This window comes from Thermobia domestica, chromosome 1 (assembly GCF_964235325.1).
Source record: "Thermobia domestica chromosome 1, izTheDome1.hap1.1, whole genome shotgun sequence".
In the NCBI taxonomy this organism is placed as follows: Eukaryota; Metazoa; Arthropoda; class Insecta; order Zygentoma; family Lepismatidae; genus Thermobia; species Thermobia domestica.
In genome coordinates this window covers 375,745,142-375,889,320 of record NC_137454.1, presented here as the reverse complement: position 1 = coordinate 375,889,320, position 144,179 = coordinate 375,745,142, and the positions used below count along the sequence as shown (strand labels likewise).

The 144,179-nt window shown below is 34.8% G+C and overlaps 2 protein-coding genes across 2 annotated transcripts; both read right to left on the bottom strand.

Moving 5' to 3' along the window:
- Positions 1–56,863: 56,863 nt before the first annotated feature.
- LOC145664528 (uncharacterized) lies at positions 56,864–118,509 on the bottom strand. Its single transcript, XM_081731274.1, has 2 exons — positions 118,329–118,509; positions 56,864–61,818 (listed from the first exon to the last, which is right to left on the bottom strand). Exon 2 carries the CDS (start codon positions 61,620–61,622, stop codon positions 59,361–59,363), a length of 2,262 nt encoding a protein of 753 aa, XP_081587400.1. The 5' UTR covers positions 61,623–61,818; positions 118,329–118,509; the 3' UTR covers positions 56,864–59,360.
- Positions 66,719–69,844, bottom strand: LOC145682427 (uncharacterized). The gene is made up of 2 exons (XM_081754065.1): positions 69,296–69,844; positions 66,719–68,119 (listed from the first exon to the last, which is right to left on the bottom strand). Exons 1-2 carry the CDS (start codon positions 69,842–69,844, stop codon positions 66,719–66,721), a joined length of 1,950 nt encoding a protein of 649 aa, XP_081610191.1.
- Positions 118,510–144,179: the final 25,670 nt, after the last annotated feature.

The window sequence follows — 144,179 nt, the reverse complement described above, 5'->3', positions numbered from 1 at the left end:
AAGTAAATTAGAAATTTAGGAAATAATCCAATATTAGATAGTTTAATTAATACCAATGAGTGATCTACTGTGTTGAAAGCTTTACTTAGATCTATGTATATCACAATTTCTTAACTTTTCGTTGTAAAACACAGCTGATATATTCAGTAAATTTAACAGGAATCGTGATGGTAGACTTTTATTAAACAAACCCACGTTCATACTCAGTTATCTTTAATTTCAGTCAAGATACAGGAATTTATGAAAGACTGCTTCAAAGATATTGCTAAATGAGTTTAAATTTGCAATAGTTTTTCACGTTATTCTTTCCTCCAGCTTTCTGCATTTGAATTATGAAAGACTTTTTCGATGCTTCTGAAAGATACCTGCTTCAGATATTATATTTTCTAATATAGTTGCAAGATAATCTGAGCATGACTTGAATACATACTTTGGTATATCTTCCGGATCAATTGCAAAACACCTGGTAAGGTACTTTATAGCTTTTATGAGGACATAAGTAATAATAGTCCTATATGGAATTCGTATCACATTGAAATTCTTACAGTCCGGTTACGATACATGGATTATACGTACAGAACCAGAAAAGATTGTTTCGGAATAATCCACAAACACATAAGATATCTTTTACTTGTCAAAATATAAAGAATTGTCATGCAGGATACTAGTCACATGGGAAACTACCAATGTTATCTGGTTTGTTATGTTTAAATTGTAACAAGAAGTACTGCAAATCACTGTGGACGAACTTCCCCAGACCTGAATAGAGGCCATTTTTGAGTTTATTACATAACTTTCTGTGTACTCAGAGAAACCATCCTACCACTTTTGTGTTGTTTGCGTTTTTTTCGTATACTGGTCATGGTATCTTCTTTTCTATTATTATTCTTTTTGGAGTTTGAAGCTCATTGACTATGAATGGACAATAACTGATAAATGGTTTTGTGTCTCCATACTAGCGATTTTCACCTGAAAATGAAACAATGGTCACGATAAAGCTAAGCAAGTGATAGATGGAAGAAAGTTTTAATATTAATCCCTTCACTGTCCGAAGAGTACATTCCATCCTTAATTCTCTAATAACATCGGTAGGGGTAGACCAACCACCACTTCCCGTTTTAATCTTGATTTCCATACAGCAGAGAAAGTTAGCGATAGTGAGAAATAGTTTCTGGACATGGTATCAGATCCCCGAAACTTTCATCTCGATTTGTGTCTTTCTATTAAACTGGAAGTGATGAAAAGCTAGACTTTAAAGTTTCAACATTATTCTCTACAGAATATAGAAATAAGCAACAAGAAGCAGTATTTTTGATACAATTCAATACTGCAACAATACATACTATCTCTGACTTTATTTTCCGTTGAAACCAGTTCATAGTAAAGGAATCGTTACAGAGCAAGATATATATTACCAGAATATCAGCTCGATCTTCATTTGCTTAAATCGAAAATCTGATAACCTATGATTACTTGTATCAACATTAATTGCCATAGGAAAAGAAAGTAGTGGCTAACGAGAAAAAAAATTGACTCAGTACTGTTACCGTCACTTCACATTACAAATGAAAGTGTTAAAAATCTACTACTATTTTCAGTTTCAAATGATCTCCATATATTAAAAACGGTAGCAAAAAGCGAGGAATTGCTTTCTGACAAATATTAAAGCCAAGAGTAAGATCCATTAGGCTTTATTCTCGTGCATGTGAAAGTAGTGAAAGTCTATGATTTTTGTTTTTTACACGATGACCTTATTGATGAAATAGGTGAAAGATAAAGAGATGCAGTTTTTGATATGGATTTTCTATCGTAGGAATAGATTTTATCTCCGAATTGATTCTTCTACAACAACCTTGAGTGGTAGAAATCTATTACACTTCTGGTTGATTTATTTATTTAACAATCACCAGATACAGCTCAGACAATTTTATACTGGACAACAACAACAATGGAAAGGATTTATGAAGTTAACGGCCAGGGCCTGTTTAGTAGGTACTGTCCCGGCATTTGCCTGGTAGGACTGACAGAAACCCTGGAAAACCACAATCAGGATTTACGGCAGCGGGAATCAAACCCACGACCTCCCGAAATTATAATAACTACAGACCAAAATTATAAGACATAGCGAGAAATAACCTTTTGTTATGGATTCAGCGTCCTAAGAATAAGAGTTATTGACATTCATTTTCTATTCAGACAGGTAGTGGAGGAAACGTACAATTTTTGGTTTTAACCATATCCTTTAGAAAAACGCTGTAATAAATACGGACGAGTGTTTATATATTCAATACCACCAGAGCTTCATCTCCAAGTTTATTCCATTATTGCAACCAGATATGGTAGGAATGTACTACCTCTTTTTGATTTAATATTGATTCCCATAATGGAGAAAATATAATAGGAAGCGACAAACATTTGATGGATGTGACTTCGGGATCCAGAGACTAGATTTTACCTCAGTTCCCATTCTAAACCATAAACATTAAAAGATACTAAACCTACGGTTTCAATATTAATTTATATACAGAAATAATTAAAGAAATAACAAGAATCTGTTTTTGATATGAGTTCAGTTCAGAGAGTAGATTTTATCTTTGACCTTATCCCTCTATTGCAACCTGAAGTACAAATTTGCTAGTTTAATCTTTTTATGCACAGAGTTCAGAAGTCTATCATATTTTATCTCTGTGAAATGAAAATAATTAGTTTCACTCTACAATATAATAGTTGATGCACTTTTTCTGTGACTAACACTGGTGTTTCCTATGGTAGTAAGTTTTTCCTCAGATGGTGAACCAAGCCTTCGACTAAGCCCATATAACGATTTGAGCCCAACTTGAATCATTAGATGTTCCTATGAAGCTTCGATTCCAAAACGATTCATTAAATTTCAATGAACGAACTCAAATTGAACGGTAAACTTTACCCCAGTATGTTGAAAACAAAACATAAGTATTAAAATTAATACATGTTATGTAACACTATATAGAAACAACTTAGAACACATGATATACGGTGGATAGCAGTGATACTTCACTGAATCAAATCGTAATGTAAACTTAACGAACCAGTTATATATATATAATATCCATTTATTACCTCTTTATCTCTTTTGTTTACCATAGGAATCCCCACTCATTATCTTTAAGAATGTTGGAGCATTCACCTACTTCATATTAAAAAATGTATAGCATGCCTTATTATCGTTCCAATTCTTCCAAGTTAAGAAAGTGAGTAAGTTATGAATGCCAAAAAGGAAATATTACATGGTAAACATTTGCTAAGACCATGTATCAATTTGCAACTTGTGTGGTCTAATTCTGGCAGATAAGATTTCCAAAATAATGTTGGGTTGCTGAGTTCTTTAGTTGTTATTTTAATTGTGCTGTAAAATAAACTTTCGTATTATTAAATATCGAGTTTGAAACATAGATAGTGGAATTGGTTTTGAAATTTTTATTATACTTCCAGAAGAAAAATAAACAAAGTTGCTGTCCTCCACGCTGATCGAATGAAATTACAACTTTTGGAAGTGGAATTGTCTCTTAGTAGACCTGATGATTGATCTTCTGGATAGTGTAAGAAACACATGCTCATCTTTGAATGGAATAGTGCATAGTTGTAGAAAAACAAACTAGGCTACGTTTGTAAGCCTTTCATGCTGGTATAGTGGCTACCAAGCATGTATTTTGTATACAAGGTACCGGCTTCGATTCTCGGTTGAACAGCCTTGAAATTTGAACGCATTACGGTGGTTTGGATTTCACCTTAAACTTTAGGTCCACGTGTCAACTCCCCCTCCCTTTTTTTAACGAATATTGTGGTCGAAAAGCGTTGTGCTCTACTAAAAACCAAGTTTTCTGCATTTACCAAGAAGTACTATGATGTTCTAAATGTATTATTACATTAACTTATAAAAAGAGAACTGAGTATTTCAAACTGCAAACTGTGAAATGTGTTGGGAAGTCTCGTTATTTTTTCTTTTCACTTCCTCTACCATTACGTCGACTACGATGTTGCCAAACTTACAATCTTAAGGGACTTAGACAAATCGGGCGTGCAATTATATCATGGAGAAATGTACAAAAATTAAATAGGTCACACAAATTTCTCCATTGCTCTGTTTACAAGTTATTAAGGGTTAATATTTGACCTTTGATCTGGATACTTTTGGTACATGCAGTAGTTGATGAACTATTACCAAAATGTGGAAACCCCACCTCAATACGTTGCTACGTTTATGAGTTATTCCGGTTTGAACATTTGACCTTTGACCTCGATGGTCAGTACTTTCGAGACATATAGTAGTTGATTAACTGTTACTAAATTTGGAAACACCACCTCAATATGTGGCTCCGTTTAAAAGTTATTCCCCTTTAAACATTTGACCTTTGACCTCGATGGTCAGTACTTTTCAGACATGTAGTAGTTGATGACCTATTAATAAATGTTGAAACAGTACCTCAATACGTTACTCCGTTTTACGAATTATTCGAGTGTAAATGTTTGACCTTTGACCTCGATGGTCACTACTTTCAGAACATTTTCTATTTGATGACATATTACTAAATGTCGAAACGTCATCTTAATACCTGGCTCTGTTTACGAGTTATTCGGGTGTAAATATTGGACCTTTGACCTCGATGTTCAGTACTTTTGGTACATGTAGTGGTTGATAACCCTTACTCAATGTGGAAACAGTGCATCAATACGTTGCTCCGTTTACGAGTTACTCGGGTGTAAATATTTGACCTTTGACCTCGATGTTCAGTACTTTTGGACATGTAGTAGTTGATAACCCATTACTAAATGTGGAAACAGTGCCTCAATACGTTGCTCCGCTTACGAGTTATTCGGGTGTAAATACTTGACCTTTGACCTGGATGGTCAATACTTTTGGGATATGTAGTAGTTGATGACCTGTTACTAAATGTGGAAAACAGCACCTCAATACGTTGCTTCGTTTACGAGTTATTAGGGTTTAATCATTTGACTTTGGCGTCGATGTTCAGTACTTTTGGAGCATGCAGTACCAGATAAATGCTTGTGTAATTTTTGCTATGTTACATATGTGTTGTTACAAGGGAACGAATACACATATTCTCTGCTGCATTAAATAGGAGTTGTAATCTGTGCTATGTTAAGTAGTAGTTAAAAAATAGGCCATACTCTTTTATACATAGACGGTTGTAAAATAGGTGTTCGTAGTCTCTGTGTAATTTCTTCAATGTTAAAATAAAGGTTGAGATATGTGGTCATAAAAGAGAACAAGTACACGCCTAAAAATGTGTCATAAAAACAGTTAAATCTCTGCTATGCTAAACAGGGTTGGAAAATGTACCCATAGTCTAATGCTATGTAGCCTTTCTTGTGTAATAGCTACTATGTTATATAAGGGTTGCGGTATGCCATAGATGTGTTTATAGTCTTTGCTATGTTACATAGGAGTGCTGTTAAGATATGCGTTCGTAGTATGTGTTCATTGTCTTACGTAATTTTTGCTGTTAAAATAGAGGTGAAAAAAGTGCTCATAAAAGAGAACGAATACACCCCTGCTACTGGTTCATATTCTCTGCTGTGTTAAATAGTGGTGTAATCTGTGCTATGTTAAATAGTGATTTAAAAATAGGCCATACTCTTTTATACATAGAGGGTTGCAAAAATAGGTGTTCGTATTCTGTGTGCAATTTCTCCTACGTCAAAATAGGGGTTGAAAAAAGTAGTCATAAAAGAGAACGGGTACACCCCTAAAAATGTGTCATAAAAACAGTTTACTATACCTTGTCAAATCTCTGCTATGTTAAATAATGTTCGAAAATGTACTCACAGTCTAATGCTATGTAGCTTTCTTGTGTAATAGCTACTATGTTATATAAGGGTTGCGGTATGCCATAGATGTGTTTATAGTCTTTGCTATGTTACATAGGAGTGCTGTTAAGATATGCGTTCGTAGTATGTGTTCATTGTCTTACGTAATTTTTGCTGTTAAAATAGAGGTAAAAAAAGTGCTCATAAAAGAGAACGAATACACCCCTGCTACTGGTTCATATTCTCTGCTGTGTTAAATAGTGGTGTAATCTGTGCTATGTTAAATAGTGATTTAAAAATAGGCCATACTCTTTTATACATAGAGGGTTGCAAAAATAGGTGTTCGTATTCTGTGTGCAATTTCTCCTACGTCAAAATAGGGGTTGAAAAAAGTAGTCATAAAAGAGAACGGGTACACCCCTAAAAATGTGTCATAAAAACAGTTTACTATACCTTGTCAAATCTCTGCTATGTTAAATAATGTTCGAAAATGTACTCACAGTCTAATGCTATGTAGCTTTCTTGTGTAATAGCTACTATGTTATATAAGGGTTGCGGTATGCCATAGATGTGTTTATAGTCTTTGCTATGTTACATAGGAGTGCTGTTAAGATATGCGTTCGTAGTATGTGTTCATTGTCTTACGTAATTTTTGCTGTTAAAATAGAGGTAAAAAAGTGCTCATAAAAGAGAACGAATACACCCCTGCTACTGGTTCATATTCTCTGCTGTGTTAAATAGTGGTGTAATCTGTGCTATGTTAAATAGTGATTTAAAAATAGGCCATACTCTTTTATACATAGAGGGTTGCAAAAATAGGTGTTCGTATTCTGTGTGCAATTTCTCCTACGTCAAAATAGGGGTTGAAAAAAGTAGTCATAAAAGAGAACGGGTACACCCCTAAAAATGTGTCATAAAAACAGTTTACTATACCTTGTCAAATCTCTGCTATGTTAAATAATGTTCGAAAATGTACTCACAGTCTAATGCTATGTAGCTTTCTTGTGTAATAGCTACTATGTTATATAAGGGTTGCGGTATGCCATAGATGTGTTTATAGTCTTTGCTATGTTACATAGGAGTGCTGTTAAGATATGCGTTCGTAGTATGTGTTCATTGTCTTACGTAATTTTTGCTGTTAAAATAGAGGTGGAAAAAAGTACTCATAAAAGAGAACGAATACACCCCTGCTACTGGTTCATATTCTCTGCTGTATTAAATAGAGGTGTAATCTGTGCTATGTTAAATAATGGTTAGAAAATAGCCCATACTCTTTTATCAGCTCTGCTATGTTAGTAGTCTCCGTGTAATATCTGATTGGATTATGTGCTCATTGTATTAAGTAATTTCTGTTATGTTAAAATAGGGGTTGAAAAAAGTGCTCATAAAAGAGAACGAATATACCATCATTATTGTCTGTTATCTTATTAGCCTTTACTATGTTACATAGTCTTACGTAATTTCTGTTATGTTAAAATAGGGGTTGAAAAAAATGATCGTAAAAGGAAACGAGCACACCCCTTATTATGTTGGTAGTCTTTGCTATGTACATATGAGTGCTGCGTTCTTAGTCTCTGTGTAATTTCTGCTATGTTAAAATAGGGGTTGGAAAATAAGCCATACTCTTTTATTAGCTCTGCTATGTTACATAGTCTTATGTAATATGTGCTATGTTAAATAGGTGGTTGGAAAATGTGTTATCGATCTGCTATGTTCGTAGTTTTGTGTATGTGCTATGTTAAAACAGGAATTGAGAAAAGTGCTTTTAAAAGAGAACGAATACACCCTTAAAATGGGCTCATAAAAGGAAACGAATACACCCCCAAAAAGTGGTCATACAAGAGAATGAGTTCTATGACGGATGTTCGATTCTCCATAGCTGGGCGATAGGTGTGACTTGTTACATAGGGCTTGTAAAAAGAGGTCGTAAAAGGGAATGAATACACCCCCTAAAAATGGTCATAAAAGGGAACGAATACACCCCTATTTCGGGTGACTCAAATTCCTGACTCGTACCTGAGTCGTCTGACACCGCGTATCAGGCGGCACTGGGAAAGTCTTTCTCTGCTTCAGGTGCAACTGATGAAATGGGTACGAGCTCAGTGAACCAGAACTCTGTTTTTTCTACTACTAAGAAATTATAACTCTATTATCAAATAACTATGCTTTTATATTGTTAAGTTTTTTCTTAAGAATGAATAAAATTCGCTTCGTAAGGTCGGTCGGTGACCGAAACATGAGAATATTAGTTCTCACGTCAGCCTACAAACAATGTCATTAATATAGCAACTTAGTACACTTCAACTTTATCCTAAGATTTACAAGTATATTCAAATAATTGGTAATAAAAAATAAATAGCTTTATTTTTAAATAAACCTTAAATTTTGTTACTTTTCCTATTCTTTGTGTTATTAGTAACGTCCTACACATTTGAAAAACATGCATTGTATCCTTTACTAAGCCGTTTCCCTATACTGCATAACGTACAAAAATTTGATTGTCAAAATCTCATGAATTTATTTAGAATACTTGTCTTAGGACATCCAATACTTATAACATATGTTCTTATCAGTTGAATTATGTACTTGTTTTTGAACTATACCAAACACAACGGAGTTATGACCGTAAGTTTGTATCTTTTCTTCACCTAAGAGAGTCTCTCTGAGAATCCAGCCTTAATATATATACAGTAAACGATAAAAAATCGCACTTATGTGAGAAACATGCCTATGGATTTAGAACAAAATTAAATTGAGAAAAACGAAAGATGATAAAGTAGCATACATATATAAAATCATTAACTCGTTAACCTCATATGACGAGAAATTCTCATGCAATTAACTTTCAGCCCTCGATTAAATTGTCGAGAAATTATCACTAATTCATTGTGTACCATACAAATACGATTTCTTCGTTAGTAGAATTGTGGCACTTGAGGGAATTTTTTGGCCTACTGCGCATGTGCAAATGGTTCCCGTTCCTCTTCCAGTTTTGGCTCCGGTTCGGACCTCGATTGTTGTTCCGAATCCGGTTCCAGTACCAGTTCCGGTTTCGCCTAGAACTCCGACTGCTGTTCTGACTTCAGTTACAGTGCCGGTTCTGGTTCTGATTATACACAGCAGGAGACTACGCAAAGGGGAACATAGGAGAAAGGCGGCGGCGTTTACGAACACTTTTTTAACAGTTATAAAATACTATCACCTATTGTAAATATACATAAGAAAGACCAGAAACTTTGTTATAACTATGAACACAACAGAGTTCAGATTACGAACATATTTTCGCAACCCCTAGAGAGGGCTACACTGAGAAAAATCCATTATCCGGACAGCGGTATATTGTACAAATACAAGGATTCGTTATGTTTACTAAGGAAATCTGTACGGAGCGTACTTTATCCATAAACTACATAGGTACTGCCTTTTACCCGCTTAGATATTACATCATGTCGCTGCAGGATGTCTGACATCTAACAATCTTCCGTATTTTACATACGTATACGTATGTTAAATACTTCAGCTATATGTTAAATACGTCCTCTGTGTGTGAGATCCAGGCCGCCTATAGACACCTCTTTCTTTCGCCATGGCTGACGTCATTGAACTACCGTCTTTTGCTTGCGAAACGAGGTTGTTTACAAACGGAAAAGAAGAGAGGAAGGAAACAAATGCTTGGGTAAGTACACTAGTTAACTATTACTTTAGTTAAATATTCCATTAATTATATACTCTTTTAGTGTAACTTGCTTTAATATAGTACTAAGTAAGTAATGTAGTTTATGAATACAATTCTTACTATTGTAAAACTCGTTAATGATTGAGGACAATGGAATGGGTGAATCTGAATTTTGAGAAATCTTTGAATATTAATGTTTTGAAACATTTTACATTTCAAGGTAGCAAAATGAATGTTATGTGTTTATTCATTCCGTTTTATATGTGACGATTTATTACTTGGAGCAGTTTTACTACAGGGCTGCTTAACATAATTGCTAATAAACCGTTTTCAGCGCGAAAATTCCCTTGTGTAGTGAAGATTTAGGATTTAGATTTCTGGGCTTTCGGCATCAATGGCCTTGTTAGCCCGTCGCATATGAGGGATGACTTCCCTCGGTGATCACACTATCCGGGGAAAGGAAGGGAAGAATGGATTGGGGAAAAATGGGGCCGCGGTGGCTCAGTGGTAGAGCGTTCACCTCTGGTGCTTGGGGTCCCGGGTTCGATCCCAGCTCCCGCCAAGTGAACTTTGTGGTGGACAAACACCGTGTGCGTGAGTTTTCTCGGGGTTCTCCCGTTTCCTCCCACTTTCTTCATTCCACCATTTCATACATTACTCATCATCACCGTCTCCTTTAGCCAAACCGGCATAACCGTGGGACGTAAAACTCAAAGATTTCATTTTCATTTTTGGATTTGGGAAGGAAGAAAACGGCCTGGGACCTATATGTTAGGTACCACTCCGGCATTTGCCTGCTGTGAATGAGGAAAAGCCAAGGAAACCTCATTCAGGATGGCTGGACTTAAAATCTTTTGATACTTTTTCGACCGAGTTCCCCCACCGGGATCGAACCCGGGACCGTTCGCACCGAAGGCGAGAGCGTTAGCGAATACGCTACGCGGGGCCACTAGTGTAGTTTAGAAACCTCATTTTTACTAGGATATTTGCAAGATTTTTTTTCTTTTAGTTTAACGCCCCATGATTGTACATCAATGTAAGAGAGAAGGTGACGATGAGATACATGATAATGGTGGAATCAAGAAAATGTAAGGAAACTGGAAAGTCTTAAGAATAACCACAACTACAGTGTTCACCAAAAGCCTATTTGTCGGGAGCAGGAATCGAACCAGGGACCTACCGCGTCAGAGGTAAGCGCTCTCAGAGCTTTCTTTTGTTTAAAGAACTTGTTTACAATGAAATATATATATATATAACGAAGATATTGACATATTTTACAGCCTCACTGAAATTTAAAAAAAAAAGTAGTCAGGGAGAGCTTACTTGTCAGGTTTTTATTTTTTAATTTAATTTATTTTTATTTATTTATTTTTGCTTTGTTATGTTCCCTAGTTAATTAATGTTTGGGTTACTGAAAATTAAAACCTTGTTAGTATTATTGTTATGTCATCACTTTGGAACCAAAACGTTAGATTTTTTTCTTGTGTTTTCATATACGAAGTTGGTGAGTTTGTGCCTTAGCACTGGTTTGGTTTCTAGAACGTAATTGAAGGTCATGTTGAGTTGAGTCTTGGTGGGTTTGAGTTCGTGAAGTGTCAGGCACTGCTTGTGCCCCTGTCTTCTGTTTGTGATGTTTCCTGGCTTTGGGCTGTGACGTATTTATGTTGAGGAGTACCAACGCAGGCCGCGTGATATACAGGTAGCTACAACACAGTTTCAACAGTTAACGAGTGCCAGGTCTTTGAATTTCAGCTTTCGTTACGGCGTGACTAATGCAGTATAGTGCTAGATTGAAATTCTATGGGTGGTAAAAACGGTATGGTAAGAAATACAACGTAATTGTTATTAGTTTAATTAGTGTTTCTTCATAGTATTGTTTCACTATTTCTAGAAGGAATTAAGTATTAACGAAGTAATGAATAAGCAAAAGCACACATTGATTGACGTTTACTATTTCTCATACTCCATTGAGAATGTTTTGATCCTCAGTTGCGCAAACATCCAGTGTGCGTTTATTTTCTTTCTTTTTTGGGGGGTTTACACTGCCTCACAGATGAGCTCCCTCGTGGCTAAGTGGTTAATGAACACGCCTTTGGCGTGGGACACCCGGGTTCGATTCCCGGCCGGGGGCCGCGGTGGCTCAGTGGTAGAGCGTTCACCTCTGGTGCTTGGGGTCCCGGATTCGATCCTAGCCCCGCCAAGTGAACCTTGTGGTGGACAAACACCGTGTGCGTGGGTTTTCTCGGGGTTCTCCCATTTCCTCCCACTTACTTCATTCCACCATTTAATTCATTGCTCATCATCAGCGTCTCCCTTAGCCTAACCGGCATAACTGTGGGACGTAAAACTCAAAGGTTTCATTTCATTTTTTCTTAATCTCTTGCACCGACCGACCGATCTCGATCAAATTTCCAACGTAGATGCGGTTCTGGCCTGGGAGTGTTTTTAGCTATTTACTTTGACAGAACTTAGGGGAGGAGGAGGAGGGGGACAGAAAAAATAAATGACTTAATTTACTTTGAAGTGTAAAAGTGCGAGCGTTTTCTTCTCTCTCTCTCTCTCTCTCTCTGTCTCTCTCTCTCTCTCTCTTCACTCCTCCAGTCTCCTCTCACTTTTAGGGCCGCGGTGGCTCAGTGGTAGAGCGTTCACCTCTGGTGCTTGGGGTCACGGATTCGATCCTAGCCCCGCCAAGTGAACCTTGTGGTGGACAAACACCGTGTGCGTGGGTTTTCTCGGGGTTCTCCCATTTCCTCCCACTTACTTCATTCCAGCATTTCATTCATTTCTCATAATCACCGTCTCCTTTAGCCTAACCGGCATAAGCGTGGGACGTAAAACTCAAAGATTTCATTTCATTTTTTCCTCTCACTTTGATTTCATGATTTCGCACTCTGATGAAAAGTATTAAATACCGCCAGGAAAAGTACTAATATATAACCTCTCTTTTAGGCGCCCCCTCCAACCACGCGCCCGGGACACGTGCTTTGCTTGCTCGCCCATAGCTGCGGCTCTGTGAGCTACATAAGTAACATACAATGCTTACGTAATACTTTGGGTCATAAGTACTATTAAGAAAGGAAGAATTGCATTTTTTTAACTTTGGGAAAGGAGCTACTATGGGATTAAAGATAAGGTAGGAAAGGCAACACATTCCAGTCTATGCTTTCACCCAGCAGACATATTGTTTGGAACCAAAAAAATGTGACTTTTGGAATCTTGTACTTAGGTTCACAGCGGAAGCGACGAAATAACTTGAATCATCCATTGTAGCTCTCCCCGCAACCAGTTTCTAAAATGTTGGCAATAAGTTTGCGAAACGAGAGGTGACGACTCCAATTTTGGGTGAAAAGTCGCTATAAGAAATAATCGAGAAATTCATTGTCTATAAGCATTGTAAAAGTTGTAGATGTAAACTAAACAATATGTTCTACTCACTGGCGCAAATCCCGGGGGGGGGGGATGACGGATACATGTCCCCTCCAATCTTGGAACTGAGGGGGACTTCTCCCAAATAATCCGATTTGAAATGTGTTTTTTGGGAGAAATTTGATGATTTTTGTCCGATTGCTACAAAGGAACGTGAGATGTCCCCCAGAATAAGCCTCAAATCTGCAGCCTCCTAACGCTAAAGACAACTCTGATCCTCCACAACATTGTTTTTCAACTTCATAAGTATTTTGGACATCGCCAAAAAAAAAAAGTATGGTAACGGTCTTACCCTCCCCCCCCCCCCAATGTTGAAGACAGATTTGCGCCGCTGGTTCTATTCACATCTTTGTAAACAGGGCGCAACCAATCCTTTAATTCAGGGATCATTTCAGGTTGTTTCGGGTACTTTTGTTCATGTTGTGGTCAAAATAGTTCCGAAATAATTAACACTACAGTACTTACGTTAAGCAATTTTTTGTAAAAGAAAAAGTGCAGAATAATTAAAAGACCCCAGAGGACAAATATAACAAACACCTTCTTCGCCTTTTTTCACGCATCTATAGCTAATCTTGTTGCTATCGGTAATGATGTATTACGTGTGTCTCTCAACGGAAACTCTGCGAACTAAAGGACATCAAGTTTGTAGTTATTCTTCGTTAGAGGGCAAGGGTAACGTAACAATGCAGGATTGTGGAGTAGTGAGTACGCTGTATTTCCAAACTCTTCATCACTTGCGCTGATTAAAACAAACAAACAGAAAAAAAGAACGTAAAAACTGTTTTGAACTAATAATGCTTCTCTACAGATGAACATTTTGTTTGCAGCAAAAAGTCGCTAAATGTGTAAGTAGGTAAATCGTTATTTAAAAATCACCCAAAAAAGTCTCCAATCGGAATTTTTTTTTTGTCGTTATCGTAGGGCGACCATACGTCCTGTTTTGACCGGGACAGTCCCGTTTTAGGGGCGTGTCGCGGCCGTCCCGTCAGTAGATGGAAAAAAGTAGTATTCGTCCCGTTTTATGTAAATGAAAGAAGTAAATAACAAACCCAGTACCTTTACTCCTTTTAAAAGTATTAATAATAACAAAGCGGCAAAAATTGAACTGAAAATCCCTATATTAAACATACTCTATAGTTCGCAGTACTGCTCGAAAGGCAGCAGAGGTTTTAGCAGTTGGTTGTGTGTTAAACAAACTTCAACGTGTCTTTCCTTTTTCATAAGTACCCGCTCTGTAACGAAGAGAGAGAGGGGGAACTCTGATATCAAGGCACTGATAAGAACAAAGGTAGATCTAAAAGTCTAGTGTTGCAAGAACCTGTCCCGTTTTTAACTGAAAATTTTATGGTCACCCTGCGCTATCGTTGAGGTCGAATTCCCCTTATTTAGCGACTTTACCCAAAATTGGCAACATTGACCCCCACCGAACAACACCCCGTCATCTTGAGCCTAGCCAGCATAATAGTGGGACGTAAAACTTAAAGATTTCATTTCGAACAACACTCCCAGAAACCTACTGTTATACTATTCTCAAACCACCCTTTCGTACAGTTCTCCCTATTCGAAAAAAAAAAAATTGTAAATAGCAGTGTTCATACATAAATATGGAACTCAATTTCCCTGAATTTTGCAGGTTTTCCAGGTATTAATTTTGCAATTTCCAGGTCTAGTGGAAGAAACTAATAGTACGAGAACACATAAATTTTAAGAATACTATATTTATATATTTGAGAATGGCCACCCTTCTCCCCAATGAACGATTGCAATTAAATATTGAGTCACAAGAAAATAAACAATTAAAATAAATAAAATTTAAGTTGAAAAATATTAAGTTGAGAAGCCTACTAAGGGAATTATATAATACTTTTGTTCCATACTTGAATACATTCAAAATATACAAAAAAATATTGGCTTGGGGAAGAAAAAAGGGCCCGCGAGATTTTAACTGATTCTTGTAGTACTCGACGACAGAAATAGATTACTGAAAGAATTTTCAAAATCGGCACAGGCAAACATGAAGAAAATCGCATTTTCAGGTACCGGTTCAAAATGAGAAGAAAAAAGGACCGCGAGATTTTAACTGATTCTTGTAGTACTCGACGAGAGAAATCGATTAGTGAAGGAATGTTCAAAATCGGCGCAGGCAAGCATGAAAAAAAAATCCCACTTTCATGTACCGGTTCAAAATGGGGAAGAAAAAAGGGCCCGCGAGATTTTAACTGATTCTTGTAGTACTCGACGACAGAAATAGATTACTGAAAGAATTTTCAAAATCGGCACAGGCAAACATGAAGAAAATCGCATTTTCAGGTACCGGTTCAAAATGGGAAGAAAAAAGGGCCCGCGAGATTTTAACTGATTCTTGTAGTACTCGTCGAGAGAAATCGACTAGTGAAGGAATTTTCAAAATCGGCGCAGGCAAGCATGAAGAAAATTGCATTTTCATGTACCGGTTCAAAATGGGAAGAAAAAAGGACCGCGAGATATTAACTGATTCTTGTAGTACTCGACGAGAGAAATCGATTAGTGAAGGAATGTTCAAAATCGGCGCAGGCAAGCATGAAGAAAATCGCATTTTCATGTACCGGTTCAAAATGGGGAAGAAAAAAGGGCCCGCGAGATTTTAACTGATTCTTGTAGTACTCGACGACAGAAATAGATTACTGAAAGAATTTTCAAAATCGGCACAGGCAAACATGAAGAAAATCGCATTTTCAGGTACCGGTTCAAAATGGGAAGAAAAAAGGACCGCGAGATTTTAACTGATTCTTGTAGTACTCGTCGAGAGAAATCGACTAGTGAAGGAATTTTCAAAATCGGCGCAGGCAAGCATGAAAAACAATCGCACTTTCATGTACCGGTTCAAAATGGGGAAGGAACAAGGTCCCGCGAGTTTGAACCGCTACGATGTATGTTCACGAATGTGCCCGTCTTCTCAAATTTAGTTAATTACTGTGACACTGAAACATGTGACACAGAGTCACATTGTGGATGACTCTGCAATCGGCAACCACTGCACATATACTCCTCCCGCCCCACAGTTTGATTATTTCGATCCATTCCTCACGTGCTAACGGCATGGTTCAACATCTGCAAGAAAGAGGTAAATGTAACGTTCAATTGGCAATAGCTTTTCACCAAATTAAGCTGCATGAAATCTGATTGCATATTTGACATACTGAGAAAATTCTAGCCCGTGGCCATATGTATCACATATCCCACCAGTTCATAAAAATTTTGAACACAAAATTACGGTCGTCCGTGTGACGTACTCCCAAAAGGCCTAATGTGTATCACCCACCTCACATTCAATGAAACCACATCCGTGTAGAATTAAGAAAGGAACCTCTTATGATGTATACAGGATGTCTCAAACGTTCCCTGACATAGGGTAACTCTGTTATTATCAGAGTTACGACAAAATGTAAGAGGAAAAACATCTCGAAATATGACGTTTTCAATCTAAAGTGAACACTTTTTTAAAAAAATCGGACAAGATGAATGTGCTGTATACTCTTTATGCACCCAATTTTAAATGAAAATGCAACGTTGTCATTTACCTGGACCCACGACATAAGTGAATGAAGTTACTGTTTGAAACGGGGGCTGGCCATCGACATGTTAGCGTAAAAGACAGTAACTTCACTCACTTCTGTTGTGGGTCCAGGTAAGTGGCAACGTTGCATTTTCATTTCACATTGGGCGCATAGAGAGTGTACAGCGCAAACGGGTCATCCGATTTTAAAAATTCCTTCACTTTAGATTGAAAACATCATAATTGGATATGCTTTTTCCTCCTACATTCTGTTGTAACTCTGATAATAACAGAGTTACCTTATGTCAGAGGACTTTTGAGACACCCTGTATACCTTATTTAATGTATGTTTGATGTCACTATAACTGTAGTATAATTTAGTTTGTTTAAATTTACAATTTAATACAAGTAGATTCGGATTTACATGCGTAGGATTTTGTATGCATCTAACTAATGAATTCTTTTATTTTTATGCTTAACTTAGTGACTTGGCTTTGGACTGCAACTGATTATTGTAACCCATTATTGCTTGAGAAGAAACAAGATATCCGAATCTTCATTTGGAGAAATCAAAGGTCTATTGGAAAGCTGGGGATTACAATCATTAATTTCTACATTTCAAGGTGCGTAGTAAATTATATATTGTGTTTATTGTTAAATTACTATTATTGGGTTTAGAATCAATGAAGCACTTCATGATATTTTATGGGGATCAAGATGGGTGCCGGATAGATAAGTATTTGAGCGTCAGGCTCTTATTTCTTTTCAATTTAATATTTAATCAATGATTATTTTTCTCCCTCATTATTCCACCAAATCGTATTCCAAGATCATATATCCATTTTTGTTCGATATATCCATATTTTTGATCTCTTTCATATTTCTATATTTTCGATTTTTGATATTGTTTATATTTCGATATTGCTGTATTTTTCGATATTTCGAACAAGTTTCGATAGTTTGTCGACATCGATTATCTATATCTAAATTCGGATATCCCAAAGCCCTATCGAGCACCCTCCGAAATGAAGTTTTTGGCTATGGACCTGATTAGGGATGCGCACGAGACAAGACGAGACAATTTTTGTTACGAAATTCGAGACAAGATAGAGCTTTTCCAATAGAAACGGATCCAGTTTTCGAGACGAGACAACTTTCGCGGCACCTTTTCGAAAGGAGACAACCTCAAATCTTTTCTCTTGCGCATCCCTAGACTTGATCATGAGTTATCAAAAAAAAAATGTTAATGAGAAATAACATGTAAATACAATATAGGTAGCTAAAACATTTTTGTTTTCATTCTTCAGTAATGCATTGTTATTAATCTCAGGGGGGCGGTGGCTCAGTGGTAGAGCGTTCACCTCCGGTGCTTGGGGTCCCTGGTTCGATCCCAACTCGCGCCGTGTGGACTTTGTGGTGGACAAACACCTTGCTCGTGGGTTTTCTCGGGGTTCTCCCGTTTCCTCCCACTTTGTTCATTCCACCATTTCACTCATTTCTCATTATCACCGTCTCCTTATCCTAACCGGCATAACCGTGGGACGTTAAACTTAAAGATTTCATTTTTTATTAATCTCAGCATTTTATAGTGTATTCTTAAGCTTAAGGTGATGTATAATTAAATTTTCAATTCAGTTAACTTATTTTGTTTCTTAGATTGTTTTTAAAATGTATGTACAATTGTTTATGTTCATTCTCGAGAGTTTAAAGTGACGTATAGTTATTAAACATAGTATTTAATATTGTACTCTTAACGTGGAAGTGATATACAGTTAACTTTTGAATTCAGTTAACATTTTTCTTTCTGAAATTGCTTTAAAAAGTATGTAAAAACTTTTTATTTTCTTTCTTGAGTGCTAAAAGTGATGCAAAGTTATTAAGCTTACTACTTTATATTGTATTCTCAACCCTAAACTGATACACAGTGCGTTTTTGAATAAATTGTCAAGTTATTTGAGTGATGAACACTGGTAGAAAATCCTGACTACTACTGGAACATTTTGATTTTAAGGTGACGACTACTGGTGCAAGGATTTTAAAATATTGTTTTTCCTTCAAGGGCTACTCCTTTTTGAATTCTGACTACATGGTCACTATAGGAAGGATCAGTGAGTCTTTCCAACTATGGTACAGCTCCGACAGATTCACGATGCTCAGAGAAGAGACAAAATAGTATGTTTTCAAACTTAAAGTGAGAACCACTGGCGTTTTTACCTTGCTATGCAAAAGTAAGTGAGTACTCCAATGGGGTTCCAATGCGGTACCTAATTTCTGCATTTTAGATATATGGAAATACATGTCTCTAAAATGTAAAGAACTGATTTTTTTTAGGGGGGGGGAATAAACTATAGGTATGTGAGGCTTGCATACTTGACGCTACAATTCGGAAATTGAATTAAAATATGACTAACGGCTATCAAGATGTTGTCAAATAAAGGGAGGACCAACACAGTTAAGGGGTTTTCGTGTTAGATGCTAAAATTTCCGAAATCGGTCATGGAAAGTTAATAAACACCAGTAGCAATTTCATCTTAAAGTAATTAGATATCTTCATGGGGTGTTAGAACATCATGGAGTCTACCAAAATTAAATTTTAAAAGCTTTTGAAAATATAATCTGATATTTGTAAACAGTATTTGAAATATGTATTTACCCAAAACTTCCAGCTAGTACATCTAACATCTGGAGAAACACTGTGAAATAAAAGCTTGAAATTTCGGAAACAATTATTGGTCGCAACAAAATTAAATAAGATGGTACTTCTATGGGTTAAATCAGTACCTCAGTACAATTTCGATCGAAAGATTAGTTCAGTCCTAGGTTTTCTTCAGGCAATTCCAAGGGTTCATCGAGCTGTGCAAAAGAATGAAAATTCGCTGTCAATATATAAGATAGTAAATAAGATATAAGGAATTATATATTTTATGACGTGAAAATAGAGATCTTTATGGATTTGTACTTTTGGGTCTTTCCTATAAGAAAAAAATTCAGAAAACTACTGTATATACCTTAATAGACAATTCAGTGGGCGGGGACACAGTAGCTTAGTGGTAGGGTATTTAACTAATCTTTTTTTTTTTTTTTTGCAGAAACTATTGGAGTATTCACTTAACCCATAGAAATACGATCATACTTAACTCCCTATTTAATTTTAAAATTAAATAAAAGGAAATATTTCAGTGTAGCGACCCACGATTATGCATTTTAGTCTCAGGGAGATTATGATTAAAGCAAGTGAATGTTGTTGACAGAATTGATGGAATGCAAAGGTGGGAGGAGAGTACCCCGAGAAAACCCACGAATACGATGTCCACTACAAACTGACTTGGCCGTGGATCCAACCAAGAACCCAATACACCAGAGGTAAGCACTCTACCACTAAGCCACTGTGCCCCCGCCCATTTAATTGTCTATTAAGGTATATACGGTTGTTTTCTGAAATTTCTTCTTCTTACAGCAAATATTCAAAAGTACAAATCCATGTGGGTCTCTATTTTTACGACGTCATAAAATACATAATTCCTTATATCTCGCTTGCTATATTAGATATTGACAAAAAATGTTCACTTTATTTCAGAGCCCGATGAACGCTTGGAATTGTCCAAAGAAAATTTAGAGCTGAATTAATCTTTCCTCCGAAATTGTACTGACGAGTCTGAGGTTCTCACTTAACCCATATAAGTACCATCTTATTTAACTTTTGTTAGGATCAATAATTGTTTTCTGAAATTTTAAGATCTAATACGCTTTTATTGTATGGTGTCTCTCTAGCTGCTAGATGTACTAGCTGGAACTTTTAGGTAAATACATATTTCTAATACTCTTTACAAATGTCAAAATATATTTTACAAAACTTTTAAAATTTAATCTTGGTAGACCCCATGATGTTCTTAAACTCCATGGAAATACCTAATTATTTTAAGATGAAATTGCTACTGCTTATGCTTATTAACTTTACATGACCGGTTTCGGAAATTTCACCACCTAACACGAAAACCCCATAACTATATGGATCCTCCCTTTATTTGACAATATCTTGATAGTCATATTTTAATTAATTTTCTAAATTGTACTGTCTAATATGCAAGCTCCACGTACCTATGGTGTCGCTTTTTATTTCACCATATTTCGGTAACTGTTAGGCGTACCGACTTGCGGTTTCGGTAAACACACACCTCTAACGTTCTTTAAAACGTTATTAAGACATATTTTAGAATATTTAGAAATGAGAGTTCTGGGAATATCATGGTACCCGAAAACCCCCATCAGGGCGTGTGTGTAGTGTATTTAATTGAAACTACTTTTGAGGTTGTTGTAAGCCCTCGTAATTACGTTTCCGAAACTGCACCATCTAGTACGCAAACTCCACAGTTCTGTAGTGTCGCTCTTTATTTTCCCATATCTCGATATCCATAAGGCTTACCGAGTTGAGGTTTTCGGTAAACAGATGTCAGTTCCTTACATTTTAGAGACATATATTTTCATATATCTAAAAAATACAGACATTAGGTACCCCATGGTAGCCCGAACACCATTGAGGTACCCACTTACTTTTGAATGGTAATGCATTTTGAGTTGTTGTTCAGCATCAATAAACACTTCATAGTTTTTCTACGTGCAACCCAAAAGTCCATACCTGACCGAACAGATTTTGTCCATTTAATCTCAAAAATGTTAAGATACTTTGTATTGTTAAGTACAACCAAATTAAGCACACTGAATATAACATTTTAAATATTTTCTGATTTTTGTTGCAGGTATTTCGTGCATCAAACCAGGATTCTGCTTGAAAGACAGTCAAAAGAAGCAGTGTAGGTTGTGGCTAAAAGTACGCCCTTTCTGAAGACAGACTCAGTTGTACTTACATTATTTTGTACGAATATATAACCCTAATAAAGATACTGTACTACAAATTATTTCTTTCTTCCATAAATTATAATAAAATATTATCTCTGTTTAAAGAAAATGATTGTTAATGTTAAGTCATTTTAATTCTTTTTCTCTGTAATAAGAATATTATCCCTAGCAATATTTTTTATCTTTGTGCTATTGCGATTGGATGAAGTAAAATTCTATACGAAGCACTATTATTTCAGACATGCATTAATAACTAATGTATTGTTCTGTATGTAAGACAATGTGTATACTGAACATGTCTTGCGAAGGTGTTGTTTTAATACAGAATCTATAACTCAGCTTTTCAGTAGTCAACTTTATTGGGAATCCGAAGAAAGAAGTTAAAAAAAATGTTGGACTTACCAGCGTGTGTGTGTTCGAATTCTGGACTAATCCAAATTATCCAGAGAAATCATTATATATTTCTTTGTTGCTATTTCAGATGTATCCTTTATCCAAGTCGTATGAAACGGAGACTTCATACATCGCTATACTTTGTATGAACTATGTTCCGTATTTACTTAATCACTTTGTAACTTTCTCTAGTGTTGACAAGGCCGCAGGTGTCAATCGAATAGTTTAGTGTTTCACTCATGTCACCTTGTGACTAAGGTACGTCCTGTCGGTATATATATGGTACTGGGTTCAATTACCGATAAAATACATTTTTAGCGTTAAACAAATGCAAAAATCTACACGAAATGAGATACCGTGATCTCTGACTTACGGATAACACCAAGCAACTAATGGTACTGAGTGTGATTGAGTTTACTAATTACTATTTGGCTAAAATCAGTGTTCCTTTATCTATAGTTCTTTTCGTGCTTTGAATTGCAAAGTTTGAAATAACCGTTTTAAATTATTGTGTATATATATCTTCCGAGTAATTCTGAGAATCATTGCTCTTTCTTTAAGCAATGTATGAGACTGTTAAATTGCTCTTTCCTTAAAATGTTGCACTAAGAAGGATGCATCCAGGAAAGTCCAAATTTGCAGAATGTCTATAGCAGGGAAGAATAAATATGTTTAGTCGATGGCTGCACAATGCCTCCGCTGTCACCACGTTGTCACACAGCGAATACAGCGAACGTTTAAGAGTATTCTGCACTTACTATTAGGTATCGGCCTGGGAACTTTGGCGCATCTACCCAGTCTCCTTCTTGGTGTTTCATTTTTAATGGCGAGTACTGAGTAGGAATAATATTGTAAGCGAATGCGTTTCCGGCTGACACCACACTTTTAGTTATTGCGACATTAAAAAAAAAATACCTGTTAATTAAAATGTACAGAGAAGTTATTTCTGGAAAATTCTATTCAGGCATCTTGTGGTAACAACTGCACTTTAGTAGAAGATACTATTAAGGAAAAGAATGAGGTAAAATAATCTTTATATCGTACAAGCAATGGATGATAACAGCTTAATAAATGATTGTACGTAAATCTTGTTTGAGTTTGAATATAGGATTGTATAAGGCTGTGCATTTTGCATTATTATTGAGGTGCTGCAACTAACTAACTGCAAACCATATGATAAATTCTTACAGTAATATATCACATATTGATTTACTCTGTATGGAAACGAAAATAGTTTAATATATGGTTAACCTCCTTTGTGCCAGGGGCGGATCCAGAGGGGGGCGATCGGGGCGATCGCCCCCCCCCCCACAAGAGGAAACTTTCTTATTTTATATATAAATAAACCCATCCATAACAAGTTTGGAGCTCTTAAAAGTAGCAGTATTACCGCCGACCGCCCCCCCCAGAAGTCCGTCCTGGATCCGCCCCTGCTTTGTGCCCATAATTTTAAAATTAACGCTTGTGTCACTTTTCAACACTTGACTTTGCAGTAGCTTTCCAACGAATTAGCAGGAAGCCCAAACTTATAGGACACCCTGCAGGTAAATACATTTCTTTGGACAGTTTCACTGCTCCAAACTAAGATTTGAAAAGTGTAGTATTGTTAATTTTATTATTATTGGCACAAAGGAGATCAACCATATTTTAAGCTATTTTTGTTTTCATACAGAGTAAAACAATATTTGACAACATTACAGTAAGAATGTATCATGCACTTTGCAGTATGTTGCAGCACTTTAATAATGGTGCACTATACGTACACTCTAGATCCTGCATATGTCCGATCCATACATTACAAGAAGGCAATACGTATTCGATACAGGTAAAATCTGTATATTTCATATGGACAACCTATTAGCTATATACATCCAATCTATACATTACATATGGCCAACCTGTACGCGACATACGAATAATCTATATGCTGCATGCAGACAGTCTGTAAGCTACATATGTGCACTCTGTATGGTGCATACGGATATTCTGTATGCTGTATCTGGACAAGCTGTGTGCGACATAAGGAAAATCTGTGTAATACATACGTACAATACGTATACTGTATCTAGTCGTACGTATGGGGCACAAGTACAATATAGATGCTGTCTCGGGGTTGAACGCAAGAAACATACGTACAGAACGTATATTGCATACTTCTTGAAATCATGCTCCGTCCTGATAGTCAGTGTATGTCGTCATTATTAACCCACATGCTACATACGACCCTGACGTCACAAAGCTAGATATTACCTCCGTATATACTTGTTACTGCAGATAACGTCACACGAATGACGTCATTGCACTTGTGCAGACAGTACGTATAATACATACTTTTTCAGCTATACGTTTGCTGCAGGATGTTATATACGGTTGTACGTTAAGTCCAGAAACTACAGGAATTACGAATGTAACCTACGTTTTTAAGTATGCCACCTACATTTTTTTTTTCTCAGTGTACAACATAGCAGAAATTACACCAACTCTAAAAGGACTATGCCCACATGCAGAAATGCAGAAATACACAGACTACAAAAGCTATAGCATATTTCGCAACCCTTAGAGAGGGCTACAACAGAGTAGACTATGAACACATATTTTAACTCCTGTTGACCATAGTAGAAATTACATCCAGTCTAGAAAGACTATGACATTGGTGGCGACGTTATAAAAGTCCATCACCTTCTTTTTTTTCATTACCTAAATAACATACACTATCCTCACTCTTTTACGACCACTTATTTTGGTGAAAAAAAGACTATAGCATATGTCTTAAATTACACATGACTATGGGAACATAGTAGAGCAAAGATAAAAAAACTAGTGACACAGTGGGTCGCTCCCGGGTGACTCGTAGTCTACTTTAACCTAGCTGGTATAACAATTCAACTCTCGGTCTCTTTTTTTCTCTTTCATCCCCCATATATATATATATATATATATATATATATATATATATATATATATATATATATATATATATATATATATATTGTTTACGGAGGATTTGGCGGCGCATGCGCACAAAAATTGCAGTTCCGATTACGACTTTGGTTCCAGTGCCACTTACGGTTCCGATTGAACACAGCAGCAGGAGACTACACAACGAGTAGCCTTTTATGTCCACTTTTTTCAACCATTATAGAAGACCTATTGTAGAGATTACACAAGACACGCTACGAACACCTATGCCACACATTTTCGCAACCCGTAGAGAGGGCTACAACATAGGGGTGCGACCACATGCAGAAACCTATGGCATATTTCGCAACCATTAAAGAAGTCTGCAATGAACACATATTCCAACACCTTTTCTAGAAAGGCTATGGCAACTTGCAGAAATGCAGAAATTACAACCAATTTACAACCAATTTGTTTGCTTGAGTTTAACGTTCCACGGTTATGCCTTAATGGCCAAGGGAGATGTGGATACTAATAATAGTACAATCCGAACCACTTTTATCGTTCAACAGTAATCCACCGGGAATTGGAATATATCTTTTGTTACCTAACCATAACGGCCCAGGGTCATCTTCAGTAGAATAAAAAATGCTACGTGATATTCCATTCACGAAGGGGGAAGGGATGCTCTAAATATATTTCTTATTCATTTTGTCTGCCTTGCTTCTCAGAAATTATATACTTTCTGTTGGAGGGTGCTGAAAAGAGAGGGAGGAAATAAAACATCGTGCCCCCTCATACATTTTAAATTTTGTGACGTGGTTGCTCAAATTATTACTAAAGAAAGCACTTTGAACTAAGATGTCTAAAGTTACTACATTATGTAAGGGTGGCATATTCAGGAATAATAATAATAATAATAATAATAATAATAATAATAATAATAATAATAATAATAATAATAATAATAATAATAGTAGTAGAAAATGGATCGATCTGGAACAGTATTGAACAACATAGAACAACTCAGGAGCCCCTGGGAAATTGAGCACCTTACACCGTGAACCCACGGTCTTTTACGACCTCCATTTTAGGGGTGAATTTGTTCCCTTTTATGAGCACTTTTCAGGGGGTATATTCGTTCTCTTTTATGAGCATATTTTAAAGGGTGAACTCGTTCCCTTTTATGAGCATATTTTTCAACCCCTACGAACACATAGCAGAACATCAGACTACGTAACATAACAGAAGATCAGATAACAGATAAGAATATGAAACATAGAAGTGGTGTATTCATTCTCTTTTATGAGCATATTTTAGTGGTGTATTCATTCTCTTTTATGAGCATATTTTCCAAGCCCTATTTTAACATAGCAGAAATTACGAACACATAGAAGAACAGATAACACATAAGAGTACCTAACATAACAAGGGTGTACTCGTTCCCTTTTATGAGCATATTTTTTCAACCCTTATTTTAACATAGCAGAAATTACACTGAGACTACGAACACATAGCAAAGTCTACGTAACATAGCAGGGGTGGACTCGTTCTCTTTGATGAGCACATTAAGAACACACAGCAGATACATAAGACTCGTTCCACTTTTTCAACCCTTATTTTAGCATAACAGAAATATAGCAAAGATTAAACATAGTCCATTTTAAAGGGTGTACTCATTCTCTTTTATGATCACTTTTTCCGACCTCTATTTTAACATAACAGTTGGCCTATTTTTCCACCCCTATTTGAACTCGTTCCCTTTTATGAGCACTTTTTCAACCCCTATTTGAACTTAGCAGAGAATACATAAAACTACTCCAACCCCTATTTTAACTAAGACTATAATGAGGGTGTACTCGTTTGTATTCGTTCGACCCCTATTTTAACATAGCACTGATTTCGTTTCCCAACCCTTAATTGAACATAGCGCATTAGACAGAGACTACGAAACATAGTGAACTAGTTTCCAACCCCTATTTGAACATAACGAACATAGCAGAGAATAGGGGTGGTGAACACACAGCAGAGCGGAGAATACATAAGATTCGTTCCCTTTTCCAACCCCTATTTTAATTACGAAACATAGCACAAGACTATGTAACATAGCAGAACTAGTAAAAGAGTATGGCTCATTTTTCAACCCCTATTTGAACATAACAGATAATACATTCGAACCCTATAGCAATGATTCTTTTAAGGAGTGAACTTGTTCTAACCTATATTTGAAAATAACAGAGATTATTTTCTTTTACGGGGGTAGCAACACCCCCAACCCTCCTCCTTTCTCATCCAGGGCTTGGGACCGGCAATGGCGGAGTTTAAAGAAATAACATCATCATACTCTCATAAATGAATAAAGCATAATATCATTAGCATCAATAGTGGTAAGTGAGAATTTGTTTAAGAAATCGTGCAGTGAATAACCAGATGCACGACATGCTAGATATAAAAAACAGTAATGTCCACAAAATTGAGATAAATCACCTTGAATACGTCTATTATTCCATGTATAATACAGACAGTTTCGTTTTATAAACCTTATATGATGTTGTATATAGGAAGGTATACCATAGCTATCGAAATACTCTCCCACACACATATTAGATATATAAACAGCAACCCAATGTTCACCAGGCTTATCACTAGAATCAGTATTTATAATTATGGCGTCTGGAAATGTATGAATAAACAAAGGTAACTCATCAGCAGCATATACACCAATAAAATGATCTTTAGGCAAATTTTGTTGTAATGCTTCATAAAGTTCAATTGTATTTAACATTCTTTTTTAATTAATAAATATTTTTCTCTGGAAATCGACTTCTAATTCTGAATAGAATTCACCATAAATAATTGCTGTTACAGGAGATGGCAGTGCTTCTTTAAAATGAATCTCTAAACGTACACTTCCTTGTCGTTGTGGACTAGTATGAAATGCAGCACTTGTGCTTGAATCAGGAGTTAAATCAAACACCAGTAGAGTATAACCATTAGGATATTCAGCACGTGAAATATCATTACCTTGATTAGAATAATAAATACCTGAACCTGTAAATAACGTAGAATATGCTTGTACATATAGATTATTATCAAAATCCGGTTGTAGTGGTTTGAATGGAACTGGAGTTCCATCAACATACAGTGTAAAAAACGTCATACTAAAATGTTGAAAATTGAATGGATTTGTTTGATAAGTACCATTGAAAGCAGTATTAGTAACAAAGCCAATAATAATACGTTTAGACACTATGGCTGAAAACAGATCTGGAAGTGTACTATCCATAATTCTTTGTGGTAGAGTTTCTGTCTTCACCTGCACTTTTGTTATAGGATATTTTATTCTAAATTTAGGATTTTGTAATACTTTATTTTGTGCTATTTTAACTGCTGGTGATACATCAACCTTTTTCACAAGCAATGTTGCATCTGTAATTACAACTTTTCCATCAGCATCTGCGTCACCCATTAGACAAAATGTAGGTTTAGCTGGGATTAGTTTAATACGCAATTGTACACCATTTAGTAAAAATTTCTCCTGATTGAAAATATCAGCATGAATATAACCCAATAATTAAAATGACTGACTTAAAGCAGTGAGAAGAAAACGTTGTTTAAATCCTACATTACTATCGGCCACACTGTCCATATGCCCTGCAGTATCTTTAAACCACATTGATGTTTGAAGATGCGTTATTTTAGCTTCAGCATTATAATTTAGTACTTTTTCAATATACGATCGATATGGATATGTATGTGAAGAGTAGGAAATAAGTTGATTATTTAAATATAATTGCACTTCACTGAACATTGTGTTGAGAAAATCATTTACATGACCAATTTTCTTATAGGTAGAAGTTAAATTAGAAGCATCTGATTTAGTAATTTTACCTTTAACATATAACATTGTGTGCGGTAAGTCAATATAGTCATCCCCATGACCGGGGACTACAAATTCTATTGGTGCATTATCAGATATTGAAGCCACAAGCTTATATGGAACTATTTTATTACCTATAATACTGGTTTGAGTGGGTAAACCAGCAAATAAATCTAATTCTGATTTTATACACTCACACTGCATTTTTGTCTTTTTCTTACTATTAATATTCACAGATGGTAAAATTTATAATACCGTATTACGTCTGCGAAAATGTAATTTTACACATACACTGCCATATTGGAAAGGAAGTGGATTACTTGTACTATCTCTTAAATCAATAATAATTTGATCAAATTGTTTACGTTGCACTGGCACATAATGAGGATTATCAAAAATATGTACATTATTAATACCATGCTCTGCAATATTTGTATTTATAATACGTAACAATGGTGCTATGGTGTCACCTACCATTTGTGGTTCTACAATATCACTGTAAATATACATAAGTGTAGGTAGCGCTTTTTGTAAATCAGGTGGATAACGAGCATGATGAACAACTGCTATATCTTCCTGTTGAATATGATCAAAACCTAGAATTCTGGCTAGTTCAGGAGATAGGCGTACTTCTATATGCTTCTCTTGATCCTTTATTACTCTATTAACCTCAATTCGATTTACAGATGCTTTGACTTTTAATTGTAAATTTAATATATCACTTTTATGATTAATTTGAGATAGAATATCGTCAACATGATAATAGTGGCCTGGTAAGATTTGAGTTATGTTCCAGTTTTTTGTATTCAGGATACGGTAATAAATATTATTTGTATATTTGGAAACATTCTGAAATGAACTTGTAGAATGTTCTTCAACAACAGCTGTTTCCCACACTCCCCTCTCCAGTACAATAGGATGATATAATTTAGTTGTATAACAAGCAAGAGTATTTTGAGGAAAATATTTCATAGAACTATTGCTAGGAAGTGTGAGATAAAAACTATCACTTTGCTCCATAATCAATCAATCAAAAATATCTTTGGATCTTTTTATCAGTTTCACACCACCACCACCATTAAAATAAACTTTCTTTCTTTTTCTTCCAGACCCTTCCAACACCTGATTTAATTTATTTTGAGCTTTGGTTTTTAAATATGTTTTAGCTTCTTGCCATCGATCATGCAAAGACTCTTCAATAGGTCTATTATTATCTAGTACATCTCCTGCTACATTAATTCCTGTACGTATCAACTTTTTACCAACAGTTTTTGCACCTTGTTTTAATAAAGGAAATTCAGTACGAAATAAACCTCCTAGTAAACTACCAATGCCGTAACCTTCTTGATATGTTGTACCTTTATACACGTTATAATCACCTCCTGCTTGATGCGTGTAATAATTAAAGTACGGCTCATTCATCTTTCTTTCTTTCTATATACTTAAAAATATCAATAGATTACAATAGAATATTAGTATTATTGCTTATAAGTACACCATTTGCGTTTACGGGGTGGAGGACCATCCTCTTTGTCCTCTTCGTCTTCTGTTAGTTTTCTAATATAATCTATTCGTTGAGGATTACCAATGTACTCTAAGGGTATATTGGCTTTTGCTAATAATGTAGCAAAAGGTTTCCAGCCGGCAACTGAAATGTTTTCTTACGACATCTAACAAAATCGGATATCAAATTAACTATATTTGCACCTGGAATTAATTTATTATTAATATTCACATTTCCATTATCGTCCCATTGAATATTTGGATTTTGTTTCAATGTACATAATAAAGGTCTTGCTTTACGTTTACAAATTTCAGGGAGAGTAGATATTATTTCATCATCATTCTCATCCTCATCCTCTTCTTCTTCTTCGTCCGTAGTAGTAGTAGTAGTTGCTGTTGGTGTAACTGCTGCCGGTTTTTGAATTATATTTAAATATTTTTGTAAGACTTCGCTATATCTTATCCATTTTTCTTCTGCATTTAAACTTTTATTATTTAAAATTTCTTTTATTTCATCATCAAGATTAGATATCGTTTGATAATGATGTAATTTTTCTGGTGAGTTTAAAATAAGTTTTTGTGCGTTTTGCATAATTATTAAATTAAACTAGATAGTATACCTCTTAAAATAGGTGCAAGAAATGCAGTAAGAAAACCACCTTTTTGTATAATTATTCGTTTTTTTTTTTGTTTTAATGACGGACCTTTTTTCACCAAATATCTCAGTTCCTTTTTATATTTTTTAGATTATTTATCTCTGTTTTATTTAATGGAACATTAACCGGTAATACGTTACACAAACATTCACAAATAGAGCGAATTAAATCAGGATCTACATTTTGTAAAATTGCCTTACGTGCTTTCGGTTTTGACTTTGCTAAAACTTTTAACAAATGTGAATTTTCCTTGCTAATCATTTTTACGGCTATTAAAGCACAAATAGTTGTTAGAATATAAACCATATTGCAATTATTTTTTACAGGCACATAAACATAATTAAAAGAATCTGTTGGAAAGATATTTGTTCGAACTCGCTGCTCATCAGGAGTATTTTGTTTTAAATCAGAAAGTAAATAACAATGTGCAATTCGAGTTGCATCTTGATATGCTTCTTGAATAAATTTTGTATTACCTGGATACAATTGTCGTGCGAGATAATTAATTTTAGCTTGGTCTCTAGGATTTTTAAAACAAACAATATAATGACAATTTAACGAAATATCCCGCATTCCTTTTTGTTGATGGAAAATATTCTGTGTTATAAATATTACACTTATATTTCTATGATGGCTAGCCTTAGTAAAAATATCTACAATCCGATGGTCACACTCACGCATTAAATCATCAATAATGACAAGATGTGGATCATCGTGTGCTTGAAATTCATTATTTTGCGGTAAACCTTCTTTAAACGTGCAGTTTGAAAGATTATCATACAATGGTTGCCATTCACCATAACACCATACAATATTTTTAAATAACTTACTATAATGGTCAAGAAATGTTTTAACAAAATATGATTTTTCACAGCCTGTAGGACCTGCTACCATACCTGGTAAAAGAAATTTTCCATTCCATCTCTATTACAGATATATTACATTTATTTTAAATAGCGTTTTTAAATATTTTGCTTTCTTTTGTCCTTTACATAAAAACACAGCGTTTGTGGAAGAACAAATTTGATTTGATAGACGTCGTGATGATGATGACAATTTAACTAAGCAACGAAAATTTACAGTGTTGCTAGAATTTAAAATACTTGTGACGAAATGCTTCACCTATAAATTCTTCTTTTCTTTTTTTACAATAGAGTATTCTTTAAATCAATCCAAGAATTTTCACTTTTTGGCAGAACTAACCATTTCACATGGGCCTTACAATTTTTCTTTCGCAAAACGTTTTCAATTAAATATGTTTTTGGAAATTTCGTTAATTGTAATTCGTGTTCGTAAAATCTTCCTTCAACAGGTTTATTATTTGAGTCTACTAAGTGATATGTTGGAGGATTAGAGAAGAAAACTTTAACAATTCGAAACATTTCTGTACTCCAATTGCGTGTAAAACCTCTACGAAAACCAGGACGCTTAAGTTTACTAATTCCTACATATTCACCTACCTTAAATTTCTTTAACTTTTTATCACAGAAAACTTTTTGCAATAGATGTTTGTCAATAGATGTTTTTCATTTTCTTTCTTAATAGCGTCGATAGGTTTCATTTTAATAGTGGAATGAATAGTATTATTATATTTATTTAGTAATTCCGGCAGAATGCCAATCCATTTATAATTTCCCTGCAGTGTAAATTGTCTCCACATTAAATTAAGTAATGTTCTATTAAATCTTTCAATAATACTTGCTTTCACATCACTGAACGTGGAATAATGTTTAATGTTATTTTGGTTCATCGCCTTCTGAAACTCTGAATTATAAAATTCTCGACCCCTGTCAGTTTGTAAAAATTTGGGGCTTTTGTTTGCTTTTCTCAGTACTGTTATAAATGCTTGTGTAATTTCTTTCCCAGTTTTATTTTTCACAGGAATAGCCCAAGCATATTTAGAGAACGTATCTATCACAGTTAATAAATATTTAAAATTTCGATTAGTTTTTGCTAGACCTTTCAATTTTCCACTATTCGTTTCAACTAAATCAGCTTGCCTATAATCATGAATCCCTTTCGTTATAACGGGTATTCGAGGATAGTTTCGTCTTGCACCTTTATGTAATTCTGCAACTATTTGTTCTCGAACTGATTGTGACATATTTTTTGTTTATCAATACTAATATATACAAAAACTAAATTATCATATTTACAATATACAAATCTTACATGTTAAAACTTAATGTTAAACTAATAATTAATGTTAAAACTTTATTATGACACCCGCAAGAAACAGTATGTATATTACAATTTAAAATTTTTCTCTTGTCATCATACGGATCTAGCGCTAATTTTGATATCATATTTATTGTTAAATTGTGATATTTGCTTTTAATTTCAAATTGTCTTTTATGAATCGTCTCGTTTTGAAATAGACATGATTTATAATCGTCAAACGTAATTTGTTCTTTAACTACATTTTTCTTGATCCCTTTAAATTTTCTCAATTCTTTATTTTCATCAGTTTTTATTGCATAATTTTTTGCTCGTAAACCAACATATTCAATGATAGGAATTCCACTTAATTCATCTTTCATTTTACCCAAAACATATTTATTTTTTGTGTTATGTAAAGCATGATTTTCCGCATAATTAGAAGTATCAAAATATTCGTTCATGTCTTTTATATCTTTATAAATATCGTCGGTTTTAATGTAGTAAATGAAAGAGTTAGTATCCATATAAGTAATGCTAACCTTATCTCCATATCGAGGTTTCATTATATTGTAATGGAATTCATACATTGCTAATTTTGATAGTTCCAAAAATTTAGCTCCTACATAGATCGGTTTATTTAAAGTTACAGATTTTTTAACATATGGAATAATGCAAGATTATCTCCTAATTTTAACCAATTTTGAAACTGATGTTGCGCTACTAATTTTTTACACTTTTTTCATTGTTAATTAATTTTATATCAATTCGTTTTCGTACATTCTCCATTTTCTTTCCGTATACAGAATTATTTAATAACTTATAGAAATCATTTTCAAATTCAATTGTGGCATTTGCAAGACGTTTTCTTGTATATATGATGCAAGCCATTTAGATTGACGAAACCATAATATTTTATGTACTTTTACCAATATTAAACCTTGTTTTAGATAAAATTGTAATACTCTATAATGCAAGATATAATTCGATTTCGATTTAAGTGTCAATAGTAATTTTGAGTATTTACAATTTGGTGGAACTTCATTAATGGGAGCACACGGAAAATCAGAATGGTATTCGTGTAAATAATTTGGATACTCTAAGTCCAAGTCTATAAAAAACAACATTCACTATCAGTGGGCCAATTGATAATTTTATTCTTGTCTTGCCAATTGTCAATTTTATCCTCCCACCGAAAACCACCATATGGTAAATAGTCAATCATTGATAGTCCGTACAGATTGTTCATGTCAATATAGAGTAAATAAGATTTTTCTTTTTCCGCATCAAAATCATGTATGTAGGGATTATTAGCTTTGGCATACCTTAGTACAGCTTGTGTGATACCTCCACGAATCGATTTTTCTAAAAATATATACATATTGATATCTGATAAAAGTTCAAGTTCAATTTTTGTTTTATATAACATGGCTTGCCATGCCAAACCAGGTGCAGTAAAACAATTAATTGGGTCAATACAAAAAGCATTTAAACACGTCTTTCGAAAATTTTCCAATACATCTGCTGTGAGAAGTACATCACATTTTAAATATAGATCGTGGTAGTCCCCTAAATTTTGACATTAAAACACACGCCAAATCAGTTTTGCATATTGATAATCAGTCTCGGAAATTTGTGTTCCATTCAATTTGCTATTAAATGCCTCTCTTTCAGGAAATTCAGTTTCTTTAAATGTATCTAAATTTGTTATGTAATCATAATAATAAATTCCCTTACGGAGAATTAAAGGAAACTTATCATCAGAAAAATATTGCTTTGTATATACGAATTGCTCAGGTTTTAATTTTGACACCAAATTTTCGAGACTGTACGAAAGAAATTTCAATAAGTCTACAAAACGTAACTCGATAGGTCTACCATTAAAATTAAAATGTTTAGAGAATGTGATGTATTTCTCAGTGCTTTCAGCAATTACAGAAATATTGCCAGGTGTGCAACCTAATTCTTTCACAAATAAATGTGCATCATAGGCAGACAAATTATGGAAGAATACAGGGATAAAATTACTTTGACGTTTAATTTGGAAATTGCAATTATTGCACACTGTGGCAATATATTGACCAGTTAAATGGTTATGATGTTTAACTTTTCTATTGTTACTCATATATTTACTATCGCAAACAGAGCATTTAGTGGATAGATTAAACTCCTGTAACTGAGAACTATTTAATGGTATTAATGTTTTTTGTTGATCTAATATGTTTATGATTTTTCTTAATTCATTCTCCATAGCAGACATAAACTTCATCGATACATTTTCTCCCCGATAAATAACTAAATCTGATTTCATATATTTGTTACTCCAACATACAATATAACCAAAACTGCATAGTATATGTTGCTGAATTTGTATTGTATGAGATCCACATTATTTATTTATAGGTTTTAATAAACTTTCGAAATCTGCAACTATTATCACATCATTCTGTAATAACAATTTCAAATTTCGAAATTTTAAAACATCCTTGTTTCGGCATGTTAATTTTGGTTGGAGTGTGTTCTTTACATAATTTCTAATGTTCATCTAATTCTGATTTGTTATAAAGAGATACTAAACATCTTCTACAAATAAATGTTTGATGAGTACCTAACTGATGTCTAACTAAACCATTTAAATTTGTAATTAAACAATAATGAGAGTTTCAAAATAATAAATCTGTATGTTTAAATACACCTGTATTTTCGCTTATACGTAACGGAAAAATTGTTTCATTATCATAATTAATGCCATATATATTAATAGAAATTTGTTCCTTAGTAAATACAGAATTAAACATATGTTCAAATTTGCTTATGTGTTCTACTTCAACGGGGAATTTTATATTCGTTTTTTTCAAATAACGGTAATAAAGTATTAATATATTGTATGTAATTATTCACACGACGTGGATTATCTTTTGCGGGATACAATGCAACTATAATGCAATACATAAAACATTTATTATCGTTATTTTGAATATTTAAAACACAATTCTGTTTAGATAAAATCCAATTGAGGTAATTTTACATAAGTTTTCTCTTTATGACTTTTCAATAAGGCATTGAGATTTTTTATAAGACAATAATGACTATTGCAATTTTCTTCATAATACAGTAAATCTATACGTTTATCTACAGATGTGTTTTCGCTTATACGTAACGGAAAAATTGTTTCATTATCATAATTAATGCCATATATATTAATAGAAATTTGTTCCTTAGTAAATACAGAATTATACATATGTTCAAATTTGTTTATGTGTTCTACTTCAACTGGGAAATTTATATTCGTTTTTTCAAATAACGGTAATAAAGTATTACTATATTGTATGTAATTATTTACACGATGTGGATAATCTTTTACTGGATACAATGCAGCTATAATGCAATACATAAAACATCTATTATCGTTATTTTGAATATTTAAAACAATTCTTTTTAGATATAATCCATTGAGGCAATTTTATATGACGAAGCTGACAGGGGATCATATTTACTGATTTTAATTTCTAAGTGATGGTTTGGTTCAGAACATAAAGACCACCCTGATTTCTTAATTGCTCTGTTTTCTTGTTCAACTAAAATTTTATGAAATAGTTTTTCGATTATAGAATTCACATCTGTACTCGGTAAAATAATTTCGTTACCACTATTTACAAAGAATCTACATGTTTCTAAATCTACTGGTTTTACAAAAGTTGTAGCCAAAGAAAAATTTACTTTAAAAGATGTATTAGTTTGTTCCTGTTTTAATATATCTAAACAGCCTTTTCTGTTATTATTTAAAAAAACAACCACTATCCTCATTTAAAAAAGTATCACATTTTAAAATGATTTTTTAAAATTATTATTAAATAGAGTATCTGTTGGTGAATTGATAGTATTTGGTTTAACCTTTTTCGTTGCCATTTTTTTTTAAAAATAACGCTATGTTACTATAATAATTCTGAAGTGAGTTTTTATAATATGATATTATTGTTATAATATGTCTTACCTAAAAACAAAACCACACTAATAAAACCACACAAAAAATCAGAACTTTACATCTGAAACACAAACAAGGAACTGATTACAAAAAACATCTCGGTCAGTCTTTTATACTTGTGTGATCGCATTGCGCAATATTGTGCAATAGAGATGAGTCACGGTCGGGGATTCCCTCTTTTTTTAATCCATTGTTGAATGACTAGTTATACCGCGAGCGATCAACATATACCTTTGTGATTGATTGCATTACGTAATATTACGCAATAGAGATGATATCATCAAGTCACGTTCGGGGATTCTTCTTTTTAATCCTATCGTTGAATGACAAGTTATACTATTAAATCCGTATTGTCTGTTAAAGAGAAAACTAGCTCAATGTTTTTTTAAAATCTGGATGAATGACGTAATGAGAATTATCCATATATGGCGGAAGTTATTATGTAACTGATAACAAAACACGGAAGTTCGCATTCCTTTGCAATCTTTAAATAATCTCTGTTATGTTCAAATAAAGGTTAGAACAAGTTCACTCCTAAAATGACTATACTTATTTGCTATAGAGGGTTAGAACGAGTACACCCCTAAAATATGCTCATAAAAGAGAATGAGTCCACCCCTAAAATGGACGAGGTGGAACGAATTTGCTATGTTCTGTTATGGTAAAATAAGGGTTGAAAAATGAGCCATACTCTTTTATTATCTGTGCTATGTTACATAGTCTTATGCTCTGCTGTGTGTTCGTAATGTGCTCATAAAAGAGAACGAGTTCACCCCTGCTATGTTTCGTAGTCTCTGTCTGACGCGCTATGTTCAATTAAGGGTTGGGAAACGAAATCAGTGCTATGTTAAAATAAGGGTGGAACGAATACACCCTTTAATCTTTCGTATTCTCTTTTACTAGTTGTGCTATGTTAAAATAGGGGTTGGAAAATATGCTCATAAAAGAGAACGAGTTCACCCTTGCTTTGCTATGTGTTCTTAGGTGTTGGAAAAGGGAACGAGTCTAAATCTATGCTATGTTCAATTAGGGGCGGAAAAAGTGATCATAAAAGAGAATGAGTACACCCCTTAAAATGGACTATGTTTAATCTTCGCTATATTTCTGTTATGGTAAAATAAGGGTTGAAAAATGAGCCATACTCTTTTATCAGCTGTGCTATGTTACATAGTCTTATGCTCTGCTGTGTGTTCAAATAGGGGTTGGAAAATATGCTCATAAAAGAGAACGAGTATACCCTTGTTATGTTATGTGTTCGTAGGGATTGGAAAATATGCTCATAAAAGAGAACGGGTATACCCTTGTTATGTTATGTGTTCGTAGTGGTTGGAAAATATGCTCATAAAAGGGAACGAGTTCACCCTTTAAAATATGCTCATAAAAGAGAACGAGTACACCCCATAATAAGCGCTCATAAAAGGGAACAAATTCACCCCTAAAATGGAGGTCGTAAAAGACCGTGGATTCACGGTGTAAGGTGCTCAATTTCCCAGAGGCTCCTGAGTTGTTCTATGTTGTTCAATACTGTTCCAGATCGATCCATTTTCTACTACTACTACTACTACTACTACTACTACTACTACTACTAATAATAATAATAATAATAATAATAATAATAAATATGAATGTCTTTGGAGAGCCTAAATTATGTGACACGAATCATTATAGGTAGAGCTTTAAGATGAGTGGTCATACGGCAGGAAAAAATAGGTGTTTTCTCTCTCTGACTCTCTAACGTTAAGATTATGTGATGAAGGTAAGAAGCATCATCATTCTACAATAGGTTGCTTTTACGTAGAATATCAATTACTTGAGTTCTCCTCCTTTGAGCAACTTTCCTTATGTACTAAATTCGAAACAATTTCAATTTAAGACAAATATTTATAGGGAAAATTAAACATTTAATAGGGAAATCTGTTATCAAAATATCCAAACACGTAGATAGAAGACTATGTAGTGAGCAACATTGTGAAACTATAAAATTCTCCAAATTAGAATTACATTTACTGGAAAACATTCGTTGTGCAACAGTAAACACAGGGGAAATAATTACGAAACTGTTTGCAAACAAAAATTAGACACACTAATGCAAATGCGACATTTTCTCTTTTTTTGGTATCGTCATGAGTTTTACACATATGTTACAATTTGATTCTTTCCCAAATAAAAAATAGATAAAATAACCTTAGTGATAAAAATGACAACAGCACTTCCACGGGGTTCGAACCCACTACCTATCTTCGGCATACAAAGTCGTTGCTTTGGCTAACTGAGCTATTTGCTTTCTTACGTAAACTAAACCTGTTCTACAGTAAAGACGATTTTTCATTACGATCGTGCTACCAATTCGGCTTTTTCCATAGGTAATTTCCACTATTTGCTTTATCTATACGTTAATACTTAGCATAGATTCATATATTTGGAGTTCGCTGATGATGCATATAATAAGACATATTAGAAATATTTCGTTAAAATTTTCGTTTGTAGATCTAATCCACGCTTCTCTCAATGACATAGATGTCGCTGCTTCGTGTTGAACTGCAGAATTCCCTCACGTTCTTGAAAATTTCCCACTTTAGCAGAGTTGGTAATTCTCGAGATTTCTGTCGATTTAATGTTTTTTAGGGGGGCGCGGTGGCTCAGTGGTAGAGCGTTCACCTCTGGTGTTTGGGGTCCCGGGTTCGATCCCAGCCCCCGCCAAGTGAACTTTGTGGTGGAAAAACACCGTGCTCGTGGGTTTTCTCGGGGTTCTCCCGTTTCCTCCCACTTTCTTCATTCCACCATTTCACTCATCTCTCATCATCACCGTCTCCTTTAGCCTAACCGGCATAACCGTGGAACGTAAAACTTAAAAAGAAAAAGAAAGATTTAATGTTTTTTACTTCTATTTGTTTTTTATTGTAAGCTAATATCTAACACAAATATTAAAAACGGGTTATTTATTAACCTGTCCTGCTGGGGAAACCTTCAGAAATTTCGAACATATAAAGAAAACGGAGATATTTTCAAACAACTTCAAAATAAAGAGACGCGTCATTTATTTGTCATTTATTTTGCTTATAGTAGTACATGAAATAACTGTATCTTCAATTTATTAACAGGTAATACAAAATAATATTATAATATTGTATCAGTGACATTAACTCTATAGCAAGTGCCAAGCTTATCGAGCGTTCTAATTGGCTTAAAGACACAATAACGAATCGCTCATTCGTTTCTATCCTTTTCTAAGCAAAAGTCACAGATATAATTGTCTGCTGTGTCCCAACCGCTGCACTCTGTGTGCGACCAGAAACCACAAAGCACAATACGATATCATTCTTCACTGTCCATTCCAAATTCCCCGCATACAACGCAAAAATTTTTAGAAACACAGACTCGACATCATCATCATCATCACGACAAAGCTGGTGTTCATCTAAAGATGATACAGAATCTCCCGAATCGTTGTTCATAGAGTTCAAGTTAATACCTTTTTTGTAGTTTCTTCCTGCATTCATAGTTTGTTTTTCCTCTGTGTATACTTTCTTCCTTTGTAGTTTCATCTATCTCCTTCACGTACCTCTTGTTTCATTTTCTATTTTCTAATTGCTCATTAATGGGACTGAATGTCAAAATATCTGACTGTTACATTTTATTTGTGTTATCTTGGGTGTACATATCAACGGGAGAGGAGAAATATCAGTAACCTTAATACTTTTACTTTCGTCTGCAACATTCGAAGATAAAGGAAGTGGTTGCTCGTGGGGTTCTGAATTCTCTTCTTTCATGTAAGGTCGAATAACCGACGCAAAAAGTTCTTCGTCATTTTGAGATGTGACACCAAAACTATATTGTGAAGTATGAATTCCACAATCACGACTAGTTTCCTCGGTGTTTTGCACCAACCTATCCTCATCATCTCCAGCAGTAATGACTATGTTAGATGCCTCCGCATTGACATTGTGAAAGTCTGATTCTGAAAATTTGTCAGGGTTTAATGGGATTATTCCACGGCTCTAAATCCAGCTATGGCTTTGTCCATAATTGTAACTTTGACGTATGCTTCATCGAAAATGCTGGCGAGATCCTACATGCGACGCCGTGGGAATATAAACAGGGGCGGAACGAAGATTTCAAATGCACTACAAGCACACACAACAGTGACTGTCTTTCCACGCTCGCACAACATAGCAGTTCCTACCTCTTTCTGACCTTTAGGTGCCAAAATTCTCACCGGTTTTTGTACGTTCATACCCCTTTGAAAATTCTACTTAGGGGAAAATTGTTCTTTTTCATTACTGTTTCCAAGTTATTGAAGAATAATGTCACGGCTTCTTCATTGAATCAATTTATCCTATTCAAACTTACTCAATCAGATTTCCTTAGGCTTATTCGTGGATTTCATTAAAGAAACAGTCTTAACTAGTCCTTTCGAGCACGTTTGGTAGTTCCAACAAAATTATGGGCAATTCGATTTGCTTTAGCAAATTCGTATGCCAAACGCCGATGGTCTGTAGGTGTGATACCAAAAAATAAATTTGCAATGCTAATCACATAGTCCACCAATTCGTGCTTTTGTTCTCGCGAGAATACTTCCGAAAGTAGCACGTTCCATATTTCCAGTTTTCATTCGTAGACGAATAGTAGATTCTGCTATTCCATACAATCTTCCAACTTCTCGAATCGCACACCCATTTTAAACAGCACTGATAGCTTTCCTTAGTTGTTCCTCTGCATAACTACCTCTTGTAGTTGCTCCTTCTATTATTTTCGGCATATTTAATTAGAGAGTGATGATATTTGTTGATCTAATACATACCCTTTCATTAACATGAACACTCTTGAGGTGCAAATCTGCGCAATACGCAGAATATCCCATCGATTTTGGGCAGAATAACCAGACTTCGCCATTTAACAAAAACACAAATTAAAAATTGATTAGAACTACGAATTGCTGTGATTATAATGTCCATTGTACAATATAAATGGAACATAAAAGTAACGATCTAGAAATATATAAAATATACAACGTACATCTTAATTTTTTTGAAGAAAATTTAAAATCAACAGGAAATAAATAATGCAAGTGACACTTACAGCCTAAACATTTGGCATAAGGGCTTCTCTCCTTTAATGTTAGTTACTAGTAATGGCCGCTTTATAGCAGCAGCAACCAATGTGTCGTAAAGAATATCCAAATTGAAGAAACACGTGTGCGCAGAATTATCCGCCGCGCAGAATTCGACTACCTTCCCTTAGTAGTGTTTCTTTATTCGCCATGAGGTACAATTTCTAAACATAAATTACTTGCAATAAGTTCTGATGACAGTTCATATACAAAGGCTTCACGTGCACGAATGAAAACACACGGGATGCTCGAGTCACTAACTTAATACGTTATGTAATGCTGCTCTTGAATCAAACTGTTTGTAAACTAAAATTACAGGTAGGTTCTGCGTCACTATTAGAATAAATCAAACAGTCTCTGCTTAACGCTTCAAATGTTTCCTATGGAGTACCTAAATTAATAATAGAAACTTTTTCAGCAGAATAAAAACTATAAAGTACATCAGACGAGACTAGGACATACATATATTTTAGCGCGATAAAACTTCGTTTTTAATGATTTTCTTTAAAACTTCCTGTGTTAATTGACCCTAACCATGCTACATTCTCAGTCTTATCTATGTCTTATCTCTGTAAGATATCGTAGTAAAACAAAATTTAGTTCTAAAACTAACTAACTAACTCACTCTATGGCCTATGGAACCCGTAGGTTCAGTGCCGCGTTCACAAAAGCTCTCCACTGACTTCTATCCTTAGCTAATTGAGTCCAGTTTATACTTTGTATTCCTATCTCTGCGAGATCCATCTTAATATTATCCTCCCATCTGCGCCTAGGTCTTCCTAATGGTCGTTTTCCTATGGGTCTTCCAGTTAAGACTTTGAAAGCATTTCTACTTTCTTCCATTCTAGCTACATGACCTGCCCACCTAAGCCTCCTAGACTTGACGACCCTAACAATGTTGGGTAAACGGTATAAACTATGTAGTTTCTCGTTATGAAGTTTCCGCCATTCCCCATTCACGTTCCTCTTGGGTCCGAATATTCTTCTCAGGATCCTGTTCTCAAATACTTTCAGTCTATGTTCTTCCCTCAGAGTAAGCGACCATGTTTCTACAACCATACAGAACAACAGGCATGATTATCGTTTTATATATTTTAAGCTTCAAATTCTTCGACAGAATTCGCGACGACAAGAGATTTTGAACCGAATAGTAACACGAATTCCCTGCTTTTAGTCGACATTTAATTTCTTCGTGAATATGATTTTCGTCTGTTAATATTGATTTTAATATTTGAAAGTATCCACTTTATCAAAAGTATTATTTAATATTTTAACGCCTCCAAAATTTGCCGTATTACGGTCCCGACGCACTTCCAAGTAGTTCTAAAAGGAGATCATAATTTCAGACTTTCTCTCATCAATCATCCTCTATACTATCATTTTTCTACTTCCATAATATAATGATTGATTAGTGTATCCTTTAGAGCCAGTTTCATCTTAATTTACAACATAAATGTTTAGGTTTAGAAAACCATAATTTGTTTTTATCAATTTTCTCGTAAACCATGCATGATGATTTATACTGATCCATATGGTTTTGTTCAGATCAATAAAATACATCGATTGTTATATTTTTCATTTTTGGACATTGTAAAAAAACTAAGAATCCATTATGTAAGATTGAAAGTGAGTACACTTTTCTGTGCACTCGCCTCGAGGCCATACCGTTCAACTTATCTGCACTAAATTTTAGTTTAAGATTTTCATAGTATTTACTATAGTTTTTTTATTTCCCTCCTACTCCCAAAACAAGGGTAGTTTCCTGTACGATGAAAATAGAAAAAATATATTTTCTCATAACTGGATTAAAGATCTTGTTTTCTTTCTTTTTTTATAATTAAATATTTAATTAGCAACCCTATTTTGTGGTATAAGGCATTTATCTGACAAAAATCTACAAGGGGTAGTTTATACTAAGGGGGTGAGTTTTTTCTCAGTGATTTTCTCAAAATGGACTCAAGTGTTTTCGTTCATATTTCATAAATAAAGATTTCATTAATAACTTATCAATATGGCATAGCTCGTTTGTCCTAAAAAAATGCGAGGGGTAGCTTATTCTTGGTGGAGTGTTGTCTGGGCGATTTTCTCAAAAACGACACAAAAGAGTTTATTCATATTTCAAAAATAAATATTTCGTTAATAACCGAGCAATATGGCAAAACTCGTTTGTCCTGAAAAAAAAATATACGAGGGGTAGTTTACTCTTGGGGGTGTTTCTCCTCCACGGTTTTCTCAAAAATGAGTCAAGCAATTTCGTTCGTACTCAGAAATAAATATTTCATTAAAAACCTAGTAATATGGAATAACTCGTTTACCCTGAAAGAATACTCAAGAGTTTATTCGGGGAGTTAGTTTTCCCTCTCGATTTTCTCAAAAATTACTAGGACAATTTTATTGATAATTCATAAATAAGTATTTCATTAATAACCCTATATTTTAGTATAAGTCATTTCTATGAAAAACAATTACAACGGATAGTTTATTTTGGGGGTCAAGGTTATTTCCCCGACAATTTTCTCGAACGACAGGCGATTTTGTTCAAATTTCGCAAATAAATATTTCATTAATAACCAAAAGTATATCTTAACTGATTGTTCGAAACAATTCACAAGAGGTAGGTTACTCCTGACGTGTTCTTTTTGAACGACTTTCTCAAAAATGACTCATTTGATTTTTTTTTCATATTTCGTAAACAATGATTGCATAAATTGGTCTATTATATGTCTAATGAAAATGTGCTCAAAGTGTGAGTTAGTTTTGTAGTGTGGATTTTCTTCAATCGAAGTTTTTTATTCGAAAATCTGACATTCGATGTATTTGAATAATACGCTAATTTTATTCATATTATCCAAATACACACTTCAGTAACAACTGCGGCCTAACACAGTTAAGAAATTGAATAGAAAAAGTTTAGTGCGGTGGCCCTGTAATTGAATATTTTTTGGTAAACTCCTTAGCTTTTTGCGGTAAACTCAGGCTATTTTTTTCGAGCGACAAAAGAGAGAAGAAACTATAGTGATTGTGAAAATAATATATCAAATTCAGATTTCAACGGATTTACATGTTTCATTGCGTCTGCATACCGAAAATGTGACTTTTCGACACCCGTCCTTCCGGTCCGTCCGTTCGGCACACTTTTCTATGCACTCGCCTAGAAGCCATACCGTTCAACTTATCTACACCAAATTTCAAAATTAGGGTTTACATAGTATTCCTACAGGAGCTTTTCCAATTTTTTTCCTATCATCTAAAATAAGTGTGGTTTACCAACATCCGAAAATCGAAAAATGGTTTTAACAATTTTGTTTATTTTTCATTAATCAATATTTAATTAACAACCCTATATTGCAGTATCAGATATTTCACTTAGAAAAATTAACGAGGGATAGTTTATTCTTGGAGGTGACTTTTGTAGAAGGCCAATGTCCTTCTCCATCATCTGCATATCAAAATGCAGATGAGGGGCACATTTACATATCAATATGTAAATAGAGTATTTTGTGATACAATTAATTGCTTGAATATTAGCATACTTATTGAATATTATCTAGGCATTATGATTAAAGATGTGTAAAACACCGAGCGTAGTACGGAAATATTAATACAATATTGTATTATATTGTATTTAATCATTTTGTTATTTCCTTTATAGGCTAGTTATATTGTATTTAACGCTTGCATCAAATTACTGAGTCATTGTATAATATATAGCATACATGGGAATGAAGGAAGAAGATATTAAAATCGTCTACGATGGATTAATTAATGAAGAAATAGGCAGATTCTATGGGAATCATGCATTGATTGTAGAACGCTGGAAGACAGAGCGAGCGCTGACAGAAGTTTCTTTTTCCGACTTCTCGTCGCCTAGACTTCGATATGTGAGGTCCTCACAACTCACTATGGAAAGAAATCACTAGATGAGGAACTAAAATAAGACTCATCATACACAGGAAGGATCCTACACACTTCCTTAGTGATACCACACTGATTTGGAAACAGTGGGTAGAGACACACAACTTCTATTGTTTCAAAAGTTGTAAAAATTTTAGCTTCTACATGTGAGTTTTTGGATTTCTATAGGTGTGATTTTGCGTGCAGCTAGCTCAAGCGTCTCTTCCGCCCCCCTCTTCACCCATGACCGGTACGGTCTGCGAGCGGACCTATATTTTTTTCCCAAGGTGCAACACCAGTTTGAAATGTTTTACTCTATTTTGACTCATTTTCTATGTAAAATATTAATATTAACAGTATTACGCTCAAATCGTTCTTGGAAATACCGTACAAAATTCCTGATTAATTTTATCAGCGTGTATCCCCTTTCGTACAAGACATTTGGCTCTTGTAATTGTCAAAAGTAATAATAAACAAAGATGTTTCCTCTATCCCTCTCCATACAAACATGGATGCCATTGGTAGCAGACAGCTTGAAGGACAGCCGCAGGAAATTGGGCTTACTTCTGCTTCTGAGAGAGATGACAGTTTATGTATAGCATAACATTGTATTTTATAAATATTATACTTTATTTCTGTATATCATAACATGTATTTCTCCTATTCATAAGTGTTGTTATAAGTGAAGATAATTATATTGTTTTAAAAAATGCTCATAGATTTCTGCTGGGAGCAGAAGGTTCCAAGTTCGCCGACATTTAGGAAGAGCAGCACTTGACAAAAGGGTGCGGGATGAATTTGCACTTAGAGGCAGCTGAACTGGTGGTATTTGCAGAGAGGACCACCCGGAAGATTGCCGGAAGCACAAAACCTTTTGTTAAAGACTCGAAAGGGAGCGAGTTTCTTCCTTTCTTGGTTTTTGTGCGGTAGATATACTTGTTTCTGTGGTGAACAAGGGAAGTTCGTTCTTGTGCCTAGTAGTGAGAACACGTTAAATATCGTCGTAAGGAAGTCGTCTTGACTTCTCTTACCATCGGTTACTGATAACCCAGGAAGACGTGTGGACAATTTTTGGTCCCCGTGGAGATTCCTGTGAAATACCGGACTACTCGAGTGTGTAGTGAACTTTACTTTTACATATCACCTTCGAGTGACAAGTAAAGAATGTGCTAAACCGTGCACATATCTACAGTGTTTGAAAATAAGTCGTACAAATTAACTACAATTGAAAATGGAAAGTAACAATTGAAATCATTTATTTCATTTTATTTTTTTTATTATTTTTCAAAGTGCTAACCGTCACTCATATGAGATGAACTAAGTGGATATCTTGTAAAAACCCCACCAGTTAGTATTGTGGAAGCATTTACACTTCCAGTATGGCAGTGAAAAACGGAAAATGAAATATCTCTAGTTGAGATATTATAAAAAAAGGCCTGTAACGTCTTTTAACACAGTGCCTTCCTTGGACTTTTGAACAAGGTTCCAAGCATTTGCATTTGCTTGCTTTCATGGACATAACATATGTCCACATCGAGAAACTTCATCAACCAGCATAGTAAACATTGTGAAGAACATTTACCCTCTGCAGTGAAATGGGAATGTAGAAGGACTTGGTGATTTTCACGTAGAACTGTGTGCGTGAACTATTTGTCAACTACAGGAACTGTGCAACGAAATAACTAAGATATTGATCAGTTTAATTTTGGTTTTTTTCTATTTACGTATTGATTCAAATCTGAAAATGGGTGTGATATTATTTACTCCTCTCTGAGACTGTTAGAGACCATGAACTCATTGACATGAGGAGTTAAAAAGAAAAGTTGTATATAATATTTTTTTTATTTTTTTTAAGGTCAACCAGACCTTAATTATCAAGTATTCATCCTCCCCTCTGTGTTTATTTTCTTAAATAGTGAAAGTGTTGTATATATATATAATTCGATATAAATATATATCATAGTGTAGGTGTTTTAGTAGTGCACTACATAAGAAGTTTAAATCTCAGTGTATAAGAGTGTGATAATACTTCAACAGCACTCATCTTGATGTCCTACTATGAAAATAAACCACCATCTCAAACCAGAATTTGTGTTGAACTCAATTTGCTGCAGGGTGAGTACCTACTACTAATGAAAATGATTGTTTTTCAGGAGTGTGATACCAGGAAGCATTTTCCCTTGTTGTGTGTATGTCTGACCGGCTTTCTGAATGGGGCCCAGAGAGAGTATTAATGCCCAGAGAACCATTTCAGCAGTCATGAGTATAGTGAGTTCGAAAACAGGCTGCTACCTGTTAATTTAAAGTATAGATTTTTTTTAACCTTTTGGTATTTCTATAATCAACTCACTATAGTAGCATCTTGGCCATGACTGTAGCACAGAGAACCCTGAGATCTGTTGTTCTCATTAACTAAAAGTTTTATGCTCTACCGACTTACTTGTGGCAGTGGCGGCTCTTACAGGAGAGTACTATCATCTCCAAGAAGGAAGAAATTATGCAGATGTCTGCAATTTGCATTTTATGTAAATTTCTCTGTTAATTTGTAATATTCCCAGCTACTCCACCTTATTTATTTAAATTTATTTGTGTTGGTGTTTCTTGGTAACCTTGGTTTCGGCTCTGGCTACCTGCACCTCACACTTTTTCTCGACGATTTTCTCAGAAAAGACTCTGGCGAATTTTGTACACACTTCATAAATAAATATTTAACCTTACAACATGGTATAAGTCAATTGACCTGAAAAATATATGAGTAGTAGTTTATTCTTGGTGTTGAATTTATTCCCAGTGAGTTTCTCAAACACGACCAGTTGGCAACCCTGTATCTCGACAAGGAAGCTGAATTCGAAAACTGCAAGAGGACCATTTGTCTTCTTTTGATGTCATGAATCATCTCCCGAAGTTTGCGGACATCTTTCAGGTTCACCCTTACTGTTTGAAATAGAGGCTGGGTATTGACATATTAGCGTAAAAGACAGTAACTTCATTCACTTACGTCGTGGGTCCAGGTAAATGTCAACGTTGCATTTTCATTTAACATTGGGCGCATAAAGAGTGTAGAGCCCAAACGGCTCGTCCGATTTTAAATATTCCTTCACTTTAGATTGAAAACATCATATTGGAGATTTTGTTTTCTCTTACGTCTTGTTGTTACTCTAATAATAACAGTTACCATGTGTCAGGGGACTTTTGAGACACCCTGCATGTCTTATGGAATATATGTTTGATGTCACTATAACTGTAGTATGATTTAATTTGTTTAAATTTACAGTTTAATACAAGTATTAATAGATTCGGACTTACATGCGTCGGATTTTGTATGCAACTAATGAATTCTATTTAATAAAATTTACATTGTAATATTTCACACAAATTCTTTTATATCCATGCTTAACTTAGTGACTTGGCTTTGGACTGCAACTGATTATTGTAACCCATTATTGCTTGAGAAGAAAAAGTTGTACGAATCTTCAATTGGAGTAATCAAAGTTCTATTGGAAAGTTGGTGATTATAATCATTAGTTTCTAAATTTCAAGGTGCGTAAAGTATATATATCCTGTCTTTATTATTTATTCTTGTAATTACTATTACTATTATTGGGTGTAGAATCAATCAAGCACTTCATGATATTGTAGGGGGATCAAAATGGCTGCCGTATAAATAAGTATTTGAGTGTCAGGCTCTTATTTCTTTTCAATTTTATATTTAATCAATGTTTATTTTTCTCCCACATTATTCCACCAAATCGTATTCCAAGATCATCAATTTTCATTACTCATTTGTTACCGTCAGTCTACATAGCATACTCGTACGACGTAGGATATAAAACAAGAATTACTTTTTACTTTTTGTTTCCATGTGTTTTCTTCATAGCTGTGTAAAACAACGCTTGGAACATCATAAATTTGCATGCTACTTGCCTGCAGTGGCGGGTCTTGGCCGGGACCGGGGAGGTTTAGGACGTCATTTTTTTTTTTTGAGTGACAAAAATAATTTAAGCTATGATTTATATATTGTTGTAAGTTTATAGTAAAGATAATATGCCTATCATAGTCTGAGTTCTGACAGCCCCTCCCCCCAGTTTTTACTTTCTAGATCAGCCTCTGCTTGCCTGCTTTCGTCTACTCTTCCGACATCACGAAGTGAAGCAGGTCTACTTTGTAGTTGGCATAGTTTTGAAAGGAATGTTATTGATGTTGTGATGTTCAGTACCGTAGATAATTAAACAGTGCTAGTAAATAAATCAAGTAGCAATTGTATTGCTATTTAGGTTACATGCCCACTAGATTGACCATTTTTTTTTTACAAAGTATTGTTATTTCTACTCTATATGAAATATGATCTGAGATTGTGTTTTGGAAGACGTGGTAGCTCATTGATGAAGCGTTCACTTTTCCTGCGTGGAGTTCCTGGATCGATCCCAGCACGTGTCAAATGGGCTTTGTGTTGGGCAAACACTGCGTGTGATTTTCTCGGGGTTTTCCCGTATTCTATCACCTTTTCATTCTATTATTTCATTAATTCTAATCATTATCGTCTCATTTAGCATACCCGGCATAATTGTGGGACGTAAAAGTCAGATTTCATTTTATTTTATTTCATACAAACTTTGGTACAAGGTAACCCTATAGGTGAAGATACTTAGCACCACATACAAAAAAAGTATGTTCAACATACGAACATAATGTTTCTGTGCAATGTTTTCTCCCATGTATTTATACATTTCACTTCCTACACAAAACTGCATGCAGTCAACAAATATTGATGGTGGAATGACGGTACCGGTACCAGTACTTAGTATGAATTATCGATATTTGTAAAGAAAATTATTTATTTTCTAGTACCGACATAGTGACCACATTCTGATAATTTAGCATGTCCCACAAAAATGGCAACTCAAGAACAGACGAAATCTCCTTTAACTGATTTGCCTTGGCTGCTCTTCATTTTATCCAAGAATATCATCCCAACCGTAATCAGTGGAATATTTAGGGCTTTTGGGGGCTTTCAGGATGAAGCCCACCCAAATTGCAGGATTTCGTTTTCAAAAGTCTAATGTTAGTCATTTCTGTGCGTATACGCTTCAAGCCCTTCTAGTGATGTCTAAATAAACGAAGTCTTTCTGTGTGAATTCACTCTCAAAGTATTTTTCTGAATCCGCCACTGTTCGTAATTTATTTTCCAACACGAAATCCAATCCGCTATCTACCTAAATATGATTTTTTTTTTATTAGACGGTAGGAGATACCACTAGTAATAATTTCCTATCTAAGGGTCAGCTTTGACTGATGCAAAGTTACCTCGAATAGAGGCTGAAACAGTCTTCTCCCAGTTTTCTTTCTTCTGTGACTTTAAAACGTTTCACATTTCAGTTTCAACTATTGCTTGAAACTCCCATTATACACAGTAGTATTCTACGAAACCGACTTTGACGGAAATTCTTGTAGGTGATATCTTTCACATTTTGTCGGCCTTTACAATGACTGCTTTCCATATCCTACAACAAACCCTTCAGGTAATTACAACTAATGTTAACGGCAAACAAATTCAAGTTTTATCTTACGTTGGTAGTTGAAGCTTTCTCCTTACAGTTCCCCGACAGAGGACTGTGCAAAGTAACCCCGTCTTACGACACTTACAGAAGATTAGCAATTTTCACATTAATTTTAAAGATGACAACAGTTTAAGCGTAGAGCTGTGCGATATTCCTATCGAACGATTGATATTTTCAAATATCAAAATATAGAATTGAAATTTTTGATCGATATATCGATATTTTTAATCTTTTTCATATTTGTGTATTTTTCGATTTTTGATATAGCTTATATTTCGATATTGCTGTATTTTTCGATATTTACAACAAGTTTCGATAGTTTGTCGATATCGATTTTCTATATCTAAATTCGGATATCAAAAAGCCCTATCGAATCCCCTCTGAAATGAAGTTCTTGGCTACGGGACTAATTAGAAATCCGCACGAGACGAGACGAGACAAAATTTTTGTTACGAAATTCGACATAAGGCACAGCTCTTCCAATAGAAACAGATTGAGTTTTCGAGATGATATATAACTTTCGCGGCACCTTTTCGAGAGGAGATAGCCTCAAATCTTTCCTCCTGCGCATCCCTAGGCCAGATCGTGAGTTATCAAAAAAAAAAAAAAAAACATAATGAGAAATAACAACATGAAAATACAATATAGGTAGCTAAAAGTATTTTTGTTTTAATTCTTCAGTGCTTAAAGTAATGCATTATTATTAATCTCATTATTTTATAGTTTATTCTTATGCTTAAGATGATGTATAATTAAATTTGGAATTCAATTAGCTTATTGTGTTTCTCAAATTTAAAAACGTATGTACAAACATGTTTATTTTCATTGTTGAGTCTTAAAGTGGCGTATAGTTATTAAACATAGCATTTAATATTGTGTTCTTAACGTTTAAGCGATATACTGTTAATTTTTGAATTCAGTTACCATTTTCTTTCTGAAATTGCTTTAGAAAGTATCTGAAAACGTTTTTATTTTCTTTCCTGAGTGCTAAAAATGATGCACAGTTATTAAGCTTATTACTTTACACTCTATTCTCAACCTTAAACTGGCCAAAAGTGCGTTTTTGTGTAAATTATGTCAAGTTATTTCAGTGACGAACACTGGTTCAAAACCCTGAGGACAACTAGAACATTTTGATTTTGGGCTGACGACTACTGGTGCAATACAAGGGATTTAAAAATATTGTTTTTCCTTCAACGGCTACTGGAGTTTGAATTCTGACTACATGGTCATATACAGAATGTTTCAAAATAACACCGACAACGTTTGAGAGGTGATTCCTGACACCAAGAAAAGACGAAAACTATAGACTAACCTGGGTGCACAAATGCTTCCTTTCGGAGATATAGACTGCCGAAAACATGACAAAATGAACTTTAAAGGTTCATAGCTGCAAACCGTGGGACCTACCGTAGTCGGATCAAGACTTCTCTTAGGAACTAACATGTGCCCTATCCAAATATCCAAGTTTCAGAATCCAGCGCCACTTCCGCAAGTTTTTATACAGGTGATTGGTGGTACTTCAAATCATATGCCCGTAGCCAAACTTCTTCCATAAAAATTGTTGTGTGAGTGCCGAAGGATTGTGAAACATATATTTTTGGGTAGCACACATATTAGTTTCTAAGTAAAGTCTTCACCCGACTGCGGTGGGTCCCATAGTTTTGGAGCTACGGGCTTTAAAATTTCATTTTTCCATATTTTCGGTAACTTATAACTTCGAAAAGCATTTGTGAACCCAAATTGGTCTATACATTTTGTCTTATCTTGGTGTCAGCAATCAGCTCCCAAACGTTGTAGGTGTTGTTTTAAAACACCTTATATAGGAAGGATCAGTGTGTCTTTCTAACTATGGTACACCTTCGACAGATTCACGATGCTCACAGAAGAGAAAAGAGTAAGTTTTAAACCTTGAAGTGACGACCATTGATGTTTTTACTCTACTATGCGAAAGTAAGTAGGTACCCGAATAGGATTCAGGGGCACCATGCGGTACCTAATTTCTGCATTTTAGATAAATGGAAATGCATCTCTAAAATTTAAAAAAACTGATATTTGTTTACCAAAAACTGCAACTCGGTAAGCCTTATAAATACCGAGGTATTGGAAAATGCAAGTATACAAGCCCAGAGAGACACCATAGGTATGTGGGGCTTGTATACTTGACTGTATAATTTGGAAAATGAATTAAAATATGACTAACAGCTATTAAGATATTGTCAAATAAAGGGAGTTATGGAATTTTCGTGTTAGATTGTAAAATTTCCGAAATCGGTCATGAAAAGTTAATAAACACCAGTAGCCATTTCATTCTAAACTAATTTGATATGTCCATGGGGTGTTAGAATATCTTGGAGTCTACCAAGATTAAATATTAAATTTTTTTGAAAATATAACTTGACATTTGCAAAGAGTATTAGAAATATTTGACCTGGCGTCCACTAAGATGATTGTCCAAGGAATGGAACAGGTGATAATCGGACGGTGCAATGTCCGGGAGTATGGCGGATGCAGTAGTGGTTTCCATCCAAGGCGTAGTATGCTGTCTCGGGTCATCCTAGCCATGAGGGGCTTTACGTTCTCCTATAATAGGAGGACCCTTTTGCGATTTAGAAGTGGTGGTTCCAGGGTGTTGAGTTTTTCTTGAACACGACTTAACTGCTGACAGTACACAGTTGTATTGATGCTCTGACCAGCTGGTAAGTAGTTCCCATTACACGATGCGTGAGCAGTCCACCAAACATACAGGAGGACCTTCTCTTGGTGCAGTGCTGGTTTCAGCTGTTTTGGAACGGGTTCATGGGATGTTAACCAATGATAACAGCGCCGTGAACCTCTGTACAGGACCCATCTCTCATCACATGCCAACACTCTATCTAGAAATTTCTCCTTTCTCAGATAAGACAGCAAAGAAACACATTTGTCTGCTCGCGTTGCCTTCTGGCCCTGAGTCAAATTATGTGGGATCCAACGACCCAACTTGTAGTGCTTCCCAAACTGATGGAGGTGCTGCCGAATGTTTTCTCCACCCACAATGAATTCTAGTACCAGTTCCTCACATGTTTGGCCACTGTTCGCCTCAATTGCTGCCTGAATATCTTTAATTTGTACATGTGTTGGTCTTCTTGCACGTGGTGCATCTTCGAGTTTCCGTCACCGTCCTTAAACTAGTTAAACCACCACTGTACTGTCCGTGTAGTCTCGATACCCTTACAAAAGGCCTGGAACATCTTTCGCCCCACTGCAGCGGCGTTTGACCCTAATTGGAATTCGTACAGCATACACTTCCTTTTGACTTTCTGTAGAGGTCCCATGTTTCTTCTGACCTGACGAAAGTTCACGGTGTAACTGAATAACCACAACCAGATAGTATGTTGGATATACCCACAAAAATCAAAAGTGACATAACTTTGTTGGTAAATTTTAAATTAAAATGATGGTGAAAGAATTGCATTGAAAACCATATTATTATTTTGTGTAACTACTTCAAAATTAATATTATAATCTCGTCAAAATTTAGTGCAAATCTAGTTATAGCAAATGAAGCAAATGAAGTCCCATCCATGTTTCTATGATCAGTAGATCTATGTAGGGTTATTATTGAATATCAATATTGTTTTTCCTTTCTTGCTACAAGTTTTTGAATGAAAATACAAAGATATTTCACCTTAATATTAAACCATAAATACATTAACAGAAATATTTTCCTCATTTCTGAGAAAACATTTCTCGGGATATAACTTGCCCTGCATTTGTGCTATTCATATCTATATCTATATCTATCTATCTATTTATTTATCTATCTATCTATCTATCTATCTATCTATCTATCTATCTATCTATCTATCTATCTATCTATCTATCTATCTATATTACAAAGTGCTCATATCAAAACCTACCATGAAATTGAACTCAGAGAAAGGAATTCTCACAGAAGCACTACTTACAAAATTACAACTACTATTGTGAACTGGAAAGATTTGAAAGCTATAATGAAAAGACGCTCCCTCTGAACGCTCCAATGTAGGTTACTTTGCGAATAGGCATTGCATACTAATGTCAGTTACGCTTACGTTTTTGATGTTGACAAACCAAACAATTTCTAACTGATAAAATACTGTAGGCATAAACAAACTCTTTACAATACTGGTGCCATAATCTTATTACATTTCTTTGAGTAATTGTTATAACTTCCATGTTATACTATAACCAGGAAGTATTGAATTAAGTAGAAAATAAATAATGTAAATTCAGATAGACCAGATTTGGGTAAAGACCTGCGATTCCCATATCGACGTCTGTTTGTGTCTATGTACGTTCAGAGAATATTTCGTAAGCGATAAATCACGTAAAAGCGTACATATAAACACGGGGCCCTACACAACTTTCTATCTGGTTCAATATTCGTGAAGGCCCTAACATTTAACATGCAATACCTTTTAAACGGTACCAGCTACGGTAAAATTCTTTACACCAATGAATTTCGGAGAAAATTTTACATGAATTTGATGTATTATTTGCATCTATTCCCATTTTAAAAATTGAAAGTTTAATCCTATATGGCGGATCCAATATGGCGGCCGGGGTAGGTAGCATGTGTACGAGAAGCAGTATTTAATCCAATTGGTTTTTCGTATGCCCGCACTCATATCTCGTTACATCTAAAAAAAAACTAAAAGCAATTTTGTGTTCGAGCGTTATATTAGTGTGTGATTGAATTCCGGAAATACGGAGGATCATAAATATGCAAATTACTAGCATGGGCAGCTAAAATTAGTGCAATACACGTTGGAGTGTAGAGAACTTTGCATTTGAATCAAGTGTACACGAGTGCCGAAGATAGACTTCGCGAATTTACCTTGTGAGACCGAAGAAAGCAATTAGCAGTGAAAAAGAATCGTAGGGTATAACTTTTTATTTACTGGTCTATTTAAAGTGTACTATATCGGGAAATCATACATTTTCTGCAGTATTAGTAAATATATATATATACTGTATTGCGTACGAAAACTTTAACAGAAAAAATCTCATAGTTTATTTCACAAGAATATTTTTGTAAATGTTCTATTTTACACCTCAATTAGGATTTAAATGTGGTTCCTTAGCAGTTATAGTGGCATCCAAACATGAACTGAATGAGTTAATGGCAGAGTGTAATATGTGAGAATGTTTGTTCGTAGTTTATGCAGTGAAGAAACAACTAAATATCTAATGTACTAAACGTTTCCTTTGCACTTAACACAACATAATTGTAATTATCAATGATAGTACATACACGAGGGCTTACAAAATCAGACGTAGGTCCAATCTACATTCTGACAAAGACTTCTTGTAACGATGTGTTTTTTGCTGACAGATTTTTCTCAAATTCCTGGTCTCATTTTGTCAGTCATAGTTCAATGAAATTGGAGATATGCTAATTCTTAGAAACTCAATTTAAACATGTTATAAAAATATTTATTACTTACGATCATACAAACATCTTTCAACGAAATGTAATAAAATTGCTAACATTGTAAGACCTGGATGCAAACGAAAATATTTCAGTGTGTATAAGAACAATGTATTGACAAATTACAGGTACACTAAATTATTTTGTTTGAAACTACTTGTCATTAATTTTCACAATAGTAATTAAGAGTAGGTATACTAAAATTACAAAGAAATCTCTTTAAAGCTATTTATTAACAACGCAGGTACATTTACAATCACTTTACTTTTCTTATCAAATGCAAAGAAGTAATGTTGAAATAATACAAAATAACATTAAACAAATAACAAATTAAAAGCATTTAAAAACTTACAAAATATTTAGAAGATATTTATTTTCAATTGCAAGTCTTCAACGATGGACTCCCTACCAGGTGGAGTAGTAAAGTATTTGGAACGATTATACCAAATCGTTTCAAATAATTCAGCGTATAATAAGATGTTAACATATAATTAAATTCACTTATTTTGCCCTACCGCAATTGTTCGCTAGTTTTTCCACATATATAACTTTTACTTTCTTCATATTTCTAAACACTACAATAATAATTGATAAAACACTGCATTAAACACGTCCACAGAATGTATTTAGTCAAGGAGGGAGCAGGATTTATACAAGCATAAACAAAAACAGGTATAGCATATAATAGAAATTTCTGGCCAACTTAAAATGACCATCTAACTTCTACCTTCTAAGTGCTATCTTAGCCTAAGAGAATATTTGAGCATCCCCCATTTTCCAGGAATATTTCATAAGCTGAGTTATTACTGCATTTGTCTATACTGATATGCTCTGACTGGAAAGTAATAATATAAAGGAATATTGATAACCAAAATGAAAATCAATGTAGGATAAATATTGTTTTGTAACTCTTGGCATCTTGGTCTACTCTTGTCTCTTCAAATGGTATTTCTGAAATTGATTCAATGCTTCATGTACACCTTCCAGTACCGTGGTCACTGTACTTACATACGTTTAATATTACACAAGTATGGTACTGTTGAAAATCAAGTTTTAAATAGTTACGCTGTCCACAGTTGTTAGCAATATCGTAGCAAAAATATAAACGAGCATAGTCTAGGATATAATCCTACGTTTCTCTCAAGAGTAATGTGAATTATATTTAGAAGTGAAACCATTAAAAATTGTCGATTCAATGCTGTACAGAATTTGAACTTAGTACATATTTTGAACCGTGTTACTTTTCTATTCAACAAGTGACATGTGTGTCAATGTTTAAGGATTCTTTTTTTAGAGTTTAATTAAAATATTTAGCTCCTTCTCAGTACTTTTTAAAATATGTGAAATGCTTAGAAAAATACATAAAACTGAAACTTTATACAACGCATTAAAACGATTATATAAATACATCGCTTCATATTGTGTAGACATATTGTTTACAAATATAATTTCCACATAAAAAATATTTTGTAGGTTTTATAATTTCCTTGTAATCTTTGTATTCTCAGGCTTCCTAGCTTGTTGTGTTATGTGCCGTCTTACATAACAACGGATATAAAATTACGATGAGTTTATTTTTGATCATTTTAACCAGGATCCTACCCTCATCATTAATGGAAGTATATTATGAAAGGTTTAACACTTTTATATTTATAATATTTGTTATAGCAGTTAATCCTCTTCGATTCTACTTTAATCGTTTGAAAAATGGAGCGACATCGATCCACAAAAGGGTGAATTTTTGTGTTGCAAGATAACATACCAGTAATTCCGTGAAAAAGGTTAATTTCTACGCAAAAATATATCTTTCTATAATTTTAACTTTTGGTGTAATAAAAAAAACAGAAATGGTTAGACTTAGTTTTTATAGAATCATTATATTTTGTTTTAAATGAAATCTACATGTTTAGCAAACTGAACCACATACCTGTAAACAACACTAGTCATTATTACTGTATGATTTTCTCCACTATTTTATACAGTTTATGAGACTTCATTAATGCTCAAATATTATTTAAGATCGTTTAGAGATAAGTTTAATATTCTGATAGCATTTTTTTCTGTTTTTGGTTACTTACATCTTTTTATTTGCTTTAGGATATGCCTTAGAATCGATTTTACTCGGGACTATAACACACAGTATATCATCCCCTACAATCTAAGAACAATTGGCGTATAGCAACACAATACGTATGCTGTAAAAAATAATTTTCACTAATATACTGACTAAGGTAAACTAAAATGGAAAATGTAACTTTGACGTAAACTGCTGCATAATGTGTACCACACTTTAGAGCGGAATCAATAACGTAATCTCTCATCTGAAATACAAGTAGGTCTTTCATGATAAAGGAGTAATTTCTATAAGTGAATTTCTACTTCTGTATTTTACAGTAATGCAGCTTTCCGCTACTTGGAAGTGTTTATATCTGGAATGCATATCTTGGTTGACAAATATCAAGTGTATTTTCCATATTTTCTTATAATTTTCTACTTTCTTTGACTTCTCTTAGCCTTAATATGTTAATAGTGTTATATAAAGAAACACACGTTTCAGTGTTTATGAGCCAATTTACAATTTACAGAGTCCTAACAGGGAGAGGGATTGCAATGTCCAATCTTCCACCGACTCAACAAGGGAGTCTTGTACTGCTGAGGGTTCAAAACATCTTAAGTTGTTAGCTGTTATTTTGGCCACATTTTTTCCTTCAGAAGAAATATAAATATTTCGATCTTGTAACCTTAAAAATCGGAAAACGTCACAAGAACAATAAAAAGGGTTATGGTTTATGTTCATTATAATAGTTGAATTCGATTCTTCAGTACCTACATTAAGCTCCCATGATTTCAAATTAACAGAAGCTATTTGATTATTCTCAAAACCAATAGTTAAATTGCATGATGTGAATTTCAAATCATAAGATGTAATTTCTTTGATAATGTTATAATTCAGATTTAAATGTTTTAAATATCTTTGTTTATTTTGAAAATTCCAATCGATTTCTGATATTAAATTATTTGAAAGATCTAAGTACCTCAAATTTGGAGCATCTATGGGGCCAATATATGTAATACGATTGTTTGAAATATCTAAATACAGAAGGTTGATATAGTTACAATGCATTCTAACTTCTTTAATTTTATTATTAGCGAACTTAATTTTCTGAAAAGCAAAAATAGGTCGTAGCAGGGAATAGCAGGAACAATTTAAATCTTCATTGTATTGGTTGTATGATAAATTTATTCTCACTGCGCTCTTGAAATGAAATAGTGTACATTTAAAATCGTAAATTTTGTTATGACTTAAATCAAGTATTCGTAAATTTGTTAAAGTTAATAGTGTTTTAGGAACTGTGGTTAATTTATTGTTATTCAAGAATAAGATTTCGATATAATGAGTTCCATTGAACGTTTCATTGTGTAAATCAATTAGCTGATTATGACTTAAATCCAAATAAATTAATCGAAGCAAATTATGCAAAGTAGTGGAAGAAATGTTATTTAACAAGTTATAGCTTAAATCCAAGAATCCGTACGTTATACGGAACGAACCAACAAAAGCGTTCTCATGTAAATGTGATATTTTATTATGACTTAAATCTAGTTGATTTAAGAAGCTGAGATTATAAAAAGCATAAGAGTTAATCTCTTTTAAAAAATTATAACTTATATTTACGTGTTGAAGTTCTCTGTAGGCAAGAAAATTTGGCATAATGCTGATGCCATTTTCACTAAGATTCAATACCACTATCTCCAACTGATTTTTTAGAACATTAGATACATTTGTGGCAAGACTGCAATTACTAAGAAGTAAAACTTCAATGAATGCATTTAAATACTCACTGCCATTAATATCAGATAGAATTGATATTGGATTGTTGCTCAATCCCAGTGTTCTTAAAGATGTCAGATTTCTCAACGCTCCCTTTTCGATGTAGCTAATATTGCAAGAATGAATATCTAAGAATGTTAGATTCACTAAGGGAGAAATAAAATTTCCAATACTCTTGAAGTAGTTGTTGCTTAGATCTAACTCCAAAAGATTTCCCAGAGATTGGAATAAATTCATCGGAAGAGTCTCTAAATTGTTGTTAGCAAGATAAAGATTTACAAGGCTGTACAATCTACTAAATAACTCTTCATCAAGTTCCTCAAGTTGGTTTCCAGACAAATACAAATATTTTAACTTCTCGAGATTTTGAAATATTAATCTGGGTAAAGAATGCAATTCGTTATTTGACAAATCCAATGATGTTAAGTTCAGAGTATTCTGAAATATTTGTTCTGGAAGCTTACTTAAATTTGTGTGTAAAATAGCAAGTACTTTTAAACTGTCCGGAAAAAGAATGTTAGGTAATTGACTTACATATACATTATCTATATTTATAGCGTATAGTTCTATACCATAAAATTCCGCGGTATTAAGTTTCAGTACATAGCTATCTGAAGTTGCATTTTCTATTAAAATGTTGGTGTCTTTTGACATATACTGTTGAGACTTTTGGAAAGAGATCACGTTTTCCCTTATCTGTGAACAATTGTAAAAATATAATTTGACCTTCGTGAGGATCTTTCCTAGGTTTGTAATTTTAGGATAATTTGCAACAAGAGTATCACTGTGACAATTAAATCTAACCCTGGCAAAAGAACTCTCATGATGAAGTGTAATTGTTATGGCATTAGGACAATAAATTTGCACTTCTTTCAGGCTTTCAAATAGTTTGCATTCTTTGAACTCCCTTATGTTTTCCAAGATTTCACCAAAACTGCTGTGGTCAAAAGTTACTACAAAGTAAAAGTAAACCAGAATCTTCATATGAAGAACTACCATCATAAATACACAAATAGCAGCTAACTATTTCTATGGCTGATATTCCACCTCACTCTGATATCGTACAGAATTGTATGAATAATGTAATACATCAACTCATTTTTGCTCTTAGTTGCTTACTGTAACAATATTCAACACACCGGTGCGTCTGAAGGAGTGAAACCAGTGATCACGCGATACTTCTTACTGGATTCTACTTCTGAAACAATAAAATTACATTTATTTAGATACATTAATTGATTAAATTTTTTTTCGGTGAGATAATTGTAACAAAAATGTACTTATCACCTCTGAAACTTCCTGATGTATGTGAAAACTGGTCACAGCATTCTGAATTTCCTGGATATGCATTTATCGAATGTGAACAAAATTATAATAGACATTTACAAAAAATCTTAACACAAGAATAATTTTTTCAAACTATATCGCCTCTTTCTGATTTTGTCAGAAGTAACTAACCAACCACTATTGTGCCGTTGGAAATGAAATGTTCATTCACAAAATATCATGAAATATATTAGTTAGCAATTTTAGGATTTATGGAATATTTTATACCATGTCGTAGTATCGTCTTTGACCGCTTATTTAGGTTTCATAACAGGTATTTAAGCCGGTTTTGTTTACTGGTCAAGTCAAAGATGGACCAAAGAACACTGCAGATGTGTTTTGGAACCAGATGGTCAACTTGGTGGTGCCAAGTGGGGGCGGAGGGGTGTGTCCTTTTTTTTTAAGGCAAATTTCAAAAAATGTTTACGCCTTTAGTTTTCAGGATATCAAATTGAAACTTTGGATACGGATTGTGTACTTTTCAGTATTTTTTTTAGATTCCTACGTAAAACCGGACACGGGCTCGAGGAACGCAAGTATTCCAAGGGGGTGATTTGCTCCAGAAAAAATTCCGGCTTTTCCAAATTTTTCCGGTTCAGATGAGTGATACGGACATGTGAGTGGTACCATTAGAAATGCCGCACTATACTAAAGAACATGGAGTTCGAACCACGGCTGTAGGCCAAAAATTCAAACAATTTTTCCGCCCTTTATTTTCAAGATACAAGATTGAAACTTTAAACACGTATTGTGTTCATAACAACATATATTTTTAAGGAAATCCAGATCCTTACGTGAACCCAGTCACGGGCCAGAGGGGCAAAGTGTCTCAGCGGGATTTTTTTTTAAATCTGAGTTTTTCTCGATTTTTCCGGTTCAGGTGCATGCTACGGACAAGCAAGTGGTACCGTTGAAAAGAACTTGTTATGCTGAGAAAATTGCATTTCAACCATGAATAATAAATAGTAAAGACGCAGTAAATTTTTAAGTATATGAAAAAATTGGTCACCTTCAAACTTTCAAAAATTTCTCCCGACCTTAGTTTTCAAGATACAAGATTGAAATTTTGCACATATATTGTGTTCATAACAATGTATTTTTTAAGCGAAAAATCATATCACTATGTGAACCCAGGGTTGGGCAAAAGGGCGCAAAAGTTTCGAATTTTTCTTTCGTAAAAACTTTCGTTTTTCCCGATTTTCCCGTTTTTGGTGTATAATACGGACAAGCAAGTAATACCGTTAGAAAGTATGTTCTATTCTAAAAGAAACGAGATCTGATCCATGATAGTAGTAGAAAATGGATCGATCTGGGCCATATGAGGCGATATGAGGCCATACTTGTTCAACTCAGGAGCCCCTGGGAAACTGAACACCTTACACCGTGAACCCACGGTCTTTTACGACCTCCATTTTAGGGGTGAATTATTCCCTTTTATGAGCACTTATTGGGGGGTGTACTCGTTCTCTTTTATGAGCACTTTTTAGGGGTGAACTCGTTCTCTTTTATGAGCATATTTTTCAACCCCCATTTGAACATAGCAGATAACACATAAGATTACGAACACAAAGAAGAGCAGATAACACATAGCAGAGAGTAAGTAGCATAGCAAGGGTGAACTCGTTCCCTTTATGACATATTTTCCAACCCCTATTCTAACATACTACCTAACATAGCAAGAGTGTATTCATTTCCACCCCTAATTGAACAAAGCATAGATTTAGACTCGTTCTCTTTTATGACCTCCATTTTAGGGGTGAACTCGTTTACTTTTATGAGCATATTTTCCATCCCGTATTTTAACATAGCCGAAGTTACATAAGATTCATTCCCTTTTTTCAACCCCTATTTTAGCAGACAATGAATACCTATGTAACATAGCAAAGGGGGTGTACATAAGACTATGTAACATGGCTTATTTTCCAACCCCTATTTTAACATAACGGAAATGACATAAGAATACGTAACATAGCAGAGCTAATAAAAGACTATGGCTAATTTTTCAACCCTTATTTTAAAATAACAGAAATTACATAAGAATACGAACACATAGAAGAGCAGATAACAAACTTTTACAACCCCCTATTTGAACATTTTACCATAGCAAAGAATATATGGAGACTACGAACACATAGCAGGGATGTATTCATTCCCATTTATGATCATTTTTAGGGGTGTATTCGTTCTCTTTTATGACCACTTTTTCCACCTCTTATTTTACCATAGCAGAAATTACACTGAGACTACGAACACACAGCAGAGCAGAGAATACATGATTCATTCTCTTTTAAGGAGTGTACTCGTTCTCTTTTATGATCACTTTTCCAACCCTTATTTTACCATAGCAGAAATTACATAAGACTACGAACACATAGCAGAAACATTTACATTTCCGATTCGATACGCCTCTTTGAACCGATTTGGATAAAACTCGGTATATAGAGGTTTTCGAACACGCTGATTACCTGGGTCTTATACTTTTTGTGGGATACGTCCTTTGTATGAGAATTTTAACCGATTTGGATGAAACTCGGTATGTAGGGGTTTTTGAACATACTGATTACGAATATCATATTTATTTTTACCTGGGTCGTATAGTTTATGTGGGATACGACCTTTGTATAAAAATTTTAAACGATTTGGATAAAACTCGGTATATGGGGGTTTTCGAACATGCTGATTACCTGGATCTTATAGTTTATGTGGGATACGCCCTTTGTATAAAAATTTTAATCGATTTGGATAAAACTCGGTATATGGGGGTTTTCGAACATGCTGATTACCTGGGTCTTATAGTTTATGTGGGATACGCTCTTTGTATAAAAATTTTAATCGATTTGGATAAAACTCGGTATATGGGGGTTTTCGAACATGCTGATTACCTGGATCTTATAGTTTATGTGGGATACGCCTTTGTATAAAAATTTTAATCGATTTGGATAAAACTCGGTATAAGGGGGTTTTCGAACATGCTGATTACCTGGGTCTTATAGTTTATGTGGGATAGGCTCTTTGTATGACACTTAAAACGTAATAACTCGGAAACGAAGCAACGTATTGAGGTGCTATTTCCACATTTAGTAATTGGTCATCAACTATTACAAGTTTCAAAAATAATGGTCATCGAGGTCAAAGGTCAAAATACTTAAAAACTAATAACTCGAAAACGGAGCCAAATATTGAGGTGGTGTTTCCACATTCATCAACAACTACAAGTTCCAAAAATACCAACCATCGAGGTCAAAGGTAAAATACTTAAAACCTAATAACTCGAAAACGGAGCCAAATATTGAGGTGGTATTTCCACATTTAGTAATTGATCACGAACTACTACAAGTTCCAATAGTGCTGACTATCGAGGTCAAAGGTCAAATATTTAAGCCTGTGTGTGACCTATTCAGTTTTGTACCAAGCAGAGAGAAGTGAAGAATGAATAAATATGACTGGCTTACTTCGAGAAAGAAAGCAAAGATATGCCATTTTAAGTAGCTGAGAATTTTAAATCATCTTGTACTATTTAAACAAACGAAAGGATAAATTTGAATGACCTATTCAATTTTGTATCAACAAGAAATGCCATTTTAACTAACTCAGACTTTTATCCCATTTTGTACTACTCCAATAATCGAAGGAATACCAACCAGAATAAAATGAAGTGAAGAATGAATAAAATTTAGGTGGATTATTTTGTTTTGTACCAACTGGAAAAGAGAAGAAGAGCTACTTTAACTAGCTTAGAATTTTATATCATTATATACTGTTTAAACAAACAAAAATTGACCATTTTAACTAGCTCAGAATTTATGTAACTTTTGAAATACTGAAATGTTCTATTTTCTGTATCAATGAGAAAAACCGTAGAAGGATCATAATTTCTGTAACGAAAGAATATTTTCGATGTTCTACTTTTTTATACCAACGAGAAAAAATGAACTAGCTGAATATTTTATATAATCTTGTACTATTCAATTTTGTACCAGTGAGAAAACTGGCTCAGAATTTGATTGGTCTATTTAGTTTTGTACCAACCTAAGAAAAGGCGATGATGATGTATGAAGGGGTGATATGTTTATGTACTTATTTACAAATCACACATATCACATCCAAAGCTAATGAACTGTATGATTAAACCCATTTTACTGATTCACTCAGATATCATGAAGGAACGAGAAATAAGACTTGACGAATATTTTAGATGTTACTTGCTTCAATTCTTATTTAAAGGTACATGCGTTAATATGATAAATATAACATGCTTTGTTCATGTGTTAATATACTGATATAATACTTAAATATTAGTACAATAAATTACTTATCTTAACTTCTTTCTGTAGTAATCGTTGCTTGCTGCTAGCTAAACCACATGCTGCTTGCTAACCATTATACTTTGTCTTCGGTCACACATAAACTGAGTAGCACTCTAAAACACTGTGAAGAACATGTAAATCTTGTATATTAATGAACATGAGTGTTTCTCTAAAACCTATGAATAAATACGGTGTATGCTTTTCTGAAACTTAATGAATATGCTTGCCTAGTTGCACTTCACGGCACATTTTCGAATGCACAGACACACTTGAATAGCACACTGAAGGCACTGTTGCCAGCCAATGCAAACACAACTCACTAAAAACTCACCAAAAAATCACTAAAAGAAACACAAAGAATTCACTAAACCACTAAACTATATACAAAAAATGAAACTAATATGAATAAAATAATGCACATATGCAAGCTTATCCATCCTCCCCTCCTTGATTAGACACAATCAATTAATGCTCTAGGGGCAAAGGAATTAATTTAGCAACACTGCGCCGAAAAATGCCACTTTTACACTTCACAGTTGCCACTCGCACTAAATTATCACTGCCCGGATGAACTTCTTCAATCACACCTAACTTCCACACTTGAGGAGGAACATTGTCTTCTTTTAACAATACGACCATGCCCGGTTGTAAATTAGGTTGAGCTGACTTCCATTTTCTTCTTTGTTGTAACTGGTTGAGGTAATCTCTTGACCAACGTTTCCAAATATGCTGCTTCATTTGTTGAATCCGTTGCCATCTTCCTAGTCTGTTGATAGGCACGTCTAGTAGATCTGGTTCCGGAAGGCTGAGAAGTGTAGCTCCCATTAAAAAATGTCCTGGACTGAGATACATTGGATCTGTAGGATCGTTGGAAATGGCTGTCAATGGTCTTGAATTTAGAATGGCTTCAATTTGAATAAGTAACGTGTTCAACTCTTCATATGTCAGACTTGCAGTTCCTGCTATACGCCGTAGGTGGTACTTCATGGATTTTATTGAACTTTCCCATGACCCCATGTGAGGAGATCTGGCAGGAATGAATTTCCATTCTAAACCTTCTTGAGCTGAGTATTCCAGGATGTCCTTTCTGTTAGTCTTGGATTCAAAAAATTGTTGCAATTCTCGATTGGCGCCAACAAAGTTTGAACCATTGTCGCTACAGATAGGTAAGCATTTTCCTCGCCTAGCAATAAATCTCTTCAATGCTGCGATGAAGGCTTGAGAACTTAAGTCTGAAACTATTTCTATGTGAACTGCTCTAGTGGCTAAACAGATGAACAACGCTGCATAGACTTTCATTTGAATTTTGGTGCGAATTGTGGGCTTGACATAAAAGAATCCTGCGTAGTCCACTCCCACGTGTACAAATGGTCTTGCTTCATTTACTCTTTCCTTGGGTAAGTGTCCCATTAACTGTGATGAACTTGTTGATCTCCACTTGAAACAAACCAAACAATTGTGTACTATTGCCTTCACCATCTTCTTAGCTCTTGGAATCCAATATCTGGTACGCAAAGATGCAATAAGAAGCTGTGGTCCTGCATGAAGCAACCTTTTATGTTCTTCTTTGACTATCAGATGGGTGAAATGATGTTCTGCAGGTACGATGAATTGATGCTTGTTGTCGTACTCCAAGTTTGAATGTTCCAATGTTCCTCCTACTCTTAGCATTCCTTCCGTGTCCAGAAATGGAAAAAGATCCTTGATTGGGCTCTTTGTTGAAACTTCCATTTGTTGTTGCAAGTTCAATATTTCTTCATGATAAGTAGTATGTTGTACTAACTTGATACATCTGTGTAACGCTAAACGAAGTTCCGAAGCGTCAAGACTATCAGTTTTTCTTTCTGATTTCTTAGAAAGACAATTCTGTTTGAATCGCAAACAATATGCTACTACTTTCAACATTTTGTTTAAGGATGAATATCTTTTCATAAAGCTTGTTTCATGAACTGCCACCAAACTTATCATGACTTTCTTCTCTTCTGGAATATTACCCGGCTCATTTTGTTCTTGACATGGCCATTCTGCTGTGTGAAGAAACTCTGGACCATGCCACCATTCTCGAGACTGAATAAGAGTATTGGGATCCGCTCCTCGACTAACTATGTCTGTCGCATTTTCTTTACTAGGCACGTGGTGCCATTGATTGATTGATGTGATTCTCTGAATTTGAGCCACCCTGTTGGATACAAATGTCTTCCAACGATTGGGAGGTGATTTGATCCATGACAAAACTATCGTCGAGTCTGTCCACAGGTGTATACCACTGACCTCTATATTCAATATGGATAGCGTTTTGTCTATTAGCTTCGAAAGTAACAGTGTTCCACATAATTCCAATCTAGGCAAAGTTTGCTTCTTCAGTGGTGCAACCTTCGACTTTGAACAAAGTAAATTGACTTCAATGTTTCCTTGATCGTCTGTAGCCCTGATGTATACTACTGTTCCAAAATTTTCTTCACTTGCATCGCAAAAACCATGTAATTGAATTTCCTTAACGTTCTCCGAAGATATTACGTTTCTTGTAATTTGTATCTTCGCCATCGCAGGTAACCAAGACATTAATTGATTCCACTCAACTTGTAAGACTGTGTCTAATAGGTCATTCCAATCCATCCCTGTCTTCCACAACTTCTGTAAGAAATTCTTGTATTTGATGACAATTGGAGAGATTAGACCTAATGGATCGAAGATAGATGACACTATGCTGACAACTTGTCTTTTTGTCATTGCAACATTACCTTCTGGTGCAGTTCCGTGTTTACAAATTTTGTTCAAAATTATAAGTTTGTCTGTTAATGGAATCCATGCTATTCCTAAAGTCTTAACACCGTCTTGCTGACCAAGTATGATTGGCTGTTGTTTTTCCCTGAAGTCTTCAGGAACTCCTTGAAGTACTTCTTCTTTGTTAGAACTCCATTTACAAAGCTTGAAACCTGCTCTGCTTAAAATATTAATAAGATCCTTCTGTAGTTCTAAGGCCTTTGACACGTTTGGTACTGATTTTAACACATCATCAATGTAGAAATTGTGCTTTATTACTTCTGCTGCTTCTGGAAATTCCTTGGAATTTTCCTCCGCTATTTGCTTCAGACATCTTGTTGCCAAGAAGGATGCTGACGAAGTCCCGTACGTCACTGTTTGTAACTCATACGACTTTATCGGTTCTTCTACTGAATTTCTCCAAAGGATGCGTTGTAAACACTTGTCCTCATCATGAATTAATATTTGGCGGTACATTTTCTCTAAGTCTGCTGTAAATGCAACTGAATACAACCGAAACCTTAAAATAATGGAGTACAAGTCATCTTGAACAATTGGCCCAACTTGAAGAATGTCATTCAATGATTTGCCATTAGACGTTTTTGCACTTGCATCAAAAACCACTCTTAATTTAGTTGTTGTACTGTCCATCTTGAATACAGGATGATGTGGAAGATAACAACTGCTGCTGCTGTTCACGTCTTCTTCTGTAACTTTTTGCATGTGACCCAAACTTAAATACTCATCCATGAAGGCGGCATATTGTTTATGAAACTCAGGATTTTGTAGCAATCTTCTTTCAAGCTGCTTAAATCTTTGTAGTGCCATGTTGTAAGACTCTCCTAAAACTGCATTCTCTTCCTTCTTTGGTAATTTGACAATAAATCTTCCGTCTCCATTTCTGGTTGTATTTTGTAAAAAATGCTTCTCACAATTTTCTTCTTCCGGCGTGTAAATCTTAGTCTGAAGATCTTCGAGTTCCCAGAATTTTCTCAATTGTGTATCCAAGTCTGTCTCCATCTGAGCAAAACATGAAATTACCGACTGGTTGGCTTCTTCGGGTATTGAAGGCATATTTCCGACGACAACGTATCCTAGCTTCGTTTCCTGCAAAACTGGATAATGTCCTTTTCTAGTCTTCTGGCCTGGCTCGAGGAGACTGTAGAATAACCCCGCACCTATAAGCATGTCCTCTGACGACGAGCGATGAAAATTTGGATCGGCTAAGCAAATATCCTTTGGCAAGTTCCAATTACTGTAATCGATATCCTTAGAAGGTATGCAACCTGTAATGTTTGGCAATACTAAACAATCGACCAATGCATTAAAATCACATGTTCTTTAATAAATATGAACTTCAACATTGTGCTGAGCTTCGGAGGTTACAGAATTGATTCCTCTAATGGGAACACGATTTTTCGTTTTCTTGAGACCTAATCTATGAACTAAAGCTTCGCTTACAAAATTCGATTGAGACGCTGCATCTAATAACACTCTGCATTGTTCAAACGACCTTTAGTGTCTGTTACGTTAACTAACGCTGTTGCTAATAAGACTTGCTGACCATAATTAATCTTAAATGAGCAATAAGAGTCCTGTGGTTGAACCTTAACCTGATTCTGTTCCTTAACTTTAGGTACGTTAGTATTATTGTTATTTGTTTTGCTTGAACTGTCTTTGTTAGTAGCCTCCTGAGCAGTATCTTCATGCAACAGTGTATTATGCTTAAAATTACATTTCTTACAAGTACTTGATTTGCATGCCTTTACTTGATGTTTATTACCTAAGCAATTAAAACATAGTTTATTTTGCTTCACGAGCTCCTTTCTTTGATTAATGTTGGCACTCAGAAATTCTGGGCAACGAAAAACAGCATGCGTTTCTTTGCTACGGCAAATATTACATGCATTTGGAAGCACAGTAACAAACGAACTCACTTGACTGTTATTCTTTCTTTTTGCTTTGGACTCTACACTTTTGTTGTCATAAGTACTTTCAGATTGAGTAGGACGAATGTTTTCTAACATTTGACAACGACCTTCTAAAAATCAAAATAATTCCGATAACGATGAAAAGGAGTCACTACTTTGCTCAGCTTCCCATTCTCTTTAGCTTGCCGAATCAAGTTTTTCTACTAAATGTTGTGTTAGGAGTACGTCATGCAAAGGTTTGTCCAAATTCAATGCTTCAAGGGCTTGAAAATTACTACGTGCAGTATTTACAAATTGTCTAATATCTTTAGCGTTTTCTTTCATTACTGGCTTGATATTGAGCAACCCTCGTACATATGTCGAAGCTATCAACCGTTTGTTTTCGTAGCGTTCAACAAGAAGCTTCCATGCAATTTCGTAATTTACTTCTACCGTTGGCAGATTTGCTATTAATGTAAACGCTTCTCCCTTGAGTGATGTGCGCAAATATTGAAACTTACAAACTGTACTTAATGATTCGTTATTGTGAATAAGGGAAATGAAAATGTCATTAAAGGGCGACCACTCCTCGTATTTACCGCAAAATGTGGGCAAGGAAATTTTAGGCAATTGTACTGAACTACTACTAGAATTTCCAGCTTTGTTATTTGCTGTCCCTGAATCCGTTTTTTGTTCAAAACTATCAATAAATTCTTGTAACTTAACCTTTGAATCATAATACAGTTCCTCGAATGTAATTCTGTGCGTTTCTTGTTCACCCGTCTCATCCAAGAGCTCTATTTCTGACTGTATCTCATCAAACTTAATAAAAACCCCTTCAAGTGCAACTAGCCTTGTTCTTGCTTCTTGTATGCTAGGTTTATTTTCATTCTGTAGTTTTTGAAGAAATGTCTGTATTCTTGTTGCCTGACCTTTGACCGAAGCACGTTTCTTAATTAATTGACCCAACTGCACTTCTGCCATTGTTTCAGTCCTTCTTTTTTAACTACACAAACCACTGACAATATATTTTACTTTTCACTTCTGAGTGACCTACAAACGTGTAACCTTGAATTCAGCTGGGTTGAATGCATACACACCACTATACTGATATGAACAGCTCTGTCCTGCCTATGACAGCCAGCACCCACACAAACACACACGAGAACGAAGAATGCAGTCACGTTTCTCGTTCTGATATCTGGTGGACGGAGGACCAAAAAAATGATGTTGCTTATGTATGGGGTGATATGTTTATGTACTTTATTTACAAATCACACATATCACATCCAAAGCTAATGAACTGTATGATTAAACCCATTTTACTGATTCACCCAGATATCATGAAGGAACGAGAAATAAGACTTGACGAATATTTTAGATGTTACTTGCTTCAATTCTTATTTAAAGGTACATGCGTTAATATGATAAATATAACATGCTTTGTTCATGTGTTAATATACTGATATAATACTTAAATATTAGTACAATGAATTACTTATATTAACTTCTTTCTGTAGTAATCGTTGCTTGCTGCTAGCTAAACCACATGCTGCTTGCTAACCATTATACTTTGTCTTCGGTCACACATAAACTGAGTAGCACTCTAAAACACTGTGAAGAACATGTAAATCTTGTATATTAATGAACATGAGTGTTTCTCTAAAACCTTTGAATAAATACGGTGTATGCTTTTCTGAAACTTAATGAATATGCTTGCCTAGTTGCACTTCACGGCACATTTTCGAATGCACAGACACACTTGAATAGCACACTGAAGGCACTGTTGCCAGCCAATGCAAACACAACTCACTAAAAACTCACCAAAAAATCACTAAAACAAACACAAAGAATTCACTAAACCACTAAACTATATACAAAAAATGAAACTAATATGAATAAAAATAATGCACATATGCAAGCTTATCCAGGCGAAGAGGGACTATTTTATACAATTTTACTACTCAAATTAAGAATGGAGTATTTAGTTTTGTACCCCCGAGAAAAACAAAGAAATTGCACCATTTTGGAGTATTCAAATAAACAAAGGAATAAATTTGAGTGACATAATTTGTGTCAACTCTAAAAAGGATCATTTTAACTAACTCGAAATCAAATAAACGAAGTAATGCATTTGAATGAGCTATTTAATTTTAAAAACCGAAGCAGGATCATCCTAGCTAGCTGAGTATTTTATACCATTTTGTATTATTTCAACAAACAAAAGGAAAAAGCAAAAAAAGGACCATTTTAACTAGCTGCGAATTTTATATAATTTTATACTAGTCTAATAAACGAAGGCATAAATATGAGTGAGCTATTTAATTTTGTAGAAAAAAACGAAGAAGGACCGTTTTAACTAGTTCAATATTTCTGTACAATTTTGTACCACCCAAATAAACGAAAGAAGAAATTTGGATAATCTATTTTATTTTTGTACCAATCAGAAGAAAATCAAAGAAGGGCAATTTTATCCTTTTTTGTACCGTTAAAAAAACTGAGGATAACTTGAATAGTCTAAGTTTTTGTACTCATTCGAAGAAAAGCAAAGAAGAACCATTTTAAGTAGCTCAGCTTTTTCATACCTAATATTGCCATGAATATAAGGAAAGGAATAAATAAATATGGCTTAGACTTTTATGCCTTTTTTGTATTATTTGTATTAAACAGAAAAAAAGCTACACAAATAAACAAATGAATAACTTTGTAATAACCACAAAAAAGCGAAGAAAGACCATTTTAACTGGCTCAGCTTGATATACCATTTGAGTGGCCTATTCAATTTTGTACCAGCGAGAAATCTCATTTCCAGGCCATGTTTTACTATTTAAACAAACGAAGGGATAAATTCGAGAAAGCGAACATGGACTCAGAATTTTATATCATTTTGTAATACGCAAATAAACGAAGAAATATATTTGGATGGATTATTTAGTTTTGTACGAACCAGAAAAATTTGATTGTATTATTTCCTTTTGTACCAACGAGAAGGATCATTTTTAACTGGCTTAGAATTTTATACCTTTTTGAAAAATTTGTACCAAACCGAAAAAGCAAGGAAATACCATTTAACTAACTAATTATTTTTGTGCTAACCAAAAAAACCGAAGAAAGACGATTTTAACTAGTTCAGAATGTTATATAACATTTTTCTGCTTCACATTTGAGTGATCTATTCAATTTCTTGACCATGTTGCACTATTTAAACAAACAAAGGAATAGATTTGAGTGACCTATTCAGTTTTGTACCAAGCAGAGAAAGGAAAGAACTAACATATTGTACTAATCAAATTTGGGTGGTCTATTTAGTTTTGTCAATTCTTTAACTAGCTCAATATTTCAGTACCATTGTAACTAAGTCAAACAAATGACAGAATAAATTTGAGTGGTTTAAGCAAAGAAGGTCAATGGTAACTAGCTCAGTAATTTGTACCTTTTTGTGCTATTAAAATAAACGAAAGGTTAAATTTGAGTGAAATATTCAATTTTGTACCAAGTAGAAAAAGTTGAAGAATGAATAAATTTTGTTTGCAATTAAAACAGCGGAGAAGGTCTATTTTTAAATAGTTCAATATTTATGTACATTTTGTACTACTCAAATTCTACTTTCTGTACCAAGCAGAGAAAAAAACAAAGAAAGACCATATTCTATTACTCAAACAAACGAAGGATTAAGCTCAGAATTTCTATACGTTTTGTGCTATTTAAATAAACGAAGGAATAAACCTATTCACTTTATAGCAAGCAGAAAAAGTCCCTTTTAATTTTGTACCAACCACGTAAAAAAGGGAGGAAGACCCATTATAACAAGCTCGGTATTTTTATACCATTTTGTATTACACTGATAAATTTGGGTGGTCTATTTCATTTTTTTGTAACAATCAGAAGAAAAGTTCAGAATTTTATACCTTAGTGGTGCTACATTTTGTATATTTTTATGTTATGCAGATCAGTTTATTCATTTCTTTTATAGAAAACAATACACTACTTTCACTGACAATTCAGTTGCCAGATTCCAATGTTTGTAATCTATTAAATTCTTAATATTACAATACTACAAATTGATCCATTTATAAAATAATATAGTTAACACTTAAATTCTCTGTATCCCTTTGTAATTTTAGCCCTAATATGTTCGTCTATTCATGCACAATCAAATGCATATGCTACTGTTATGTTTAATTAATTATTGAAATGTTAAAAACGAAACTTTTGTATATGAGTGTACAATTAAGAACATTTCATCAGTGTTATACGAAAAAAAATAACGTTAGACGTCATAAGACAAACAACTTTTAAAGAAAAAAAACCACAACGAAAATAAGTCACAAGGACTGCTTACGTACAAGTTGTTTGTCACATACTCACTCTCTGAGACTAGTATAAAAGCTTAAAATTTTAGAACCATTTTACCTTTCAATCTTCATCATACTTTGTCTTCGCTACTCCGTCATCTTGCGACTTACAATTGGACTTTGAAGCTTCTACGATGATGGTCAACATCGAGCTGAGAGAGAGACCTCCTAACGTTAAGAGTAAGTTCTTTACCTTTTGAATAATTCAAGTCTCTTTGAAGAAGTAATTTCTTCAGGCAGTCTCCTGCTATGGCCTCAAGTATAACAGCTCTTAAAGCTAAGAATTCATCATTTATTAATGAATACTATTGTAATGTTTTGCAGACCTTTTGAGCTCAATTTTAATACTTAATGTTTGATAATATTACGTCTGCACATTTGTAATAATGATTTAGATATCCTTGTAATAAACATATACATTGAATTCCTTTCTTTAATATACTACCAAATTATTATATAGCTGTTTAACTTGAGTAATAAGATACTAACCACTATACGCATCTAAATTTCATAATCAATAATATATAGACAAATAATTTTAAATTAAACATGGCTTTCCCTAGCGAACAATAGAGACTAATCATTCAAAAGGCGTATTAGCATTTGCTATGCCGATAATAAGAGGCCTACATTATGAAAATACTTCTTCCTGAGCATTGAAATACTACATGTATACATATCTCTGCATGTCTTAATGGTTTCTGGCTTACATTTCTATTTTGGGCTTTAAAACACTTAGTGCAAGAAATATTTACAAAATGGCTCGTAGACAGCACAACAATAATACATCGTCCAGTGCTCCTTCTGTTAATTTCCCTACGTTTATTGATACCTTTTCAAATTCTGACGGTCAAGACGCGGAAACATTCATATAGAATTTTGAAAGATTTTCCTTATTACATAAATTGAATGAAGACACCCAGAAACAGGTCTTCAAACTTTCGTTGACACAGTTTCCAGCGCTTTGGCTTAATAGAAATGAACAGTATTTAAGTTTGTCGTGGTCCGCATTGAAGGACAAATTCTTGGAACAGTTTTCTCCCTCCTCCTCTTCCCTCGAGGCTACACTCTTATTTCAGAAACGACAACAAAACAAAGATGACAAGCTCCTTCCGTTTCTATATGAGAAGTATGATCTGTCTCAGCGCATTTCTCCCCCCATGCCTTTCAAATCGTTTTTGCTGCAAACGATCATATCCCTTCAACCACGTTTTGTACCGCTATTTGCTCAACATCAATTTGATAACTTTTCGCAATTAATAGCAAAAGCACAAATAATAGAAAATTCTGATGCATTGTTAAGATATAGAACTGAGCAGGAAAACAAACATGTAAAATTCCATGATTCTGCTACCTCCACTCCCTCCCCTTCTCTTTCGTCCGAAGAACAGTTAAACAAGATTTCAAAACAGCTCGAGGCGTTACAAGTAAGTTTAACTATGCGAGATGAAGCAACACAGGTTATTGCCACTGTTTCAAAACAACAACTTGAAGAAAATAAGCAAAGTCAGTATCAAAAGAAATCTAGACGTGCTTCCCCTCACAGGTATAATAATAAACAAAACGGTGAAACTAGACAAGCTTCTTCTCAAGGTAATAATAAGAAGAAAAATAGGTTTTCAAATGGCAAGCAAAATTCTAAACGATTTTATCAACAGTATTATGCTGTTCCCCCCTTTCCGTATCACATGCCACCATTTGGGCAGCCTTATGGCTCTCTCTATCCCCACAACGCCTTTCCAGCTTTAGAATATGCACCAATGCCAAAAAACGGGGATCAATAGGGGCTGGGCACCCTGCATCTTTTTGGTTTCCAACCCCGCCATTGAATCAAACTATACCAATATATTCACCTCAGAATTTTAGGCCGAATAATTTCTTGCATGGAAATTCAAAATTAAATCCGGAAGCTCCATCCTTTATACCATCTGCAAAGAGTGCAAACACTCTTCAAGTTAAGCATTCATTTGACTTGCCGTTCAAGTCAAATTCCAGTCAAGGGTTTCATGATAACATTTCTCCGTTACAGATTCATTCTATTACCAATAGTACTAACTGTGAAAATGTTAAGCGTACAATTGATACTCAATATGAATCACATGTCGTTCCTCACCATACCGTTCCGCCTACTCAAACAAATACTAAAGTAACAGTGCCTTTGATATTCAAGAATCAACTTCCTTATGTAACTGGTTCCATTTTGGACCAGCCATATAACTTCTTACTAGATACAGGTGCTATGACGTCACTAATCCATTATTCTTTGGTACCGCGAAATTGCAAGATATTTCAATTAGCTACTAAAGTTTATGGCATAAGTTCGACACCTTTACACTTGACAAAAGCAGCCTATATTCCCATAGTTATATCTGGTAAAACTTTTCAGGTTTTATTCCGTATTTCACCTATCGCCAACATTCCCATTCTACTTTCCAATAAATTCCTAACTAATCATGAGGCAAACATTTCGTACCAAGCTAACACGATCACTCTTACCCATTATGGGGACACACACAGATTTCCCCGGGAAAGTGATAAAGAAACCTCATTGTCCGCTAAAGTCAGTAGAAATTGTAGATTTAACTTCTATGTTAGACAAGGCACGGCGATACCCCCTAATTCAATAAGATATGTACCCCTCACTCTTGACACTCCAGTTTCCAACACGGAATTTGTCATTCAAAATCCTATAATAAAGAATATGCAAGGATGTGTTTTTATGCAAACTGCAGTAAACTCAAATAATATGTATTTACCAATAGTGAATCCCGGAAACTCTAAACGTTATTTGCAGAAAGGTACTCACATTGCTCAGGGCGCTTTGTTACCAAAAGATACACAATCTGCTCACATGTATCTTATCCGCAAAATTTATGAGCCAACAAAAAAGCAAACACGAGATAGGGTTGCCAAACGCCTAGAGAAAATTAAACCTTATATTGATTACAGTAAATTTAATATAAACCCAGATTTAACACAGGAACAGAAAGACAAATTACTTGCGGTATTGAAACGACACCCTACATGTTTTTCTTGGCATAACAAAGATTTTCAGATAATAGATTGTTATTCAGCTACACTCAATGTTGTTGATAGAGAACCATGGACGGTTCCCACCTACACAATACCGTTTAGACTGCGAGCTAGAGTCAAAAAAAAAAATACAAGAGATGATTGATAATGGTATCATCTCAAAATCGGATAGTTTTTATAGAAACAATCTGATTGCTATTCCCAAACGGGACTCGAACCAAGTCCGCTTAGTTCTCGATCTTACGAGGAAGGTCCATAAACCGTGAGAGTTGAATTTTGATGAAAATTTGTGACAAGATTCAGTTCGAGCTTCTAAGTAACGTAGTAATAGTCACTCGATGCGCAAATGCTTCGTTGAGCTGCTACACCGACGCCATCTTGAAATCCTGTAGGCAATGTCCAAGAATACCCTTTTAGCACAAAAATGAAAAAGCTTTTGATATATCTGACTTCAGTATTGTAAACCAAGGTAAATCATCTATATGTGAGAGTACTTCCAGTGCATGACCGCCATCTTGAAAGGCGCCATATTGAATCATCGTCAAATATGATAAATGGCAAGGGGGTCATGTGGGGTATCAAATAGAACTGGAATTTACTCCTGAATTCATTTCCGTAATCAAAGTTTAGATATCTGTTTTCACTTCAGAGTTAAGAGCTCTCTCGCTCATAGGAACATACAAAAACTGAACAAGTAAAATTTGTGATATGAAATGCGGTCGTGCAAACACTTGCATGATTTTAACTAATGCAATAGTAGTTATTTGATCTACAATAGCCATTATACCGATCAGATCTTGAGACTAGTGAGAGATATCGTTAATTAAATTGAAATGCCTGTAGTGAAAAATGGAATAGCAGCACTGTAACAAATTATACCTATTTCAAAATCGCTATATATATGAGTCTGTGTGTGTTGCGATTATGCATAGCATTTAAATGCTGTAATATAAGTTAGGTGGAACGGCACGTATGGTTTTAAAGAATCTGTCTTGAAGTTATTAGAAAATTAACAGAAAAATATTAGAAAAATAATATAAACTATTGCACATAAACAAATATTAACCTACTAACCTTTTGCTCTTCAATTGTGATGATAGAGATCCAAAATGTAGTGATTAGCACACAGCATGATGGAGCAGTGCAAACACTTAACAAATGTACTTTCGTCACAATCTTCATGACCACAGACACTATTTTCTACTAGTCTTCAGAACATTTGTAAATGAACCAACTATTGCTCCTGTTACGTACTCACATTTCTGTCATGCATATGCAAGCATGTCCTTTAGGATTGGCGCACAAAATTGATGTTACACAACAGAATGCATTTTCTTGATGAAAATTCTGCCATATAACTTGTACACCGAACAAGTGAATACCTGCTACAATCAGTTATTTATCACAGTTTTGATATGAAAACTAGTCTTGCCCTTATTAAAAGCAAGTGTTTTATCGTTAAACGTGGAAAGATGCAGATATTTAATTATTTTATATTGAAGGGAAAAGGAAGAAAGAGGCTTGTTTCATGGATTGCAACTCGGAATTGAATCTTGTAATAATCTTTACTGCCACATATTCTCAGCAGTTGTACATGCATTCTCTTATCACTAATAGCAGAACAGACACAAGAAAAGTGAATTCTAAGTTTCCAGGTGTATCTTCTAAGAATTGGCTGTGAACTGATAATTTAAATCTCCTTCATTGTTCAATGTGGCAGCAATAAATCGATTGTATTTAGAGAAACTGTCAATAAATACATTAAAGTATTTTAACTTCGTAATATGCACGATAAATTATAGGTCGTCAAATATGAGTATTGGAAAGGAACGCAATATTCTGCAACAATGATGGTCTTTGCGGAAGGTTTCTAGATTGGAGAATAAAATTTAACACACTATAACGGACCACGTAAAATTGCCTAAAAGAGATTTTTGGTTTGATACAATTCAACGTCCCACACGCCTGCTACGCTAAAGGAGACGTGGACCTAGTGATTATAGTGGAATCCGAACCATTTTGGTCGTTCAACTAATGTGTACCAGTTTATATAATTTTTCTAATATATATCCGAACAATCCCTGTGATATTCTCTACTTGTCAGTACTATTAGGCATGTGTTTCATCGACCAACAGTCTATTCCATCGCACTTTGAAATAGGTATAATTTGTAGCATGCTGATATTTCATTTTTCACTACAGAAATTTCAATTTAATTTACGATTTTTCTTGCTAGTCTCAAGATCTGATTGGTATAGTTGCTATTGTACTGCATTAACTACTGCATTAGTTAAAATCATGCAAGTGCTCGCACGACCGTGTTTCATGACACAAGTTTAACTCGCACAGTTTTTATATGTTCCTGTGAGTAAGAGGGCTCTTAACTCTGAAGTGAAAACAGATATCTAAATTTTGGTTACGGAAATGAATTCAGGAGTAAATTCCAGTTCTATTTGATACGCCACATGACCCCCTTGCCATTTATCATATTTGACGGCGATTCAATATGGCGCCTTTCAAGATGGCGGTCATGCACTGGAAGTATTCTCATATATAGATGATTTACCTTGGTTTACAATACTGAAGTCAGATACATCAAAAGCTTTTTCATTTTTGTGCTAAAAGGGTATTCTTGGACATTGCCTACAGGATTTCAAGATGGCGTCGGTGTAGCAGCTCAACGAAGCATTTGCGCATCGAGTGACTATTACTACGTTACTTAGAAGCTCGAACTGAATCTTGTCACAAATTTTCATCAAAATTCAACTCTCACGGTTTATGGACATTCCTCGTTAGAGAACTTTCTTCTCGTTCAAAACCAGTAAGTGAACTATCTCCAGGTGTTCAAGATATATTAGACCAATTAGCACAGGCTAAGTATAGTATTAAATCTGACATGGAGCAAAGTTTTCATCAGATAAAATTAGATGAAGCAGATCAAGAATTAACTAGCTTCAGTGTTCATCAATTAGGATTTCCACATAGTCTTTTTAAAATGAATACGCTACCCCAAGGTTTTCGTACATCCACATTAATTCTACATAGAATTGTCAAAGATATGTTTCGAGACTTTTCCCCCAAAGAATTTCTTTCGTATGTAGATGATTTAATATTTTTCAATAGTATATTTGATGGTATGCTTAGAGTTCTAGAAAAAGCATTACAAACAGCAGAGAAATTTGGTCTTTTATTTAGTCTCAATAAAACACAATTTGGTGTTCAGAAATTTAAATTCTTAGGCTATATAGTAGATCAGGGCCATATCTCACAGGACCCAGACAAAGTCAAAGCCTTAACTTCCCTCGAACGACCACGCACCCCAAAACAATTAAAAGCATTCTTAGCAGCCTTACAATACAATAGAATGTTTTATAATAAACTATCAATAGTTGCTGCTCCTTTACATAAATTTGCTGCATCGAAAGACAAAAATTTACAGTGGACTCCTGAACTAACTGAAACTTTTGAGAAATTAAAAGAAATGGTCACATCTGCTCCAATATTACAAATTTATAATCCCTCAGCTGAACACATGTTAGTCACAGATGCTAGTTCTGTCGGCTGTGCGGCTGCGCTCCTACAAAAATTACCGAATGAAAAACACTGGTCTATAGTTCAATTTGCTAGTGCTACTCTCCCACCTAGAGTCAAAGCATATCCTATATATTATGCAGAATTATTTGCTGTTTTCTTTGCGCTCCGTAAATTTTACAGATACTTAATAGGAGGACATTTCACCATCTTAACAGACAATTTAGCATTAGTAGCTGTTAAGAAAACCACAAATCTTACTGCACAAATGGTCCGATGGCTAAGCTATATTCAAATCTTTGATTTCACTATTAGGCACATCAAATCAAAACAAAATTCTCTTTGTGATTATCTCTCCAGACATCCTTTGGAATTATCTCCGGAAGAATATGAAGAGATAGAACCGGAAGAACACCCGTATGCTTTTTTGGTTTTAGATAGCAACACCGACATAGCGGAATTACAACGTTTAGATCCCAAATTTTCTAAGATATACAGGGTGTTACAAAATCAAGACACTAATCATCCCAAGTATGCATTTTGGTCCAAACAATATGTCATACAAAATCATAAGTTATATAGGATAATTTATACACCAGCAGGAAACAAATTACGCTTATGCATTCCCGATGCATTGAAGGACACAGTCTTTCAAGAGTTTCACTCAGACACCCATCCTGGCTTTCATAAAATCAAATTTCTCATTAAAGATAGATATTATATTCCTAACCTTCAAAATTGGCTAAGGACAAAGATAAATGGATTCATAGAATGCAATAAGTTTAAACGTAATTATCGCTCCAATGAAATTCATATACAAACCCATCCCCCGTCGGCACTTTTTGATACTTGGTTTGTAGACGCCATAGGCAAGCTACCAACTTCTAATGGTTATAATTATATTTACGTTGCAACAGAAGCAGTAACCTCCTTTGCGGTAGCACAACCTGTCAACGATATGACCACGGATACATTCCTACAATTTATTTATGAGAATATCATTTTGCGTTATGGCACACCAAAAGTTATACATATGGATAAGGCTCCCAACCACACTGCTATCAAAGTACAAGAATTTTTCAAATCCCTCAATATTCAAGCCAAATATGCATTACCAGCGTCACATCGCTCAATAGGCTCTGTTGAAGCAACTATTTCAAAAATTCAATCGGCTATTCGCTTTCTTTCAAAATTAAATCATTCATCCTGGTCCCAATACGTAACACAAGCAGTAAGCGTCTGTAATAATACGCCACTGACACAATCAGGTACAGCTCCATTTACGTTACTTTATGGACAACAATTTAGGTTTCCAATAGACAATATCTTACAAATTCCTTCACAGAAAATGGATCAAGATAATAGATTGTTGCAAATAGATGAACTTAGATCCTTGGTCCAATTTCATAGGAATAGAGTATTTCAACAGTTGAAATCGAAAGCGCAAACTAAGCCCAGAGATTATCCGTTAGGTAGTCAGGTGATGGTAAAGAAACTATACACGAAAAAGGGTGAATCGCCATCAATGTCTGAGTTATATACTGGCCCACATACAGTTAAAGCCAAATCATATCACAATAATGAATATATCATAGACATCAATGGCACATTACAGCCCGTAGCAATAGATCGTTTAAAGATCTACATCCCAGACACATCACCAGATCCTGCCTTTCAGGCCAAATATCGTAAATATATGGCTAACAATGCTCCAAAATAATATCATATCTATATATTAGAGATATTTCTCATTTACTACGAATAGTTCTTATATATATATATATATATACAAAGTAATTGCTTTCTTTATCATAGAAATGTTTTACATTTCCTTCAGGTAGAGATGAGAGAATTAAAATAAATAAATAAATAAATATATAGTATTTGCTTTCATATTTAGCATAATTTCTTTTATATTTAGTGTATACTTATTAGAATATTATTATATTTGTATATAGATAATATATATATCTATAAATAGATAGCCATAAATGACTAAATTTTAATATTATTTATTTGGTTAAAGTTAATATATGTCACCCACCCACCTATTCTTTCCCTTCCCCTCTACATTCTGACAATAATACCACCCAAATATAGAGATAGTACTCATTTCCTCTGCGTCTGATTCTCACTAGCTAAGACTCAGGCAACAGAGTTTGACTGACAAGTTTATGGGTGTTAAGTTGAAAACGAATTTCGCTCAAAGATTTATACAATATTCTTGACACAAAGAATTTTGAAAAGTATTACTTTCTTTCTTACAATATTTCAGAGCTTATTTCGGAACACAATAATAGTGTTCAAATTTCTTACGAATTTCCAAAATTTACTTAAATATTAAAATTTTCAACAGCCCATAATTCACATTGTCAGAATTTCCTTCTAACCGACAAAATAAGTTTTCAAATCAGTCATAAGTCACATAAATTCTGTTACTTCTATAATTCGACTGAAAAAAAAAAGGATTTCCCGTTCTCTACATACTTATATCAAAATCTCTTTAAGAAGTGTACGTAGTTTATTATTTTCAAGCCAGCCACTATGGGATATGTTGAATATATGTATATGTGTAATAAAACACAAACCCATTTCCCATTATCCCATTAAATTCGCGTTTCTTCCCACCCTATATACCATTTCCTTCCCGTATATATATAATTTGATATCAGATGTTAATCTCTCTCTCATCTCTCCTCATCCTACATGGCACCATGCCATCATGTCGTCACCAGCGGCATTCAGCTGACTTCAGCCTCCTGGATGATCTCGTCTCCAGAGATCACAGATGTCTTCATCACATGGACATTCAATCACGTTTAACCGCAGACAGCAGTCAACACAGCATTCCTGATTCTTCAATTGTCATCAGCAGCATCCCATGCAGTCAACGTTCCAGTTTCCAGCAGGTGTTTCCAGTGGTTCTCCAGCAGATGCCTCATTGAAGTGGACTCAGCCTGGACACGAACCAGTCACCTCCAGTGATCCAGTCCCACCTGATGGACCCCAGTTCAATTCCCACCCCACCCCATGTGTTTTCGCTACAAGAAGCCACAAACTATCGTCTTTGACTATCGTTTGTGTTACATCTTGTATTCATCTTCGCTCTCCAGCATCAAGAGATGACCAGCGGCAGTATTGACATCTTCACACATCAGTTCGCAGCCAGGGTTTCCGTCATCCGACATGATGTTCAGTGCAGTCATCCCACGAAGAGCTGGCCTCTCAACAAAGATGCTCCCTGTTACGTCGCCCCTGCCTGATACGCAGTCAGCGTGATTCTATGGAGTCGCGACCATGAGAATCAGCACGCTCCTGTCCAATGGTTTCGTCTCATAAGATGCTCCATCTTCTCAAGTCATCGCTCATCGCAGTTCATCATCCTAGGAAGACGTTCCTTCTCCTTTGACCCACTTGCTGTATCTACAATGTCAAGGTTAACTTTCTCTATGACAATGAACTTGGTTTCATGACACAGTAAACCACCACGCTACTATGTTTACAAACACTTGTGTAGTGATTCACAAAAGTGAAAGTGATACTAAATCCACCCAATATCAGTGTCTCTGTTTCAAGTTACAATAACTATATACAGTGAACACTCGCTACTTCGTACTATTTATTGAAATATTAAAAAAATTTTTTCATTGTTCTCTTTTAAAATTTGATGACTCTGCATTCAAATAAGAGAACAATTTTAGCAGAAGAGGCTATGTTATGTTTAATTAATTATTGAAATGTTAAAAACGAAACTTTTGTATATGAGTGTACAATTAAGAACATTTCATCAGTGTTATACGAAAAAAAATAACGTTAGACGTCATAAGACAAACAACTTTTAAAGAAAAAACCCACAACGAAAATAAGTCACAAGGACTGCTTACGTACAAGTTGTTTGTCACATACTCACTCTCTCAGACTAGTATAAAAGCTTAAAATTTTAGAACCATTTTACCTTTCAATCTTCATCATACTTTGTCTTCGCTACTCCGTCATCTTGCGACTTACAATTGGACTTTGAAGCTTCTACGATGATGGTCAACATCGAGCTGAGAGAGAGACCTCCTAACGTTAAGAGTAAGTTCTTTACCTTTTGAATAATTCAAGTCTCTTTGAAGAAGTAATTTCTTCAGGCAGTCTCCTGCTATGGCCTCAAGTATAACAGCTCTTAAAGCTAAGAATTCATCATTTATTAATGAATACTATTGTAATGTTTTGCAGACCTTTTGAGCTCAATTTTAATACTTAATGTTTGATAATATTACGTCTGCACATTTGTAATAATGATTTAGATATCCTTGTAATAAACATATACATTGAATTCCTTTCTTTAATATACTGCCAAATTATTATATAGCTGTTTAACTTGAGTAATAAGATACTAACCACTATACGCATCTAAATTTCATAATCAATAATATATAGACAAATAATTTTAAATTAAACACTACAGTGGGCTCAGCGTTCATTTACATAATTAAATAATTGTTTATCTTTCTCTAAAAACATTTCTATTATTTCTTTGATATAATAATCACACTCTGTAATGTATTCATACACCAGATTAAATTTTTTCTCCAAAGTATAAGTGTTCTTAATATTACAACCTTTAAAATGGTTCTTTAAATAAAGTTTATAGATTTTCTCTCTCATTTTACGTTTAATTAAGATCGTCCACATCTTTTGTAATAATTCGTAATCATACTGCAGCAAACAGTTGTGATCTTTTCGTTTTCATTATGTTGAGAACATGCTTCACATAATAATACTGAATTTGGTGTACACTCATTAAATAATTGTATAACACATGTATCACTAATACTTTCACTAGTACACCCGCACTCATTAGCTTCCACTTCAAAACAGGTAATATTTGAAACACTGTCATGATCACTTTCCGGGAGTATTTCATCATTATATCTATTAAACCGTCTAAAATAATACACTTCTTCTATTTCCTGTGTTGGATATATGATTCTCACTTTATCACGTAATTCATCTGGCAAATCGGGATGAGACGGGTGAATTAACAGTATAGGTTTTTCGTTTTCACGCTGAATTTCTTTTTCTCTAGGTGAAACATAAACAATTTCCATGCTAGTCATTTTTCTGCTCTTCAGCAAAAACAAATCAAGTGCGATACATCTATTTATACACCTACAATAAAAGCATTCTATGCATTCTCCATGTTTAATAATATGTTTCAAGGCAATACAAAATAATTCGTTAATATAACATCATGATGTATGTTCTATTATTTTTCAAATATACTCCATAAACTTATATTCCATTATAATAAAATACATAAATGCAAAAATATATATTTGTCTTTTTGACTTAATAAGTTTCATATAATTTACTTTAGACGAGGAAAGAAAGTTTTAAAAATATAATTGAATCGTTGAGCAATAGGCAGTACCTTAGGATCCTCATTATACTAGCAATACAAATGTTAGGTAACGCATTCGTAACGTTGCTTAAATATCTGATAGAACTTTGAAAACTTTTCTTTTCCTTGATCAGCTGACTCATATTTTGATATGATTCCTTCTGCTGCGATCAAAATCCTGTCATGATTTGTCGTCCTTCATCAGTTTTCTTTAGTACGCTAAATGTCATGGAGTCGGTTCTATTGAATTGTTATAATTGAATTTGAAAACCTAATTCGCTAAACACACGTCAATACCCATATCGTGACGAGGGAGGCAATTTAAATTGTTCTCTAGATAACATAAAAATATACAAAATGTAGCACCACAAAGCTATAAAATTCTGAACTTTTCTTCTGATTGTTACAAAAAATGAAATAGACCACCCAAATTCATCAGAGTAATACAAAATGGTAAAAAAAAATACCGAGCTTGTTATAATGAGCCTTCTTTCCTTTTTTTCGTGGTTGGTACAAAATTAAGGGGCTTTTTTCTGCTTGCTATAAAGTGAATAGGTTTATTCCTTTGTTTATTTGAATAGCACAAAACGTATAGAAATTCTGAGCTTATTCCTTCGTTTGTTCGAGTAATAGAATATGGTCTTTCTTTGTTTTTTTCTCTGCTTGGTACAGAAAGTAGAATTTGAGTAGTACAAAATGTACATAAATATTGAACTATTTAAGAATAGACCTTCTCCGCTGTTTTAATTGCAAACAAAATTTATTCATTCTTCAACTTTTTCTACTTGGTACAAAATTGAATATTTCACTCAAATTTAACCTTTCGTTTATTTTAATAGCACAAAAAGGTACAAATTACTGAGCTAGTTACCATTGACCTTCTTTGCTTAAGCCACTCAAATTTATTCTGTCATTTGTTTGACTTAGTTACAATGGTACTGAAATATTGAGCTAGTTAAAGAATTGACAAAACTAAATAGACCACCCAAATTTGATTAGTACAAAATGTTAGTTCTTTCCTTTCTCTGCTTGGTACAAAACTGAATAGGTCACTCAAATTTATTCCTTTGTTTGTTTAAATAGTGCAACATGGTCAAGAAATTGAATAGACCACTCAAATGTGAAGCAGAAAAATGTTATATAACATTCTGAACTAGTTAAAATCGTCTTCCTTCGGTTTTTTGGTTAGCACAAAAATAATTAGTTAGTTAAATGGTATTTCCTTGCTTTTTCGGTTTGGTACAAATTTTTCAAAAAGGTATAAAATTCTAAGCCAGTTAAAAATGATCCTTCTCGTTGGTACAAAAGGAAATAATACAATCAAATTTTTCTGGTTCGTACAAAACTAAATAATCCATCCAAATATATTTCTTCGTTTATTTGCGTATTACAAAATGATATAAAATTCTGAGTCCATGTTCGCTTTCTCGAATTTATCCCTTCGTTTGTTTAAATAGTAAAACATGGCCTGGAAATGAGATTTCTCGCTGTTACAAAATTGAATAGGCCACTCAAATGGTATATCAAGCTGAGCCAGTTAAAATGGTCTTTCTTCGCTTTTTTGTGGTTATTACAAAGTTATTCATTTGTTTATTTGTGTAGCTTTTTTCTGTTTGATACAAATAATACAATAAAGGCATAAAAGTCTAAGCCATATTTATTTATTCCTTTCCTTATATTCATGGCAATATTAGGTATGAAAAAGCTGAGCTACTTAAAATGGTTCTTCTTTGCTTTTCTTCGAATGAGTACAAAAACTTAGACTATTCAAGTTATCCTCAGTTTTTTTAACGGTACAAAAAAGGATAAAATTGCCCTTCTTTGATTTTCTTCTGATTGGTACAAAAATAAAATAGATTATCCAAATTTCTTCTTTCGTTTATTTGGGTGGTACAAAATTGTACAGAAATATTGAACTAGTTAAAACGGTCCTTCTTCGTTTTTTCCTACAAAATTAAATAGCTCACTCATATTTATGCCTTCGTTTATTAGACTAGTATAAAATTATATAAAATTCGCAGCTAGTTAAAATGGTCCTTTTTTTTGCTTTTTCCTTTTGTTTGTTGAAATAATACAAAATGGTATAAAATACTCAGCTAGCTAGGATGATCCTGCTTCGGTTTTTAAAATTAAATAGCTCATTCAAATGCATTACTTCGTTTATTTGATTTCGAGTTAGTTAAAATGATCCTTTTTAGAGTTGACACAAATTATGTCACTCAAATTTATTAATTTGTTTATTGGACTCCAAAATGGTGTAATTTCTTTGTTTTTCTCGGTAGTACAAAACTAAATACTCCATTCTTAATTTGAGTAGTAAAATTGTATAAAATAGTCCTTCTTCGCCTTTTCTTAGGTTGGTACAAAACTAAATAGACCAATCAAATTCTGATCCAGTTTTCTCATTGGTACAAAATTGAATAGTACAAGACGATATAAAATATTCAGCTAGTTCATTTTTTCTCGTTGGTATAAAAAAGTAGAACATCGAAATTATTCTTTCGTTACAGAAATTATGATCCTTCTTCGGTTTTTCTCATTGATACAGAAAATAGAACATATCAGTATTTCAAAAGTTACATAAACTCTGAGCTAGTTAAAATGGTCAATTTTTGTTTGTTTAAACAGTATATAATGATATAAAATTCTAAGCTAGTTAAAGTAGCTCTTCTTCTCTTTTCCAGTTGGTACAAAACAAAATAATCCACCTAAATTTTATTGATTCTTCACTTCTTTTTATTCTGGTTGGTATTCCTTCGTTTATTGGAGTAGTACAAAATGGTATAAAAGTCTGAGTTATTTAAAATGGCATTTCTCGTCGATACAAAATTGAATAGGTCATTCAAATTTATCCTTTCGTTTGTTTAAATAGTGCAAGATGATTTAAAATTCTCAGCTACTTAAAATGGCATATCTTTGCTTTCTTTCTCGAAGTAAGCCAGTCATATTTATTCATTCTTCACTTCTCTCTGCTTGGTACAAAACTGAATAGGTCACACACAGGCTTAAATATTTGACCTTTGACCTCGATAGTCAGCACTATTGGAACTTGTAGTAGTTCATGATCAATTACTAAATGTGGAAACACCACCTCAATATTTGGCTCCGTTTTCGAGTTATTAGGTTTTAAGTATTTTACCTTTGACCTCGATGGTTGGTATTTTTGGAACTTGTAGTTGTTGATGAATGTGGAAACACCACCTCAATATTTGGCTCCGTTTTTGAGTTATTAGTTTTTAAGTATTTTGACCTTTGACCTCGATGACCATTATTTTTGAAACTTGTAATAGTTGATGACCAATTACTAAATGTGGAAATAGCACCTCAATACGTTGCTTCGTTTCCGAGTTATTACGTTTTAAGTGTCATACAAAGAGCGTATCCCACATAAACTATAAGACCCAGGTAATCAGCATGTTCGAAAACCCCCATATACCGAGTTTTATCCAAATCGTTTAAAATGTTTATACAAAGGTCGTATCCCACATAAACTATACGACCCAGGTAAAAATAAATATAATATTCGTAATCAGCATGTTCAAAAACCCCTACATGCCGAGTTTCATTCAAATTGGATAAAATCGTCATAGAAAGAGCGTATCCAACATAAACTATAAGACCCAGGTAATCAGCATGTTCGAAAACCTCTATATACCGAGTTTTATCCAAATCGGTTCAAAGAGGCGTATCGAATCGGAAATGTAAATGTTTCTGCTATGTGTTCGTAGTCTTATGTAATTTCTGCTATGGTAAAATAAGGGTTGGAAAAGTGATCATAAAAGAGAACGAGTACACCCCTTAAAAGAGAATGAATCATGTATTCTCTGCTCTGCTGTGTGTTCGTAGTCTCAGTGTAATTTCTGCTATGGTAAAATAAGAGGTGGAAAAAGTGGTCATAAAAGAGAACGAATACACCCCTAAAAATGATCATAAATGGGAATGAATACATCCCTGCTATGTTTTCTTAGTCTCCATGTATTCTCTGCTATGGTAAAATGTTCAAATAGGGGTTGAAAAAGTTTGTTATCTGCTTTTCTATGTGTTCGTATTCTTATGTAATTTCTGTTATGTTAAAATAAGTGTTGAAAAATAAGCCATAGTCTTTTATTAGCTCTGCTATGTTACGTATTCTTATGTCATTTCCGTTATGTTAAAATAGGGGTTGGAAAATAAGCCATGTTACATAGTCTTATGTACACCCCCTTTGCTATGTTACATAGGTATTCATTGTCTGCTAAAATAGGGGTTGAAAAAAGGGAATGAATCTTATGTAACTTCATCTATGTTAAAATACGGGATGGAAAATATGCTCATAAAAGTAAACGAGTTCACCCCTAAAATGGAGGTCATAAAAGAGAACGAGTCTAAATCTATGCTATGTTCAATTATTGGTGGAAATGAATACACCCTTGCTATGTTACGTTGTATGTTAAAATAGGGGTTGGAAAATATGTCATAAAAGGGAACGAGTTCACCCTTGCTATGTTGCGTAGTCTCCGCTACGTGTTATCTGCTCTTCTATGTGTTCGTAATCTTATGTGTTATATGCTATGTTCAAATAGGGGTTTAAAAATATGCTCATAAAAGGGAACGAGTTCATCGTTGCTATGTTACGTAGTCTCTGCTATGTGTTATCTGCTCTTCTATGTGTTCGTAATCTTATGTGTTATCTGATATGTTCAAATAGGGGTTGGAAAATATGCTCATAAAAGAGAACTAGTTCACCCCTAAAAAGTGCTCATAAAAGGGAATAAATTCACCCCTAAAGTGGAGGTCGTAAAAGACCGTGGGTTCACGGTGTAAGGTGTTCAATTTCCCAGGGGCTCCTGAGTTGACCAAGTATGGCCCCATATCGCCTCATATGGCCCAGATCGATCCATTTTCTACTACTCATGGTCGTACAATAAATAGTAGGAAGCAGTAGCTCATTGAGTAAAAGTTTAATATTTACCTCAAAAAGTGGAAATCCTAAAAGGGTTAGCCATTTAATTTTTCTGAAAATTGTCTGGACAAACCACTTACTATGATACGGAGAAATCAATTATGCAATATTTTTGGCTTTCCCATGGAAATTCTTTTTTATAAAATTTCAATGTGATTGTTAGTAGGTTTTTGAGAAAATAGATGATATGTTGTTCGTTCTAAAATAGACTATCTTTACATTTTGGTGAATGAGAAACGCTCGAAACACCACTCTAAGAATCTTATCGAAACAGTTCTTTATAAATTCTGCCTTGATACGCGGAACTATGAAACCCCTAGGCCACAGACAAACGAAAAACCTACAGATTTTTTTTCTTTTTTTAAAGAACGTCTTTCAGGCGAAGTGATAATCTTGAAAATTGTAAATCCGTCAACGTGTGTAATTAAGAGGGGTTACGCAAAGGAAACCGGAATAGCATTGTGGTGGGTGGAGCTTTTGTAGTACATATTTATGCTGCTAGGCGTGTATAGCGCAACTCATTGCTAATTCAGTGCCGCCTGTGTTGTCGACTTGGCTTGTTGTGTTCATCTGCAGTGGGTGTTTTTGCTAGCACTGTTGCGTTATTGTTTCGTTTTTCCTGATGGCAAGTTTAAATGAACAACGTGTAGCTGTGCAATTTTGTTTTCTACTCTGTAAAATGCTGCTGAAAGTGTTGTAATGTTAAAAAAGACCGGATTTATTGCAGATAGGACATTGGTTCTTCCACCACAACAATGCTTATGCACACACAGCCATTTATTCACCACTTTTTGGCTTTGTTTCGCTGCCACACACACCTTACTCACCTTACCTGGCTCAGTGCAACTTTTTGTTATTTCCACGCATGAAAAGAGGCATGATTAAAAATGTAGCTCTACACAATAATTTCTGTTTCTTTTGGGTATCCCCTCGTACTTTCACTACCACATAATCGTCAATATTATTGTAGCTATAAAAAACAAAACTCACTTTACATTATAAGATAACCGCAGATATATGCCACTGCAGTTAAATACGCCAAATGTTCTCTCCTGGGACATTTCCGACGAAATCCACTAGAATTCACCTCTAACATGTCCCACGGGCTTGGACAATTCCGATTTGACAAATACTCCGGGAGACAATGCTGGGACTGCCATGCCATGCAATGTTGTTTGCTTCAGGAAGGTTCTGTAATAGGACATTATTATTTCAATAGACGTAAGAATCCGTTATTTGTACCGTGCTAACACTGTCGCCTGTATATAGCAATGTACACCTTATTCGTGTCCGTCTAGGAACACTGTTTCGTAAATGTAACTTCAGTATTTGTGATTCCATGGCTACTAAATAAATACCAAGCATGGGGTAGCGAAATACGCCAGGCCTTAGGTATTTAGCTGCCCATGTAGGAAAGTAGGGGATACGTACGGTAGGGATGCACGCGAGAGGAGACAAGACGAGAAATGGAAAAGTCTCGTCTCGTCTCGCAGCCTCAAATGTTGGTCTCGTCTCGCTTCTCGTCTCGTCTCGCAAATGTGAATTCTCGTCTCGCGTCTCGCATAAAATTTTGAGTCTCATCTCTCGTCTCGCGCGAGGCTTTCTCGCATGGTCTCGTATATTCTGGGTCAAAATTTTGCAATGTATTATTCTATGGCTGTTAATGAATGATGATGTGATATTCTGTCCGAAGGCAGGCATTTGACCTAAAAGTCCCTTGGCAAGGTGAATCCATGGTGGTTTTCCATTGCTTTCCATGGAATAAATGTTCATAACATCCTAGGGAGACGGAACCTAGAGTTCAACATGGTATTCGAACTTGTGTCCCCTCCGCTCCAAATTAAAAGAAAAGTTGTGCTGGAATGTGATTGATGGACCATTAATTTTCGTCAAATTAATAGCATAATTTACAGCAAAACCAGCATAAATTATTGCTGGATCCAACATTGTTTTCCAAAGAGGTCTCCTACCAAACCAGTGTTTAAATTATACTTCCGAACTAGAGGGGGATGTTCTTGATAAATATATAGAAAGAAAATACTTATTCCATGTAAAAATATCATGTTATTTCTGCGAGCCGGGCCGGGGATAAACTTTGACGAGAGGGGATTTCCCCGCCATCCCCCAACAATAATCGCTAGTAGTAATGTGAAAAAGACAGAAACAACAGAAATATCACATTGCGGAGCAATAGGGAGTCTTATTCGCTTTTCAGACCAAAAACAGAAGTTCATGTATTCGTGCGCGCCCCCGTGTATGTGTTTGTGTCGCAAAATAAAGTCCTAAATCGATGCTGTAATAAATTTCCAATTTACAAAGCTTTTCTTTTTTAGAAAATAAAGAAGGCTTTAATTGTGAAAATCAACCTTGAATAATAATAAATACAATAAAATGTATATTGCCCCAATCACTTTTTTGTTCCTGGAGGCATTAACGCTCAACTTATAAAACTCAATGAATGTAAAATCACTAAATATACAATTAAATGTAATTCATAAATGTTGCGAGACTTCTCGTGCGAGACTTAACCGAGTCTCGTCTAGCGTCTTGTCTCGCATGGTTTTGTCTCGTCTCGCGTCTTGCATAAAATTTTCATTCTCATTTCATGTCTCGTCTCGCAAATGCGTCTTCTCGCGTCTCGCGTACATCTCTAATGTACGCAGTAAGCGCTGCAAGCTCGATGGGTATAAATAAGCTGCTGATTCTTATCAACAAACGAGTTCGAGTTTTGTTTAAGACATTTATATGAGATGTCGCCAGTTATTGTTATACGTGAATTCCAGGAAAGGGAGACCCTGTAACCCCGTTACCTGTGGTACCAGAACCCCAGCCTGACTGTTCTGGAATCTCACGAACAGCTGTCGTAGCCAGTGCGGTGGAACAGATGTCTGACACTACCGATTAGGACAATGATGATGTCCAAGTTCTGGACGAGATTGTGGTTGAAATCGTCTCATGAAGGAACACCCGAAAAATCCATCCATCTCTTAGCCATGTCCCTGACGAAAGCTTCACTTCAATACTGGTGATTCCTAGAGTGAAAAAAGTACGAATCCCAAGAGCTGTGTACTGAGTAACTCTTTCATGCTTAATATTCGCTCAAGACAATGAAAACAAATTTGACGACGTAGTGAAGAAGAAAGTCATTGAAAAGAACGTACGACTGAGAGTAGAGACGAAGAAAGGAAACGAACAACGACAATTGCAGAGAAAACGAAAACAAGCGAAGAAAACCGTTGCTGATGTATATGGTTCTCCAAGGTTAGTTCGAAAAGGACAGTGGTACTGTTTTATGTGTGACCATGATGAGTCCTGGACAGGCGAGCTTCTTTGTTTAGTTGGAAGATATGTTCAAGAGGAATGTGTATGACTCATTGCAGAACACAAGATGTTTTTATTTGTCCCAAATGTTGCACGTAATGTCGGTGTAATTTTGTTCAAGTCACTGTTTGTTTACCTTTATATGGACTAAAACTTTTTAGTTTGGAACTTCATTTCAACTCTGGAAATTATAGTTTTTACATTTCATTCTTTAATCTTCATTTTTCACTTGGTTATTCTATTTGCTTCAGCCATGTTGTGTAGTAATATTTGAGTTCCAAGCCCTATTACAGGTTTCTAGTAGTATACTAGACTTGGCGTAATTAACTGCACGTGTTGGTAAATACGTCACTTCGTAACACCTTTTTCTTTTACCTTGGGTACAACACAGAAGTAAGTAGCATCATTGCCACATTTTTTCTACACGCCTCTCTGCAACGTATACACTGTAAAAAATGAGGTGTTGGAACAACACAAAATGACTACCACTTTAGCGTATTACTTGTGTATTAATTCAGCACCAAGCACATCGCCTTCCGAGCATATCAGAAATAACTAGTCACTACCTCAGGGAAATTGTATTGGTATTGATCATTTAATATGATCAAAGCTTTGCGAAATATCTTTGGTACTTATGCCAAGTATCAAATAATGTTCTATGTTTTCTGTAATCTGTCACAATAATATTGTTGTAAACCTGTGAATCGTCTGAAAACAGTTACATAGGTAACCGTTTTACCAGCTTATGTTCATATATGCTAAGACACAAGAATAACAGATAAAGAAAACAGATGGAAGCACAGCTATCTGTGTGACTGTTGTCAGATGATTCACAGGTTTACAACAATATTATTGTGACCGATTACAGAAAACATAGCATGTCATTAGTTACTTGCCGCAAATACGAAATATGTTTCGCAAATCTTTGTTCATAACAAACAATAAAAATCAATGCATATACTTACAGCCAGTAACGAGGTATTTCTGATATGCTCTAAGGCGATATGTTTGGTGTTGAATTAACAAATAAGTAACACGCTAAAGTGGTAGTCATTTTGTGTTATTTCAACCCCTCATATTTTGCTGTGTATGTGTTCCTTGTGTTTCATGAAAATTAAGGCCGTAAGAAATCCAACACCCTTAACGTGCGTATTTACCTGCAACTACCTTATTACAATTTGTAGATTCTAGCGATTTAAATGAACGCTATATTGTATCCTTGTTAATGAAATATTCGCATACAGATTATGGAAAATTTACCTAATCCTTATTGTAGGAAGTCGACAAGAAAATAACTACATCCGAAGCAATAATTCCCTGCTGCATTTAGCCTTGGGAAATTGCTTATGTTATAGTTATGTATCCCGAAATCCCTCCGGTTGAATTCCAGCTTGTAACAGATTGAACGGAATAACCTTTACGGAAGGAAATTAAATGAAATCTTTCAATTTTACATCCCACGCTTATGCCGGCTAGGCTAAAGGAGACGATGATGATGAGAAATGAATGAAATGGTGGAATGAAGAAAGTGAGAAGAAAGGGAAGAACTCCGATGAAACCCAGGCACATGGTGTTCGTCCACAACAAAGTTTACTTTGTGTGAGTTGGGGTCGAACCAAAGACCCCATGCACCAGAAACTGACCGCTCTACCACTGAGCCACATCGGCCCCGTTATACCCTTTACGTTATATGTACATCCAGCAATGTAATAGGTAATCAGACAAATGGCATCCAAAAGTTAATTTCTTGGCATTCAGGGGTTATGAAACGTGAAAAATAATAAGTTTTGAAAGTGATGTTTTCTTCATGACCACAGAAGTTTTCTCTCCTCCTATCGTCGCTGAAAGGAAAAGTCGTCAATAAAGTACAGTAGAAACTCGATTAACCGTCACTCTTTTAACCGTCACTCTCTGTTATCCGTCACTGCTCCGGACACTACTGTACTTTAAATGTGCCGTAATTGACGCTGTGCGCCGTGCAGAGCACGGAATAAAGTGTAAGCGAAATGGACTGAAATAGTCATGCGTCACTTTCGGTCATGCTAGTTTCCACACAAAAACTTGTTACAGTACTGAAACCCTTATGGAGAAAAGCATGGACTTGAAACACTCAAGATGCCAGAAATTAAATTCCAAACTGTTATGAATTATTTTCAAGACCAACCTATATTACTGTAACATGGAAGGAATACGGTTTACTCTGGTCCTGTTCAATCATTATAAGTTGTGATGGATATTTATAAAAATCCATTTTAAAAAAACGAGATGTTGCTTGATTTCCGCTTTTTCCAACGCGGGTCCGGCTTAAGAACCTTTTAAATCTACTTACTGTAGAGGTTTATAACGATATTTCTGTTATCCGTCTATTCGTTTAACCGTCATGATCCTGGTTCCGAGGATGACGGTTAATCGAGTTCTACTGTACATTACAATTTTACGTATTTATCAATAATCATACAAATACGAACGATAAAAATAGATATGTCTTTAGAATAAGACAATTTCCCATAAATGTGCAACTAATATGCAATTTTCATCTTTAATTCTTCGAATACACTTGTCACAAGATCTTGCAGTTACCACAAATGTCAAAATTTAGGTATTTACTTTTGCTATTTGATAAAATCTATGCTTAAGCCAAAGTACTACCTTCGACAGAAACAACTATAGTTTTTTTTTTTTTTTTTTTTTTTTTGCAAATCCATAAGAAACACAAAAAGCAATATGAAAATAGTAATAATTAATTCAACTACAGTTTTCAATAGCGACAGCAGATAATGCGAAATACTCTGTACTCTACAAGAAGATTGAGAACGAGTTTAAGCGACAAAACTGTGGCTTCATACGAAAACATGAGTAGTAATACACAGTAGTTATTTCTATACAGAATAGCATGCATATATTCTTAATTTTAAAATTGGGGACGCGGTGGCTTACTGGTAGAGTGTTCACCTCTCGAGCATGATATCCCTAGTTCGATCCCTCCTCTTGCCAAGTGAGTTTTGCAATGGACAAACACTGTGGGCGGGAATTTTCCAAGTTCTCCCGTTTCCTCCCATTTCCTTCGTTCCACCATTTCATTTATTTCTCATCATCATCGTCTCCTTTAACCTCGCCGGCATAAGTGTGGGACGTAAAACTGAAAGGTTTCAATTTATTTCCTTTCATTTAATTTCAAGACTCCCGTATAAAATATTATATTCCATACCCAAGAAACAAAATACGGATGAATCTTCTACAAAACTATTTGAATTCTGTCAGCATTTCTGTGCTTTACTATACTTATTTGCTGGTACAATTATGTTCACAAAAATCCACATACCCTTTCTGAGCCCAAGTCCAAAAACGTGAGCCTAGACCCATCACAATTCTCAGAGATCTGTACAGAGGGAGTTACATTTTCTCTCCGTTTTTACATAGACACTAGCTGGAAGCCAACGGTAGTCGAGCGTGTTAAGCAGTGAGTCTTCATAAAGAACTTGTGAAACTCGAAGATCGAAGGTTGGAAACTCGGTTTCATGTATTTAATTTTTATTTTTTAAACATAAGGATATTACGCAATAATTAAATGTGTAATATTTGTAATTTCATGTAATTTCAAATGTACCGTCATGTTTTGGTGTTAAAATCAGCGTTTATTGAATACAGTGCATTTTTTTTTTTTTTTTTTACTTTTAGTTTCAAAACTAATATTCATAAGAGTTTTTGATTTAAAATCGCTAGTATAATCAATGACATTTGGATGAATGTGAAATTAAACGAAAATATATCAAATAAGCATGTAATTCTAAACTTAAACGCCAAACTAATTTTATATCTGATGAAATACATTTCTACAACAAACATATTTGATAACCAATTAATCATACAATACTCGCACATTATATATATATATATATATATAGTACACTCACTGCAATGAGGGTAACTATTTTCTTTACTATTACAAATATCACTTACTGTAATACGAAGAATTGTGCTCCAGATTTATTTAAAATTTCCATATCCTTTCGCTTTATGTGAATCGTTCCATATGAACTTTTAAAATATTCGGTAATTTGCTAACGAAAAGAGGTACGATATTTCCACAAATAAGAAGTAATAGATCTCTGCTGTGACGGAAGATCTGAATGAAAAGCTTGAGACAACCATTAAAAATATAAACTGATTACTCGATATTCAGTCAGCAATTATCAGCTGCTGTCCTTTCGAAAAGAACGGCTGCCAGAATAATTCCTGGTCTTTCATGATCGGATTCTCAACTCTCACTTGTCTTAGTGATTATTTTTTTCCATGATTGATATTACTAATATAAGTGTTATTTATTTCAAAGCTATTGTAATTTTACATTTGCTGTCAAACCCAATGGCTTCAGTTTCAGTTTGTTTACATTATAATTCTTCGTCTTTTACATTTCACAAGAAAAAAAGTTCATACAAAATAACTTAATAAACAGAAAACATATATGTTTGAGGCAGGGGTGTAGCCAAGGGGGGCCCATCGGGGCCAGGCCCCCCCAAATGACCAGCTTTTAAAACATCATAGTAGAATTATCTCGCTTCATTCATTTAAAAGTAACAAAGTTTATTGACAATTAATAATTTACGGTGAAATAGTATGGAGAAATATTGTTTTTCCATACCGATCGAAAAATAGTATAGTATATCTTCCTTATACCGATCGAAAAATAGGATACTTTTTCGTGACAGCAGATTTCACAATTTACTGCGATTTATATTTGACAGTTTGAAGACAAACGTTTTAACAAGCTATTACAAATAAAGCCATAAAACAAAGGAACTAAACTGATTTGTAAGTACAGTATATTTTTATATGCTTGAACAAATGTTTTAAAAGACATAGAGGATGGAAAATTTGGCTAGAAACAGTGCTTTTATTCAATTTGGATTTCATTCGCTCTCTCTTTTATTTCTACTCAGTGTAATAAAATAATTATGTTTTTTTTTTTAGTCACGAATAATATATAAATATTTTTGTCAGGAAACAGTAAAGAAATTAAATGAAATTTCAAAGAAAATCAATCTTGTGTAGGTAGGTTTTGTATACAAGGTCTTAAATTTAAATATAAAGGTAACCAAGAAAAGTTTTGTTGCTTTTTCACCCACCACCTTCGACCATCAATATGTCACCTAACCTGGAAGATCAAAAATAGTCCCCATCCGCATCAACGGACGACCTTCTGAAAACGTTCTGGAAGGCCATGGAATCCATCGCGGTAGAACTTGGTGGACCGTGAAACGAAGAAAGTATCAGGTGCATTTTGGACTTTTACTAGGGATTTGAACTGGCGTCCTCTAAGGTGATTGTCCGAAGAATGTAACAGGTGCTAATCGGACGGTGCAATACCCGGGGAATATAGTGGTTGCAATATTGTTTCCCATCCAAGGCGGAAAATGGTGTCCTGAGTCATCCTAGCCAGGTGGGACTTAGCGTTGTCCCGTAAACGAGGACCCATTTGCAATTCAGAAGTGATGGCTCCAGAGTTTTGAGTTTTTGATGAGCACAGCTCAACTGCTGACACTACACAGTTGCATTGATACTGTGACCAGCTGGTAGCAGTTCCCGATGCACGATCCACCAAACACACAGAAGTACCTTCTTCTGGTACAGTGCTGGTTTCGGTTATTTTGAAGTCGGTTCATGGGATGCTAACCAATGATGATGGCACCGTGGAGCTTCGTATAGGACCCACTTTTTATCACATGTCAACGCCGTGTGCAGAAATGGCTCCGAAACAGCAAATAAACACTTTGTACATGTGTTGATCTTCTGGGACGTGGTGTTTTCGGGTGTTTCGTCATCGTCCTTAAACTTGTTAAACCATCGCTGCACTGTTCGCGTCGTCACGATACCCTCACCAAAGGCCTGGCATATCTTCTGTCCCGCTACAGCGGCGTTTGACCTCCATTTGAACTCGTTCAGCATGCATGCTTTTATGACGCTCTGTGGATGTCCCATGTTCTCTCTGTCTTTACGCAAGTTCACGGTGTGTCTGAATTGCCACAACCAGGTAGGATGTTGGATATACCCACGCCAACAACTGACGTTCGCCTTATCTCCACTCGCATTCAATTCACGATGTGAGGTTCAATTGAACATAGACCTCCACGAAAAGGGACAGAACTTTCTTGGTTACCTTTAAAGTTATGCACAAAAGTATAGCGTTTGGTCCCTGGCAGTAGTTCTTGATTAAGCATAATAAAAACTATCTTGAATATAACTTATGGATAATAATAATAATAATAATAATAATATAATAATAATAATAATAATAATAATAATAATAATAATAATAATAATAATAATAATAATAAGCTAAAATAGTGTTTTTATTTTCCTAGAAGAAAACCGAAATATTCCTTTCTTTCAGGCCTCAAAAACACTAACAGCAACACATTTTTTGGCTTTGTACATTGTAGCTGCCCCCCCCCTCAAAAACGACGGGCCCCTCCTACACAAACCTGCTGGCTACACCCCTGGTTTGAGGGCACAGGCCACACATTACGGTGTCGAGGGCCAACTGTTAGACATTCCTGCTCTCGAGATTTTAATTAACTCAGTGTCGAGGAGACTAGATAAAACAAAAAACACGAAATTCTACTACGTATATTAGTGCCCCGTGAAAGAATGTAATTAAAGGAAATACCTGAAAAGATATTTTTAAACTGTAGTTTCACATAACACATAGCCTCGATGCTCAAGCAGAGGATTAAAATTCCTATTATCTAAATGCTTCAACAACGTCCACTAATACTACTGCTACTACTACTAGTAGTACGATCAATAATAATTATAATAATAATAATGTGTGTGTAAAATTACGTATTAGTAAGTGCTTTCTCTGGGCATCCTCTATCTGATATCATTTCTGTTGAAAAAAATTTGCCTTTCATCGTCCTACTACCACATATATTTATGTTCCGTTGTTTGGATCAGAGCTATAGCTAGAGATTTAGATGATAGAGTAGAATTCGGTCATCTGCAGTGCCGTGCTGTAAGGGAGGCGGGAGGGCAGATTGAGGCCCCGGCAGCCAAAGTAAGGGGCGCAAAATTCGGGATGAATAAAGAAAAAAACAAGGAAAGGAAAAGAGAGGAACAATTACTTGAAAATACTTAGAAAATGTGTTAATATATATAAAATGGAATGAAAAACTAATAAAAGTGCTCAAAATCAAGGAATAGCAGGGTTTATTTTGGAAACTTTTCATATGCTTCGCGCCAACTATGGTGGCGCTCTGCAGCTGGTCTGTAGACCTCACTCATATCTACGGGAACACCGTTCTATACTCTCGGACCGGGCGTTGATTTTCCATGGCATGGCACTGGTCATCTCACCAAGGTTTTCCTTGTTTTTTTTTTTTTTCTAAACTAAAATAAGTCGTTTTGTTCTTATGCTATGCTAATTTTAATCAACCTTCTTGGATAGACCATTGCAATGGCAAAAACTGATCATTATGTATATGCTTTTAAAACTATGAGGTGTTTTCAAGATGCTTACCTCAGATATTTTTATGAAACTTGGCAAAACTACCTTTGGTTAATACACAGGTAGCTACACTTGGAGAATAGTTACGGAAATTTACAACTATTTACAAGGTTTCATACTATCGACAAGAAATGAAATTTCAATGCATTAGAAACATTTTCCGGTACTCATTGTTAACTTCTGAAATTTTATTCTGTATGTGACCACACATACAGCATTTTAATTTCGATTCTTTCACGGTAAGAAGTAGTTCGTGAAATATAACGGAAATTCAGAACCAAACTTCTTAGAGAATTTCTCAATATTGATCGATGCGGTTGATAATGTTTTTAATGTTTGTATATTAAAATCCAAAATATACTTTTGTTACTACATATCTTGGAAATTACATCATTTACTTAATGAGTTAATGAACGAAAGTTCTTACTGCAAGGTTACTTATTATCGTGCAAGTCAAGTTTCGGCACACCACTCGAAATAATTGTAGAAAAGGGTTCACTAATATTATAGTCTATCACTAAACGTTTCAAGAATACCCCTCTTACTGTTCTACGAAAGACTTCCTCTGGCGACATGACATTTAGCCATTTAGCATAGAAAAATTCAAGAAGGCCACCTGAAGATGCTCCCTTTTATATTAATAATGTAATAATATGTAATATTAATAATGTAATAATGTAACAACATAATAATTTATATTGTTTAAAATTACAATATACTAGGTGGCGAATGAAAAACACAAATGCTACCTAATCGAGTCAGGGCAGGGCGAAGCTGGTTAAATTTTCGCAATGATACTAGATTCAATAATACTTCCCATTGCTTCATACTAGCATCGCTTCATTTGTAAACGTAGGGGGGCGCGGTGGCTCTGTGGTAGATTGTTCCCCTCCGGTGCTTGGGGTCCCTGGTTCGATCCCAGCTCGCGCCGTTAGAACTTTGTGGTGGATAAACACTGTGCCCGTGGGTATTCTCGGGGTTCTCCCGTTTCCTCCCACATTCTTCATTTCATTCATTTCTCATAATCACCGTCTTCTTTACCCTAACCGGCATAACCGTGGACGTAAAACTGAAAGATTTCATTTCATTTTATTTTCATTTTTAAACATTGAAAACATCTCTGCACTGTTCAGAAATACAGAGCTAGTGGAGAATAGTATCTAGTACAGTCTTCTTTCAATGCATTCACTTATTTTATCAGTCGTAAAGCACTTACAATTCTTTTACACAGGTATTCCCACACTTCAAAACGTAAAACACAGCTTTATTACATTGTATTTAATTCTCTCGCCTGCAGAAATTTGTTCTTTATGAAACGTCAGATTGTAGACGTTTAGTATGTCAATGGAAAGAAAAAGAATATGTGGGTCAGTTTTGGAAAGAGACGAATATCATTGGGTTGAGTTCTGAGAGTGTAAGTCCCTAATGTACACCTATTTGAAGTTCGTAAACTTCATTATTCCCTTTGCTTACCTTATTTTATAACATTGCAGCGCAAACAGCAGCTTGTGTGTGTCTCTTCACCCTTCCCATCTTTATACCTCCATTCCCACCGTTATGAATAATGCGCATGGGTAGAAAAGCGGGATTAATTAACAAAATCCATCACCATCAAAACGCTGAACATATATTTCAGATTTCGCGCAATTCTGATTTTGAAAACGTTTCTGCGTACACTATTGTCATTACTTGGCACCTTGTATATCGCATAATCATTAAAAAACGTATATAATATTTTAAGCAGAGTAAAGGGGGGCGAATCCGGACATTCTAAGGTTATTGAACAATTTCTTGGGAGGTAAAATACGGAGCGCAACACGAATTTGCCAGTTGAAGCACCGTGCCTCCCTTTACGTTCAGTGTAGAATTGAACTTCATGGAAGACAGAGTGACGCAGCAGTGCGGTATGGAAAACAAGTCTGAAGGTAAGTAACACCATAAAATTTGCTTCTTCTAATTTCTGAACAGTCTTACTTAAGGTATTACTAGGACATAATTGAGTTTTTTAAAGTACAGCTTCGTGTAACTACAGAGTCACTTATGCTAATCTTTTACGTCAAGGTCAGAGCCCAGTTACTCCTCGACGCCACATCTGATGATAAATAAAGTTAACGGTGTGTAGGCGGGGCGAACCCGGACAATAAATGTGAGGTGAATCCGGACACTTATTTTCCATTGGGGCTATTTCAGACATTTTCATATGAAATCTATGAGATCAAAATAAAAAGAGTTTAGGCTATATATTTTTGTAGGTGAGTTCAGATATACATAGGCACATATACACTGCAAAATATTTCTAGAAATAATAAACAAGACGAGAAAAACCTTTGAAATAAAATATTATTTTGGAGAGGAATATTGCCTGTTACAAAATTAGCCCACCCCGACCATCGTGGGGTGGGATATGGAGCCACTTTAAAAATTTAAATAGGGACCCCACTTTTTATAACAGTTTGAATTCTACGGGGGAATATACGTAAATCTTATTCGATACGTAAATGGCACTGTAATCAATAAAAAACTAGTTGCACTAAGGTTTCTTCAATTGGAAATTGCCACGTTATCATTTCAGAATAAATGTGCTACAAACAATGCTATTCTGTCTTATACTTCTTCATGACTCGTGATAGATGGCTCTATATTCAGCAAGGAATTTTTTTAATGAAGAAACACGACGGAACCTGTTTTCTGTACGTTATCTCAGTATAGGCGTGATTGTTTTCGATGACACTCTTCACTTCTTATCTTTTAGTTACAATAACTGCTCAAACTGACTACCTCTAACATCCGTGAATTTATTGATAAGCATTTCGAATAGTTCTGCATGACTTAAAAGTATCAGTAGGGTTTAAACCGTGCACCTACATGTGCACTCTGGTAAATTTTGTAGGCACATGAAGTGCTACTTTCTGTGAGGAGAAAATAACAGTACACATTATATTCTACTTTATGTTAAACTTTACACAATACATTGAACTAATATTGTGACGTCTGATTAAACTATTTTTTTCAGATGGTTAGACAATACGTAAGGAAACAACATAAGTCATTGATAGAAGATGACTTTACAATTCTGTGGCTACTTCCAGGAGAGGTATGTCAATCAGGGAAGCAGCTGAAAGGTTTAATGTGCCCAAATCTACTTTGCATGACTAACAGAAGAAATCAAACAAGAGCTTCCAATTAGAAAGGCTGGACTTCAAAGTATTATTAGTGCTTCAGTAGAAAGAATACTTACAGAAAGAATTTCTACTTTACAAAAGAGAGGATTTGGCCTTACCCACCACGATATGCAAAAGTTGGCCTTTGATTTTGTTTCCGTATAAAATATCCCTTGGTTCCTTTCACACAAGAAAACGGTTAGCTGGTTCTGCATGGTTCTCATTTTTTGTCTCTGAGAAAACCACTCGATCTGAGAAAACCCAATGCAAGGGTGCAAGAGTTTAATAAAGAAACTATGATCCGTTTCTATGAGTAATTGAGGGAAACTTTGACAGAAACATCGTTATGGAATCACCCCGATCGGATGTACAACGTGGACGAATTGGGCTTGCAGTATACAACAGGTCGACAAAACTGCTTGAAAAAGCTGGAAGAAAATCTGTTGTCCAACTAACGTAGCGCCAGGGTATTACCAAGGGAACAATTTACCTGTGGAAAGAAATTGCATTTTACAGAAGAAATTGCTGGTGCATCGACCAAAACAAGTGATTGTGGTAATAGTAGCTTCTGTGGTAAAAATTATTGTGCATGTGACTCATAAAATGGTCCTTGGATAGAATACACAAAATGTAAAATATGGTATCATGTAAGATGTGTTGGTGGTGGTATTAATTGTTCATTCGTATATGGGAAGTGAAGTGCATTTAACTTGAACTGTTCATATTTCAGTAGCATTTTTATAGCAAAAAATTATGTAGAATAATCTCTAATGTAGTGTAACCATACTGTAGCTAACTAGACTGTGTGATTCACGTTTAACTAAACAATAGTCATTAGGCTATTACAAATCTAGTGTTTAAGATCTTTCCTCAGAAAAGTTCAAATGTTGACCTTTCCATTGAGAATCAGGTAAGATACACATCCTGTTGAACTTTTGTATATGTTTAGACTTGGAAATGAACCTATATAATATTGTATTTCTAATCCTTACTTATAAGACATTTGTATTAAGAAAACACACATAAGGTAAGTGTTGATATCGTATTTAATGTGTCTGATGATTTTGTAACCATATTTTGATTTTAAGAATATTTTCTACTTTGTCCGGATTCGCCTCCCCTAGTGTCCGGATTCACCAATCTCTTTCGTAATTTCCAGCAAAATGGTATCTTCTCTTTGGCTGAATGCCATTATTAAGAGCAGCAGACTAGCACCTTATTATCATGTGTTATATGTAGACTACGCTCCAAAGAATATTTGACCAGAATATAGCGACTCTCTCCGCTGAAGTAAGGTGGGTACAATACAAAATACCTGAACTGTCCGGATGCGCCCCCTTTACTCTAATAAGTAAAAAATTACTGTGACTGTTATTGAAATGTTTGTAAGACGAATGGATCGACCAAAAATATTTTTTACCAAATGTATGACTTTGCAAACTGACCAGAACATTGATTTAATAGGGTGGGAATAATTTTACGGGGCGCCGCGTCATTTACTCATTTCCAACACTTTTTTCTGCTTGCTCTTTCGACGCCGTCTTGCTAGCCGCATCCAGGGCAACAGCTCTACAAGCTTTCCCCTGTAGCTACGGCGCAATTTGCCGTACACAGAGTCAAGTTGTCTGAAGCTTAAGATTCCAAGTGTCAGTTAAGGATTCGAATCTTTCTAGAGATCATTTTCTCCTTCATCCCTAACATGTTTGTATGACATTTTGTTTCTAAATTTGCATTTGAATTCTCTGGACTATTGTTTCTATATAATACTCTAGCATTTTATCATGAACGGAATCAGTGTTTTATCGTTAATACAACATTCAAATTGTAGAAGTATGAAATTTGCTTAACATACATCACATGAATTTTTTTCTCTTAGGTAAGAGCGATGTAATAAAGTAGTGGCTAAAGTAACGATTTCAAAACTTGTGGATCCTGGGCTAAATTCCCGTTGAGGTAAATAAGGAAATTTTTATCATTTGCAATAATCGTACTCTCGATATATAATAACATGAATATTATTTAATTTCTTTCGGCATTAGAGTCAAGACGACTTTTTTTAAAGCACTGTAAATAGGTGAGATATCAGAATGTGCACAAAATGACGTCAACCGTATCGATCTTGATTCATACTGTTGGGAAGGTAACGTGTTCAGCAAACAATCGATCAATACCTAAGGCACATTCTTAGTATGGGTAAAAAATACCACTGATCAAGTAAAAACCTTATTGTTTCCTAGCAAACTGTGGAATTGTTTCTTATAATTCTTCTTCAATTAATCCCACTACTGCTAGAAATAATAATGATAATAATAATAATAATAATAATAATAATAATAATAATAATAATAATAATAATAATAATAATAATAATAATAATAATAATGTTTTAAGCAATTATCCTTTTACAATACGTTCCATATATCCGTTCAACTAAAATTTGTAAACCGGAACTATTCTTTACTATATTCGTATATATATTTTCTTAAAATTTCAACACAATGCATAAATAATCCCAATTATTTTAACCAAAGAAATTACGTTACTATGTATTGTGATGTAGACAACAGATCTTCCGCATTTTATTATGAGCATGATAATAAGAAACTAATCTTTCCTCATTCATTTCTATTCTTAGTAGTAGTTTTTGTTAGGACATCAGAATTCTCGATCTTTATATCGTCCATGAGCGGACATCTTCTTCTTCAGCTCTATCTCTTGCACAAAATTATACTTCCTAAGTATCTCTTATAAGAAAATTCATCCTTAGAGAGTGTCCTAACAAATTTCTTTCCCTGTTTGCTATCAGCTTCATCCTTCTTCTTACTTCATCTACTCTTCTCGGAACTACTTTATTTCTTATTTTCTCTCTCTAGTTGATTTTTGCATCCTTCTCCATATCTACATCTCGAGCCATATTCTAATGAATATAATTATAATTGTAGTAAAAACATTTGTGAAAGTATTGTGATGTGTGCATGACTGTCCAGCTCTACACTATAACAGTGGATGGAAGACTCAGAATCCATTTTATAGCCACTTTTTCCAGAGTTCGCATTTATTAAATTTGTTGTGATAACTGTTTGTGTGAAAATTTAACTTTTATTTCATTAATGATGATAATTCTATTTACAATAGCAAAAGGATACGTATTATGTGGGGCATTTTCCCCCTATTACTTCTCACACTGTTGCGAAACAACCTATTTCAAAAAGGGACTGCGTGGCACGTATATCATACAATATTTACAATTTCCGAAATAATAATGTCATTGTTATGTAATAACACATAACCATCGCAGACAAACCTACGAAATCGATCCTATGACGTTCCTTAATAGAATTGTTTGATAATATATACGTGTATGCCTCACTTATGTTTTTTTTAAATTCTTCAATTTCCTCTATCTCTCTTCAAAAGAAAATAAGAAAGAAACATCAGAGGCCGAGTTCTAAAGTCTCGATCTTCACGTTCCACAAGTAATTTACAAAGACTCGGTGTCTGAAGATGCTCTGCTACCGTCGGCACAAATACTTCCTGCAGCTACTGTCTATATAAAGAAAGGTAAATGCAATTCTCTATATACGGATCTGTAAGAATTGTGGTGGATCTAGACATACGCTTTGACTTATTGTTAGTCTCTGAAAGAGTTTCTACGTTTCTCTGAACAGAAGTGTACATAAAACATATTTCTATGTTCCTGTTGTGTATCTTTCTGGTAATAAGTAGATAATAAGAAATAAAATTCATTGTAAATAAAAATGAACGTATTTTTATATTATCGTTTTATCATTCTGCATTCACTGACATTAACTATGGCCTAACTGGACCAGTTGCTGAAGTCCGTTGCCAACACAGGTTTACAGTTTAAACACAAGAGCATTCTGTCAAAATATAAAAGTAAGAGAGCTGAGCTGGGTATTTCTTCTCCTTCTGAGAGCTAAGTACTTTGCCCCCATACCACGAGCTAGCTCGTTCTACGGTCACATATTTCTCATATCCCCAACATGCCTCTAATCTTAAGTGATTTTGAGATATTACTATCATGTTAGAACAATTACACCCCATCCTTTTTTCTTCCATTCTGTGAAAAATATCAAAACACGCTGAAACAAATGATAAGTTTGAATAAAAAAACTTCATGTCTCTAACCTTAACATATTTCGTGGTTTGACCATCTCATTTTAAAAATTACAACTCAAACTTTTTGACTCGGTTATTTTCTTCCCTCCTAGGAAAATATCAAAAACCCGGAAACGCGTCTTTAATTATTTTATGATCTTACTACTAAATTTTATATCTCTAACCCTAACAAATTTAGAAATATAGTCATACAATTATAACAATTCTGACCCCACCTTTTTTCTTTCCTTTCTAGGGTAAATATGAAATAACGGTGGAATACGTATGTAGTAAATTTTAAAGCAAAGTTAATACACCAAATGTCCTGTCTCTAACCACCCGAGATTCCGAAATATGGACATTTTTAGATAGTAACTGCCTCCATTCTTGCCCTTATTCCGTTAATTTTTAAAAAGGCTTTCCTTAAAAGGACCATTCATCACAAATATTATATTCTGTCAAAAGTTCAAATTTCTAGGAATAGCGGTTTGGCCTGGGCATTGATCAGCCAGATACAATTTGTTCTTTAGAATATATAGACTAATCTCTGGCTACTTGGAGAAAGCGCCCTCAGGTCCTGCATTTGCTTAATCTAGGGTCCAGAACCTCCCTATTCCTAACATATGTCTAATTTTAATGGATTTCAAGATATGACCATCTTATTATAAGAAGTGCAACTCTGACTCTTTGTTTCTTCCGTTGCAGGGCAGATATCAAGAAATACTTAAACACGCGTATTAATTATTTTATATGAAAACTCTAAAATATCAAATGGAACTCGAAATCATATTTATATAGATTGCGAGAACAACTTAAGTCCTAAGATAATAAAATCCCTTCATCTAAACAGCGAGAATTTTATTCTTTTTTTCTTAAATAATAACTGAACATTTAAACATTGAGTTTCTTAAATAGAAATTTCATTTTTTAAATACAAGCTACTCCATAAACATGTATTACACTTTGTTTCATCTTGAATCTAATTTTTGACTGGATACTGCATTTTTAGAATCTTACCAGCAGAAACAAATATTCCTCTTTGATTTCAAAGTTAGTTATATATTTAATTGTATAGATTTCTAACCAAACAAATTTTTATTGTATAATCTCCAAGCTTATGATCAGGGCCGGACTGGCTACTAATTGACTCCGACGGCTGATATACTGTGTTGGTTCTGAATTCTCAATCCCCCCAACAACCACTACCCCAATTGAACACTGTTTTCCCACAATGAAAGCACACTATAGCCACACCGTATATTATACAATTAAGATCATAATACGAATCATGGTATATGTCATGTAACAATATTTATGAGAACAACACAGACAGTAATCATTAGCATTTTTTCTTCATCTCGTCTTGGGATGGTAATAAAAACTACGGACATATTCAATGGCTCAGCACTGGATGCTACAGTATTCGTGAACAATGGATACGATATGCTGCAAAATATAGTCCCCTGCACGTAGCATAGAATATTTTTGAGGGGAATATATCCTCTGGAACAAGCACGATAAAATCTTTTCGTAAGGTCATGAATATTAGTTCGCACTTTTGGTCTTCGAAGTATGTTATGCACCCAGACTGGATGTAATTGTTCAAATTGTATGCTTATTTATGCCTACAGAGGGGTCGTAATGGAATTTACCTGCTATGGTTACGACGTGATAGAAGATCAGGAAAGAAATTATCAATAGTAAATCTTAATATTGCTACCAGAAAGTAATGTAATGAATTTTTATTTCGATTTACGTAATTTTATTCCAAATGTATTTGTATATCCAGTTCTTACTGTAATAGCAGTTACAGTATACGAATACACAACGACAACCATGAAGGAGGATTCAACAGCAGCCACAGTTTTATTTAAAAGAAACACGTACGTACAAAGAATTTAATAACTTTTCACTTATCAGTGTTGTATGTTCAGGAAGTCCGAATTTATAATCTACCCGTTACAATACTACTACCTCAGCTTTCCAGGGTAATTTTCGAAATGACACGACATGGACATGAAAGCGACCATTAACAGACTTTGAATAACTGACTGTGGCTCGACTTCTTGGCTGATAAGATCGCCAACTATTGAAGGATGAAAGCAAACACTCATGAGTGAGTCAAAAATTCCAAAACCACTGGATCTTGTTATAGAAGCAACTGCCCAACGCCGTGGTATCATTAAAGACAGGAATTAATGTCTTTAATGAAACTATGTATCTGACAAACGACGCCGCGCTGCAGATTTGCTTTATCTATATAAAAATATCAATGGTAAAATTGATTATGCGTTCTTATTTTCGCAGAATAATTTTCGGGTTCCTCCGAAACGAATTCGCTCTCTTAATTTGCTAGCTTAAGAGACACATAGGTTATCAATTGTTCAGCGCTTCTTGTTTTACAGACTAGCGCACGATTACAATACTGTTTCAACAGATCGTTTACGTTTTTACATCTGAATGAAACTTCAGAACTCGACAGAGAATATTGTATATTGAGAGGCGAGCGTTATTCTTTTGTATTTATTTTGTTAGTTATTTTTTATTCTCTTTTTGTTTGATTTTTCTTTTTATCGTGTGGGTCAGTTTCAGCCAATTGGCCTTGTGTTTTATGAAATTTATTGAATAAATAAATATATCATGAGAGTGATCCAAGATTTCTTTTTGTTGGGTTTCAAATTGTTATTTTTCCTAGGACAAGAAACGAAACTTTCAAAATTGTATTGTCAGGCCACTATACTTTCGGCTCCGTTTAATATTCTAAGATAGGAAGTGTATTTGACTTCACTGTTGTTTTTGCTTGCACCGACATGACTCTGAAGCTGGCATGGCCCACTCTTACTTTAAGAGAACGTAAGTCGCAACAAACTTTTAATGAAACGCTCAAAGAACTTGATGTATGCAGATTGTCGCCGTGACTATTCACATGAATATTAGTTGTCGCAGATATTTTCCATATTTTTTTCTTTTCCTCGTGACTTAATGTCTATATTAAATTTTCATTTGGCTCCCCTCTTGATCTGCCCCCTGTCTGGTGGCGATTGCTACCTAGCCACCTGGGCCAGTCCGGGCCTGCTTATGATTATAATATCGGTTTCAAATCGCAGTTTTAAATACCATAATAAGCATAAACGAAACATTCATGTAAAGAATCAGTTTACAAATTGAATTAAATGATTTGAGTTAAAGAAACAACCAGCTTTTAAAAATTCGAATGACTCATTAGCAGTTAAAAGAGAGAAGTTAAACAAGTAAATATCTGTGTTTATGAAGTGATATTCTATTACTACATATAACGTACAAAGTCTTAAAAATTTTTAAACTACTTATCTATATGGTAAGAATCACTACTATTTCGCCCCAGGGAAAATATAACTACAGAGTAAGCTAATTCTAGTTATAGTGGTTCCTTTCATTATGAAAGGAGATGAATATACACACAACATATAACCATAATCAACTAGACATATGGAAATTAAATTTACACGCATAACACTTGCGTAACCCCCTCTACTGGTCTCGTGGTTAGCAAGGATATCTTTGGTGTACGTAGTATCGGGTTCAATTACAGATGAGAAAGAAATGGGAACTTTACTTATCCTCGATATTTCTTAGTTTGTGTTCCTGTCCAGGTCGGTAGTCCTAAATAAGTGAAAAGTAATAAATAAGAGTCAGAACGATTTTTTTTCTTTAAAAAGTATTAGAGCGTTGTATTGTAGTGTTTGAGGTAACTGGTATGATCCAAGCTAACACAACATGGAATTTGTTATGACAAACACAGTTTGTCTCTAGGGTGATCTTATCATACTGTTGCCAGCGGAGTTTTAAAAATTCCGCCAGGATTGCAAAATTACTTAAAGTAGAGTGGGGTGGGGAGACTCTGGACGGCGTGCGATTCTGAACATATTAACGTTTGTCATTTGTTTTCGAAAACCACCACCTTGAGTTTGGTAGAAAGTGGATGACGTATGTGTAGTGAGAAATATTTGTGCGGCGTGAGGAACTCACTTTTTGTTTTGGAGAGGAAAGCAAACGAGACAAACAGAAATGGAAATTACCAACCATAGTGGGTAATTTCTATCAGAAACAATACAGAACCACGTTATTGATGCATTGGAGTTTGACTGAAATTTAGTCGTGCCTGACTGCTGCATGCTGACTGGTGGTGCCATCTGTGAAAAATTACAAATACTTAACTGACAACGTGCGTTATGGGGTTCCCTGAACAGATTTGATGGGGTAACACTGAACACAGCTTTGTATTGCTGTTATGTTGTTTTTGCTGCACAATTTGTATACAGTACCTTATCAGGGCTTCACGTTTTACTACAGCTGCCCAGAGATTACAAGAAAGTAAAGAATAGCACAAAATACGAACAATGGAATGAGCCAAAAATGGCGCAAGCCTTAGAGGAATTAAAAAAAACTGTCCATCTGCCAGGCTGCCCAGAAATACGGGATACCATAGGGCACGTTACGCTTGCGGTTGAAATCTACCAGTAGGAAGTCACATGGAGGTGTTTGGGAAAGAAGAGGAAGACGAAATCGCAAACACAAGGTGCACGGAAAGCTTCCCTATAACGCCGCAAAATGTAAGGAAATCCGCATTTGACTACACTGAAAATAAAGCACTGAAGAATCCTTCCAAGAGGGAGACGCGATCGGCAAGTAAAGATTGGCTTCGATTGTTTTTCAAACGAGACCCTGATTTATTGTTACGAACACCGCAACAGCTATCTCTTACAAGAGCAAAAGGTTTCAAGAAGGAAGCTGTCACAGAATATTTTGATATCCGGCGTCAAACCGTAGAAGGCAGTGGCTTAGTCAACTCTCCGGATCACATCTACAACGTGCAAGAAACTGACCTTTCTTTCAACAATAAACCAAAGCGTGTTGTAACAGACAAAGGTTGTTCAAATGCAGTGTTCGTGACAACAGCCGAGAAAGAAGATGATGTTTCGTTAATTACGTGACGTAATACTGCAAGGGCTTTCATTTCTTCGTCCTGGGTCATCTGCAATGGATGATTGGAACCAATGTCCAAGATGCAGGCGTTGGTACCATGTAGTCTGTGTGGGCGCTGGTGACAATCTGTGAACGATGCAGAGCCAATGCGTGACAACATGCCAGGAGTTCTTACCTATACGGGGTCTACGTTCGTCAAGGAGCTTTTAATACACAGTCGATATTATTGATTTTGTTTTGACTTTAGTAAATCTCTTCGTTTGTTCTTATTGGACAGATCATACATGCAGATTATTCTTTCCTAAAATATATACGTTTAGTATTTCTGCGTTTTTAGTGCTTTTTTTAATGTTCAGTGTCACCCCTCCGTTGTTCAGTTTCACCTCTCGATCGTGATTGACTCTGAACAGAACACACGTTTTTATTTCCACACACGTAGCACCCATTCTGTACCAGATATTAAGCAGTGCTTGCACCGAGTGTTGAACAAAATATTGGGCTTTCGATTCCATGTAAAGTTTCTTCCATTTGTTGCGAACCCTTTTCTTACAAGGTGAATTACCATGAAATTGTTCAGTGCCCCCCCCCCCCCCCGCCCCTACTATATTATGCGAAATATATATCATTAGAATTGACGAAAATAGCACACGTCTGGTAAGCTGAATTATCAATAAATAATGCCCCTTTAGAAATCATATTGTCATGGTTTCCAACATACATAGAGTGAGAAAATGAAGCATATAAGTGTCTGATAGATACATCGAAAAATGAAATGAAATCTTTGAGTTTGACGTCCCACGTTTATGCCGGTTAGGCTAAAGGAGACAGTGATGATGAGTAATGAATGAAATGGTGGAATGAAGAAAGTGGGAGGAAACGGGAGAACCCACAGAAAACCTACGCACACGGTGTTTGTCCACCACAACGTTCACTTGGCGGGGCTGGGATCGAACCCGGGACCCCAAGCACCAGAGGTGAACGCTCTACCACTGAGCCATCCGCTAGATACATGAGATTCTAGCTCAGAAAAAATGAAATTATTTATGATAGACAGAGCAATGAAATATATACTGATAAATAATCGAAAAAAGTTAAAGGGGGTGATCTACTCCAAAAATTTAATCATATTGTATGCCACTATTAAATAACAATAAAAGATTCAAGTTAGTGTCTAGTAGACACATGCTGTGACAGTGCAGCATAAGTACAGAATTTTATGACAAACAGGACGATGAGCAACCTAGCCTATAACCAAAAATTGGAAAAATCAAGAGAGGTGATCTACTCGAAAAATCCATCCACAATATATCACATAATTAACTCATAATAGAAAAAACGAAATGAAATCTTTGAGTTTTACGTCCCATAGTTATTTTGGTTTCATAATAAAAATTCTAATGTAGAAATGTCTCCTAGACATTTGGGTTGTGAGCGTAACATAAGTGGTACAATTTATGATAGACGGAGCAATGGGAAGTCTATTGGCCAAAAATGGTTAGAGCCTAAAAGGAAATAATCTAATCCGAAAATTCCTCCAGAGTATATAATGTTACCAAGTGATAATGAAACTATTCAAATGTAAAAGTGTATATATCGGGTGCGAGCCTAGCATAAATGCAATAATTTAGGATTCATCTGACAATGGATAATGCATTGACCATAAGTGAGAAAAATAGAAAGGGGCGTTCTACCCTAACACTCCACACAATATATAACAATATATCAGGTAACAATTAAAAAATCAAGTAGGTAAATAACTGATTTACATATGGGATTATTTGTGTTGGACGAAACAATCCATTCACTCCAAATAAAGAAAATCGAGAAGGATTATCTACTCCAGAAAACTCTTCACAATATTATGAGATATTGAATTAATAATTTAGATAAATGGGACAATAGGCAATTAATTGACAAACAATTATGAGAATCCTAAAGGATGATTTACCTCAAAAATCCTTAAACAATATATGACGTAATTAACTAATAATAAATACTCAAACACATAAATATCTGGAAGATCTATAGTTTTGTATTGTGGCTCTTCATTAACAACTTCAGCCATTCTTCCCTGGAAATTCTCAAGACTTGGAAAAGGATTGTGCCAGTCTGATTTTTATCAGTTCCTCTTTCATCTCTGAGATTAGAATTGGCTAGAATAGACTGAGATTATTAATGTATATCGTGTAAAGATAATGAGAAGGAATTCTTCAGTTTAACGACCTCAGTTACAGGCACACTCACAGATATTTTTCTTGTGAGGGATCCAGGATTTAGGTGAGTCTAATAGTACAAGACACCATGTTTATGTAGTATCGAGTGTTTGATATTGTACAGCCGAAAGAAAAAGCGATAAATAATTTCTAAGGCTGACACCTATATTCTCACGAAAAATGATAATGTTAGATTGTTTTCATCAGAAAAGAAATAGTACATATGACGAATAACGTCAAATCTTTAGTCTATATCAAGTATTCCTCTGCTAGACAAGTATAGTTTTTGTATACAATGTATGTCGAGTAATGAAGTTTCCGGTGGACCACGTGGGTGTGCTTTCGCTCAGTTATGCACTTTACGATAAAGGAGACGGATTACTAACGGGAAATAATTGATTGTGAAAATTAAAATTTTTGCTTTTCAACCTGAAATCAAATCCAGAACCACATGCACCAAAAGTATATGCGCTAACTACTAGACCAAGTTGGAGGGCTTTCTTTCATATAAAATGTATGAACCTTGAAGTATACTTATATTGATTACTCGTAACAGTGATGTATATAATACTTGTAATTTTATGTAAAACCCATAATATTCGAAATGCTTCATTTTCAGTACTGGAACGAACGGTGCTACATACGATTATAAAATAATCTTACCTTAATCTAACAGCAACATTTCAATTAGTATCGTTAGGCAAAGGCGGTTTGTGAACTTTGATTTTATCACTTATATATGTAGCAAGCTTAACGAAGGACATGGCACTCATCAAAAACTACTTTGAGAGTTACTCTTCAACAGTGGCTAAAGAAATAGATACGAAGAAAATATACGTCTTTAAATAAAATAATTGTGAACTTACATTTTGATGAACCTGTATCCACTCTGTTCTGCTGTAGAGCATTTACTCTCTAAATAAAGAGAGACAGTAGTGATTCTTCTTTAAAAGTTCGAGCTCCACTCTCCTGCTATAGAAAATAAACAGAAGGAAGCTTTTGTTCTTGTGGACTCTTGTACAGGAGACGCTCCAAGTGTCTGCTGTTGTCCTGCTAGTTACTGAAACTAGTCTATACAAAACTCGAAGAAATTGGCTTATATTACTATTTACAAGATATAATTAATTACTTCTTCTTTTAGTTCTATTCTCACTTGTTTACCTTCCCCCAGGGAAAGTAAGAGAAAGAAAAGAAAAGAAAAGAAAAGAAAAGAAAAGAAAAGAAAAGAAGAAATTAGATGTGTCCTTTAATGTTCATTTTAGCTTCTTCTTTGTTTTCTTTTTCTTTATTTTTTCATTCTGCCTCTTGTTTTTGAATAAGTAACCTTGAAAACAAGTTTTTGTATATTAACCCAACTTGTATAAAATTACGAGAAGCTTCCAATTTAAAGGCAACTAAAATAAACGTTAAAGCAAAACCAACTACTTTCTTAAATTATTTATTATTGTAGTACATATATATATATATATATATATATATATATATATATATATATATATATATATATATATATATATATATATATGTCTATGTATATATATATATATACGAGGTGTGATTAGAAAGTTTTAAGTCTGGGTTTGTAATTTAAAAATTGCAGTACTTGCAGGCTATTGTGACGGCTCTGCTTTAAAGTAGTTCCCTGCTGAATGAACACACCGATTCCAACGGTGTTTCCACTTCTGGAAACATTCCTGAAAATTTTTTTCCGTGATGGTGTGAAGCACTCTCTCCATCTTTGCTTGCATATCCTCAATTCAGTCAAATCTCTTCCCTTTCAATGACAATTTTAATTTAGAAAAGAGGTAGAAGTCGACCGGGGCCAAATCTGGGAAATACGGAGATTGCGAAAGCACAGGAATATTAGATTTGGCCAAAAATTCCTGGATCGAGAACGCACAATGCGCTGGTGCATTGTCGTGGTGGAATATCCAATTCTTTTCTTTCCAGAGGGCAGGTCTTTTCTGCCGCACATTTTCGCGCAGATGTTGAAGGACGCTGTTGTAGTATTCCTGGTTGACTGTCTGCCCCATATGAGCAAATTCATGATGCACGATACTCTTAGAATCAAAAAAAAAAAAAAAGAACATTAACATTGTCTTCACATTCGACTGAAATTGTCGCGCTTTCTTTGGTCTTAGCGAATCTGGGCTCTTCCATTGAGAAGATTGCGCCTTTGTTTCTGGGTCATACCCATAAACCCATGATTCATCACCTGTTATTACCCTATTCAAGAAATCTGAGTCCATTCCGTCTCTATTAAACAGTTCTTGGGACACTTCAAGTCTGTGTTGTTTTTGCTCGTGACAACACTTTTGGAATTAATTTCACGGACATTCGACGCATGTTCAAATCATCATCTAAATTGGCTGAACCACATAGAAACATAAACTCAGGTCTTTAGCCATCTCCTTAATTGTACGTCTACAGTTCGAGCGCACTAAATCGCAAACTTTCGCAATGTTTTCGTTAGTTATTAATGTTGAAGGCCGGCCAGACCGTGGGGTCATTCTCTACTGACTCGCGGCCATCTTTGAGTCTGTGAAACCAGATAAACACGTTTGACCTGATCAGACATATGTCTCCAAAAGATATATATTTTTTTTAACAGTTCGTAAGTCTCCGTAGCTGATTTCTAAGTTTTAAAACAAAATTTCACACAAACACGTTGTTCCAATATTTCCTCCATTTTGCGCACTTAAAATCCACCAAGACGCACACACACACGTCCGCATTCAACTGGTTGCTACGCCGTACTGAATAAAGATATCTCGGTGCATGTTTCAACATGTCTCAAGGACACACCAAGCCAGCGCTTCCATGCTAACGGGCGATTATATCTACTCCTCCTGAGTAGTGTTGCCAACTTTCCAATAGCGTATATATATATATATATATATATACAGATTTATACAGCTCTATATATTAATAAAATCCATGTATTAGGGCTTTGTAGAACAAAAGTTAACTTCAAGAGGTTGCTTCGTGTTAGAAGAACAAATGATCAAACACATTTTTGTATCAGTAGTTATATCTTTTATCAGAATTACACATTTTGTGTGTTTTATTAGCAATTGCATCCAATTTCCAATGAGGATCGTACCCAGAATTGTCAAAATATGAAACTCGAAAGTACCTACCTCTTAATTGTACACACCTGTTCACAAAAAGCTGGAAACTCGTTCAGAAACTAAGTCCGAAAAAGTGAGCCTAGATCCGTCACAATTCCAGCAGATCTATACACAAGGAATTGCATGTTCCCGCCGTTCTTTAGACACTAGCTACAAACCGTACTGTCATCCGAGAGATGTGAATATGTAAAAACAAAATCAAACTATGTATTTCTGAGATTAATATTGATTGCACAACTCATGCACAGTCTAATATGCAAAATCAACCATTATCTTAAGTAAAAATTGCTGCAAACGACGGAAAATGGATATTTAAACATCCAAGTAGGAACCTGTGCTTGGAGCGATTCTATTATCAATATTATAACACAATCTCTTGTATGTTGCGTCTGTGGTCAAGCGGGTTTATTACTGCTACTGACATTTCTGAAACAAAGGGCGACGACTCGAGCCTCCGTGCGGAAAGTTAAAGTTTTCTTCCTTTTTTTTTAATATATGAGAACTTTTTTATAAATATAAATTTCTACTGTGAAGTGATTGGAAACACATTATCCGACGAACTTTTACTTTGCAAATCCCTGTCACATTTACTAGCCCGCCATGTCCATAATTCATATACGAAAACGCTAAAAATAAGAAATGTAAACACAGTTGAATACCTAAAACAACACGTGCAAAATGAAAATTATTCATATATATATTTCGGGGGGCTTTGCTAACTTCATTCTTGGAAATGTGAAAATTAGACAAATATTTCATTCACGTTACAATATTTTATTTGAACGAACATAAAATTTCGACGGGGGGTCAAGCCCGGAAGTCCCCTAAAATACACACACACACACACACACACACATATATATATATATATATATATATATATATATATATATATATATATATATATATATATATATATATATATATGCTTGTATTTTTTTGCATTACAAAAACTTAGGGTACCTCATAATCTGGACTCTTATAAAAGCAATTTGAACCATTATTTAGAAAATATGTACTGTTTAAAATCGGATTAATTTGCAATGCCAGTAATCTGTAATATCTTACATTTTTATTTATTTACATTGAATGTGTACTTGATTTATACTGTATAGCATGAATATTAGCTGCTACATAAGAAACTATTATCTATAATTGAATTTAAGCAGGAAATCGATATAGTTATTATAAGAAGAAGCTTGTGAAAATGAAGTGTATAATAATGGTTCTATCTGAAATTGATGTCGCGTAATGGTGTAATTGGAATACTGGGCCCTTCAAACTGTCCATCCTTAGGGATGCGCAGAGTCGAGTCGAGACAGAATTTTCCTGACAAAATTCGAGTTGAGACATAGCTCTTTCAATAGAAAAATATACATTTTTCGAGTCAAGACATCACTTTTACAGCATATTGTCGAGACGAGACGGCCTCAAATCTGGTCTCGTGCGCATCCCTATCCATCCTACCTAGATAAAATCAATTTTGGATGCGAATATTCAATTTCTTTTTAACGATGATTGTAATCTACGATACAGATTGAAGTGAGATATTGGCTTGAACTGCTTTATTACCCACTTAACCTTCTATACTGCAATTATATCTAATTTTTACATAAATATTTATTATTATTAGAATGTAAACACTGAAGAATATATATTAACACACAATGAGGAAGAACTCAATGTTCGTAGTAATTAAAAAATTGGTTGCAAGTTTATTTAAAATTAACTTTCTTGAAATCTAAATCATCCTTGTTAGAAAGAAAGCAAGAGAACCGTTTTGTTAATTTGGACATATTATAAGAAATTGAGGAATATGTATTTAATCGAAAAGAATATATAAAACTAAATGGAATGGCATGTGGAACCGAACTTGAAAGAGGATAGAATGTGTAAATGAAAAATGAAAGAAAGCAATGGTTGACGGAAATAGTCACTACTTATAGCAAAAAAGTTCAACAGTTCTGAAACATAAGGGTGTCACGTTTTGTTCGTTTTCTGACGAAATTGAAAAATGGATTTTGCATATTTTTCGTCTATACCCCTTCAATATAGTTAGCTAACAAACCAAGTACGGTCGACTGACTAGACGTCAAGGGAGTGAAATTTATGTAGGAAGTTTCGATAGTGCGTTCCCCGAAGTGACGCAGACGTGGTGTTGAAGCTTCTGGTAGGTCCTATTTCGTAATGGATTTTAGGTCAGTAAGATTTCTTTATACATATCAGAAAGCTCTTTAACTCCATACTAAAGGCGTGTGGTATGATTTATTCAAATCGTCAGGTATTCGGACCATGTGTCCAATTCGTTTTGCTTCACTGCTCACAAGTTTAAGTTGAAATAAATTCTTACTTTTCCACGGAAACACAAACTGTTTGAATGCTCATTTTAATATGGGTGAAATGTATAATTCTGCAAGTAATAAAAATTTTCATGTCCATCTCCAAGATTCGATCCCTCGTCCTTTGGCGCAGCAGTTCAACACGTAGATAACTAGACTAATTGCCGTTGTGTAACAGCTTGCAGAAAACTCGGTTTGAACTGCACGAAGGAAATTGAGGGCATTGATTATAGCTGGATTGAGGCAACTACCATGTACTCCCATGTATACATAATTTCGAAATACTTTATCTTTAAGTATTACAAGGATAAATTGTTTCTACAGTACAGTTAATAACGGATCAACATATCTTATTACACTTAAAAGAGAAAAATACAGATTTACAGAATGTTTTCGATTGTGAACGTTGGATTGTGGGTTCGAACCTATCATCTTTGGTTTTCTGTTTCCCAAAGTTGAACTTAGGAAAAGTTTGCCTCAAAAGACCATTACCGTCAAATGGGGTGAATAGAAACATGGGGGTGAATAGAAACAAAACTCCCAGATTAGTTTTGGATTTATCTGGACGATAAATTAATCAAGAAAACTGAAATTTCTTAACATAGTCTTATACGGCTAAAGTGTCCAGGGCAGAGACAAAATGTTTTACTGAGTTGGGAACACTGAGGTAGACGGCAGTAGCATTAATGTGTTACTGAAATCTTACACGGTATTTTAGCGCTCCTTAAACTTTCTTGGTAAATATGACATTTTCATATTTGTTGCATTTGAACATATGCCTATTTTGTAGTTTGTTGTTTCATTTACTGGCGTTCATAGTAAAAGTTTTCCTTTTGTAAATTATTTTTAATCAAAATTTAACTTTACTGGGTTATTGTTATGATTTTTAATTAGTGGGGTGAATAGAAACACTTCTTGGGAAATTCTTGAAATTCCTCAAGGAGTGGAAAATTCTTGAGGAGCAGAAAAAAGGACCTGATAGGAATGTATCAACCATCTCTAAGAACAAATTTCCAAGTCTTCTGAAAAAAAAAGTGTGAAACTGAAGGAGGAAAATATCAGGGCTGGATTTGAAAAGTGTGGAATTTTTCCCCTTTGTCGAGACCAAATATTGAGGATGTTGCCAAAAAAAGACAATGAACGAGAAGAAACAGAACAGCAAAAGTCATCTCAGACTGTAAACCGTTCCCTTATGGATCTTCTCAGGAGCATGAGAGAAGATGAAAAAATTAAATAAGGGAAGAAGAGAGTACGAATAGATGTTTCTGGTAAGAGTTTTGGTTTGTTTTCTGAAAATGATACATTTTAATCAAATCACAACGAAACTCAACCTACCTTTCTATTGTCGGAAGAGGAGAAAGACAACACTCCAGAAGACAACATTCCAGACGATCACGAACTAGATGATGGTTTTCTAAAGCTGGTGATTTTGCTGTGGTAAAATGAGAAGCTAAAACTCGATGAGACTATTCAGCACCCAAGTACGAAAATGGGAACATAATGCATATGTGGGAGTGTTTTATAAGAGAGCACATAAACAATGAAATTTTCAGAACGAAACTGTTGGGTTTTATTACGAGTTCGTCAGCACGCTTTAAGTATATGATAACTTTCGGGCCCCTTCGTGGCTAAGCGGTTAGCGTACGCGCCTTTGGTGTGGGAGACCCGGGTTCGATTCCCGGCGGGAGCTCATGTAGTTCTGATTCTACGTTAATCAGTAGGTCCACGTCTCATATAGCCTCGCTGCTGAACGGGACGTAAACCTCAAAATCAACTCAACTCATGATAAGTTTCCCTGATGATTTCAGTGGTTTAAATCTTATTCAAATATCATCAAAACTATATGGTTGTTTATACCTATATTGTGCATTGTATTGTTTTATAAGTTTGTAACTTATGTAATACTGGTCTTATTGAACTAATATCTTGCAGGTATCAAATAAATAGTTCGTTTCAACAAATACGCTGTTTCTTTTTTACCTTTCCAATAGTATAAAAGAAACAACAATGAAAATAAAGTAATTGTTTCTATTCACCCCATGGGTAGGGGTGAGTAGAAACATTAAGAAAAATCAAGGTGAAGAAAAGTGGAGTTGATAAATTAATATGACGTTTACTGAAATTCATTAGCATATTAAGACCTTTCTTTTGGAATAATCTGATACGCGAAATCTTTAACATTACCAGACTTATATTCTCATATAGCCAAAAATGTGTTTCTATTCACCCCATTTGACGGTATTAAACAGTCCAAGTTCAAAAACGAGTTCTTGTAGCAACTATAATGATTTCCTAATTAAATTTAATTTAGAGTTACCCCGTGCCGTAAGCGTCGGGGGCCATCGATGGGTAACTAGCGACCAAAAATTGATGGTCCTACTGCAATGATCCGCGGTGGCCTTACTTTCGTTTTGAAAATTATACCACTAGTGGGCCATCGGTGGCAGAGACGCGACGAAATGCGAATGAATTACAAAATTACTCCAACAAAATATGTTAAATAGCCTATATGCATGTCATTTACATTGAGATGAGTCTAAAAAGCACTTACAAACTACATATAATGTTCTCCCCGAATGGCGCGAAACAGCAACCTTGTGATGTAGAAGCATGGGTTACTCTTGACCCCAAAGCTCACTTTAGGAACATTCGTCAGGAAAAACAAATATATAATAATAAACTCATGCACATGACTGGCGATAAGTCGTTTCGGTCCCTTCGCCGATTCTCCGCAACGAATCGAAAGACTGACCGAAAAGAAGTCATCGCCGCTACGTGGTGGTAACTGCAACACCCCTACTCTAGATGTCTGATTCGATTCGACGAAACCCTGCCGCCAGGGACACACTAGCGGCAATCTTTCGATGCGTCGCTATATCGACGATCAACATTTACCGGCAAGTGGGCCACTAGATATTGGCAACGTTAACGGCATGGGGTCAAGTTTCATCTCACAAATGAGAAATATTCTATTTTTGGCATAAATTTTAACTCCTCTCCTCTGTTAGAATACGCATTTTAATAAAATGACGTGACAACACGGAAGTCCGAGCATGGCACCCTAAAATGTTCTAGGACGGGCTATCTTCATGGTTGCTATATATTATGTTTGGTATTTCTGTTTGTATACAATTTGTGAGTCAGAGGGCGGCCCACCCTGCCCCCTTCGGGTGCTCATGAGTCAGAGGTAGGTGAAAGTGTTAACTAATAAAAATCATTTCAAACAGTTAAGCCATTTTTTGTTCTGATAGACGACGTATTTTTCATTTATATCCTATGTAGATACATACAGATTAATAGCATTATTACTGTCTTATTATTTATTTCATATTTACCATATACTTTTCTCAACGTTTAAGTCATTTAGGCTAAAGAAGACGGGTGATTCATGCAAATAAATTCTAGTTCAAGTAAAATTTTAATAGACCCTTAACGGGAATTGAACCCGAGACTATCAGACCCAACACCGAACGCGCTAGGCATTAGATATTAAAACAAAACTGACATTAGATATTAATATCTCGTATAATCGCCGTTAGCTTCGATGACGCATCTTAATCTTCTTGGTAATGAGTTAACCAAGCTAGCGACATATTGATTTCCTTGTGCTATTTCTTCCCACGTGTCAAAAACTAGCTCCCAAAGTGCGTCAGTTGTCCTTGGTGGTGGATCAGGCCAATTTTCGTGTAGAGTTCTTGCAACTTCCGCCCATAGATTTTCCATTTGGTTCAAGTCAGATTCTCTTGGAACCCAGTCGACTAGCTCAACATTGGGTTCCTCTTGAAACCAGGTTTGAACTAGATGGAAATCATGTATTGAGCTATGATCTTGTTGAACTTCTACAATGCCGTGTTCAAATAAATTTCTCGCAGCAGGGAGCGAGCAATACTGCACAATATCCAGATACTTCTGGCTGTTCAATCAGCCTTCTATATGGTGTAATTCACCAACTGTATCCTTACACAGCCATCCCCAGCACTGAATAGTAACATGCTCCATTCAATGCGTTCTGTGCAAGTACTGTGGATCGCAACGTTTTCCTGTGGGTCTATACACAAGTTGAGGACCATCATTTCGTCTGTGAAGATTGCATGATCCCAGTTACGACCAATATTTGCCTCAGCCAATGCTAGTCGATCAACTTTATGACTATCCGTCAATTGCTCCTTACACGCGGCTCGATATGCGTGAAGCCCTACATCTTTAAGGCGTCGCCGAGCGGTGAGGAAGGAGCCAGGAAATCGAGACGTTATCACTAACTGCCGGGATGACATGAAAGGATTGCGACGATTTACATCAACTAGGGCCTGATCTTGTTGTGGGGCTAAAACCCTTTGAAGGCCAGTGCCAGGTTTTCTAGCCACGTTACCTGTTTCTGAGTATTTCTTCCACCAAGTATATGATGTAGAACAGGGAACACCAAGACGTTCGCTAGCTTGTGTCACACTCATACCACCGTATTCAACTAGAGCAGTAAGCTGCTCGCGAACATTCTGACCACTATGAGCCATGACTAATGAATCAATTGCAGCTGTTTGACTGTAGGTGATTTCGTTACTCGTAGGCTTAAGTGGAGAAACTCGTCTGCAGCGACAAGGCATACGTCATGTTTTCGTAGTTCAGCATTTTTCACGAAAAAAAGTGTTACAGAGTTGTGTGACCCACAACACACACACACACACATATATATATATATATATATATATATATATATATATATATATATATATCAGGAACATGAATAATTTATACTTTTGACGTCTGTGTTAATGTTTCCATACATAAATTATGGAAATGGCAGGCTAGTACATGTAACAGAGATTTGAAAGGTGACAGTTCGTCTGATTGTTTTTCAAAGCACTTCAAAGTAGAAATTTATATTTATAACAATGTTCCCATATATTTTTTTTAAAAAAAAAGGAAGAAATAAAAAGGAACTTTCCGCACGGAGGCTCGAACCGTAATGTTTAAAAATAATAAAAAGAGATGTTTCAGTGTTACTATAACTTCCGATTTAAGGATGGAAAAGGATCATTTCTCTAATATCCAAATTGTCCTTTTTCGTTTTAAGAAAAAACAATCAGAAGTTTCACTGTAAGTGAACGTGTAAACTTGGGTGTATAATCTCTTAATTAAAAGCAAGGGAATACCTAGTTCATCGTTTTCAAGACCACTCTATGAGAAAAGGAGAAACTTCTAAATTATTCAAATTTTTCTTTGTCTAATCAGAATGTACCCAAAATGAGGACTTGTTTAACCTGAGAATATGCTCTTCCAAACACAATATGTCAATTGAAAGCACTTGAATCATTGGTTTCGAAAATTCCAAATCTTCGAGGAAAAAAGGAGACGATTTTTACAATATTAAATTTCTAGTTTTGTATTTATTGCACTGTGATCTTCCGGTGCTCCGAACGAATACCTTGCTGGTATTGATATAATTTAATAGTAAGTTATTTTTTCTATAGATGATTCCTCATGCTAGAAATACTGAAGAATTACTTTCCAGGATCAACATGTTTCCATATTGCTTTCTGTTGAAGACTATACATTAGAGACAAACGAGGAACGTATTCACATTTTGCTTAATAAATATTTTCTAATATACTGTATTTCGTAGCTGTGATATAAATTTATTACATTCTTACGTTGATGATTCTTGTCAATAAAATACAGATACTGTATATAAAAAAATAAAATTCTGTAAACAGGATCCGAACTCATGCAAAAATGAACAGTGACGCTATACACTTTTGTTAATTCGCCACAACCAGGGTATTGTTTTCCGATGGCACCTTACGTATTCTAAGCACGACAGGGACACGAATACACAAATATCGAGGACAGTTAAAATTCCGACCATGCTCTTCAATGGCGTTCGAAAACTCAATAATCTTTACTTTACAATTGTCAGCCTAACACCTAAGACCGCTCGGCTGCACTCACCGGCTACCACTACACCAAGAACGCTTGATTCTTGGTTGTCTCCGTTTGTTCCTGTTACTCTTCTATTAACAGTACACTAGCGCCATGCAGTTTGTGCGTTTTGGGCTTTTTTCTCCTTTTAGTCTCATTTTATGATTGTTTTCTACATGCCATTTATAAATATACTTAGCCGCAATTTCCAGATGGTCTATTTATATTAAGAAATACGTATGTTGTTCGATAACAGAATGAACAGAAAATAGGTTTCCCTTGTAAAGTGATCCGAAGTACAGGTCTAGGGTTAACATTCTGTGCGTATTCGTTGGTAGGCAATCTACGTTTTTATGAACAGAATATATAATTGTGTTTCAAATTGAAGTCTGAACTAAGATTCTTAAATGTCTGGTACATATGAGCAAGGTAATAGACTCAACTTTCAGCAGTATAGTGTGATTCAAAACGATGGAAATAGACTTATAAACGAACAGTAGAGAAAATATTAAACATATAAGAATAACTCGACATTTTGAAGTAAGCTATCTTGATTTCATTTGATCTTCAGTTTAGCGTCTCTTTCTGCAGCGTGGCTATATGAGATGAACTTACAGCTTAACACGGATTCCGAACCACACAATCCCCTTCGGGAATAAAACCAGGGTCTTCCACGCCAAAGGCTCTTACGCTAACAGCTTAGCCACGAGGGAACACTATCTTAAATTTCATTTTTAATATCTGAAATAGAAGTCGTACGTTATGAGATCTTATACATATAGAAATTTTCGTACATATAGAAACCCTTAGTGGGGCTTATTTTAAAATTAATAGCAGCCCTGAAATAGTTAGGAGGGTAGATTTTTTTTATTAGTTTCATTCGCTTCGAATATCCTGTATCCAGCTTTAATACCTGTACATATTGTGGAAGATAAGTATGTTTTACAAATATTAGCAGAGTATGCTTGAATTGGAAACACTTATAAATAATATTTATAACCCTCCTAGTCCTTATACATGAAATTTTTGAGCGTGTAATTTCCAACGATCAACTCAACTGAGACCAAGATTTCTCAGATATCTCATGCGTCCTATACAAGTTCGCGCTCTTCATTTCTGTTGCATGTACTTATCGTTTTAGTCATATTCCTCTTTAGACACGTTCTTTTTACGTTGGTTCGAATTTCCCTTTGAGGGTCATTCCATATCAAATCACTTAATTTTAAACATGACCGTGCCTCAATGTCTCAGATTCTCTTAATACATTTTTCATATATAAATTCCAAAGAAATTATGTTAAATCAATTTTTTTCCGATTTTTGAATGAGAAATGGGCCGGGGAGAAATTTTTGAAAAATGTGAATTTTGCTTCAATTTCACTTTCCGACAATTAGCAACATGGAACTAAAATTACCATAACTTAATTATTTTTTAAGTTATTACGCTCGTCCAGGTGTCAAATGAAAGCCTGATTATTGCTCTTTCAGCAGATTCTAAGAAACCTTGCAAAATGTTACACTGTCAGACATTAATGGGCATAAAATCATGTTTTTACAAATTCTGTCATTGCACAACTATGAAACTTTTGAAACTTTTTTGTATACACGACTCCAAAAGTGCATTAACACCTGCAATTCTGCTTTTTCTGCAAAAGCAGGCAACCCAGACAGCTCGGTGGTTGAGTTGGTTGCGAATTCGAAAGGCGTTGGAGCAAACCAATTTTGTAACAAATATGTCAGTGTGGCAAACTGCAAATACGAAAATAAAACAAATTGTTAGGAATAACAATTTTATTATCGTGACGGAGTTGGATGACATCAAAAGTGACAGAATAACCTTACTTAAGCAGTTCAAACAAGATGAATGGCAAAAAACAGATATCACAGGAAAACATTTCTCTTCTACCACCAAAAACAAGAATCTCATTAAAAAGAAAAAAGTTACATAATGTAAAGTTTTAATGTAAAAGCCGGACACAAAATTTGGAAAGTTGACATCCGAATTCAAGAACAACTGAACCGAAGTGAATGAAATTGTGCACAGATATTGTAGACGTAAAATGAGGGAATTCGGGTTTCGCATTTTTCTGGAAAAAACGGTTAGGTGGGGCACAAAACCCTCCAAACATTTGATCACGAAATATCAAAAGTGCTCGTAACAGTGTGTCAGATGTGTGTAAAGGGCATGAAGAATTGAAACGAAATTTTACGTATGGACGAATACGTTTTTTTTTTTTTTTTTTTGTTTTATGCGGGACAACGGTTTTAGGAGCAAAAGAGCTCAACCAAAATTTTGAAATTCGAGGCCCAAAAGGCAATTAGACATGCACCGAATTGATTGACATTGTGCACAGCTATTGTAGATGTAAAATGAGATAGTGGGGTTCTGTATTTTCCTGCAAACAAGCGGATGAGTGAGGCACGGACCATCTAAACTGTTTATTACGAAATATCAAAAGTGCAAATAAGCCTACGTCAGAAGTTCGTAAAGAATATGGAGAATTGCAACGAATCTTCGTATAGGGACAATTTGCAAAACAATAAATGAAAAGTGTTTTAATTTTTGCGGAAAAACATTGTTTGAGCCTAGGAACCATCCGAAAGAAAGTAAATAATAGCACAGGAAGGGGTGTACCGAAGCTAATGAAATTGTGTGTAAATATTACATAGACCCTATGTATAAGGCATATCGTGTTTCTCAAGTGTCCCTATCCGTTTTGCTTCAAATTTGGCAGATCAACAGCAAACTGGAAATAAATCGACACGTGTTTTGTTTATGCGCAAAACATTGTAAGGTTAAAAGTGGCTCCTGAAATACTATAAAATACGCTATACTGTTTGTGCTTACAGATGATCCGCCAAATTAAAAAAAAAATCTGATGGAGGCACGACCCTTGTGAAACCGAAGAAAACCCTTATTCGTTTATTTCTTTTTATTGTCCATAAATAAAGTTTCGTTGTAACTCTTCAGTCCTTTACACACATCTGACATATTGTTACTACCACTTTTGATATTTCATGATCAAATATTTGAAGGAGTCACTGCTCCATCCAACCCTTTTTTTTTCAGGAAAGTACGAAACCCGTATTCCCTCATTTTACGTCTACAATATCTTCGTACAATGTCATTCACTTCGGTTCTTTTTTTTTTTTTTTTTTTGCCTCTCGGGAGTTAACTTTAAAATTTTGGGTGCGGGCTTTTGCTCACTAAAACCGTTTTTCCGCAGAAAATAAAAAAGTATCCGTTTATTTTTGCTTATTGTTCATACGTAAATTTTCGTTGCAATTCTTCATGCCCTTTACACACATCTGACACACATACTGTTTCTTGGAATTTTGATATTTCGTGATCAAATATTTGGAAGAGTCCGTGCCCCACCCAACCGTTTTTTCTAGGAAAATACGAAACTCGTATTCCCTCATTTACGTCTGCAATATTTGTGCACAATTTCATTCACTTCGGCTCAGTTGTTCTTGTCTTTAGGGTGTCACCTTTAAAAATTTTGGTTGGGGCTTTTGTATTGAACCTTTAAAAGAGGTGATCAGTTTAACATCTGTAGAGTTCGGGGAAAATGTAACGGTGATAGCATGCTGCAATGTCAGATAGTCTTTGCCTTCTGTAGTAATATTAAACAGGATATACACACTACAGGATATTCAACAGGATATACTACAGTAAAGGATATACCTCCTGTAGTAATATTCAAAAGTATATCCCAAAATACGGAGTTTACAACCCATCTCCCGCATGGATCATTTGTTTGCATGACTGATAGTGGATACCTTATTGAAGACTCTTTATAAGTTTACCGAGCACTTTAACCAACATACAGTTCCGGACCCTGTTGTGCTGACTTTTGACGGTCATAAATCTCACTCACAACTTCCGTCCTTAGAGCCCTGCCGAAGTTATGACATCGCAATGCTTTATTTACCCCACACACAACACACATAGTACAGCCACTCGATTGTTCTGCTTTAAAGTCATTAAAGCCAATTACCACCAAGAGGCAACTACCTGGATTTACCAAAACACAAGCTCAATGATTAGTAAATCTCAGTTCTGCATTTTGTTCACAGAAGCCTGGAAGCGGACAGCTTCTTTTTGACTGGCAATGAAAGGATTTTCATGTACCGGAATATACCCCTTTAGACCAAAAGCTATTGAAGAGTATCGATTCGTTTCTATGGCCTTGATACACATTCTGAGGAGCAGTCTTCACGGGAAGAAGATCTTAACACACCTTCTTCTTCTGGACATTGCTCTCAAAACGTTGTCCCAACGAAGCCTATAAATGAACCTATGCAAGAAGTGCTTCCCAGCCAGAAAAAAAAATATGTGCAAAAGAGATGTCGAGTCACAGGAAAATCATGCTACTCGACTTCTTCTGAAAATATTCAGGTAATGAGAGTAAGACAACAACAAGGAAAGACGCAAGCATCTGGCGCCACAAAATCCAAGAACATTATACAAAAGAAGAGTGTTAATGCAAAACCTGCCAAGCTGAAAGAAATGAAAGCTCTAAAGAAACTGCTCTCCTCTACCATTTCCAGTGACGAAGACGTAGGTTTAAGTCTGATGATGACTGCAGGCAATAAAGATCAAACATGAAGTTGCAGTTTTGCATTGCCCTTTAGTACTACGCATGTTTTTGTCTCGTTAGTACTATGCGGAGTCCAACAAACTCCGTACTAATATTTGTTTTATTTTCTACACTAATTTTATTAGTATTCTATTTTTATTTATTTTCTAAGCCGGTAGATGGAATAATTTACTGGTAGAACTTTGTGAGGTTGGAATGAGTTTGCAATTTCTTTTTTATTATTACTATTTTCTTCATTGTCCCTACATAGGTCGGGCCTCTTTTAGACGCTTCGTTTACAGCTTCAATTGAGCTGTACCAATTATCAACAGTAACATTTGTATTTGCTTCTGCAATTGGAACACTCTGTGTTAGAAATACTTGAGTTCGTACAGAAAGTTTGCGTTCTTCATTTGCCTGCAAACAACCATCGCTTCCTTCTTCAGAATAAATATAAGCATTGTAAAAGTAGCTAGTGCGGGCATCTGTCAAACATGTAATTTTACACCATATTTTGCCGGCTTTTCGGCATATAAACACGAAAGAAACAATTCCCATAAAACGCCACAAACATCTCGTCTGTATACGTATAAGCGAGAAGACTGTAGCTACGTTTACCGTTCTCAATAAACGTGTTGATAATGTTGGATATAGCTGCGGTGCGATAATCCCTTTTTCCTTCTTCTCCATCATCATTATTATCTAAACGCAATGCTGAAAGAGGAAATAAGAATCGTTTTTTACTCACAGTAGATCTGAAAATGTCTCGTCCAGTTCCGTCTGTTGCATATAAACTATAAACAGACTCATTCCAGATTTAAAAATTTATGTGTAAGTCCAATCAGAGCTTTATATCAATTTACGAGTAACGATTTTCTCTTTCGCATTGTACTTACCCCACATTTTCTCAATATTGGCATTTGTCTACGTAACAAGGTTGTCAAATATTTCCGGTGTAAAAAAAGCCTCAGACGTCCTCTGGTTGTTGATTATTTTCAAGAGCCTTGGCATGTGGCTTCAAACCAGCTAAATGGGTAACACTGTTTTGTTTTCTGGTGCAAACGTGTGCAGGTGGCTGTTCTTACCTCCAACGGAAGCATCGATGTTTTCCGTAAAAGTACTTCCCTTCCACTCCATGTCTCTCTGACAATGATTTTTCATTATTACTCTCGTCGAGCGTATGAACACTTTGTGGATCAATATTATCTTTCATGTCTTCGTTTTCATTGGCTTCTTCTTCTCTTTCACTGTTATGGTCTGTATCTTCTACATAATCTGAATCAATATCACTATCATTATCATCAAAACTTACGACAATCTCACCAAGTACATCAACCACCATGTTTTTTAAGTTTTTCATAAAAATTTGAGTCTTTAGCTTTCAAAATAGTACGGTGAAGAAATAAAAAAAGAACATTTTTTTACCCCCTGTACATCACCATCATTGCTTTTTATTTCAGCTGGAACATTATCACTGTCAATTTGATCAGTATTACTTCTCCCACGCCCGGACTGTGGTTAAAGACCCATCTAAAGTTCATCCACTTGTCTGCCAACAAAGAAGTATATATTCACGCAATGAACGAAAATGCCCGTAAAATACTGATGTAACTACTACGAGGAGCTACGGACTAACTAACTACGGGATGTTAATTTTCGAGTGACCCGCATACACAATAAATATAACCAAGAAGGTAGAGAAAGCGTCAATTGAGAGATGCTATGGAACGGGAAGTTATGGCGAAAAAATCATTTTCATCGAAGTCTGACAGGCCCCGCGTAGTACTTCAGGGTTAATTACTATTCAGAACGTTCTGCTATAAAGGCAGACTGGATTCGTTTGCCAGCGTTGTAAGACATGGTTCTACGAGGTCTGTGTCTGTGCAGAAGTTTTAAACTAGCATCGTTGTCGTTAAATACGGACGATGGGAGATGAATTAACTGTTACGGCTCTTTGCCTTAGATAGTGTTCCTAACAAACCTTTTAGTGTACGTTCCAAAAGATAATTACAAGTGATGCATATTTACAATTTATTAACTTCTTTTCAATTAACATTAGCATATTTCAAATACCGTTGAAATTGAAATATAACTTATAAATAGTTTACACATTATTTCTAAGTATATGTATTTTCTTTATTTAAGACTTGCTTATTTTGTTCGTTATTCATATTACATCTCGCATTTACGTTTTTCCAAGTTTTGACGGAAAAATTGAATATCTAAATTTCACAATGATGTATCCCAGATACTATATAAAGAAAAATTATTAAGTAATAGTAAAGTTCAAAGTTTTTTGTTCACAATTTTGTTCACAATTGGGGTGAATACGATAACTACAGCTACAGTTTCAGAGATACAAGAAAATGTCTAAAATTATTCATATTACCCCGCTGTACCCTAATATTATTTAATCCTGTCGTCACTGGTTGATCTACGTTGGAAAGAGAACGAAAACCTAAGACAGATGCAGAACTATAGGCTGCTTCCTGGCCACTTAATTGAAGAAAGTAACTTTGTAAACTGATATTTTTTCATTCTTTTCTTTTTTCTTTTTACGCACTCGTATATCTGCAGTAAATACCAGCTGGAAGACTTCTGGAAACAGTAATAAAGATCACAACGAAATCCAACATTCAGATTTTATTCTCTCTTTCTAGCAACATTATAAAAGTTTGTAATACAAAGTTTATAAAGTTACTCCCTTACTCTACATGGTAAGGTTTGAGCGAAAACAAATTTATCAATTCTGTTACATCGTAATAGATATGTAGAAAGATTATAATGCCTAGCTTGTTACTGGTGTCAATCCCTTAACTTCTTGACCAGTAATAGAAGCTTATTCTACGAGAGAAACTACAATGTTTTTCAACACACTTCCGTTGGGTGTCATTGCCGATTGCATAAAAAGCAGAGGTTCTTCGTTTTATGTTATCAATTTTACCGTCTTCAGCAGAGTTAATTTTAATTATAACTGATTTTATGTTGTTGTAATAAGGACAAAACAGGAACTTTTATTTTCCGGGTTTTGTACTAGGGATCGCTGAAACAAAGTTCTTTTTGGATTTCGAATAAAATGGGACAATAAATAAATAATTGAAACAATAAATAATGGGCGGAAAATAAATAAACCTGTCCATCAAATTTTTAACTTTTTTTCTCTTTCCTGAAATGAATGACAGATTACTATAGAACGTTTCACGCTTATTAGAGTGATGTAATTGGAATTTCTATATCAGCTTCCAATTCTGAAACACAGCCGATTAGAATTTTAATATATAATAAGATTAATTTGCTAGGTTAAACATTACAGAGTTCGTAAAGACTGTCTTAATTTCGAAGGAACAGTGTGAAATTTAGAGGACTTCTTGCAGATACAAATTCCTACTAATGTCTGACCGTGGAGTGGTTTTAGGGGGGCATTTGCAACCTGGATGGCCATTTAGAAAACTGGTTTTATGCAATTGTATCTACAGTTTGAACGGTTTTGTGACAAAATTACCTACTTTTCAGGGGTTTGTTCTCTTGGAAAATTTCTATGCTCATGAGAATGTTTTTGCTTGTTTGTTGGTGAACAATTGGTGGAAGTAGATTTACCCACGTACCTCGTAGTTACATTACAATGAGTCAAAGACGTAAATGTAAATGTAAACATTAACTTAAACGGGACATAAAATATGTACTGAAACAAAATTATTGAAGCACAACATACAGAAGTGAAATAAAATAAGAGTACTGAACTGCTTCACAAAATGTTCTTATCGGCGTTACATATTGTTGCACTTTCATGTTTTCTGTTACTAAAACAAAATAACAAAACTCTCTTGCTTCATAAATTGATAAACGCTCTTATCGGCGTTTCTTTTTGTACGCGCCCTCATGATCTCTTTGCACGGTCCAACAATAGACAGCTAGCATAGATATCCCTTACATTTCTCCCAGCATCTTTCTTTCAGCATATGAATTGTTTGATGAAATCTTTCTAAGGGTTTATCTAATACCTTACCTAAGTTCTCAGAAAAGATGTCCCGGTGGTTGTGGAGGAAATGAAGTTTCAAAGACATGTTGCAACCTATTTCTTGAAAATTCAGTATCAGTTCATCAACAATTGGGGCATATTGTTCAGATTTTCTGTTTTCCAGAAAAAAAATTACCACATTTTTCAGCGCAACCCACACTCTTCTCTTGTTTTCGTTCACGATTTCGTCGAATCGTGGGTTTGTCACCACTTTTACTATTTCTGGTCATTCCTTAAGTTTTGCATCTTGATGCGAGGAAATAGTGCCTTCAGGTAAGGGAAGCTATCACCGTGTTTATCTAGAACCTCGAGGAAAGTCTTCATTAATCTTAACTTTATGTGTAATGGTGGTAAGTACACATTCTGCGGTTCTACCAGAAGTTGGTAGCTAAAACTTTGTTCGGGAGTCAAAAGCTTCCTTGCAGGCCATTGTTTTACGTTGCAGTGTTGATCTTTTGCCCTTCTGTCCTATTCGCACAAAAACAACAATATTTCGCATACCCCGATTGCATCCCCAAAAGCATGCCAAGAACTTTACAATCATCACAAATGTGCAATGGATATTCAGCGTACTCAAGTTTTTCAAGTGCAAGTGTCATATTTCCGTATATTTCTTTCATTCCTACTGCATAAGCCAACAGAATAGCAGTGCGGCTATTTCCATTGCATAATAACACTGCTTTTAGACTGAATTTGAAAGAATCAATGAATAATCAGCATTCACTTATATTCTAATCAATGTTCAATGCAGACACGTGTCCGCAAAGATCTGTACAGAAAGCCAAATCTTTGTGAGAGTCGAATAACTGCATTAGACCACATCCGCATAGTTACGTAGTTACTTTTGTGTTCTTCTTTAAAAAGTTCCATTCTTGAAGTCTCGAAGCTAGTAGTTCAGCCTGGAACTTGGACAAGTGCAAATCCTAAACAAGATCATTTAATTTACTTGGGGATATTAATTGCGACACGAGGATTTTTCAGTATAGACAGGATCGTGGTTCAGAGTGAGTGGTAGGTCAGTGGGTCATAGGTCAAGTTTTCGTTGGCCCACGCTATCTCTGCTATCTAAATACGAAATTCTAATTAGTTTCTAGTTCTGAAAAGGAGACAAGAATATTAGGGAAAATCAAATTAAAATAACGAAATATTGCAAGATATGAAAGTATTATACTAATAACTGGTAGCAGCATGTACGCAATTTCTATAACAATGTGATATTTAAGAGGGTATTTTTTATGTCTTTATACAATACACAAAAATAATTATAACCAATCTGTTCCAGATGTACTATCAATTTGGCAAAACCGACCTACCTTTTTGCTGTATGAAATTTCGTTTTTGTCATTTACTCAGAAACTGGACACCATAATTTACCCCTAGGTATATGATTCTGTTAAGTTGGATATGATATATAAAATAATATATCTCTTAATTTTGGACTACATTTTATTTAAATGAATTTTAGGTTGTATATCTACCTATCTATCTATCTATCTATCTATCTATCTATCTATCTATCTATCTATCTATCTATCTATCTATCTATCTATCTATCTATCTATATCATTAACTACACTTCATGCTGTCCTTTTGTTAACGCCATATTCAAAACTTCATTTGGGTATCCTTCAGTGCTAGTAACATTTTAATAGTTTCTCAAAAATTAAGCATAAGGTTTTATTCTGAGATACATAATTTTGTTCAGCCTAATAAGTCCTATGGATCGATATATATCTCATCCTTGAATATTTTTTTCGCTAATCTTAAATTTATTTCCCAATGAAATGCTTTATTATGTTATATATATATATATATATATATATATATATATATATATATATATATATATATATATATATATATATATATATGGGGGTAGGGTGTGTGTATGTGTGTGTATTATGAATAACGCAGTACAGATATGAGGGCTAAAAACACAGAAAATAAAGTAGTCTTTGATCACAGTACTCGGACATATAATGCTTTCGACAACAGGATTGATATGTTTAAAACATTTTTAAAACGAGGGCTGTTGTTTTATTCAGTTTGTTTTAAACGTTTTAAACAAATTGTTTTAAACGTGTTTTTTTTCGATGGCGATTGGACATGTTTAAAACAAACTAAAATATCAGACTGAAGAAGCCAATTTAATTTTCTAACAAACAACCCATGCTCCATAGGATTTGTGCATGGAGTAAATTACAAGCAGAGTTATATTCTTATTATAACAACAATTACTGAACGAAATTCTGTACATTAAGTGCGTATAACTAAACCAACAGAAATTCATGTGTAGTATTTGAACACTTCTTAATTTCCAGGAATAACGGAGGTTAAACACACTATACACTTTTCTAAGATCCAAATTCACAAATTCAAAATTTTTGTATTTTTTGATCACTATCATTTCCATACTAATGAACAGTTCTCACACTATAAGCTAGAAGAAATTCTCTGACAAATGCAATACAGCTCAACTCATAGAAAAGAGCAGTGACTAGCCTGCAAGGAGCAAATGACATATTTTAACTAAACAGTTTTCAAGATACATTGCTATCTGCAACATGGTTAGCTAACAATGATTAGTGTCTACGGCATAACAACACTAATCTCTAGACGCCAGCCAAGGATTTTAACAAGGATTTTAACAAGACTCTCACGCTCGGGGCTCTGGTGACTCCCCTAATTATCACAGACATAAAAAATCATTAAAAATATGAAAATATTGACTTTCCTGGGCCTGGCAAACCTTGCAGTCACCCTAGGCTGCAAAATTATGCTAATGTGTAGGTCATATTCTTGTAACAATAATATAAAATAATATAAGAAAGGGTAGCCATTGCGTAATGAATTCGTTTTATGCAGGGAATATATAAAAAAAAAAAGAGAGAACCGAAAAGCTTTCATTGAATTAGACATTCTCTTCCCTCCCCCACCATAGTACCACGTCATATGCAAATCATTTTTGCTGCACACATCGTGTATATGAACAAGAATTATGCTTCTAGACCACTTATATATTGTCTTATATGGACCGTCCTGAAAATGAATGTAAATTAGCCAAATTTGACCGCCTCTTCCTTTATAAACAATAGGTACACATACAGGTTACTATCATGTAAGGGACTACTTCATTGCTAATCTAATTTTTATGGATGTACCACAAAAGGGGAAGGAATGGCCCCCAAAATGTGATGAAAAAATTGATGAAAAATTTTAAGAAAACGAACTTCGTCGTCCCTCTCTCGCCCCTACGTACGTACCCCCTACATACATATTTGCATACTGGCGGAAAACTTCATCCCTCAGGAATACTTTGGCACCAAATCATCTTTCTAGCTTAATTAGGGCTGAGCTATTGATGTTTGTTGTAAAAATAAATGGAACTTACGTCAAAAAGTTAAACCTCCAAAAATTGGCTAACTTTGCTCCCTCACTTATCTTCCATATAAGCAAGAAGTACAAATACACGATATTACCATGTAGTGGCCTACTTCATTGTTTCACTACCAATTTTTATGAATATATCTCCCAAGAGGGGAAATGGCCCCCAAAAAACTGTTGAAAAAACATTATATTTACCCCCTCTCGCTGCCGCGTGGTAACCCGACATACATGAAATGCACACCGGCGTAAAAATTCATTCTTTTGGAATAAATTGGTACCACCTTCCTGCCTTAATATACAATTATCATTCTTCACATTGTTCCATTTCCTTTACTCTCGGTCCATTATCATGGAACGTTAAACAAATAAAAATGGTATTCAATTTTGAACTAGAACAAAGAAAAACGTTTAAAGCAAATTTTTACAGTAATTTTACGATTTGCCACAAAGACAAATTTGAATGTGTATATTGCAAGAACAATGCTGATTTTCCATTGTTAAAATAATCTTGATACATATTGAATTAATAGTATACGACACCTGCAAGGAAAACTAAAATTCTTCTGAAAGCATTCCTTATTATAATTTCAGAAAGCATTCCTTATATTTATGTTCTTCATGTCGTACATAATAACGATCGTACTCGTGCTGATGAAAAGAAATAAGACATTCGACATGTTTGCTTCTCGTTCCTTAACTTTCCTGAGGTTGGTCAATATTAAAACAATCCACAATTGTATGCATGTTTAACAGTTGCATTTTACTATATAGATGATACAGACTGATATATCTACATCATATTTTCTTTAAATTCTATAACGTAGCTAATCCAAGGCATGAACCTGTATGAATGCAAAATCTAATTTCCAACATGGAATCATCCTGTTTTAATATTTTAACATCCCTTTATGATTATTAACATTCTTTTTGGAAATGAAATTATCTTAGACAAGATATTGCAATATTGTAATAACATAATCATTAAATGGACTTTTATATATATATATATATATATATATATATATATATATATATATATATATATATATATATATATATATATATATATATATATATATATATATAGAGAGAGAGAGAGAGAGAGAGAGAGAGAGAGAGAGAGAGAGAGAGAGTAAGGATTTGAAAATACCTTTAAAAAGCACATTCGCGATTTGATCACTACACTCCGCTCCTTCATGCCTGCTGAACTTCTAAGAACAGGAAAAAACTCAGTGATAAGGTAGCCGAAAAATAAGTTGCGTGAAAATATGAAAATGGTAAAACACAATTTCGGTGGTTCGACCCCTCCCAACGAACTGCAAAAACTTTATCTGAGTATAAGTGTAAAAGGAAGAGAATATTAGGAGCTGATGGAAAGTCAGAGAAAAACTTTATGACGTAATAGCTACTTCATGTCCAAAGAATCGTCTACATCAGGGAACAAGAAACTTGACTGCTTTCTATACTTACTTGCCTTCAGTTACAACAAGGGAAGTGATAAAAACATGCTGTAGATTCAATTATTAGCTGTCGCATGAAAAACACGCTAAATCACAAAGAGTATCTGCACAAAAACAGAAAGAGATTTCTATAAACTTCGTAGTTATATTTGCTTACTGAAGTTAATTTTTAAAATATTTTCTTTGTGAGAAATTATATTTTGTTATATATTATTTCTTTGCCATATTAAATATCTGATAATGTTTACATCTGGAAATAATAATAATAATAATAATAAGAAGAAGAAGAAGAAGAAGAAGAAGAAGAAAAGAAGAAGAAGAAGAAGAAGAAGAAGAAGAAGAAGAAGAAGAATAGTAACCATTAATAATAAAATGGCCGCTATCGGACCTTTATCCATTATAGGTAATCCAACACAAAGAACAGCATTACGTTACTACTGAATGTGGAATTTTAAAGTCTACTTGCTTTGTTTGAAAGTCTTTAAGAGGTGACAAGTAATGCCAACAGTATATTACCGATTATAACTAAAAAGTTTTGTAGTGTTGAAGTAAAAGGGTAGTCACTATATTCAATAGCTGTACCCGTAAATCATACATAGACTGCAGTATTAGTAAGATCATATACTGTATTACATACGAAACTTTTGAGCCAAAAATATCTGATAGTATTTTTGTAAGAATTCTTTAAGAACCTGTTCTCTTCCACACCTTCATTAGGATTTAAATGTGATTCCTAAGCAGGAGTAGTGAGTGTTAATATAAATTGAATTAATTAATGGCAGGTTATGAGATGTGAGAATGTTCGTTCATAGTTTCGACAGTGAAGAAACAACTATGTATTTAATGAACTAATACGTGTATGTTTCCTTTGCATGTAACATAACATAATTGTGATTTTCAATTATAGTGCATTCACGAGAACTTACGAAATCACACGTAGGTAAAATGTACGTTCTGGCAAAGATTCCTTGTAAGGATACGGTCTTGATGCTGGCAATGGTGCTTTTCTTAAATTCCTAGTCACATTTTGTCAGTGAATGAAATTCAAGATATACTAATAGTTCGTAGATTGATATACTAATACTTAAAAAAACACTCGAAACACATTACGCAATACATTTATTAGTTATGATCATATAAACATCTTTCAAGGAAATACAATAAAATTGTTACATTATAAAACCCAGAAGCTAACAAAATCTTTCTTCTGAGAGTATGAAAATAATGCAGTTTTAAATTACAGTAACAATATATTATCATCTTTGAAAAATTGTTTTATTAATTTATACAATTTAAAAATATTCCTCAAAAGCGGTTTTTACCTTAAGAGTAGGCATACCAAAACTGCAAAGAATTCACTTTGAAGCTGCTCATTTACGATACAAGTGCTCGTTACTTTCATTGTCAAGCAAAGTAAATAGTGTTGAAATAAAAAAAATGGCATTAATTATGCGTTTAATGCCATTAACGAACTTTTATAATTTCTTTTTATTTCTAGTACTAACAAAGTTACAACATATTTTTAATTAACATATTTATAATTGCAAGCTATCATATAAGGACTGGGTACTAAATCGAATACTAAAATATTTGTAGGAATACACAAAACATTTTAACCCTTATCCGGGCAACTGGGGCTTGTCAGGCCCAGTATATATTTTAAGTGCAGAACGAGCACAATTCAATGCCAATGATCACATACTCTTCCCACTAATCTAGAATACATATCTTTTTGTAATCCAAGGTGTATATATTTTAAATTTCATAACTTACAGTGTACTATTTTGTATGTACTAATGAAGTTATATATTTAAATAATATTTTTCTTGTTTTGACCGTTTATGTACTTGTTTTCCATACCAACTTTTAAATGTCCTTATTCAC

Excerpts from the sequence above, each read along its gene's own strand:
- LOC145664528 (XM_081731274.1), bottom strand. The coding sequence starts at position 61,622 with ATGATGGTAGTTCTTCATATGAAGATTCTGGTTTACTTTTACTTTGTA.
- LOC145682427 (XM_081754065.1), bottom strand. The coding sequence starts at position 69,844 with ATGGCACTACAAAGATTTAAGCAGCTTGAAAGAAGATTGCTACAAAAT. Across the intron at positions 68,120-69,295 it reads AATTTCCAGAAGCAGCAGAA|AATTGTCTTTCTAAGAAATC; the intron begins GTAATAAAGCAC and ends CGATTCAAACAG.